Below are 144179 nucleotides of genomic sequence, written 5' to 3'. Positions count from 1 at the left end.
ACATTTCAAGCATAGACACCTTTTATGAAATTACTATGTGCCCATTGGGTATATGTGTGAGAGAGAGAAAAAAAGGGGAGAATGAATGACTGATTTGCAGTCTTTGAGGTCTAATCAACCAAGATGCATCCAGATAATGAAAATAACTTTTGTATTTCCCAACTGGGCCCTTTGCTTTTGAAAGCTGACTATGAAAGCCACAGGTTTAGAAGAGAATTTACTTTATAACATCTTCAATTGCTAGAAAATCAAGAGGAGATAATGAGAGAAAAGATATTATATTGTGTTACTAAAATGTGTATTTTAAATCAACATAAATCATATTAAGGCACTAACCAACATTAATATCAAAGATTCTACTTTGTTGGCAACAGATTAAAGGGTTTATTATTAAGCCCTTTAATATATTAAACAAACAGAAGTAAACAGTAACTTTTTTTGTTATGGTCTAATAGAACAACATACAATACAACAGAAATAGAACCCAAACAAGCAGTCATGATTGTTTAAATTATGAATTGCTTGGTTAAATCAGAGATTTTATCTATGCAAAATTGGGCACTGAATCTCCCAGGTACTGAGGAAAAGACAGAGAGTAGGTTTCATGGTAGATGTAAAAAAAAACTTTGAATAGTTGATTCTCACTGATGAAACTAGGCAGTTTAAATGTTTGGGCTTAATGATATTGTACCCCATTCCCAGTGAGATAGTTTATGCCATATTTGTGACATAAGCACCATTAGTCCAATATGATAGCTGGCTGGCTAGGTAGCTAGAAATGACAGGGATGGTGGATAGATAGATGATAGATAGATCAGCAATTATACTAATGTTAGTTATATAGTAGTGGTAATAGTAATAAAGTATTATTAATTATATAATTAATAAAAGTATACAATTTTATATAATAAAATAATAAAAAGTAATCAAAAATAGTAGGCATTCCTCCCGAATAATTTCCCACTAATTCTTCCAGTTTTCAGACCTAGGTCACTAAGTTGGTTCAGATGATATCCTTGTTCCTCTGCTCTATGCCATGTGCATTGAAGGTTGCCAAGCATATTTAAAAAGTTCAAAATCAGAATATTTACTCCAAAACTTCATCCTTATTCAGAAGCATTACTTGCTTTGTGTAAAGAAAGTCTGCGGATACAATTCCTGCCATCTCCAATCAGTCCAATCAGGATCAGACATAAGAACAGACAGACCTCTATTTGAAATTCTGTTATGCCACTTGGTCAGTCAGGGTATAAAATATTGGTAGATGGCCTGATAGTCCGTCCTGGTATAAATCAGTTTCCAGTGTTCTTGTTTTATCTTATGTAATACTACTATTCAGGCAGTGTAGTAGTCCAAGAAAAAAGGAAGCAGTCCATGGTAAGGTGAATACAAATTACAAGAAACATGAACGCTGCTGTGAAATTTAATGGGTTTCTTTTTGTAAATAAATCACTTTAAAGGGATTTCTACATGGGCAATACATTACATTGTCAGGCTATACTTCTGCAATCTTCAGCACAGTGCAGATCCTATTAACGGCAATCCTTTTTCAAATATTCAGTATTTCCATTTGGTGATGGCAAAATCTTGAGGCATTTCAGAATGAAAAGTCATCTCCAATGAGACATCCATTTGGAAAGAACGTTCAGCGTACATATATTATTCATTATAAAAGCAAATAATTATTTTGTAGGAAGTGTGTAATTTACTGTCTGGGTGATTTCTAAGCTAAAAGATTTTTTTAAAGTACTTGGCTTCAGATTTTTCCCCCAAAAATGGGGGTGGGGAGGGATGCCTGTAGAAATCTCAGGCATTGTGGCTCCAACCTCTTGACTCTACAACAGAATAATTTGCACAAAGAACATCACAAAGAGCCTTCCTGGGAAGAAAGAACAAAGTGATTTCAGAACGGCAGTCAGGAAGCTTTTAGTTTTCATTCTGAGGTTGAAGAGCAAGAAAATCCAGGAACAGAAGGAATAAACAAATAGGCTAACAGGCAGAATCAAGAGCCATGGAACTGAATGGAATCCAACATCCTGACTCTAAATGTCACTTGAGAATATAATGCCAGGAAGAGCAGAAGACAATGATGATTCACTTCCACTTAACTGGAGAATACCACACTTGTTGGAAGTAAGCACAGTTATTTTCAAAAGGCAAGGCTTCTGTTATCAATGGACATATTAGTTGCTTTATACTATTGGGCCAAATGGTTCAAAATTGCTTTAAGGTTGTTTGGATTAAATTAATATACCTTAATCAGGTGAAGCTGAAATAATACATTAGTGTAAAACTAATTCTTTTTCTAGCAACCTGCACAGAAAGGGTAACCCAGAGCAGCCCTTATAGACCTCTTTAGTTATTCCATCTCTTTGATTTTCTTTATATCTACCCAGGAGGTACAGATATAGGGCAAGGGATGGTAGGGCTTCTAGCAGCCTGCACACAATGGGTCATCATAGATTTCCCTTTCTTAATTCGGTGACACTTTAATTAGGAGACAATGTCATATGAAGCCCTGTTTTCATATTCTATGGAATATAGCCAAATCAACACATGTTCCTAAAAGTTCTCAAAGAAATCCTTTTGTATCTTGAGCATGGCCAATTGAACATCATAATCTAAAGAAAAAGAGTAATGGATTTAAAAAGGCAATGCTTTAGCTTGCTGAGGTGCCACTGAAAGATCATAAAGTGTCCCAATAGCTGTTTTTAATCAAGGCCTTGGCAGATTTAAAGACAATTTCATGTGGCATTTAGAAAGTTCTGTCTGTGAATTTAAGGCTGAATTTTCTCTCAAAGTTCAGTGGAGGCAATATATTTTACTTGCTGGTGATAGTGTATGCTCAAGATCTTGTCTTTGACAATGGAAGGCTTTACAGAATCTGGTGGTATCTGACAAATGGTCTGGAGTCACAGAGGGCTGATATATGTAATGTTAAGAGGTGAACTACAAGCAGAAGTTCCTGGGTCAAGTATCACGTTCACCATGAATCCATCACGTGGCACTGGACTAGTTTCTCTTTTACCTCAGGGGCTTTTAATTTCAGTTTCCTTCAGGGTGGATTTGATTTAAATCGAGTTGATTTAAATCACAATTTAAATCATGATTTAAATCACTAGTAAAAAGGCTTGATTTAAATCAACTCGATTTAAATCATAATTTTTAAAGAGCAACTGTCATCTCTGCTACTCCTTTGACCCATTGTTGACTCACCGATAGTCCCAGTGTTGCAGAATATACAGCCTCATGCTACATAACTAAGCTCCATTTCATGCTGAATAAACTAAATTATTTATGTATATTAAATAGAAAACTATCTTACAATAGATTTTACCCCAAAAGTTTTTTATATAAATTCAATAAAAATCAAAAAAATCCAATTTAAATCAAAAAAATCCAATTTAAATAAAAAAAATCTGATTTTTTTTTATTTTTTAAAAAAAATCATTGATTTTTATCCACCCTGGTTTCCTTACAGACTCATAACAAAAACAAGCTATTGTTTATTAAAAAAAATTGAAGTCCTCTAAACATTGGCTTTAATAATGCCAAATATTAATAGTATGTCAGGTATAAATGCTCTGCCCGTGCCAGGGATCAGCTATGGTGCAGTAGTGCAGGGGTTAACCCAGACTCCCACCTGGTCAGCTCCTCCCATAGGCCCCTCCTTACCTGAATCCCCGCCCACAGGTATAAAAGGTGGGCACACCTCTCCTCACCCCAGTTCCTGATGCATTCAAGTGATGATGTGATGAACCTGCAAATAAAAGAGTTATATTTTACCAGATGACTCAAGTCTCTTTATTGGGCCTGATCCACCATTCCTTGTAACAAAATGGTAGCAGAGGATGGTTGGTAAGGCCCAAAGATCCCAAGCCACAAAACAAGGACCCATACCTACCTGCAGAATGGCGACACCTCCGAAGCAACGGGAGAGCAACCCATCGGACTCGCCAGGGAAGGCAGGAACCTCAGCCACCCCCAAAGCCACAGCGACGGAAGAAAGGGGGGAGATCGAAAAAGGAAAAAGGGCCCACCACCACGACCAAGAGGAAGAGAAGCTGCGACTCGACGTCCTGCAGCTGCTGAAAGAGCGAGCCGGTGACAAGAACCTCCTTGCCGACCTGCGGAGCTTCATAATCGACCGCGAAGTGGCAAGGAGCGAAGAGAGCTCGGACTCTGAACTTGAGGAGCTGGACTCGGTGAGTGGATCGCCCAAAAGGGCACTTCCAACGGCCACCGAGCCCCAAAGCCCCGCTCTAAATTTGAAACGGCGGCCATCTTTGTCCACATGGTCAGACAAGATGGCCGACCCCCAACCAATCAGCGATCAGAATTCAAAATGGCCGGCGCGCGAAAAATGCCGGGCCATAAACAATGATGAAAGTGACCAGGGAGAGGGAACCGAATCCGACTCCGACCCCTGGTACACCCCCAGCGAGCGGCAAGTCGATAGGGCCATGAAGACCCTTGCCGCCGCCTTCGGCCCAGGCCTCAAAATTACCAAAGAGAAGCCGGAGAGGCCGAAGCAGAAGGGAAGACGAGGAGAGGGACAGCGGAGCGCCCACCCAAGAGCCACCGACGCCCGCGGCGATTCGCCAGCCCACCTTCGCACCCCAGGGACACCGCGCCTCCGATCGCCCAGGCCGCGCACCCCGGACCGCATGGATTGGGGCAGCTACTTACAGCCGTCACCGGAGCCCCAACGCCGCCAGGATCTTCACTCGGGAGAAGCAGCCGCTGGACGACGCCCCCAGGAGCACATCTGGACCCCCAAGTACGAAGCCGAGGCCTACCCGACCGGCAGAGGCCTCCACAGCGGAGCCGCGATGAACAGGTCCTTCCTCGGCGACGGCGGAGCTGAAATGGACTTCGCGCATGCGCTCTTCCGCCTAGAAGAAGAAAAAAGAAAAAAATTACAAAGCGGGACTTTTAAATTACCGGCAAGCGTTCCTATGCCCTATTGCTGCTATAGAGACATAAGGAACCATGGACAGCAGCCAGCAGTAAGTAATTTTACTACTAGTGCTGGGAACTTACCTGTTGACTTTCCCAAGTTGAGGATGGATGGGGGCAATATCCTAGAGTGGTCACAGCAGCTCCAGGTGGTATTTCTGAAAGAAAACATGTCTCATTTTATTAATGACCCCCCTGAGAGACCATGGACTTTAGAGCTAGATTGCATGCACCATAAGGCATTCTACCTTTTAATTGCCAGTATTTCCCCCACCATTTACCACTGTATTGGCCACAACCTCACAGTATCCGAAATCATAGGGAAAATGTTTGGGTTGTTTTATAGTGAGAGTGTGTCCACCACCACACAAATTTCCAAGGAATTCTTTTCCGCCAGACTTAAGCCAGGGACACCCATGAGTGAGCACCTAGTGTCCTTAAGCGGTACCAGAGCAGAGCTACATCTTAGGGGAGAAGTTATTTCTGACCAAATCATGAAGAGTGTGATAATCAACTCTTTAGATCACTCATGGAATAGCTTCCTGACACACTTAGACACCGTCAGCCTAGGGATGCTGTCTGTGGAGAGGCTATCCAACAGGCTCATCGCAGAAGATAATCTGAGGAGGGGCCGCCCCGGCCCTCCCAGAGAACACAAGAGTGAGAAGAGAGTAGTCTTCCAAGAGAAACAACACAACACGCCCGAGTGCTACATCTGCGGGTCGAGGGGACACATCAAAAGGGACTGCCCCAAGAACTATAGGGAGAGAGGCAGGCCAGAGCATAGGTACAGACAAACAGAAAGGCACACATCCGAAGATAGGTATAGGCGTAGAGACTCACCCATCCCCAGGGATAGGAAGGGAAACAGGGACAGCTCACGCGACAGCAGGACAGGGTCCCTATATGGGATAGGGGAGCACACACACACCACACACCAAAACAAAGACACCAGCTCTTGGCTCCTGGACTCGGGAGCCTCCAACCACACCACATACAATCAGGAACTCCTCTCATCATTCAAGAGAGAGGATTTTTCTATCAAAGTTGCAGACCAAAACCAAGTTAGAGTAACAGGCAAAGGGGCAATTACATTACCAGGCGTAGGGAAAATAGAGGGGGTACTACTAGTCCCGGAGATACCCCACAACATCCTGGCTGCAGTAAAACTTAGCAGGGAATCAGGGATTGAGATGATATTCTCAAAAGGCAACGTGAAGGTTAGCAAGGACGGGAAGGATATAGGGAGAGTAACCATTGACCAAGGGTTACCATACATAACTTTCTGTGAGGATTACGCCCACAGCATAAACACCAGCTCAGAGAATGCAGAAGACACTGACCAAGGCAGGGCTGAGGGTGAACAGGTAGACGGGAGGGAGGTAGATAACAATGACAACACGACACCAGAGACACAACACAACAAATACACCCAAAGGAGACCCTCAATAGGCAAACCAATGCACGACAACTGTGCCCACCTGCTGCATCGCAAGCTTGGACACGCCAGTTTTCCTGTGATACAAAAAATGGCCAATTGTACCGAGGGTGCCATAATAAAAAACTGTGAAAACTACCTCGAGTGCTCGGTGTGCAAGTGTTCAAAACTAAAAGTAAAACCCAGACCCAAGAAGTCATTACGCGCCGCCAACCAAATATTCGACCTAGTACACATGGACCTGGTAGGGCCCCTAAGGCCATCCATAACTTATAAAAAAAGGTACTTCCTCACCATAGTGGATGACCATAGTCGATATGGCTTCGTCTACACCTTAAGAAAAAAGGATGAGGCCTTCCAAAAATTCAAAGAATTCTATAAAAGAGTAGAAATCCAAAACAACAAACAGATCAAACAGATCATGACCGACAGAGGGTCTGAGTTTCTATCTAAGGACTTCTCACATTGGCTCAGGTCCAAAGGCGTGATTCACTTTACGTCGTCCCCGTTTTCCGCCTTTCAGAACGGGGTCGCAGAACGACGGAACTCCACGCTGCAAACGATGGTCAGGTGCGCCCTAGAGGACGCGGGAATTGGCCAACACTTCTGGTCTGAAGCCCTGGTCTACTCCAATTATACATTAAATAGAACATGGTCCAGTGTGATAGACAAAACACCCTACGAGGTCATGTATAACAAGAAGCCGCAGATAGCACACCTACATGTGTTCGGTGTAACGGCTGATGTACACATACCCAAGCAGTTGCGCAAGAAAGGGGATAAGGTGTCCAGAAGGCTCAGGTTTATGGGGTACGAGCCAGGAACCAAGGGCTTCAGGTTTGTGGACAATAATAATAGGTTTGTGGTCTCCAGAACAGCGGCATTCCATGAGCAAGCCAACTGGTCCAGGTTACACCTAAATGAGGTACCCACCAAGCAGGAGGATAGCCCAATCGAGCAAACCCAAAACAAAAACAAGACAGTGAGTAAGCAGGAAGGGAGCAGGCCCAAGCCCGACCTCCAAGGCATCAAGGTTGAGGGATGGAAAGAGAATCATCCCAAGATAAGTGTCGAATCACTGACACAAAGAGAAGCCAGATATCTGCATGACACTGAGCAGGCAGCAACCAGACCGGTCAGATCGACCAGAAACCAGCTGCCAAAAAGGTTAAATGATTACGTGATGCACGTGCATGCAAACCACGTTACGCCAAACTCATACGAAGAGGTGCTAAGACTACCCCAGGGGGAGAGGGTAAAGTGGGAGTTAGCCATGGCCAAGGAACTGGACAGCCTGAGGAAGCTGGAGGTGTACACCCCCACCAAAGTCCCAGAGGGCAAGAACACAATAGGCACCCGATGGATATTCAAAGTCAAGAACTTAGAGGGGGGCCAAAGCCTATACAAGGCAAGATTAGTTGCCCAGGGGTTTGCTCAAAGGTTTCCGGAGGATTACACAGACACCTATTCGCCTACCGTAAGAACAGAGAGCGTCAAGAGCGCCCTGGTCATCGCATCCTTGCTAGGGCTGGAAGTACACCAGTTCGATGTGCAGACCGCTTACCTGCACGCCAACCTAGACAAGGAGATATACATCAGAGCCCCCCACAGCAAAGAAACCAACAGAGGGGACACCTGGTTACTTCATAAGAGCCTGTATGGACTAAAGCAATCAGGCAAACGGTGGTACGAATGCCTGGTAGAGGCCCTGAAGTCTATGGGATTCACGGCGACCATAGCTGACAACTGTTTCTTCACCAGGAAAGAGGGGGACTCACCAGAATACATCCTAGTTTACGTGGATGACATTCTATACATCAGCAAACACGAAGCCAACCGCAACACCTTCGCCAGCAGGCTGAGCGAGCATTTCACCCTAAAGTACCTTGGGAGGATAAACCGATACCTGGGAGTACAAGTCAACCAGACGCCAAAGGGTTTCCAACTGTCGCAGAAAGAGAAGATAGAAGAGTTGCTCCATAAATGCAACATGGCAGACGCCAAGGGATGTGATTCACCCATGCAGGCGGACTTTCTAAAAAACATGCATGATGAATCACCCGAATTTGGAGACAACACGCTGTACAGGTCAATCATAGGCTCCCTCCTGTATATCGCCAACTGGACCAGACCGGACATTGCCCTATCCGTTAATTTACTATCCAGGCACGTGAGCAAACCCACCACATACCACTGGGACGCAGTGAAAAGGGTACTAAGATACCTGAAACAGAGTGTCAATGCATGCTTAACCCTAGAGCCTGAAAAATCCGAAGAACCCATCCTATCATGCTACGCTGATGCTGACTGGGCCGGAGACGCCAAAGGCCGCAAAAGCACATCTGGGTACATATTCTACTTAAATAACTGCCCAGTGCATTGGTACTCAGGCAAACAAATCCTGGTGGCAACTTCGACTACCGAAGCCGAATACATATGCCTCTCCAAAGCCGCCAACAACCTCATCTGGTTCGACGACCTACTTGCCAGCGTGTGGAGAGAACCAGCTTACCCAATAAATATATATGAAGATAACAAAGCCGCCATAGAGATATCCATGTCCGACGCTGTAGGACAAAGGTCAAGGCACATAGACATAAAATATAAGCACGTTAGACAGCTCTCCAGAATTGGTTTCATAAAAGCCATACACTGCGATACAGAGGAACAGACCGCAGACATACTCACGAAACCCCTACAAGGCAAACAACACTCACACTTAGTTTCCAAGCTCAACATCCACCCCAGGGTACCAACTAGTCAGTCAGGCCTACAGACACGGGTCAGGCATTTAGAGGGGGATTTGTCAGGTATAAATGCTCTGCCCGTGCCAGGGATCAGCTATAGTGCAGTAGTGCAGGGGTTAACCCAGACTCCCACCTGGTCAGCTCCTCCCATAGGCCCCTCCTTACCTGAATCCCCGCCCACAGGTATAAAAGGTGGGCACACCTCTCCTCACCCCAGTTCCTGATGCATTCAAGTGATGATGTGATGAACCTGCAAATAAAAGAGTTATATTTTACCAGATGACTCAAGTCTCTTTATTGGGCCTGATCCACCATTCCTTGTAACATAGTATCTGACATATATCAGTCCAGAATGCAGTAAAAGGTAAAGGTTCCCCTCGCACATATGTGCTAGTCGTTCCCAACTCAAGGGGGTGGTGCTCATCTCCATTTCAAAGCCGAAGAGCCAGTGCTGTCCAAAGATGTCTCCGTGGCCATGTGGCCAGCATGACTAAACACCAAAGGCACACAGAATGCTGTTACCTTCCCACCAAAGGTGGTCCCTATTTTTCTACTTGCATTTTTTACATACTTTCGAACTGCTAGGTTGGCAGAAGCTTTGACAAGTAACAGGAGGTCACCCCGTTACGCGGCACTAGAGATTTGAACTGCTGAACTGCTGAACTTTTGATTGACAAGCTCAGCATCTTAGCCACTGAGCCACTGCGTATTATACAGTATTGCAGCCTAATTCTGTTGACTGCCAGCAATTCAGCAGTTTGAGTTTCACCAGCTCAAGGTTGATACAAACTTCCATCCTTCCGAGGTCAGTAAAATGAGAACCCAGATATTGAGGGCAATATGCTGACTCTGTAAGCCACTTAGAGAGGGTTGCAAAGCACTGTGAAGAGGTATATAAATCTAAATATTAGTGCTAAGTGCTATTGTCAGTATTTGAACATGTTTGTAGAATTAGCATATAATATCATACATTTCTGTTTTGTGCACTTTATTTTACTTCATTGATATATCATGAGATAAGGTTGTGTGAGGTGGTCCCACTTCACCTCAGTGAGTCCTTTATACCAAGATAGAAGAGTGGAGTGGAGTGGAGTGGAGTGGAGTGGAGTGGAGTGGAGGGGAGGGGAGGGGAGGGGAGGGGAACGGAACGGAACGGAACGGAACGGAACGGAACGGAACAGAACAGAACAGAACAGAACAGAATAGCTTTATTTTGTTACTTTGAATGTACACTAATCAGCAATGAAAATGAAATTTCATTGCATACAGCTCTATAGAGGGGTGCCAATGTAAAGGGTATAGATATACAATAACTCAGAAGAAGAAATACAGGGCAGGGACATAAACATCACCTTAACCCGGAAAGAAAGAAAATGGTGAGAAAGAAACTCAGATTACCCACCTTTATTCTCTTCAGGAAGAAAGAGAGGAAAGGAGAGAGAAACTGCCAAGCTTTCAAGACTCTGTTCTTCTACTCTGAAACTGTAAAGGACAGTTTCAATAGTCCTTGTATATTCTGGCTCATCTTGCCTGGTCTGGAAAAGCCAGCAGAGTTGAGCCTGGCCAGTACTTAGATTGGAAATGTCATTGTCAAAAAACATCCTGGAAAGCAAGCAATGGCAAATATTATCATACTGATTTTTTTCTATAAAATCACAATTTTTTTTTATTTTTTAAACATAGAGGTGATTAAGAGAAAACATGATAGAAATCATTAAAGCATCAGAATTATTTTTTTTATGCAAATAGGAAACTAGTTCCTTATTCCTTTCCTCATGTGGCTCCAGACCTAAATTTTTCTAAAAAAAATAAAATAAACAATTTTCCATTGATGCCAATACTTGAATGATGTTTACATTGAAAACATGATATTTTTAAAGCACTGCAGGGATATTAGGTTTTTCTTTTCCAATATATGATTGTGGTGAGTCGTTATATAATTATATAAATAAAATAAGGACCTAGAAAGCATGGTTTACAGTTTCGCCCTATAACAATGGATTAAGATTGGATGAAAACTCTAATCTCTAAGGGAAAAAAATGTGTCTGAAACTTGCAGAGACTGGTCCCTTGATAGGCTTTATTAAATTTGGGAAGTTGAGTAGAGTTATTTTCATTCATCCTTTAGATCTGATTTTTAAATCAGGGAGGATTTTTCATCAGGTTTGCCTGATCCGACAGTTGTGTCCCTTTCTAGATTGGGACTCCTTACGCACGGTCACTCATGCCCTCGTCACCTCCCGTCTAGACTATTGTAATGCTCTCTACATGGGGCTCCCCTTGAGGAGCACTCGGAGGCTCCAACTGGCGCAGAGTGTGGCCACGTGGGTGGTGATGGGAGCGACATGGCGCTTCCATGTAACACCTCTCCTGCGTGAGCTACACTGGCTCCCGGTGGTCTTCCGAGTGCGCTTCAAGGTTTTGGTTATCACCTTTAGAGAGCTCCATGGCTTAGGACCTGGTTATCTATGGGACCGCCTGCTACCACCAATAGCCTCCCACCGACCAGTACGCTCCCATAGAGAGGGGCTCCTCTGGGTGCCGTCGGCCATACAATGTCTACTGGCGGTCCCCAGGGGGAGAGCCTTCTCTGTGGGGGCACCTACTATCTGGAACGAGCTCCCCCCGGAGATACGGAGGATTCCGGATCTGCGTACCTTCCGTCGCGCGCTCAAGACTTTCTTATTTCATAAAGCTGGCCTGACCTAAGTCTTTCCCTTTTTAAATGGAAATTTTAAATTTATTTTTAAATTATTGGGGTTTTAAATTTGTTCAGCCAAATTATTTAATTCATTTTATTTTATTTTAAATTTTGTATTTATATGTTTTATTCTATGGCTGTTCACTGCCCTGAGTCCTTCGGGAGTAGGGAGGTATATAAATTCAATAAAATACAAAATACAAATACAAAATGCTGCTTTTAATTGTTTGGAATGTAATTTATATTGATACAAGTTTTTCTTTAATTTCATTTATGAATAATTCTGAAAACTGACTTTCGAATGTGGAACAGAACTTCCTGAAATATGTAAAAATGAGGAATAATGATAATGAGGTACTCAGAGGATCTTTGTAAATTTTAAATTTTAATTTTAATGTGTTAAATAGGCTCCTAGATGTTCTACAAACACAACATTTCTACACATTATAAATTGTGCTGGAAATCTTTTTATAGAGACAACTAGAAGTGGGGAGAATCTAAGCAATGGAAACAATTCTGTTCTCTTCCACTGAGCCCATAGATATATCAAGATAAAACAGAATAATTTATTGTATCTGAATGAAATTATAGCCAGCCATCTCTGACTCATGGTGCTGCCTCATTTGCACTTCTGTTTTGGCATTCTGGAAATGCACTGTCTAACTTTCTAGCAGTGATTGATATTCACATCCAGTGTCTTTTAACAGAATCGCATATATATTTGCTTGCCTTTTTAATCTGCATTGTCTGAAATAAAAGCCATCAACATTCTGTTCAGTCTAGGATGAGAGCAAACATTCTGAGTTTTGTTTTTGTTTAACTCCCATGTTGGTCATCGGTAATTTATATCATTGTACCATGTATATCCAAAACTCAGTTTGAAGATCAATAATATTCAGCTACAAAAACTTTCTCTAAGCCAGGTGCCCTCTGGATATGTCAACTACAGCTTCCAGAATACTTGGCAGTAACTGATGATTGAGAAATTCTGTTAGTTCAAGTCTAGAACACATCTGGAAGGCAATCATCATGGTGAAGGTTGATCTGCAATATGTACTGTGTTAAATATGACTTGTAAACAAATACAGTGGCTGTATTTTGGAATAGTTAATTTCAATGTAGTAGTTGGGAAATCTTTTGGGGCTATCCTTCTTTTCCTGGATCCAGGTAAAAATTCTTCCAAATCTCTACTGATTTGTGAACCCTAATAAAGGATTTTCTATGAGTGAGTAACACATATTTCCAACCATTCGATGAGGCTATATGCACATTAGTTCAGGAAATGAAGATTGTATCAGTCTATACTTCAAACATGACCCCTACAGATTTTTTCCAACTTCCCTCCTTACTGCAGCCACACTGATATGCAACTATAAAAACAACTGTACCATTAATTATATCAGTGAGGCAGGGCAAAGATAGTCATTATCAGTATATTTTACAGTAAGGCTTTCTTTCATATTGTGGGGAAAGGTGTCTCCTTTTCCTAGTCCTGGAAAGATCCAATTAAGTTTATCTTATATGATGAGAAAAGGGGGGAGGAAATCTCTCTCTAATCTTTCCACATCATTCATCATTTTATGAACCTTAACCGTTGCCATCTGTTGATATCTTTCGTCCTCATATTCCTGTTCAGCCATTCAGCTTCACCAAATGCTTCGGAGAATCTCTATTTCTCAGGGTTCTTGATAGTCTCCGGTGAAACAGCTATTTCACAGTTCTGGCATGAATGCAGGCGGAGTAAAGTGAACATTTATTTACAGAACAAATTGATAGAATTTTCTGTCCTGAAATGTAGAAGCTTTAAAGAAATGAATATTATTTGAAGCATCCTTGATTATTCTGTAACATTCCCAAATGCCAACATAGGTCATGTGTATGTTTGTGTGTGCATGCACACACATGCATGTGAATGTCTTACTATTCCCTTGGTTATTTATTTTTTTAGGAGAAAGCATGTGAATGCCCACACAACACAACCTTTTGATAATTTAAGTTTTAAAGTGGATTCCTTATAATTCTTGATGAACATATCTTTTTTTTTATGTACACTGAGAGCATATACACCAAGACAAATTCCTTGTGTGTCCAATCACACTTGGCCAATAAAAAATTCTATTCTATTCTATTCTATTCTATTCTATTCTATTCTATTCTATTCTATTCTATTCTATTCTATTCTATTCGATTTGATTCGATTCGATTCGATTCGATTCGATTCCAAAGGTTTTATAGAAAATTCTATTCATTAGCCACATTAAAGTCTGATGGCACAAATCAATGACTGACTTTTCCTTTAACCTTAAAATGTCATTAAATTCTAAACATGAAAAGGTTGATAAAATCACCCTTTTTTAACTTAATTGACAACATTTCTATCTACTGTAGCATTTTGTAACTGGAGTGAAGCACATGCAAAAGTGCAGGAAAGATCAGGCTACAACTTGAAATATTTAGTGTTTTGGGGCAGAGGCCACTATGTGTTCAGACAGATTTAATACCTGATTTTTCTACCTGTATCCTAGAACAAGCCATTATTTTTGTTTGGACTTATACTGCTTCTAGGTGAATGATTAGTCGACTGGAGTAGGTAATTTACACAATACATTACAAATCTATTCTTGCCACTGACAGCTTAGCAGTAACCTTTTGCCTTCCAGTCTTTTTCACCTTGGCTATAGAGTATAGCATCATTTTCCTTTAGAAGCACTGCAGCTCCAGCCTATCATTCCAGGCTATAAAATAAAAAGTGGGTGAAGACTAATTAGACTGATAGGCATGCAAGGGTGGAATTTTCTATTTCCAAAGTAAAAAATGTATCTAAGTGCCTCAAAGTCTACCAGTTTTCCAACAATATTGTTAGATCATTGGGAGATAATGGACAGTGAAGACTAGGGCAAGTGAGGGCCAAAGCAAATGATACCAGAGACATACAGGTTGTCTTGAAAATTGCTGTAATTATCTTGAGCACTGAAATCTCAGGAACAGCCTTTTCCCTTCTGAGCCTAGCTGAGAGCTTCACTCAGCTGGGAGGAGTAGCTGTTTCTCACTCTATTGGTATCATACATGCAGAAGAGCTTAGAGATTAAATCCCTAAATCCATGAAAGTTTTCTTTCTGAACTATATCTATTTCCAAAATAAGTAAATATGCGTGTTCTCTGGACAATATTCTTTCTCATATTTCTCTGCTGCCCTAGCTTCTCATCATTCAGTGCGGTTAACAAAAAGGAAAAATGTCAGTGTAGTTTTAAAAATCCCATACTGAGAGGCATATTTCCCATGAAACATATCTTTAATTTTAGCCCTGTCAAACAGCTAAAACATAGAGAAAAGAGGGTGCAGCAGCAACAGATTTTCTTTCTTCAATGCTATCTATTCTCTACTCAGCGGAAGAGCATAAAGATGGCACAGGGGAAGTTAAAAAGATGCCCTTTTATTCGTAATTTTGCTGATGCCTGCAGTACATGCTGTTATTAAGCATACAAAAATTTTAATAGTTACACAGGAGGGACAGTTTTCATTGGGAGGATAAAGGAGCGAAAGATTAAGCACCCTCAAACTCTGCTGAATTAATCCTCAGGGAACATCAGATGCACTATATTGAAGGACAGTATTAAGATTTCAGCTTTGGAAGCTAATAGCAAATCAGGAGGGATAGGCAAATAAGGCAGGAGCAGAGTTTGGAACTTTATGAGAATGTCCCAGGTGCTTTCTCAGAATGACTTTCTATTCTCAAACCAACAGCCATGAACATATAGTTAACCACAAAATACATGGTTACCATGTAGTTCCTCCACAAAACATAATAATAAAGTTAGGTAGGACAAATTGTAGATGAGTCACCCTTAGATACCTTGAAGACTATGGGTATTATATTTCCTAGCCCTGTCAAATGCAAAGTAAAGAAAAAAAACCCAGCATAATTAATATATAGCAATTACAAGCAGTTCACTTTACAGCAGGGATGTCAAACTCAATTTCATTGAGGGACGCATCAGGGTTGTGTCTGACCTCGGGGGTCTGGGTGGGCATGACCAGAGTGGGTGTGGCCAGCTCAATGTCAGTTGTCTTGTGGGCACCTGTGGTGGCCCTGACTGGGGGGATCCATTGTCTCCAGTGGAGGAAGGTGAGACTAGGGAGAGCTCTTGTTTTGGGCTCCGTTTTCAACTGCAATGGCTTCCTGTAGCCCACTGCCAGCTCCATTTTTGCTGGCAGAGGCATCGCAGGCCAGTCCTTCATTGTTTCCAGGACTCCTTCACTGACAGAGGCACACTGTGAGCCAGTCCTTTGCTGTTTCCAGGGTGATCCTGCAGGCCAGATCTAAGCACTCTGCAGGCCACATCTGGCCCATAGGCCTTGAGTTTGACACCCCGCTTTACAGCAATTGATTGACCACGAATGGTTAATTCTAATACTAATAGGATTATAATGTATAATCTTTCACAAATCAACCTAAGGTAATCATTTCTTAGAACCTTTCTGTTTGATACATACCAGGGGTGAGTTCCACTTACCTTTACTGCTTCTGCACATGTGCAGATCACCCATGATGACGTTGTGGCAGGTGGCCGGAGCCTCCCGCCAGTTTACTACCGGTTCTATAGAACCGGACCGAACTGGGAGCAACCCACCACTGATACATACATAGTAAAAGCAGAAAAGATTGCAGGCACAACCAACCTACCGGGGTACTCCTTGCCATCCACTTCTTGTCACATTCAAGACAATCCTGATAAATATAGGGTAGATTGCAAAACTCAGATGACTGCAAACACTTACAGTATCATTTTTAAATCCGAGGCATGGTAGCCCCTTAAAGGACACCATTGGAACTATAATCAAAGAGTGGGGGGGAAAAAAGGAGGGAATAGTGAGGAAACAGATTCCTTCAATGCTTCTATTACTACCTTCTTCTTTACTGCCAATTCTAAATCAGTCATTACTGCAGCAGCATCATATGGTAGAGGTGAAGAACTTTAGGAGGTTGTGCTTCTGGTTGTTGCTGCTCTTTTCTCTACATCTCCTCTTCTCTTCCTTCCAGCTCCTGCAGGGATTTGGGAAAGAAAATAGGTATTTACATAGCTATGCTGTAAATGCACTTACAATTATTAGATGGCAGTACAAAGGTACATGAAACTCTTAACAACTTGCTGCCATGTTATGGTTGCCTTAAATTTTGCAGCCCAAATGTGACAATCCTACTTTTCTTTTTCTCCTGACAGTTCAGAATTTCCAAAGCTGGGAATGTATTTATTGTTGGAATTTATCTGGGAACCCAGGGCAGTCTACTTATGCACTTGAATCTATCTATCAGAGGTGTTCTAGGCAAGCACTCTCTTTTCCTTTGTTTCTCTAAAAACTATTGATTCCTCCCTCCCCCAAATCAGATTTTTAAAAAATATTTGCTTCTGTTTATAAAGGATAGTTAAATGAATGATAAAAAAATGAGAGTTTGGACATTGGTTTTTAAATTTCTTCCCATTAGAAGGGACAATTTTTGCAATCTGACTTTGAGAATATTTTCACAGCTAGTTTTAATACAATTTAAAGTCTTTTATAAAAAATTTCTTTTGCAAGTCTTTCAGAAACTTCCAAAATCAGTATGAATGTTGCTTTATCAATGTTAACTGAAATCCATAAATTCATTCAGGAAAGGCTATCCCACTCTCTTGTAATGGTTGCTATAGAGTTAGGCACTTTGTCCTTTGGAATTTTCCAAGTTTATAGGTAAATCAACTGAGAAGACAATATCTCCAATTTCTTCAACACATTCTGAAGGGCACCATTTTCCTTTGCAATCCCAGTAATACTACTTCGAACTGCATATATATATAGAGAGAAGTATTAAAATATAAAGCAATGCAGATGCCTCTTCAGAAAACACTCAGAATGTGGTACCTGTCTACAATTATTTAAGGCAGCTAAATCTTTTCGTGAAATCACACACACCACAGTGTCAGCTATAGGATGATGTTGGAAAAAGACACATTTGCTGCCAATTCATTCAGACGCTTCTGCATGCTCCAATACATCTTTTGGTTTTCAAATCCAAAGTGCATAACCTTATTTTTGTATGTATGTGTGTTTTGCCTGATGATCTTCATTTGAGCTTTTTCACAGCATGATGTGGGTTCATGTTGTTTTTTTAACTAAGCTACTTCAGTCCCAAAATATCTCTGTCAGTCACTGACAGCTTAACTTCACTCAACGTCATCTTGTATATGAAGTTACTATATATTAGTGTGTGCATATAAATAGGTGTCATTTTATAGAACTGCTTGCTTACAATGCATTTCCCCATTGCTCTTCTTTGGAAAGATGCTTTAGAACTCCATAATACCAAAAAAGATTTTTGAAGCCAGTATATGGAGTATCACACTTCTCTTCTTTACAGTACCAGTGTAAGCCCCATAAGGTCAGATTCCATGCCTTCAAGGTATTCACCATAAATCCCATTACCATTATAGAACAGATCTATAAATGTATGGAAGAGTAGCAGCCTGATTCTCAAAATCTTTGCACAAAAAGTGTGGTCTTTTAGGCAAATGAATCAATAGATTGCTACAGCATGTTAGAAACTTCTAATAATTTTTTAAAAGTAACTGAATTTAATAGATTTCATCCCCTCTGCTTACCATTAAATAGCTAAATTGGAATCAGCAATTGATATTTCTGTATGTTTTAGTTGCAGAATAGTTTGTGCCTGTGTGCATACTTAAGTTATTTATTTTCCTCTTAAATATTCCTTTAAATTTCGTTGTATAAAACCTATAATTATGCCTTTCTCTTCCCTTCCTACATATTTGATTGTTTGAGACCCATCAGGAGTACAGTAATTTTCAGGGTGTACTCAGAAAGTTAAATGGAAGTGGAAAACTCAAGTTGCCCATGTGATACATTTAAAAACTAGACAAAGTTTCTGTTGTACTTTCAGGACTCCCACCTTGACTTATTTTTATCATGCTTTGACAGTCCTGAAATGGTGACAAAAGCATTTTTTCCCTCCCAATCAGATACTAGCAAATTAGAACTTTCTGTTTGACCAGCAAAGGGAGTTGGAAAAAGCATATTTGGTTATTTCATTTATATTTTATTTTGACAACGAAAGCATTCTGTTTTCCTAGAATTTTAATGCCAAGGAAAAATGCAAGGTGAAAACCTAAACCATATATAGGTAAGTTGTTCTCTGACTATCTAATTAATAAACATTTGACTATTTTTACTCTATGTTTGTTGTATAAATCCATAGCCATGCGACAATTATGTATTATTTTGGGTTATTTTGGTTGTTCCTAACAAAATTATCACCCAGCTATGGATTTATTTTACCATAGGTCAACATAGTGGCTGTGGCTCCCGGCATCCCAATATAGTCAGTTGACTCCATCACTGACTATTGGGGGCGAGTCTTTGGCCCCCACAGAAAGGGCTCGTAATCTGGGAGTCTTCCTGGATATGTAGCTGTCCTTGGAGGAACATCTGACGGCTGTAACCAGGGGGACCTTTTGTCAGGTTCGCCTGATTCGCCAGTTGCGGCCCTTTCTAGATCGGGATTCCCTGTGCACAGTCACTCACGCCCTCGTCACCTCTCGCCTTGACTACTGCAATGCTCTCTACATGGGGCTCCCCTTGAAGAGCACCCGGAGGCTCCAACTGGTCCAGAATGCAGCAGCGCGGGTAGTGACGGGAACAGCATGGCGCTCCCATGTGGCACCGCTCCTGCGCGAGCTGCACTGGCTCCCAGTGGTCTTCCGGGTGCACTTCAAGGTGTTGGTTATCACCTTTAAAGCACTCCATGGCATCAGGCCTAGCTATCTTCAAGACCGCCTGCTGCTACCGACGACCTCCCACAGAGAGGGCCTCCTCAGGGTGCCATCAGCCAATCAATGTAGGCTGGTGACCCCCAGGGGGAGAGCCTTCTCTGTGGGGGCACCTACCCTCCAGAATCAGTTGCCCCCAGAGATAAGGAGAATCCAAGACCTCAGTGCCTTCCGCCGTGCCCTTAAAACCCACTTTTTCCAGCAAGCCAGGCTGGCTTAAGAAGAAATTTTTTAAATGTTTTAATTGGTTTGTATTTTTAATTTTGGGCCAAATTTATATATATATTAATTGTTTTTAATATTTGTATTTCATGTTTTTTAATTCTGGCTGTACACCGCCCTGAGTCCTCAGGGAGAAGGGCGGTATATAAATTGGAAATAAAATAAAATAAATAAATAAATAAATAGTAGAGACTGGTTTCCTTAGGGAAAAAATCACTATATGCTAAACAGAATTGAGATAAATTAATTGTATGTTGTCTGTTTATCTAGGTAAATGAAGCTCTTTCTTTGCTATTTAATAAGACTTAGATATTATGTTAGCTCAAGCAGGTTTTCCATCTAAATTGTTCTTGCCCAACTGATTTTTTTTTTCTAGAAAGTTGTGCAGCCCTGCAGATTATTCACAGTACTGCTGAGTATTTGGACCACAGTAACTATGTAATCCCTGGGATTGCCCAAACAAACTGAATTACTCTTACAGGGACCCTAAATTCAGGCACCAAATTTGTCTCTCTCTGTGTATCTTTCTGAGAATATTGACTTGTGAATTTACCTGTTTACTAAAGTCATTGATAGAAAAAACTTTGGTTAGGCTGTCGACTTAATTTGCTATACAAACTCAGTTAGACTAGGGTATAAACCAACATCCTACATTGGAGAAATGATTTCTGAAAATTATTTATGTGTTGAACTAGATGTCAATTCCAATAAAACAGACACTTGGCTAATCTGTTGACAATTAGGAAAATTGAAGTCTAACACAACTGCGTGAAATCCAGTTTACAGAGGGCTCCATAAATTTACTATAAATGGTCTGGTTCCTAAAGGACTTCCTCTTGCCTACTCTTAATATCCAGTTTCAATATAGGATTTCACATTTTAATACAAAAGTGGGAAACCTATGACTACCACCGGTCCCAATCTCTTTTTTACTACACAAAAGCTATAGCACAACCCTAAAATAAAATTTCTTTCAAACTGAACATAGCTGTTATGAATATGTTCATTAGTTTTCTTGGCATAGAAACAATTTTACTGTTGGCATCTGCTTTTTTAATTTAATATAAAATATGAAATTTCTTGATCTAGATTATAGGCTTGGTATTCCTTGAAGATTTCCATTCAAGTACTGAACAGACCTAGTCTTCCTTAACTTTCTAAATTAGATAAGGTGAATCCAATACAGCCAATAGTATGAATCAGCAACACAATACAGCAATGTCAGAAATAAATTTTGTACCAGCCAAAACTCTACCCAACTAGTAACTCAATATAAAAACAAAATTATGTCAACAAACTCTCCCTCATACGAAAAGCAGGAAGTCATGATCCAACCCACAATGGTTAAGGCAGTTCCATCAATTTTGCACCCAGCCTCCTGTAGTGCTTTGCCCTTCTTCCCATGAATTCTTGCCCCCTGTTCTAGGATTCCAGAAGTAAACATCATTTATATTCACTCATTACATGTATGCACTTTACAACTTTAAATCCATCTTAGTTTGTGTGCCTTTCCAAACTGCCTCAGCATTTTCTGAAAATTGCGACTATGACAATATACCCATACACCCCCCCAGAAAAAGTGACAACCATATGTTTTCTGAACTTGTCTTCTTATTATCTGGATTTGACTGGGAAATAATTGGGAGCAAACACTAGAGCACATTCTTTGCAGCAATTAAAAACTGCCCTCAAATATGAATTGTTTATGAACTCTTATGAAGACTTCAGCATAGAAGCTGCAAAGCACATGATACATTGGTCAAGATATAACAAAATAACAGAGTTGGAAGGAACCTTGGAGGTCTTCTACTCCAAACCCCTGCTCAAGCAGGAGACTTTATACCATTTCAGACAAATGGCTGGCCAATCTCTTAAAAGCCTCCAGTGATGGAGCACCTACAACCTCTGAAGGCAAGCTGTTCCACTGATTAATTGTTCTCATTGTCAGGAAACTTCTCCTTAGTTCTAGACTGGTTCTCTGCTTGATTATTTTCCATCCATTGTTTCTTGTCCTGCCTTCAGGTGTTTGGAGAATAGGTTGACCCCCCCTCTTCTTTGTGGTAGTCCTTCAAATTTTGGAACACTGCTTTCATATCTCCCCTAGTCCTTCTTTTCACTAGACTAAACATACCTAAATCCTGCAACCATTCTTCATATGTTTTAGCTTTCATTCCACTAATTTTCCTTTAAGGAATACAAATATCAATAAAGAATGCACGGCTATTAATTTCCTTGTGAGAATCAATGGAATCAATTCTACACCTTTATGTAAATACAAATCTCTGCTGTTCAGTAAATGTCATTTAAAGCCATCAGACATATTAACTGTGAACATTGCAAAATGTATAGCAAAACCCTTTAACTATTTAATTCAAAGAACTTCAACTATTAGCCAAGCAAGGGAAACATATCATTAATGAATGCTAAATGTTTAATTAAAAATTCAGTAGATTTAGGCCATGAATGCTAATAATCAAAGTACTTGCTGAGATCTAAAAATAAAAATATTTGAGCACCTTATTGAGACTCTTGTATTTCCTGTCCAAATGTCTCGGGATATTCCTTCTATCTAAACTCTTTTGGTTTTGTATGTTTGTTTGTTTGGCCTTGATTTTTTTCCTCTTGGTGAAAATTCCCAGTATGTGTCAGAGACTGCCCCAAGGCTACTGCAATAAGAACTTGTCCTTGTTATGGGAAGCTAAAATTCAGCTTGGGTAGACAAAGTACTTTATTGCAGATACAAGGGACTGTATTATCATCACTACCAGCTATTAGAATGGCTAAAAATCTGATGGTGCCAGATTGTTTTTTCCTTGCCTTTTTTGCTCTAAGGAACTGCTTGCAGTCTGTTTCTCACCCTTAGCCTAGATTATGAAACAGTCCAGTCTGATACCAACTTCCTCATCTCCCAGTCTGCCAGCTCCAGCCTCATACTTTGCGAGGTTGATCTACGATGGACCTTAACAAATGAGTGGTGAGGTATATGGTATAGAGTATTAGGTACTCCGGCACCATCAACTCTGTCAAAAAAGGAGAATATATTACAATGTTTATTTTATTTCATTTCACTGCTTCTCTTTGGAATCTGGAATTCTATCTAAATGGCAAGAAATTTACATTCGTTGTATTGTTTCCCCAGTGACACATTTCAGGGAGATTGATGGCCCATTTTGATATGCAATTAGAAATGGATGACATGCTATAAACTCCCCATTACTTTCACTGAAGCCCCATTCTCCTGCTGGTGACTCTGTTTTTCCTTATTTAAATACCATGAATTTTTTCAGGCATTCTGCTCTTCCTCTAAAGGATCAGCCCTGCCAAGTTTCAGACAGATTGGACAAATGGTCTCCATTTTATAGGCAATTAAGAATGGGATCCCAGACACAGCAGTATAATTGCTAGAGGTATTTTTAAAAATATACTAGAAAATAACATTTCAAAGAGGAGATCCCTGGAAAAAAAATATTCTTCTTGCCACTGTAATTGCAAGATTAGAATTGGGATGATTTTGGAAAGAGGAGAACCAAGATCTTCTCAGATCATTGGAAGCCATTTCATATTTTGTTTGTTTGTTTGTTTGTTTTTCAAATTTGTTTGTTCACTCAAGACCAGAGTGAAGCATATCTTTTCAGTTTTATTGTATATCTAGATGATGTCAAGTTGGGAGATTCCATTCAATATTAGGAAGTGGCAAATGGTAATTATATGATCCACTGACATTCATATAATTTTCTCACATAGTCACCCATCAATCCATTCAGCTCCATTTTCATACTGTGTTTTATAAACAACTGCAAAAACCACTGTACAAAAATTAGCATTTCTAAATTCCTTTCATTTTCAAATTTATAAAGCTTATAAATATCCATTGTAAAATGCAATGCAATACATTTTGAGCAGAGAATAACAAAAAGTACAAAATCATATGAGTAATTAAGTCTCAATCAATATATTTCACAAATAATATATAATATATAGCTGTAGACTACAAAGCTCACCAAAAACTGCACCTTCTTGCATTCTTGCAGAAGTCACTTAGGTTGCTGAGGTGAAGGAAGAACCTTTTTTGTGGTTGCTAACCAGGAAATAAAATCCATCATTCACCCTTATGAATATTCTCCCATTTCATCTCACTTTGATCCCTTCCTGATGATTTTTGGATGCATATTAATAACAATGTAATTCTCTCTATAGAGACAGAAGCGTCTGGGTCAGTGAGAGTGTTAAAGGTAATTTCATATCCAAATTCAAGGTGATTGTTTAGACTGAGATATTATTGCAAATACATTTTCTATAAAGCACTCCTGTGTGTACTTGTTCAGCAACAAATTCACTGACTTCAGTTGTATACACTCCCAGATACCTCTGTATTGCATTACAGCCTTAATTACTGAACTTGAAATCCATCTGATGCATTTTTCTTCCATTTTCTGATTCTGAGCTTATTGGATGGCTTTGCTAGACATCCTGCTTAAATTTCCTGCTATAAAAATAGCTGTGGTATTAACCCATCCTTTTTTTAAAAAAATAGCATTACAACAAATACATAAGAGAAGCTGCACCAAAGGTTAAGCCTTATAAGACAATCACAATGTATTTTATTAATTCTCTGCAAAAATATTACTGTACATAGGAAAGTTAAAAGGTCATGTATTAAACAAATAGGGAAGGGTTTAGAAAATGTCAACCAATTCAAACATTTAATCCAATTTACATAATAAAATGTTCATGGGGCTGGACTTTGCTATGTGACTTTCATTTGGTACACCCTATATACATATACATACTTACAATATATAATATATTCACAAATACAATGCTCGTGCACACACACACATAAAGACCTTGAAAATCTTTGTCACATAAACAAAGATTGGGGGAGCTGATAGTGTTTCTCATGAAATCCACAGTTCTTACTTGCCAACTACAGAAAATGTAATTAGATTTTCATTAGCCACTTTCCCTCTAAACAAACAAGTTCTACTGTCCTGGAATTAAAATTTCTCTTATCAGCTTTGCCAGAAAACATGACTTTGGCAAATGAAATATTGGTTCTTTAAATGACATACATTTTAAAATAAATATAAGGTATAATAGTGTTTGTCTAATAATTCCAATAAAATTTATGTCACTTGCCTACCTGCATGAATTTAAATTGGATCTTAACTGGTGAATTGACTTTGGTTGTCTGACAGTCATTGATTTTGAGAGATATTAGTAGAGAATTTTCATGCTGTGGCATAGAGAGGGGCTTAGGAAAGATGGTGAGTGCTCAGAGTAATGAGTTAGGGTATGGTTCTTTGGAAGGGAATGGGATGCAGTAACAGTAGAAGCAGAAAGAGGAAGAAGTTGAAATGAAAAGAAGCTGGAGGTACAATACAGAGATTGAGGAAAAGTGAAGAGAATATCTATAGGAAAAAAACTGATAGCAAGAATGTTATGGAAGACGTTAGAAGCAGAAGAAAATTGGAAGGTGAGAGATAAACACAAGCTGGATGGTGACAGAGAAGATGGATTACAGATGGTTGGACGGGGGACAAGATTGGAGGTAAAAGGAATGATGGTGGAGGAGGAAATGGCTGATAAACTGCTATATTTTAAGAAATACAATGCCCTTGTTGAGAGTCAGAGAGCATGTCATGCAGAGGTTTGATATGACTAAGATCAGAAAAAAAAAAGAGGTAACTTCAGACTCTGCCTGCTTAGAAACCACCATTAGAGAAAGGGAGAGAAGGAGTATTTTGGGGCATTGGTGAACAGTCTTCCATGTGAGAGGAAGATAAAGTCTTGGAACCACAGCTTCCTGAAGAAGAAGAAAATGCAGTACACCAGGAGGTTCAGGACTCCAAGGAAGGTGAGAGAATTGAGAATGGAGGGTGACAGAAGCCAGAGATGGAGGTGAACTAGAGGCTGGACCAAACCCAGTCTCCTGGAATATCTCTAGATAGATTATGGTTGAAACCCAAGGCTCTCAGAACCTTGATTGGGTGAAGGCAAGGACCATTGCTACATGAGCCACACTGGCTCCCAATAAGCTTCTCAGTGCAATACAAGATGCTGGTTGTCACTTTTAAAACCCAACATGATGTGAGACCAGGTTACTTGTTGGACTGTCTCTCTGCAGTGGATTCTGCCTGCCACATCAGATTTAGGAATGCTCTGGTACTCTCAGTTAAACAGTGTTGCCTGGCAGGCCACAAGCAGTGGTGGATTTCTACCAGTTTGCCCCGATTCAGGCGAACCAGTAGTGGTGGTGGCAGAAGCTCTGCCCACCCACCCAGATATCATCATGGATGCTCTGTGCATGCACAGAAGGTTCTGCACATGTGCAGAAGCGCTGTGTGTGCGCTCACAGTTCCGAACCAGTACTAAAGGTAAGTGGAAACCACTACTGGCCACAAGTGTTCCTTCTCGGTCATGATGCTTGCCTTCACCTTCAAGATCCAAACAACCCCATGTGTTCTGTCCCCTCCCACAAGTGGCCTTGCATAGGCTCAAATAGCCCGGCAGTAACAAATGTAAGCTAGAGAGACTGAAGCTGGCCCTTTAATAAATAGTTCTCTTCCAAAGCATATATCAGTCCAATAGTTACCGGGCAATGTTCCAAAGGTCTTGGCAGATGGCCAGCAGGCTAATGCAGGAATGCAGACTCTTGTCAAAAACTCCAAACTAACAGTTGTAACTCCACTGCATCCAAAACGCCAACAAATTGTTCACCATGCCTTTCCAGCCCAGTCACACCCCTTTTATACTTTGTAGGGTGTGGCCCTACATCTCCTGACCACACCTCTTGGGACGTGGCAATAGCTGTTCTCTACGACATCTCCTACGTCTCTCTCTTGCATCCAATAGGGGCTCCCCCTCATCGTTGCCGGCCTCTGTTTCCTCCTCAATTTTGCTGGGGTCCATAGGCACGTCAGCAACTGTCAGTTCTTGCTGACTCACCAGTGAAGACAGCCCTTCCAGCACATAGCTCGTGACAGCTTCCTCCTCCTCCATATCATCCTCCAAATCAGCATACGAAGATAAATCAGCCTCCGGGGCCGGGGTCACAACACCATGTCTGTTGGCCTTTTGGAAAACTGTGAAGATCTGGTTCTTTCTCTAGGCATTGAGGCTGAAAACCTCAATGATGGATGCTCTGGCATGAGTGCATAAAATTGGTTGTTTTAAATAAAAAAGATTTGTTTCTGCCTACTTTTCTTTTTTATATCACCTGGAGTTTTCTTCAGGAAATGGAAGTGATATAATTTGGATGGATGGATGGAAAGACAGACAGACAGACAAAAAATACATTTTTATTTCTGTTTTTTGGTCAGCTGCATGGTTCTTTTCGTATGATATGTTGAGGAAACTAAATCTAAAGATATGAAGCAGCTATGGATTCAATATTCAGACCTAAAACAAAGAGCAAGTCTAATGTAAAAAAACCCCCAAACCCTTGAATTATCTAGCTGTGCTAACTGAATTTCCATTAGCAAGACCCCTTTAACTGTTTCTTGAATTTGCCTTCTAGTCCAATGGCTTTGATTCACTAGGGGGATGTAGAACAATCTGTTTCTGGCCCATGGCAGTTTCTCAAAAGCTTGTTTGCATAATTGTTTTTTCTGTCCCCCATTATTAATTTACATTTAAAGAAATAAATGCTCGTGAAAATTCATATAAATCTGCATATTTGAATACTGTAAATGCCTTTTTTTCAAAGAAAATACATGTTTACATTTATATTTTATCCTAAAATATACATCTTCAGTAGTTTTATGACCTGACAAGTGTAGTACATACTTGGAAAAGTGTGAAATCTGAAAGATAACTGTGTTCTGACCTGTATATGAGTCAGAAAAGTACAAATCAGACCAGTTCGTTACTGCATTAGGAAATCATTCTTATGCTTCACTACAACTTTATTCCTTGTTTTTGTTGCTGTTTAGGCACTTAACCTCCAACTTATGATGCATTTTAGTTCATGTTATCAATTTATGGCATCTTCAAAAAGCTTGCGGTTTGCCTTAGTTCACAATACAAATACTTATGTACCTCCTATAGAAGAATAATATTCTAAAAACAATAAATTTTATGTTTTCAAATCTTGCTCAAGGGCAGCTGTTCATTAGGGAATCAAGTTTACCTGCTTTGGATGTATAAAGAGAACATTTCCATTATCTAAACTCCCCAAATACCTTAGCTGGTGGGAACAACTGATTTAATTTTACAGAAAATAATCAGGGTTCAGGTGGACTAGTATTTAGTTGGGAGATCACCAGAGAATACCAGGGATATAAGCCTAGCAAATTGAAAAATATGTCAGAAGAAGGCAGTGTCAAACAAGTTCTCTACAGCTACAAAAAAACCAATATGGACCTGCTGAGTACAGTGAAGAATGATGGCAATTATTGTAAAATATTTTGTTGGAAAGTAAAAGATAAATGATAGAGCTAGCTAAATATTTAGCTAGCTAGACAGCTAGACAGACAGACAGCTAGACAGACAGACAGACAGACAGCTAGACAGACAGACAGCTAGACAGACAGACAGACAGCTAGACAGCAGACAGCTAGACAGACAGACAGACAGACAGCTAGACAGACAGACAGACAGACAGACAGACAGACAGACAGACAGACAGACATCATCTGTTATTTTTTAATTTTCCATATCTGGTAATCTGTATTGCAGTTTGAGGATGCAACATCTTAAGCCTAATATCTCAACTAAATAACAGAATAACAGAGTTGGAAGGGACCTTGGAGGTCTTCTAGTCCAACCCACTGCTTAGGCAGGAAACCCTGTTGAATTCACTTGGTGGTCATAGAATACTTCGTATTCCAATGGATTCTTACATAGATCTATCTTTAAATGAGAGGGCTGAAATCTTGGCTATTCATCCCACCCCACCAACCTTATAAATGAAAAAAGGAGGTACTGTAGCATAGATTTATATACAGGTAGTCCTCGATTTACAACCATTCATTTAGCGAGCGTTCAAAATTATAATGCTACAAAAGAAAATGATTTAAAATCAGTCCTTGCACTTAACAGCCATTTCAGCATCCCCACAGTATGTGATCTAAATTTGAGTGCTTGGCAACTGACATGTATTTACTATGGTTGCAGCATCCTGGGGTCATGTGATCATCATTTGCAACCTTCTCAGCCATCTTCTGATAAAGTCAATGTGGAAACCAGATTCACTTAAAGACCACACGATTCACTTCACAATGGAATAATTTGTACAATAACTGTTGCAAGAAATATATAAAATTAGGTGTTACTTAACAGCCCCCCCTTCATGGATTACTGCCTTATTGTGACGAAGGGGCTTGCGTAGCTCAATGAAGCTATGAGTTTTGCCATGCAGGGCCACCCAAGATGGAAAGGTCATGGCAGAGAGTTCTGACAAAACGTGATCCACTGGAGAAGGAAATGGCAACCCACTTCAGTATCTTTGCCATGAAAACCCCATGGACAGTACCAAAAGGAAAAAAGATATGATGCTGGAAAATGAGCCCACAGGTCGGAAGGTGTCCGATATGCTACTGGGGAAGAGCAGAGGGCTAGTACTAGTAGCGCCAGAAAGACAGAAGCAACTGGACCAAAGCTGAAAGGATGCTCAGTTGTGGATGTAACTTGTGGCGAAAGGAACGTCTGATGCTGTAAAGATCTATTCTCCTTAGGAACCTGGAATGTAAGATCCATTAATCAAGGCAAGCTGGACGTGGTCAAACAAGAGATGACAAGACTGAACATCAACATCTTAGGAATCAGCGAACTGGACAGGAATGGGTGAATTTAATTCAGATGACCATCAGGTATACTACTGCAAGCAAGAATCTCTCAGAAGAAATGGAGTAGCCTTCATAATCAATAAAAGAGTAAGAAAAGCAATACTGGGATACAATCCCCAAATTGACAGAATGATCTCAGTTCGAATCCAAAGCAAACCATTCAATATCACAGTAATCCAAGTCTTTGCCCCAACCACTGGTGCTGAAGCAGATGAAATTGACCGGTTCTATGAAGCCCTACAGCACCTTATAGAATTAACATCAAAAAATGATGTCTTTATCATCATGGAGGATTGGAATGCTAAAGTAGGAAGTCAAAAGAAACCAGAATAACCGGCAAGTTTGGCCTTGGAGTACAAAATGAAGCAGGGCAGAGGGTGTAGAATTCTGTCAAGATAATACAATGGTCATAGCAAACACTCTTTTCCAACAACCTAAGAGACAACTCTACACATGGATATCACCAGACGGTCAACACAGAAATCAGATTGACTATGTGCTCTGTAGCCAAAGATCAAGAGACTCTATACAGTCAGAAAAACAAGACCAGGAGCTGACTGTGGCTCAGATCATGAGCTTCTCATTGCAAAATTTAGACTTAAATTGAAGAAAGTAAGGAAAAGCACTGGGCCACTCAGGTATGAACTAAATCATATCCCTGATGAATATGAATATGTAGAGGTGACAAATAGATTTAAGGAATTAGATCTGATAGACAGAGTGTCTGAAGAACTATGTACAGACGTTCGCAACATTGTACAACAGGTAGCAAATAAAACCATCCCAAAGAAAAAGAAAGGCAAGAAAGCAAAATGGTTGACTGAGGAAGCTTTGCAAATAGTTGAGGAAAGAAGGGAAGCAAAAGGCAAGGGAGAAAGAGAAAGATACACCCAATTGAATGCAGAATTCCAGAGAATAGCTAGAAGAGATAAGAATACTTTCTTAAATGAACAGTGCAAAGAAATAGAAGAAAACAATAGAATAGAGAGCACCAGAGATCTCTTCAAGAAATTTGGAAATATGAAGGGAACGTTTCACGCAAAGATGGGCATGATAAAGGACCAAAATGGCAGGGACCTAACAGAGGCAGAAGAGATTAAGAAGAGGTGGCAAAATTTCACAGAAAAACTATACAAGAACGAGTTTAACATCCCTGATAATCACAATGGGGTGGTCACTGATCTCGAGCCAGACATCCTAGAATTTGAAGTAAAATAGGCCTTAGGAAATCTGAGCAACAACAAAGCTAGTAGAGGAGACAGTATTCCAGCTGAGCTATTCAAAATCTTAAAAGACAATGCAGTAAAAGTGCTACACTCAATTTGCCAGCAAATTTGGAATACTCAATAGTGGCCACAGGATTGGAAAAGATCAGTTTTCATTCCAATTCCAAAGAAAGGCAATTCCAAAGAATGTTCAAACTATTGCACCATTGCACTCATTTCACATGCTAATAAGATTATGTTTAAAATCCTAAAAACTAGGCTCCAGTAGTATGCGGATCAAGAACTACCAGAAGTACAGGCAGGATTTCGAAGAGGCAGAGGAACAAGAGATCAATTGCCAACATACACTGGATCATGGTGAAAGCTAGGGAGTTCCAGAAAAAACATTTACTTCTTCTTCGTTGACTATGCTAAAGCCTTTGATTGTGTGGATCACAACAAATTGTGGCAAATTCTCAAAGAGATGGAAGTACCAGACCATTTTATTTGTCTCTTGAGAAACCTATATGTGGGTCAAGAGGCAACAGTGAGAACTGGACACAGAACCACTGATTGGTTCAAAATTGGGAAAGGAGTCCTGCAAGGCTGTATACTGTCACCCTGCCTATTTAGCTTATATGCAGAGCACATCATGAGAAAGGCGGGGCTAGATGAATCAAAAGCTGGAATTAAGATTTCCGGGAGAAATATCAACAACCCCAGATATGCAGATGATACCACTCTAATGGCAGAAAGCGAATAGGAACCAAAGAGCCTCTTGATGTGGGTGAAGAAGGAGAGTGCAAAAGTTGGCTGGAAACTCAACATTAAGAAAACTAAGATCATGGCATCTGGCCCTCTCAATTCCTGGCAAATAGATGGGGAAGAAATGGAGGTAGTGACATATTTTATTTTCCTGGGCTCCAAGATCACCGCAGATGCGGTCTGCAGCCAAGAAATTAAAAGACACTTGCTCCTAGGGAGGAAAGCTATGGCAAATCTAGACAGCATACTAAAAAGCAGACACATCACCCTGCCAACAAAAGTGCGTATAGTCAAGTCTATGGTGTTCCCAGTTGCAATGTATGGATGTGAAAGTTGGACCATAAGAAAGGCTGAACACCAAAGAATTGAGACCTTTAAACTATGGTGCTGGAGAAGACTCCTGCGATTCCCTGGGAATGCAAGGCGATCAAACTGGTCAGTCCTAGAGGAGATCAACCCTGACTGCTCTTTAGAAGGCCAGATCCTGAAGATAAAACTCAAATATTTTGGCCACCTAATGAGAAGGAAGGACTCACTGGAGAAGAGCCTAATGCTTGGAAAGATTGAGGGCAAAAGAAGGAGACGACAGAGAATGAGGTGGCTGGATGGAGCTATTGAAGCAGTAGGCGTGAGCTTAAATGGACTCCAGAGGATGGTAGAGGGCAGGAAGGCCTGGAGAAATGTTGTCCATGGGGTCATGATGGGTTGGACACGACTCCGCAACTAACTAACAATAACTAACAGCCCCCTCTCTTAGCAGTGGAAATGCTGGTCCCAACTGTGATTGTAAATTGAAGTCTACCTGTATTGTGCTAACCCATGTTTTGTTAAATCATAAACCAAACAGAGAAGCATAAACCAAGTATTTTAAACATGCATTTATCAGTCCTTGAAAGCGATCAGAAAATAAAAAATAGAAGAAAAAATTTACCTACTCCACTGTAAACCATGAACCAAGTATATTCATATATGACAGAGGCTATTAGTTCAGTTCACGTTAGGTGATGTATGGACCATACTCTGTTTCAGAGAGATTGAGTTTCCCTGCTTCCCGTCAGTTCAGTGAGGCAGTGGATGTGATGTGCCAGTGCCTGGAGGCTGTGAGGGCCTGGATGGGAGTCAACAGGCTCAGACTTAACCCAGACAGGACTGAATGGCTGTGGGTACTGCCTCCTAAAGACTATGTCGATTGTCCATCCTTGGTCCTGGGGGGGGAGAAATTGTCCCCCTCAGAACAGGCTCGCAATCTGGGTGTCCTCCTAGACTCACAGCTAAGATTGGAACAACATCTGACAACTGTGGCTAGGGAGACCTTTGCACAGGTTCATCTGGTGCACCAATTGTGACCCTACTTGGATCAGGAGGCTCTCCTCACAGTCACTCATGCCCTTGTCACCTCACGGTTGGATTATTGCAACACGCTCTACGTGGGGCTACCCTTGAAAAGTGTTCGGAGACTACAGTTGGTCCAGAATGCAGCCGCGTGAGCTATTGTGAGTGCACCTAGATACACCCACATTACACCAATTCTCCATGAGCTTCACTGGCTCCCTGTCGGTCTTCAGATACAATTCAAGATGTTGGTTATTACCTTTAAAGCCCTACATGGCTCAGGGCCAGGTTATCTTTGAGGCCGCCTTCTACCGCATAGCTCCCAGCGACCGGTAAGATCCCACAGAGCTGGTCTCCTCTGGGTCCTGTCAGCTAAACAATGTCGGTTGGCGGGCCCGCAGGGAGGGCCTTCTCTGTGGCTGCTCCGGCTTTCTGGAACCAATTACCTCCTGAAGTCTGGACTGCCCCCATCCTATTGGCCTTCCGGAAAGCAGTGAAGACCTGGCTTTTCCGGCAGGCCTGGGGCCGTTGATCTAGCTATGGCGATCTTGCGAGACCCAGCCATGGAATGGCCTGTATGGGTTTTTAATGTTTTCTTTTAAAAAAATTTTACGGGATATTGTTCACATTGTTTTTTTTCCTGTAAGCTGCCCAGAGTCCCTAGGGAGTTGGGCGGCATAGAAATGCGACTAATAAATAAATAAATAAATAAATAAATAAATAAATAAATAAATAAATAAATAAATAAATAAATAAATAAATAAATATGAGGACTCTCCCTGTGAGAGATGGCAGGTTACATATGGAGGAACTCCATAAGAGAAAGTGTTGTGTGGAGTGGTATTCAGGGGAGATGAAAAGCAAAGGTTTTTGAATCAGATAAGTACATTTGGGATTCTTTGCCAGTAAGTTCAAAAAAACTTACTGGCACAAAATTGTGCCTCACTTATTTTGGCCATGTCATTGGAGAAAGCAATTATGTTTGGAAGAGTTAGCAGTAAAAGGAAACCAGGCACCCAAAGAACATGGTGGCTGGGCACCATCAAAACTGATACCAGAGCATGGAACAACTCAAAGGAAAGTTGCAAGATCGGAAGACATGGAAAGACCTGGCCCATAGAATCACCAAGAGTCAGACCTGACTTAATGGATGAAATCATCATCATCAAGTTCAGATAGAGTAGGAATATTCCAGGTCCTTTCAATTAAATAATGCCATCTATCAAGACTTAGTAAAATGAATTTGAATACAATATCAGTGTGGATAATACTATTCCTGTCCATATTTTTGCAAATGTCCCCATATAAGCTTAAACTAGGGGTGAAATGCTCCTGGTTTGGACCAGATCGCCCGATCCGGTAGCAATGAAGTGGGTGGTTCGGAGAACCAGTAGAAAAAATCCCTGAACCCCCCCACCATGCCCAGCTGAGCCGCGTGATCACCAGAGGGATTTTTTTTTTTACTTTTAAAAGCATTTTTTTTTGCTTTTAAGAAAAAATGCTTTTAAAAGTTAAAAAAAAAAGTTGGCCATGCCCACCCAGTCACATTACCCCACCCCCCACCAAGCCACGCCCACAGAACCGGTAGTAACAAATTTAACATTTGACTGCTGGCTTAAACTATCCCATTTCTGCATTAATACACATCTAATGCACCTCTATAACTGTCTGGTTTGGTTCTGCAAGACTTCAGAGGATAAGTAGAACTGCAGAAAAAACAATTGCTACCAACCTGCCTTCCAAAAAGGGAGCTGTGAAAATATTTACAGACTGCTCACATCCTGGACATAAACTCTTTCAACTCCTATCCTCAAAACGACGCTATAGAGCACTTCACACCAGAACAACTAGACACAAGAACAGTTTTTTCCCGAACGTCATCACTCTGCTAAACAAATAATTCCCTCAACATTGTCAAACTATTTACTAAATCTACACTACTATTAATCTTCTCATCGTTCCCATCATCCATCTCCTTCCACTTATGACTGTATGACTGTAACGTTGTTGCTTGTATCCTTATGATTTATATTGATATTGTTTCCTGATTGCTTATTTGTACCCTATGACTATCATTAAGTGTTGTACCTTATGATTCTTGATGAACGTATCTTTTCTTGCATGTACCCTGAGAGCATATGCACCAAGACAAATTCCGTGTGTGTCCAATCACATTTGGCCAATAAAAAATTCTATTCTATTCTATTCTAAAAAAATCATATTATAATATTAACACTGCAAAAATACATTCCTTTTACAGCTCTTTTCTAAGTGGTATAATTAGCATAATTTCCTCTAAGCCTCTATAAGAAGGGCAAAAAATCTGTGGTCCTCCAGATGTTGTTGAACCATTACAATTCCCAGCAACCCAGCATGATCAACTAGAAGAATCCTAGGCGTTTCTGCTTTTAACACCAGAAGGTCTGACTTCTCTACTCTTGCTCTGAGGCACTTTTTATGATCCTGACTCTCATACATAGCTAATCACTCATCAATTATCTGCTTCTACAAGAGCCAGCTGTTTTCCCTGTCAGTAATCTCCACAAAAGCTTTGTGGAAACAAGATTGTATCATGAGAATAATGTGAAATTTAAGATTTCAAAATTGGTTACATTATAGCAAGATCTTGTTATGTTGGTAACAGTTAATTATGGAGGCTGGCTAAGAAATCACCTATATAAAGAGTTTTGATATAGATGTATACAGATTTTGCAAAAAGGGCAAGGTACAAACGGATACAACCTGAGAAAACTGCATCACACACATTGCATACATGTAAAAAGGGGTTGAGATTCAGTCATCAATACCTTGTATTTTCATGTCCTTGACCCTCTCCTCCCTTGCAGATGCCCTAATCCTGAATAGGCAACATCAGAATGTCAAATCATAATTCTTAATCTATCTAAGAGGAAGATGTGGCATAATGTTTCTTAGTAAAATGGTAACGTATGGGATAGATTATGCTAGTATTAGATAGAACCACAGTTGGTTGAATGACTACATTCAGATTTTGTCTATTAATGGCAATTCTCGAGATCCAGGAGATTCCAAAACTCAGAGCCATTCTATCTTGCTAGGGTTAAGTCATAATTGATTCCTCCCCAACCATACCTTTATAGCCACGGGGCCCTGGATAAGATATTGAATGGCATCATGTATCCAGAAGGGTAGAAATATACAACTGAATATCATCAATGTGCTCATCATACTGCATTTTATGATACTGAATGATTTCACTCTGCAGCCATATGTCAATATTAAATAGAAGGGGTGAAACAACTGAGCCCTAAGGAATCCCACATTAGATCTTGAATTTCCCCTTTTCTACTAATACCCTAGAAATAATCATGGAGGAAATAAGAGAACCACTGTAAAACAGTACATTCCCACCCCACTAAACTAAGTCCAGAAGAAAACCCTGGCTAATTATATTAAATAACTCCAAGAGATCCAGCTAAGAGGAGCAATTCAGGGTGATCTGAAGCTCATAAACTGCCACTCTTTCAACAACCTTCCCTGAAAAGTTATGAAATAATGAAAGTTGTCCAATGCAATCAGGTCTAAGGATGGCCTATTGAGAGTGGTGTGAACCATTGACTCCTTTGAGGCTGCTGGATGGATGTAAATATTCCCCAACCCTAGATCAAACTGCCACCATCCCTAGTCAAAAAAGCAGAATGTAGTACTCTGAGTTAGGACATTACATAAATTTGATCAGGTTCTTGGTTTGCCATGGTGGGCATGAACTACTGAGTCATTGTTGAATCCAGGCCCAGAGAAGACAAGATTGAAATCCATCAAGAATATCAATCAAAGGAACTTCATCACCAACTCAGCCACAGTGGCAAGGAATGCAAAGTCATGCATCCTACTGTTACAAGGAACGCAAAGTACATGCATCTTATTATAAGATTACAGTAATAGAATCTTGAAAGTCTGAATGTGCTCTCCCCTCTTCCTCTCCTTTATCTTTGTAAGAACAACGAGGGTTTTGTCTGAGACATTTGGTTAGGTTACATTTCTGGCCTGGACTCAGATTTCTTTTTTATGACCATTGTCTTATTTGTGGTTTCTTCTTCTGGTCCTCAAGGTTGTTTCTTATTTTCATTACACCAGATGACAATAACCACACACCAGTAGTAGGTTCCACTTACCTTCATTACCAGTTCGGAATCAGGAGTGCAAGCACGGTGCTTCTGCGCATGCACAGAACATCCGTGATGACATCCAGGTGGGTGGATGGAGCCTCCCGCTGCCGCCACTACCAGTTCACCCGAATTGGGGTGAACTGGTAGAAACCCACCACTGCCACATATTCACCCAATCCCAGAGTGGTGGCTAATGCCATACTCAAAGCCCAGAAGGGCATATTTCTGAGAAAGAAACCTTTTGCGTCCAACCATGTTTCTGTAATGTATATTGGATCAGCCCTCATTAGATTATTAAAAATGGATGAGGTAAGCTTTATTACAGGCCACATGAGCAGGAACAACCAGAATCCAGTGTCTCCTACACTCCAGAAACCAAATCTTGGGGTTGAGCATAGCGGGCTGCAATGTGGTACTGGTTACATTACTGAGTCTGCCTTCTTTGAGAGCATCTCAAATTCTGTGACCCACCATACCTCCCAAAGTCCATCACCACTTCAATGCTGTCACCCACTTCTATTGCCCAGTACCAACCAGCTCCCTAAATCCCACACCTTTCCACTTCCAGGCCAAAAGTGCCCATCTCCACCTCACTAACACATTCCTTTGAGGAAGGGAGGGAAGGGAATAGAACCTGAACACTAAATGCTTCTATCAAGCATTCAACATCTATGATTCAGGTGGCACCTTTCTCTCACACTACACATTCACTCTAGCCTGGTCTATGCTTTTCTTCTACTGGAGTTCTTCAAACAGACTAGGTGATCATGGATTAGATGTAATCCAGCTTCTTTCCAATTCTATAATTCTTTGTTTACACTGGTGGGTTTTCTTTTTGAGAGGAAACTATTCAATGGATGCAAGCAATTTTTAAAAGCAACGCACATATAAATCCAGACAAGATTCTAACTGTTTGGTGCAATTAACATTCTAAGATAAAACAACATTTCATCTTGGTAGCTGAGTTAACAGCCGCCTATAATGCATTTCAGAAAGTGAGAAAAAATTTTGATATCACCAGAGAGATGTTCCTAAACTCAAATAAAGCAAGTGCCTTTTGAAGAGCCGAGTTGAAAGAGGGAATGTTTCTTTGCATGCTGCAGCATCCCTTTCACTGTCACTTCAGAACTGTAATTTTTGTGAATCTATTGGTCTTCTAGAGAGGGACAATTCTCTTACTAAGCTTACAGAGGAACATAAGAATGAAAGGTTTAGCTGGAAGGGTCCATTTAGGACTCTGAATCAAATCTCCTATTCAATGCAGGAATCCAGTTTAAGCCACTGTAAAGCTCAGGTGACCCAGTTTCTTCTTGAATATGCTCATTTCCACACTGGTTTTTATGGCCTCTTCTAGAGTTATCCAATTATTATTGAGTCTACATAGTAACAAGGGGAGGCTTTATATCTTCCAGTAATAACTGGCTGATGCTAGATGTTGTAAGTGACCAGGGAAGGGGAAAAAAATGAAGTCTGGGGAAAGAGTGAGTTTATTATCTTTCTAAAGAATTGGTTCCACTTTCAAAATGCTTTTATAATACTCTTCTCTTGATGTTTAAATGAAATGTGCCTTCTTGCTACTTAAACCCATTATTACATTTCCACATTCTTGTGTAATGAAAAACAGGCCATAGTCTCATGTGTATGAAAATACTCCAGGTACATCAAAAGTGTTTTCCTACTCTCCTTAGTCAAGCATTTCTTATATTCCCATTATTTCATTGAAACAGTTTTGATTTGATCTGAGTGCTTTTTAAAGTGGGGTGACCAGAATTGGACACAATATTCAAGTATGACTAGCAGAAAATACAATTGAAAGGTTTCTTCCTATATTTCCCATATTCTGGAAAATATCATGCATTGTACTAATACACCCTAAACTTACATTTACCTATTTTTCAGCAATTATATAAATTTCATTTATGATCTGCTCCAACTACAGTATCTTTTCACATCTACATATCTAGTAAGGTACAACGCATCTTTCTTGGATATTTGATTGAGGATGAAGTTTGTTCTCCAAGCTTGTGGATTGGTTTCTGAACATTTCATTATCAGGCTAGGTAACATCTTCAGCAGAGTTTAGGGAATGTCGGTGTTCTGTTTATAAGGACTTCAGTGTGGGTGGTGTCAAGTGAGGGTCTTATGATGAGTCAGCTGTGAGTCATCAGTGAGTTTTGATTCCTTTTTTCTAAATACATGTTTATCTCTTCTGTATTTTATTTTGCTATTTTCTTATAATTTTCTGACATATCAAGATATATTCTTTAATTGTGGGCAATTCTACCCAGTTTTGTGTCATCTACAAATTTAATAAACTTCCCTGTTCCACCTCTCTCCTTCAAGTCACTAATAAAAATATTGAAGAGTGCAAGATCTAGGATGATGGTTAGTGGGCCCTACTTGATGTGCCTCTCTAGTTTGATAAGTATGTTCAACATTCATTGACAGCTTCATTTCTCCTTTGAGATCTCCCTAGTAGATGTGACGTTGTAGCCCAAATTACTACTTAGAAACTGAGGAACTGTCAACATTTTCAGCATTTCAGTGCTACATAATGAAATTCATTTGGACCCAAAGTGAATCACTGATAATGTTTAAAGAGTTATTTCATCACATCTCTATCAGCCTAAAGCTACAGTTTTGTCTGCTCATCATGCTTATTTGATGGGACCCTAGCCCTTTTCTCAGTAAAGAATAAACCAAAATAAACATTCATGATTTTTTTCTTTTTTGAGAGTGGGGCATCACCTATTAGTATCTTATCATGGTCAGTAAGAATTGCAATTGCTTTAAATATTTTTCGTTCTTTGTTCTTCCATCATGTTAATGTTCTTGGCTGTCACAATTCCTGACTATTTGTCTGAACATTTCCTTAGTGATAAGTCCCTCCTTCTTACCTTATTCTAAAATATTATTATTATTATTTAATATTAATATTGTTAAAATAAGATTCCTCTTACTTTATTCTTAAAATAACAGAAGTTATTATGAAGTAATATATTCTATCTAAAGTAATATATTCTATTATTTTAGTTGTGTGTTATTTTGGTAGTCAGTTGTCACTGAACTTCTTCTGCAGCCATGTTTCCTCTGTTAGATTCCTCTCATTGGGATTGTTTCATATAATGCTTTTAGTAACTGAATTTTTCTTCCTGTTACTTTCTTTGCTTCCATGAAATTCTAATTATCGTTTCTACTTTTTAAAATTAGTTCTTTGGATTCCAAGGAATATCCTTGCCTAACATAGCTTTTGTTTCTTTAATATTAAGGATTCTGAGCATGGCATGATCATGTTCCCTCAGAGTAACGATCACCATTCATTTCATAAATTTTTCCTATTAATCAGCATCTAATTAAAGATAGCTAAATCCCTTGTTCCTTTCTCTAGTTTTAGGAAAAACTAACTTGTCAATAAGATAAAATTAGTCTGTTCTCTTTTTCCCTTAAAAGGCCATATTCTTACTTGACCCAATCAATCATTATTTCATAATATATTTTCTTACCAACTTGTAACTTAGTCGAAAGTTGCAGTTTTGGAATTACTAAAGCCTCATTTTATTCAGGGAATGTAGAGTGCCCTGTGAATTCTTTAACCAGAGTCTTATTGGAAAGTCTTCATGATGTCACTAGTACTATCACTAGGCATGGCATAGACTCTATAGTTAATCAGTTTTGGAAAGTGAATTTCATGCTACTAAGCCTAGCAGTGTGCCTTGCATTTCTCTAAGGGAGATATTTATTTTTCTGCTACTCGTTCTCTTTATTTTTTCTTGGTTCTCTGTGTATGCAAAATGAGTTTAATAATACCACTAAAGAAATGAATGGGTGGCATTAATATTTGCATGAAGGAGTGTCTTTTGACTGAATAAATTAAATCATTTTAATTTAAATTGACTGGTCAATTAATATTTTTTTGATGTTTCCACACACATTATTTACCATTGATCCAATTAAGAGTATTTGTGGGGGGGGGGAGAAGCTGTTGGAAACTTCACCAAATATCAAATATGTCAACTGAATTGTCAAATAGACATTATTATCCCTTAATACTAATATATCTTCATCTTTACTGGAGTTAAGTCATTGCCTATATCAATTCAAAATGCTGGTATTATATGTAAGATTTCTCATAGTTCAACAACATGGAAATATTCCTAATTCTGCACTAAGGTCATCTTTGAAGGCCCTGATCCATACTGAAATTGTAGTTAACCTCTCAAATTTGGAATATTTCCCTAGAATGCTTTACTGTCTTGTCATTGTCAGGTACTGATTTTCAGGGACTAAACTTTTAATTTTAATTCAAATGTTCTGTACTAATGATGAAATGTGATTTTTAAAATCAACTTCATCAAAAGGCTACATAAAATTCCTGGATTTCTCATCTATCCAAATAAAACAATTTCATTTTCAGATGATTAATAGCCAACAATTCAGGGATGGGTTCTACATTTTTTTTACTACCGGTTCTGTGGGCGTGGCTTATTTTGTGGGTGTGGTTTGTGGGGGTAATGTGACTGGGTGGGCATGGCCAACTTTTTAAAAAAAACTTTTAAAAGCATTTTTTCTACAAGCTTAAGAGGTTGCAGAAAAAAATGCTTTTAGAAGCTTCTGATGATCAGGCAAGTCAGCTGGGATCACCAGAGGCTTTTAAAGGCATTTTTTTTCCTACAACCTCTTCGGCCAAAGAGGTTGTAGAAAAAATGCTTTTAAAAGCCTCTGAGATCCCAGCTGAGCCGCGCGATCATCAGAGGCTTTTTTTTTTACTTTTAAAAGCATTTTTTCAGCCGAAGAGGTTGTAGAAAAAATGCTTTCAAAAGTAAAAAAAAAAAGCCTCTGATGAGGTGGGTGGGGTAAGTGAGCAGTGATCGGGTCAGGGACTGGTTCGGGGGCGTGGCCAGCCAATGTTATTACCAAACTACTAAAAATGTTTACTACCGGTTCTTACGAACTGGTGCGAACTGGGAGTAACCCACCACTGCAACAACTTTACAACTGAGGGCAGAATTTGTTGTTTGCATTATATATATTGTATTTCACTTTGACGAATACTTCTTTGTTCATTTTCCAAGGTTTTAAAGTAGTTTTCTTCTCTTACTGCTTCATTTTTAATCTATTTTTCATTTGAATATCCAAAGTCTCTAAATAAGTTACATGAGAGGAATGGCCATATTGCTGGCCAATATGAAAAGTGGAAGCTATTTCAGGATGCCACATAAAAAGTGGATACATTCTGAAGCATTTCAAGGGAAATGTTTTCAAAAACTAGTTATCATATTCATGGAAGAAATGTAATACTAACTCTATGCCCTCATCTAATGGATGTTTAGAGATTTGCAGGCCACATCTCTTTGCCCTATTATTGGTGTGATTGGATAAATTATAAAACTATTTTGTTTCATTTTGGTTGTAACTCCAGTTGCTATATGAGAGGCATATAAATTTGATAAATAAAATGTAAGTTCTCATCATTAATATAAGCATGACATTTCATATGCCTACAATATAATTTTAAAAGCCTGGCATAAGTGACTTAAATGTATGATGTAGATAACTTTAGATACCTGGAATTATATTTCTAGATTTTAACCAATCTTTCCCAACCTTGAGATGTGTAGATCTCAATTCTCAGAATTTCTGGCCAGTATGACCATGGTTAACAATTCACAATGAGATTATATCTGCTGCCAACCCATGACAGGAAGGGCATCCAGCCAGTAAACACTCAACTCCATTCAGTTGCTCCGACTCCACCCCGATGTAAGGGATTACAGGGTCATTAAAAGACCAAAAAAAGAAATGACCATGGTTAACAATTCTTAGCAATAGGTGAGACTTAAATACATGTTGAAGAAACCATGTTAGAAAACCTTGGTTTAGTTTATGACAAAAGAAAACTTTTTCAGACTTAAAAAAACACTGCAGATATTTGTACTACTTTTTTATATTTTTAAAAATTATTACAGGGTATTGTTTTGCCTCATAAAATTAACTGATATTCATTTGGCCATATTAAAATGATTAAGGCAGCAGAGATTAGGTATGAATACTGCAAGAAAGTGAGACCTATTTCATCAAACTGCCCAGGCACTTGATGGACCCAGTGTGCAGATGGAACTTTGGGTTCTTCCCAAAAGCTCTGGGGCATGGTTTAGCTGAGGCCTTGGTTGTGGCTTGAAATGAACACAAGACTGGGCCTTGGACCAGATTGCTTCTGTGCAGACTCTCTGTGGGCACAGATCTCATACAGCTATTTGGTTTACCAAGGAGCTCTGAGAGATGAAGAAACACAAGTGATTCCTTGAGTGCAATGTTGAAAGATGAAGAGCAAAATTAGATGACCACAAATTGAGTCTTCATTAGGACATAAATCTTTGCTTTTATTATATTATTTTATTATATCTGCAGAGAGCCAGCTGGTAGCCCTGTTTCAGATGATCAAGTTTCTAGTCTAGAAGAGCCCTTGTGGAGCTGCTGTGAGGAAAGATCTTGGCATTTGTCAGATAAACATTGCTCAGACTGTAGCTGAACTGATCCTTGAAGTGACCAAGGCATGTCTCACCTTGATTATCTGGGGAGGTTTTCAACTCTTTCATTACTTGATTCTGAGGTTGATTCTGAGGAAGAGGACAAGGTTCTTGCTGTTGGGAACTCTGGCAACAGGATCCTGGCTCAATACCTCTTCTCCTTGTCAAGCCTCCAGGGCAATGACATGTGGTTGGCTCCAAGTAGTGTTTAATGTCTCTTTGTGAGAGGAGATAGTTCTACCAGCCTTGAAAGAAGCAACGGTACATCCCCTTGTCAAAAAGTTATCCTTGGACTTGGCCATGTAGGACAGTGATGGCTAACCTTTTCCGGACCGAGTGTCCAAAGTACCCGAATCCCCAAAATGCAATGCATGTGTGATGACCCCCCCACATGTGCCCCACCCCCTGCACACGTGTGCGTGCCCCCCTGCATGTGTCCCTCTTCCCATGCATGCGTGGCAGAGACCCGATGACCAGCTGGCTGGCAGGAGGTGTGTGCGCATACACGGTAGATCTGAACTGGGGCGATGGCTCGTGTGCCCACAGAGAGGGCACTGCATGCCACCTGTGGTACCTGTGTGATAGGTTCGCCATCACAAATGTAGGATAACTCTTATCCTGTCTGTAACTTCCCTTTTAAGGGAAGGATGTTAGAAGGATGACAGGCAATCAGTTTCAGATGACTTTGGGTGAAGTGGATTATCCAGAATCTAAATTCTTTTCAGTAAGGGATCCAGGTGGGTTACAATTACAAGGCAGCATTGATTGAACATACACATTTGTACTCATGCCTTGATCTCTGAGCAGGGTGAGAAAGACTAGATCACTCTAGTAAGACTCTTCCCATTAACAGAATAACAGAATTGCAAGGTATCTCGGAGGTCTTCTGGTCTAACCCCTTGCTCAAGTAGAACATATTTAAGCAAACTTGTGTAACTTTCTCAGCCTTCCTTATAAGTAATTAAGAATAGTATCTTGTTTCCAAAACAGTGACCAATTACAGTAAATGGCAATAATCACTGCATTGTCATTAGTGAACTAAATAAAAAGAGCGACCAGAGAAATAATAGTAAAAGCCAGTTGATTGATAGCAATAGTAATGTATGGTTAGTGTTTCGGGAAAGGATTTTATGACTGCGGTGAATCCAAGTCTCTTTTAAACCCACAAATTAGCTTCTGTTCTGCTGGAATCTAATCATCTGCTATATTAAAGCAAGAGTCCAACAAGGTAGATGGAAAATGTATATTTTAACCTGGAGATATAATTTAAAGATATGACAGACATCTAGGGGAACATCAGGTGTCTCAATGCTCAATGTTTTATTAGATATACAACAGATGATAAAAATGTAAGTTAGACAGCTAGGTAAAAACATAGTAATTTCATTTTAGCCATCTGTTCAGTGACCCAAGATAACCCAAAGTCATTTTAGCTATTAAAGGACCCAAGGGCTATCTAAGACAGCACATTATAGAAAGAAGGACCTGCAACAAACTGCTGCAAGAATTTGAATATAACCTTTCTTCTTCCAAGACTACCTGTAATTGGTATAACTGTAACAGCAAAAGATAGAAGAAGAATGGAAGATTTGATGAAGTTAGGAAGAGTCAAGGAATAAAGGAATTTAAATATTCCATTATCAAGTAAATCATCCAAGGTATAAGTTATTTGTCTGGGAACTCGGTATCTTAAAAATCAGCTGTTCCCATAAAGCTACAATTTCGATTTTCAGTATAATTCTTGCTTGAAAAGCCTGTACCACTGGGCTTAATTTGATGATTGCCTAGTCTAACGTTTTGTATGGCATTCCGTATTTGGCATATGTTTTCTAATATTATTGTGTACTTCTCACCATTTCAACATTACTAAAAAAAATGTTATAGATTCTTCCCAAAGCACATTTACTAATCTATGGTTCGATTTGTGCAGTTGTTCTGAGAAAATGTATATTTGAAACAGCGGTGAAATGCTCTTACCTTCGCTACCAGTTCAGGAGTGTGAGCGTGCGCGTCTCTTCTGCACATGCACAGAGCCTTCTGCCCATGCGCAGAGAGTCAAAAATGGGATGTAATGATATCCCAGTGGGTGGGCGGAGCCTCTTGCTGCAGCGCTACCAGTTTGCGTGAGCCGGATAGATCCAGCTGGATTTCACCGCTGATTTGAAAGCTCCCTAACAATACATAAAAATCATAGATGCATGACCAGTATTGTTCAAATTTTTGTGCATGGCCTTGAATAGGGAACAAAGCTGTTACAGAATTTGGTAGTCCGGCTAGAAATACTTAGAAACCTTCTCCCAGAGGGGAGCAATAGAAACAGACTGTAAAGTGGGTGTGTGGGGGCCCCAAAACAACATTTTGACCTCTAAGCACATAGTGCATATAAGCAGTACCTGAATAACGGGAACCAAGCTCCCTATAATCTTCTCGGCTGTCCTTACCACTCTCTGTATGGACCTTCTATCTGAGGCACTGCTGCCACCAAACCAAACTGTGATGCAGTTTGTTAAAATGCTCTCAATCGTGCCTCTGTAAAAAGTGGCCAGGACAGAAGGAGAAAGATATGCTCTCCTCATCTGATGTAGGAAATGCAGACGCTGGTTTGCATGCTTCACTAAGGATGATGTATGGAGAGACCAATTCAGATTGTTAATTTTCTGCACCCCCAGATACTTAATACTGATGACCACCTCTACAGCTTCATCCATACTGAGTGGAGTATGACTACCTGGTTCTTTCTAAATGAATGGGTTCATATCAGGAAACAGCCAAGTACTGATATTCCTGCTAAATTTTCAAACCCTGAAAAAAATCAGCCAGGTACTGCCACTTGATAAAAGTAGAGTGAATCAGAAATATCCACCTGTTTAAAATCTTTCTTGAATCTTTCTTGCCACCATCCAAAGCTCATGCTTTGCTCAGAGTTAGAATCTTGGCTAATCCTGGTGTGTGTGTGTGTGTGTGTGTGTGTGTGTGTGTGTGTGTTTGTGTGTGAAAGAGGGAGGGAGGGAGGGAGTGGGAGAGAGGGGGGAGAGAGAGGGGGGAGAGAGAGAGAGAGGGAGAGAGTGAGAGAGATTTTCTTTAACAAACAATTATAATGGCTGGTAGTAGGTTTCATTCATTCCTGATGGTCCATACCATGACACAATACGTTTCAGCAAATTATATGCCATTTCCCTTCCACTGAAATTCTTGTTAGATTTGTTTAAATTATAATAGAGAACTTGTTTTCATTTTATTGTTTTCAACCACTCTTATTCAATTAAGTAGAAAATAAATTGTCTGTTTCTTAAATTAAAATCTCTCTCCAAAGGTCTGTAGTAAGTCTGTGATTTCAGATCAGGAAGTTCAGGATTTCAGAAGATTATAGGAAATAAGAAGATAAATGAACTATGAAACTCAAAAGTCATTCTGCAGTGCCCTATTAATGAGATTGGATGAGCATGAAGCCTGATCCACAGAGGAAGAGATCTTTCAGAAAATCTGGAGGATAGATTTTGACACAGCACTACCTTGGAGATACAAATAGGAAGTAGAAGGGGATGTTGAATAGTTTTCTAATTAACATGTGTCAAATGCTCTAATATAAAGCAATTGATAAAATTAATTGAAAGATACATGTATACTGCCCATCATTCTATGCTCTCTTGGTATAAGCAAGAATTGGAAGGCAATTAATTGTATTTATACTGGCTACCTACCAAGGGCTCCAAGCCAGTTTCTGAATTAGAATGCTAGAAATATAAAATTGATATTGGATCTGATGGCATGAGATCCGTGAGCTAAACTACTATTCTTCTGCCATCCCATCTGGTCACATAGTCCTTTAGTAGCCCCTGTTCAAGTTGATTCTCTTGAGTCATTGGTAGGCTGTTTAGAAACCGATGGTCTAGGCTTCTAAAGAAAAATAAATCTTTAATATCAAAATAAATAGAAAGACTCTCAAAGAGAGCTTAATATCAAAGTATTCAGCTAAGATCAAAGTATATACTAGGATACTAGTAAGCAGTTAGGAAAGAAAATTGCAGAAACTTCCATCAACAGCAATCATATACACATCTGAAATGACAGTTCTATATTATCACTGAACTATGATAATTTGTTTGCTGTCTACTTATGCCTTTCATGATCCAATCTGTTTTTTAATATCTATGTTATAAAATTGAAACATGACAAATTTAATGGACAAGATTATTCTTTAGCTCTTGAACAAAAATACTAGATTTGAGAAAGTGATCTTCCTATGCTGATCAGGCAGTTTTTATGCCAAGTGGTGGGCTAGCTAGATAAAATAGATGAAGCCTGGGCAGAATGTTTTTCCAATAAAAAGCTTAACATTTCTCATCCAAAGAATCCAAGTTCAGTTGCAAGTTTGTTAGTATACATCTGGACCAGAGATGGGTTTCAGCAGGTTCTGACCAGTTCTGGAGAACCGGTAGCAGAAATTTTGAATAGTTCGGAGAACCGGTAGTAAAAATTCTGAGTGGCCCTCCCCCATCTATTCTCTGCCTCCCAAGTCCCAGCTGATTGGGAGGGAATGGGGATTTTACAGTATCCTTCCCCTGCCACGCCCACCAAGCCATACCCACCAAGCCATGCCACGCCCACCAAGCCAAACCCACAGAACCGGTAGTAAAAATTTTTGAAACCCACCACTTCCCTGGACTCAGCTAGTATGCAATTTGGGGGGTCTTATTGGCTTCACTGCTTCTGCTTGAGGAGCAGGTGGAAACTGTGGCTAGGGAGACCTTTGCACAGATTTATCTGGTGTACCAATTGCTCACATTCCTGGTCTGGGAGGCCTTTCTCAAGGTCACCCATGCCATTTGGCTTACTGCAATGTGCTCTACATGGGACACAGCAGCGTATACAGTATTAGAGCCACCTAGGTTTGCCCATGTAACACTTCTATTGTGCAAGCTGCACTCGCTTTCAGTTTGTTTCCTAGTGCAATTCAAGGTGTTGGTCACCAAATTTGAAGCCTTATATGGCACAGGGCCATACTACCTGCAAAACTGCATTTTCCTAAAGACATCTAGCAATCACATCAGGTCAGATAAGATGAGCATGCTCCTAGTTCCTTCCCCTAAATATTCCCATCTGATGGAACCTCAGAAGCGTGCCTTTTCTGTGGCAGCCCCTGCACTATGGAACATATTGGTCCCTGAAGTTCAGCAGGCCTCCATCCTTTGAACCTTCACAAGGCCTTAAAGATCTGGCTTTCCCCTCAAGCATTGGGAGACTAGATGATGATATGTTTGCATGAATTGTTGCCAGGTTTTTGTTTTTATTGTTTTTTTTATTGTTTTGTTTTAATTGAGTGGTTTTCAGGTTTTAAAATAATTGGGGGGGGGAGTCTGGGAGCCACCCAGAATTATCTGATGGCTGGGGACTATATAAATGTAATAGGAGGGGAGAGGGAGGGGAGAGGGAGGGAGGAAGAGGAGAGAAAGAAGGAGATAGAAGGGGGAGAGAGAGTGCATGACAGAGAGAGAAGGAGAGAGAGAGAGAAGGCGAGAGGGAGAAGGAGGGGGTACCATTCTAAGGTAAACTGTGCACTGGCACTGCAGAGTCCCTGTACATTTTGTGCCCCATTCAAGTGGGTTAGTTGGGATAACTAACCTCACTAGTTCTCCCTCTTCATTTTCTGAGTGAGACCATTTCCAAACAAATAATTAAGAGCTCATTTTTCACCGCATGATGTAATTTAGATATAAAGGTAAAGGCAAAGGTTCCCCTCGCACATATGTTCTAGTTGTTCCCGACTCTAGGGGGTGGTGCTCATCTCCATTTCAAAGCCGAAGAGCTAGCGCTGTCCGAAGACGTCTCCGTGGTCATATGGCCAGCATGCCTAAATGGCAAAGGCACGCAGAACGCTGTTACCTCCCCCCAAAAAATAGTCCCAATTTTTCTACTTGCATTTTTTATGTGCTTTCAAACTGCTAGATTGGCAGAAGCTGGGACAAGTCACAGGAGGTCACCCCGTTACACGGCACTAGGGATTCGAACCACTGAACTGCCAACAAGCTCAGCATCTTAGCCACTGAGTCACCGCATCCCTCAATCTAGATATATTAAGCAGCAATTCTCATAAAACATGGTAAATGATTAATAATTTTGGAAGCTGTAATCCAAAACGCTTGAGGGGGTGAACCTGGTTCCCTATTTCACCTTTTCTTGATATTCTACATTTTCTTAAGAGCTAAATAATTCTTTCTTGACAGTGGAGAAACATTTGGGAAAATTAATCATGTCTAATCTCTGGTCTAAATTAAAAAGTAACCCTTTTAGTTCTTCTGTGAAATCAGATTGTTTCTGAAAGTCAGTATACTTTTTTTTTCCCCTTCAGGAAAAGAGGTAGTAGTAAGGTATTTGGTTCTGTTTTTTATTAGTAGTATTATACACAAACTGACCTTTAACATTCAAACATGCTGAATTTTATATTGTTATTTTGGATTGAATTAATATAAGTCAGTGTTGATATCCTCTATGTAATTAAATCAGATGAACAATTTCAATGTTCAGCTGGTTGATCCCTGCCAGAATTCTTTGCTTAAGAAGCAGCATTATTTGCTAAAACCCATAGAACTCAGTAGTTATTGTAGATATAAATTAGGGTTAATTATATGTTTATTATAACAAATTACTGGATCATTTGAAGCAGGGTTAAGGAAACATTGACATCGTCCAAATCAATTTCTTGGAGCAAGATACAGGCATATTAATCAGGCTGGCTTTATATTTCTCTTATAGCATATTGCTAATTCTCAGGAAGGCCTCAAACATTTTACAGCTGAAAATCAAGAATCCAAATAAGGACATTGTCTAAGATGAATTGGTGGCTTGGCAGCATCTTCTAATGATCAAGTGCTCTGCTTAAAGTTTTTATACTAGATTTTTTAAGGCCTGATAAATAATAATTGACTTATGGTATCACCTGACAGATAGGAGAGGTATTAAGGAATTATTCAATTCAAAGCTATTTTGATCAAAACACCTCTTTAGATTAAACCAACTTTCAGTTGGTTAGATGTATCATATGGAATCATAAATTGCTTTGGAAAGAATTAACGTTAATTCAGGGATCTGACTGTTCCTCTTGTATTACTCTCCCTGCTGCATATCATCTTCCTGAGCTGCTGGTTTCCATTGTTTAGTTGCTGGTTGAGTGTCAAAAGCTACTGGTTCTTTGGGATTTCAACTTACTATAGGTGGATGACCAATTTAAAAATGGTCAACAAATATCCCAATTCTAAGTCTCCTAAAAATCCAGGTTATTTCCTTATTTTTTGCAAGCAGAATTATGTGGAATTTCTAATAGTATGGAATTCTATTAAAATAAGCTCTTCAGAATTATATTACAGAGAACAAATGTTATACCTACTGCATTTCTCTATGCAGAAACTGGTACATACCAAATTAAATTAAAATAACTGTTAAGGAATTTAGTTATTGGGCTAGACCTCTCTTAGTACCTCTAGAAAGATTGCAGAGAAGAGCAAAAAAGATGATTAGGGGACTGGAGGCTAAAACATATGAAGAACAGTTGCAGGAACTGGGTATGTCTAGTTCAGGGGTTGGCAATCTTAAACCCTCAATGAGCCACTTGGACTGGTTTCCTACAGAAAAAAAAAACACACATGGAGCCACAAAACCTGGGTGGGTGTGGCCAACTCAATGTCACTCACTCCCACCCAGTCATATGACCCCTAGCCATTCCTACCCAGCCACAAAACCATCTCTATGTCTCTCTCCCTATCTCCCCTCCCCCCCTCTTTCTGTATCTCTGTGTCTCTGTCCCTCTCCCTATCTTCCCCTCTTTTCCTCCCTGTCTCTCTCCCTCTGTGTCTCTCTCTCTCCCCCTCTCTACGTATCACTCTGTGTGTGTCTCTATGTCTCTCTCTCTGTATGTATGTGTGCATGTGTGTGTATGTGTCTCCCCCCTCCCTTCAGGCGACCATCCTCCTCCTCCTCCTCCTCCTCTCTCCTCTTGTAACCCCCTGGCCAGCTGTGGCTGAGCCAGGAGCATGTGCACGCGCAGGGAGACCCTCCTCAAGCAAGCACCAAAGTGCAGCAAAGGCATGCACGGGGTGGACAGCTATTTTTTAGGAGGGTCTTAACAGGACGCAGCTTCTCTCCTGCACTAATGCTCCGGCCATCGTCTTGCCGTGTCATCCCCCACCCCGGGAGCTCTTTAGCCGAGCGCGGAGGGTGCAAACTCCAGCCCAAAGTGTCAGGAAGTGAAGGCTGCCTTATGTGCAAATGTGGAGCGAAGGCAGGTAAAGGACTGCTTCGCTCCTGCACTCTCTGGTGACCCTCTTCCCCCTCCTCCTTTCAGGACACCCGGGAGCATGTGCATGCATCAGAAGACCCTTCTCAAGCAAGTGCCAAAGCTCAGGAAAGGTGCACACGGGGCAGGAAGAAGCTTGCTTAAGGAGGGTCTCCCTGTGCGTGTGCATGCTCCTGGCACAGCCACAGCTGGTTAGGGGGTCATGAGAGAAGGAAGGAGGGAGGAGAGTGCAGGAGTGAAGTGGCCCTGTACCTGCCTTCGGGTCACATTTGCGCGTAAGGCAGCCTTCGCTTCCTACTGGAGTCCAAAAAATAAGAGGGGTGAAGGGCGGGGACAATCAGTGATGGACAGGGAGCTGTGGCAGAGGGCCCAAAGAGCCACTTGCGGCTCCAGAGCCGCGGGTTGCTGGCCCTTGGTCTAGTTTAATGAAAAGAAGGACTAGGGGAGACATTATAGCAGTGTTCCAATATTTCAGGGGTTGCCACAAAGAAGAGGGAGTCAAACTATTCTCCAAAGTACCTGAGGATAGGACAAGAAGCAATCAGTGGAAACTAATCAAGGAGAGAAGCAACCTAGAACTAAGGAGAAATTTCCTGACAGTTAGAACAATTAATCAGTGGAACAACTTTTCTCCAGAGGTTGTGAATGCTCCAACGCTGGAAGTTTTTAAGAAGATATTGGATAACCATTTGTCTGAAGTGGTGGATGATTTCCTGCCTGGGCAGGGGGTTGGACTAGAAGACCTTCCAACTCTGTTATTCTATTGATCCCTGACTTGTCAAGTGGTGCCTCTTAGAGTAATTAATTTCTCCACTCCTTCCTGAACCAGTAAATTTACATGATATTGGTTTTGGAGGACATAATTCTGTTGCCATAGCCAAATCATTTTATGATAGCTCTTTAACTTCCTGGTGCCATCATACCTCACAGACAAACAGACTGGTTAGATTGGTGAATGGTGAACCTCGTTAGGTTCTGGAGGGAGCTTTATGCTTTCCATGTGGGTCTTATGGACAGCTTGCTTGAGGCCTTGATCACAGTCTGGAATATGCAGGTGATGAATAATTATACCAAAATGTCCTCTCACCCTTGCTGATCATAGAGGGCATGTATTGGTGCTCAGAGGAGCTCCAGAAGATGAAGCATAAGAAGAGATAGCTGACTGTTATCAGAAGTCCTGGAAAATTAAGAAGGTTGTGTTGCAACCTGTCTTCAAGAATTCACCATTGAATCCAAAGGCCCTGGAGATATAATAACCAATTTCCCATTAGATAAAATTCCCCTAAGGTAAAATTTAAACTGCATTAATCATGCTCATTGGTGACCTGTGGAGAGCTGAGCTGGAAGTGTATCATCCTTCTTTGTGTTCCTTGATCTGTCAGCAGCTTTCACAACTATCAACTACCTTATCCTTTTGACTTGGCTTCAATAATTTAGGTTGGCCGCAGCATTTAATAGTGTTTTTTTCCTCCTTTCTCAATTGCTAGTTCAAATTGGTATTAGAAGTAGGGAAAGATTGTGTCCATAACTTCTTATTTATGGGGTACCGCAGAGTTCAATGTCATTTCCTCTTCTATTTAATTACTACATGAAATTACTGGTCATCTATTGTCTTGGGGTGAGATACCATCAGTATACAGATGATGCCCAGTTGTGCAGCTTCACCCAACTATCCAAGCAATGCTGTCAGAGCCCTAGGCCAATGCCTAGGTCCGGATAGGGAGGAACAGATTCAGAATCCTTGCTGACAAGACTGAATGGCTGTATCTACTTGGTTTCCCCAATTCTGGGGAAATTTCTTCATTAACTCAGTGGCTATCACTTTCCTAACTGAATCTTACATGGTATCTGGGACCCTCTTGGACTCTCTGTTCCTGCTCATAAAGGGCTTTTGACCATGAGAGTTTTTACAAAGGTATATCTACTTCTCCAGTTGCATCCTTTCCTGAACCATTGTAATTGTAAACCATTGTAAAAAGAGCCGAGGTGGTGCAGTGGTTAGAGTGTAGTACTGCAGCTACTTCAGCTGACTGCTAGTTCAGCAGATCAGCGGATCAAATCTCACCGGCTCAAGGTTGACTCAGCCTTCCATCCTTCCGAGGTGGGTAAAATGAGGACCCAGATTGTTGGGGGCAAAATGCTATTTAGTATATTGTCTTTGGTGTAAGCCACCCAGAGTCCTTGGAGAGTGGGCGGCATAGAAATATGAATAATAAATAATAAAATAAAAAATAATAAAATAATGCCTGCCCTCTGATATCACCCCAGACAATTGTGTGAATCCCACCCTTATGATATTTTGGAAACTTTTAAAAACCTGGCTGTTTTCCTTAAGGGTAGGCCTTGCAGTGGAATAGTTTGGTTGGTCTGGATTAAGATTGGCTATTGCTCTTTTGTTGCATTCTCTTTTTATGTGTATTATTTCTGTTTTATTTGTAAGGCACCCAAACTTGTCAAGAAATTGGTCAAACTTGAAATTAGATTAAATAATGCATACAGACATATACATACAGAGATGAGATGAGGCCAATATAATATTGATTTTATAAATTCTGCTTGTTGGAGTACTTGAGGGAATGTTCTTCTGCTGTTTCTATCTCCTTTTCTATTGGACTTGTTCTGGCAGGGCCACTTAGAAAAAATATAGAAAGAGAAATTCAGACTTACTCTACTCCTACTTTTTAAACATATTTTTCTTCCACCTCCAAATTATCTGTTATCTCTGTCTGTCATGCTTGCTAGTCTAGAAAAACAACTACTGAGAAGATGACGGATAATTCTTTGTATAGTAATATCATTTTTAAAAGTTTTGTTTTTAATTTGAGTAAGATAGATTTAAAATGGTTCAAGACTTGTTACTCTAAAACCTTTTTTGGGGGGAGAACAATCTGGAGATTTTTCTACTATCTTGTTCTCAATCCCGCTGTTTCTGCTTTAGAAAAGGCACAGGGGTAATATTTCAAATTTTATTGCAGTAAAACCTTTGAAGGTATCTGGCCAAAACTTCTCAGGGTTAATGTTCTCTAAAAGGTCTATCATCCCTGCTATTTTCATTCCATTATGCCCCTAAATGAAGCAGCTTCAGGCATTTTGATAATTCCTCATTATATCCAATGATCAAATATTTTACTGATTTGAATCTCAAACTGCCCGTAGATAATAACCCAATAAGAACTGTGTTCAAATCATCTAGCAAAGCTTGTGAAATGTGATAAGTTTGGGGTAGGCCTGTTTTGCCACAATTTATGTCAAAAGATCTGAAATGATTTCTTTTGATAAGAAAAAGTAATATGGAATAGTAATATGGAATAGTTAATCAAGAACCTAATATATCTACCTAAAGGGCCTTATACTTCTTTTGAAAGACTAAGCTTTGTAACTACACCAAAGTTTCTGCTGTTAAAAACTGCAAAATGCCATCTTGCCATTTTTCTGCACAAGAGAATTTCCTCTGTAAGCAAACCTATAGTCTAGACCAGTGTTTCTCAACCTGAGCAAATTAATATTTGTTGTCTGGGATATTCTGGGAGTTGGTCCACATATCTGAAAGAAAAGAAAGAGAGAAGGGGGAGAAAGAGGGAGAGAGGGAGAGGGAGAGGGAGAGGGAGAGGGAGGGAGGGAGAAAAAGAGAAGGAGAGAGTAAGATGCAGATAGATTTATCTGATCAAGTGATTTACCATTCTGGATTCTGTTCCTACATTTGTAAAGGAATCATAACTTCATCTTGGGCTTTAGGAAGCTTTTAAATCCCAATTGTTTCTTGTACCACTAAGGCATTTACTAGATAGATTAGAAAGATCTAAAGATTATTGATTTTCATATATTAAAGATCATAAAGAAGAATAGGTCCTGACATCAATATTTCCAAACTGTTTATTTCAGAATTGGATTCAATAATTTCCTAGAAGCTCTGGTCATCTTTTCAATAAGTACTTCCCTTGTTTTACATATTCTTTTACTAATAAAATTTCTGTGATTTCAAGAGATTGTATAATCTTTGGGTGCAATTTATATTCAGCATTTGAATAGATTCCATAGATTTCTTTTTCTTCTCACAATCAGTTATCTATTGGAGTTTCTTTTTGCATTGTCTGCATTCTCAAAGAAAGTGTGAGTTTGTCATCAAAAGGTATGGCCTCATGAAAGAAACTGCAGTTGATAGGAAGCTACTCTGTCCACATCTTCTGTTCTAGCCTGTATAGATTTGCATTCTACAAGACATGCAAAGACATGTAAATAGATTTGCATTCTATAAGACATGTGAAGACATGCAAATAGATTTGCATTCTATAAGGGCTCGTGAGGATATCAGTCAGTTTTTGCTTCATCTGTAGTGACCATTTATATATTTTTACCTTCTTGGAAGCTAACAATTCACAAGTTCTCTAGAGGATGCCTTTTTTGGTATGATAATTGATTTAACACTGTAAGAAGGAAATTATCACTCTCTACCATGTCTTTAATATTAAAGGGAATTACTGTGAATAAAGAATTTGAATAAAAAATATAATCTATTTCACTGGTTTTATTTTTTTCCCCAAATATCATCCCCTTTTAGTCATTTTAGATGAAATTTATACTACAAAAAAGGGGCTTTCATCCTGACACCATTATTATTTTATCATGTTGAATGCATTATATACATCAACAAATTATTTTCTTTATGATGGGGAACAAAGAGAGATTCCCTTTCCAACTTCATTCTGCTACTGTACTTTTATATACATAGAAGGGTTAAGATTAGAACAATATCATTCCCAAGTGCCCTAGAAATTTATGTGATTTTTAATATATACTGAGATATAGATAAATGGGTAATATAAATTACTGCTAGTGTTTTATGTCTCTCTCTCTCTCTCTTTCTCTCTCACACTTCATTTGCTTGCCCTCTGGCACTTTTTGTCAATTAACTATTTTGATATTTGATGTTTAATAAACATCAAGCTATACTATCACTAACTGAACTGAATGGTATGGATGCTTGCTATAATCTGATCTGAATATAGGGACTGAGTGAGAGTACGGAAATAGACTGGACATCATCCACCATGATTTTCCAACTTGTCTAAGGAATTCTGCTCATGAGCTGAAGAAAATTCAAGATCTAGAATAGGATCCTTGCTCACCTTTTCTCATTCTTGCTTTAAGGTCACATGGATAATGATAGTAGTATGTATGTATATATGTATGTATGTATGTATGTATGTATGTATGTATGTATGCATGTATGCATGTATGTATGTATTCCTAGCTGCTGTTGATTTATTGGGGAACGGGACATTTAAACATATAAATTTTTAATCCTCATACATCTCAAAAATAATATCTGAAGGTATCAGTGAGAAACCCTATATATTTCTGTGAATTCAAAAGTTTTTTTCCTTATTTTTGGAGTCTATTACTGATATAACCCCAAACCTTTCTGTAAAATAAAGATCCAATTTAAATTAAACAAGTTTCCTGCTGAATAAACTTTAACACTGCTGTACATTTATTAGTCTGACCAGGAATGTTCAATTCTAAAATTTAACTTTCTTATAACTTGAGAGAATTGTAGCAAAGTCTAATTAATCTTCCAGTGGCTCTGCGATTTAATCAATTTATGAGTCCAGCCTATAGTCTGCCCCATCAGTAATTTTTTTTTTAAAATATCCATTTGCTATATTTCCTGTTTTATTTTACTTTACTTTAAATTCAACTGGAGATGGTCTAAAATAACTTCTGCACAGAATTATATCAGAATTCCTAGGAATCCATTACTGCTGTAACATAGTCCATTCACATTGCTGCTGGTCATCCTTTTCTTGTCTTTCTTTCCACTTTTCACTCCACCTTTCCTAGGAACACCATCTTCTCCAGAGAGCTAAGTCCTTGCATAATATGTATAGTAGATAATTTAAGCCAGTCACTTGTGCCTCAAATAAGTGCCTCAAATAAGTATTCTATCTGATTTGTTCTATGATCCTTTGTTTGGCTATCCATAGTATTTTTAGGACTCATCTTCAACATTAAAGTCCAAATGAGCTAATGCTCTTTCTTGTCCTGCTTTTTAAAGTGAAACTTTCACCTTTATTGAGTGTTACAGGTAAAAAAAAAATGCCTGCATGATTCTGATCTTTGTAGGTAGAAACATATCACAACATTTGAATTTTCCTATTTTTCCAAGGCCTTCACTACAGGGGTGAAATTAAAAAAAAAAATCCCCTACTGGTTCTGTGGGCGTGGCTTGTTGGGGGAGGTCATGTGACTGGGTAAGCATGGCCAACTCAACATCACTCACATTGAGGGGCTCCTCAGTGGCCCCTCCCCTCCCAGCCACTCCTTGTCGCGAATGGCAGGAAAATGGGGAGGGGAATATTCCTGCCTGCCTACCATCCTTCCCTCAGTCTGTGCTGAGATTGAGGAATGGATGACAGGCAGGAAAATCACCTTCCCCATTTTCCTGTCTTTCATGAAAACAGCTCCATTCCAGCTGCTCCCCCCCCCCATCCCCCTCCCTCCTGGGGACTACCATAAAAGGGACAGGCTTCAGCAGCTCTGTTGTGAATGGAGGGAAAAGTTAGCATTCTCTCTGCTGCATTTAACATTGAATTCTGTGGCAAAGAGAATGCTAACTTTTCTCCCTCCATTCACAACGGAGCTGCTCCTCCCTTTATGGTTCCCTCCTGGCCCCCTCCCTCCTGGGGACTACCTTAAAGGGACAGCAGCTCCATTCTGAATGGAGGGAGAAAAAATAGCATTCTCTCTGCTGCATTTAACATTGAATTCTGTGGAATATCAAGCGGCCAGAAGAGGTGAGCGGCAACTGGCCGGGTGTGGGTGGGGCCAAGGAGGGGTAATTACTACCGGTTCGGCAAACTGATGCACATAATCCCTAACAATTTATCCAAACTGGTCCAAACAGGTAGGATTTCACCCCTGCTTCACCATCTCTTTATCAAGTGCTAATCTATGAACCTTCTGCTTTGAGGAACTGGAGAAATCCAAAGTAACTCTGCCTTGATTCTATTTGGTATAAGATGATTTCAAGAATCAAGATTCTGTTAAATTACTCTACAATAATAAAATGGCATTTCTGGAATCCTTGATCCATCGCAAAGGGCCAACAACTAATAATTAGAAATATTAGAGGTACAAATTACAACATCTTTTCACATAAGTGATATAAAGTCTGCTTCTTTTGAATACAAAGTTTTTCCTTGTTGTAATAATGGCTATGCTTAAAAATTACAAAACTAATGAATAAAATTCAGTCATATGCAGTGATGGGTTTCTACCGGTTCGCCCCGGTTCAGGCAAATCAGTAGTGGCAGCGGAGGGAGGCTCCGCCCACCCACCTGGATGTCATCATGGATACTCTGCGCATGCGAAGAAGGTTCTGTGCATGCATAGTTGAGCTGCGTGTGAGCTCACAGTTCCGAACCAGTAGCAAAGGTAAACGGAACCCACTACTCGTCATATGGCTTATATTCTGGATATCAGATTAACTGGGATACACTTAATTTACTTCCGTTAGGCCTAGATTTCTCAATGCAAATCTATTTCTATTCAGGATTTGTGGCCTCTAGGAATTTTATTAAATATTTGTATTTAATAAATACAAATTTGTATTTATTATTTGTATTAAATAATTTTCAAAGTTTGTCCAAGTTAATATGTCTTGGATTTTAAACTCAGTTGAGGATCTAACAAGCACCAAAATCTTGATCTGATCCCTAGCCTTCTCCAAATCAGAGAGCACCACAGGGGGTGTAATTCTATTTGATGAGATGCTTTTAAAAAATGAGGAATTTTCAGGCCCCTCTATTTCCAATTCTTTTCCTGGTACTAAACCTTAAAATTCTAACCTCCTTTAGCCCAAATTACAAATCAACTGCATATTTTATTTATTTATTTTATTTTATTTTGAATTTGTATACCGCCCTTCTCCCTGAGGACTCAGGGCAGTGAACAGCCAAATAAAAACATCAAATACAAATATTAAAATACAGTTAAATATATATATATAAATTTGGCCCCATTAATTAAAACGATAAACAAAACAATTAAAAACATTTAAAAAGAATTAGGCCAGCCTGGCTTGTTGGAAAAAGAAGGTTTTAAGGGCACGGCGGAAGGCACTGAGGTATGGATTCTCCTTATCTCTGGGGGCAACTGATTCCAGAGGGTGGGTGCCCCCACAGAGAAGGTCCTCCCCCTGGGGGTCACCTGCCTGCATTGTTTGGCTGATGGCACCCCGAGGAGGCCCTCTCTGTGGGAGCGCACAGGTCGATGGGAGGTCGTCGGTGGCAGCAGGCGGTCTCGAAGATAGCTAGGCCCTATGCCATGGAGCACTTTAAAGGTGATAACCAACACCTTGAAGCGCACTCGGAAGACCACCGGGAGCCAGTGCAGTTCACGCAGGAGCGGTGTTACATGGGAGCACCACACTGCTCCCATCACTACCCGCGCTGCTGCCTTCTGGACCAGTTGGAGCCTCCGGGTGCTCTTCAAGGGGAGCCCCATGTAGAGAGCGTTACAGTAATCAAGGCGAGAGGTTACGAGGGCATGAGTGACTGTGCACAGGGAATCCCGATCAAGAAAGGGCCGCAACTGGCGGATCAGGCAAACCTGACAAAAGGTCCCCCTGGTTACAGCCGTCAGATGTTCCTCCAAGGACAGCTGCGTATCCAGGAGGACTCCCAGATTGCGAGCCCTTTCTGTGGGGGCCAAAGACTCGCCACCAATAGTCAGTGATGGAATCAACTGATTATATCAGGATGCCGGGAACCACAGCCACTCAGTCTTGGAAGGGTTGAGCTTGAGCCTGTTCCTCCCCATCCAGATCCGTACAGCCTCCAGGCACTGGGACATCACTTCAAGGGCATCGTTGGGGTGGCCTGGGGTGGAGATGTACAGCTGAGTGTCATCAGCGTACTGATGGTATCTCACCCCAAAGCCACGGATGATCTCGCCCAGCGGCTTCACATAAATGTTGAACAGAAGGGGCGAGAGGACCGACCCCTGAGGCACTCCACATATAAGAGGCCTCGAGATCGACCTCTGCCCCCCTGCCAACACGAACTGCAACCGGTCAGAGAGAAAGGAGGAGAACCATGGTAACACGGTGCCCCCCATCCCCAACTCTTCCAACCGGTGCAGCATGATACCATGGTCGATGGTATCAAAAGCCGCTGAGAGGTCTAACAGGACCAGAACAGAGGAGCAACCCCTGTCCCGAGCCCTCCAGAGATCATCAACCAACGCGACCAATGCCGTTTCCATGCTGTACCCAGGCCTGAAACCAGACTGGAATGGATCCAGATAGGATGGTTCCTCCAGGAATTGCGGAAACTGTCGCGTGACCACACTCTCAACAACCTTCGCCAGAAAGCGAAGGTTGGAGACAGGATGTTAGTTGGCCAATATTGCCGGATCCAGGGACGGCTTCTTGAGGAGAGGCCTCACCACCGCCTCTTTCAAGGCCGCGGGGAAGTGACCCTCACTCAACGAAGCGTTGATAACACCCTGGAGCCAGCCTCGTGTAACCTCCTGGGAGGCCAATATCAACCAGGAGGGACACGGGTCCAATAAACATGTGGCCGCACTAAGTCTCCCCAAAATCCTGTCCACATCATCGGGAGTCACAGCATCAAACTCCTCCCAGATAACATTCTCAAGACTATTCCTCGTCACCCTGCCCTGATCTACCCAGTCAGAGTCCAAGTCCCCCCGGATCTGAGCGATTTTGTCATGCAGGTATTGTCCGAAATCCTCCGCCCTGCCTTCCAAGGGATCCTCCCGTGCTCCCAGGTGGAGCAGGGAGCGGGATACCCTGAACAGGGCAGCCGGACGATTCCCTGATGACACAATAGAGGCAGAAAAGTAATTAAACTTTGCCATCTTTATCGCCACTAGGTAGGTCTTAATATGCGACCTTACCAGTGTTCGGTCAGATTCAGCGCGACTGGCCCTCCAACCGCTCTCTAGGTGTCTTTTCCAGTGTTTCATCTCCCTCAGCTCCTCGGTGAACCAAGGAGCCATGAGGGATCAACACCGGGTCAGAGGCCGCAAAGGCACAACTCGATCCAAGGCCCCACCAGCCGCCCGATCCCAGGCAGCTACCAGGTCCTCGGCCGAGTCGTGTGCCAGATCATCAGGAATTGGCCCAAGCTCCGTCTGGAACCTATCAGGATCCATCAGGCGCCTGGGGTGGACCCATCTAATTGGGTCCGCCTCCCTGCGGCGGGGTGTAGCGGTACGAAAGTCCAGACGAAGGAGTGAGTGATCTGACCATGACAAGGGTTCCATGTCTATATCCCCTATAATAAGATCACTCAACCACTGGCCAGAGACAAAAATCAAGTCTAGAGTGTGTCCCCCTCCCCGTGAGTGGGGCCATGAACTAACTGGGTCAGGTCCATGGCCGTCATGGAAGCCATGAACTCCCGAGCCATCCCAGATGTTTCACCAACGGATGGCAAGTTGAAATCACCCATGACCATAAGCCTGGGTGTTTCAACTGCCACCGTGGCTATCACGTCGAGTAGCTCAGGCAGGGCTGCTGCCACGCGGCAGGGAGCCAGGTACGCAAGCAGCAAGCCCATCTGAACCCCATGACCCCATCTCACGAAGAGGGACTCACATCTGGCAATCTGAGGCACAGTGGTCTCCCTTGAACCAAGACCTTCTTTAATAATAACTGCCACCCCCCCTGCCCCTCCCCTGGGCTCTCGGTTGATGGTGTGCTCTGAAACCTGGTGGGCACATCTCGACCAGAGGGACTCCTCCCTCCGGTCCCAACCAGGTCTCCGTGATACCTGCCAGGTCCGCTCCCCCCTCCTGGATAAGATCGTGAATGAGATGGGCCTTATTTACCACAGACCTGGCATTGCACAGCATCAGCTGCAGGCCCAGGTCCTGAGTATCTAAGCCACCTAGTATCCGAGAGGAGCCTTGGGGGCCGGGGCGCGCAATTGCTCTCAAACAGCGAGTGCACGTCCCCCACACATGATGTGGCCCCCTGCTCCTGCCATATCTGCCCCTCCCAACCACCGTGCTGATGGTATTTCCCTCATTAGGATAGCCCTCCGCCCCCTCCCCATTCCCTCATCCAATGTCCTCCAAACCATTACCCCGTGCCGGGCTCGGCTCTGACCTTGGTGGATTACCCCCCCATCCCCTTTGGTCGTCCTCCCGGTTCCCCTTAAAAAATTATTAAAAACCCTAATTAAAAAACCCCTTAATCCCCGCTTTGAAACATGCCACCTCTCAGGGCTCCAAAGCCCGTCCTTAAGGTAGGCCTTTGATAACGTGGAAGGCCAACGCCGTGAGAGGGGGGCATCTCGCAGTCCAAGCAGGTCTGCCGAGGTATAAGCCATACATAGATGAGAGGTAAAAAGTCTGGTCAGGAGTTTGATAAATAGTCTAAGGTGTTGGAGCAAGATGGATCTCAAAGCCGGTGGCTGGACTCCACTGCCCTCTCACTGCAGTGGAAGGAGTCCCGTGTCATTACATCAAAATTGGAGGTAAGAATTCAAGCCACCCTCTCACAGTGGCTAGCCCAGATGTAAAGGGCTTAGGAAAGTTAGATGGTCTATTCCTCCGTTGGTGAAAGGCAGCAACTTCCTCAGCTCCCGCATGACAATTACCCAGACACCCTCCAGCTTGGGGCTCAAGATGAAAAAGGAGCCAAACCATAGAGGCATGATGATATTAAACCCGAGGGAGAGAAGATGTTCAAAAGGGAGGGATAACATACAGCTGGACACAATCTGGAGGTGGGAAGCCAAAGACCAAGTCATAGGCATGGGGGGGGGGAGAGATCAATCGAGGCGACCAGATGACCAGTTTTTTGGCTGCAGTCCAGCCTCTCCGACCCCCAGAACTTCATAAATCCCCCGATTGTATCTCCCGCCTCCAGACTCCAGCCCCCAGGTCAGATGGTCTATTCCAGGTATAAATGGTAAGGCCAGAAACAAAGTGGCCATATCTCCCCCCCCTTCTTCACTGCTAAGCACCAGGCCGCCGCCACCATCGTCTCGCCATCGAGCCACAGCCGCCATTGCCGCCTCAGCTGCCACCATCGACGTCGTCTGGAGCCCGGCCCCTCAGCACATCCCAGGACACCGGGACAGCATCCAGGGCCTGGGAGGGGAGGGCCCGCTCCATGCCACCGCCGCCGCGCCCACAGCCGCCGCCGCTCCAGCCTCCGCGGCCTCCGGCGCAGAAGAAGGCTGCCATCCTCCCGCGGCGCCTCCCGCATCAGCTCCACCCAGCCACAGTATTCCGGAGGGCGAAAAAGCTCTCAACAGGCTGGGCAGAGACTCCCACAACTGGGGCTGGGGCCGCAGATGGTCAAGTCAGCTCCCCAGACCCCCAAATGACCAGAAACCGTCCCATCATCGGGCGAATCTCACACGGACAGCGCCATCTTGGGGCATGCGCAAAGAGTAAATATAACCCTTTACCAATTAGATCTGAGCTTAGAGTGGCAATAAATCTCACTGCCATTCTTTACTCATTGGCTATGCTTTGGAAATTCAGCAATTAGCTTGTTATATCAAGTTTGTGCTTTTGCTCAAATTACTCAACTGCTCATCCTTGTTCCTCTCAGTAACCATTGAAAATCTTTTGATTGCAATATTTCCATTCCTTCTGCTATATAGACCCTCATGATTGTGGAATGGATGGACCTTCCCCCCCCCGCCCGTGATTGTTTCTGAAAATGGAAGAGATTATTGAGAAAGGCAAAGTAGACTGCCAGGGAGTCGTATTGTTTGCAAAGATGAAGCAGATGGGAATGTGGGTTCAGCATCTCTATAAGGACACATAAAGTCCTAATGATGGAGCCCAGACATCATGAAGAGAAGATTTATAAGCTATTGAATGTCATCCCTACTCCTATTTTTGGAGAATCAAACCTTTATTACTGTTTATAGGCCAGAACGTCTGTTTTTTGATTTTGATAAGGCTGGAAAAATTACCCATTTTTCCAGCCTTATGGCAGCTAATGCAGAATATTATGGATGGACTGTAAGAGATGCTGTATCATATGCCTAGTTTTATCAATAGTATATTTATATCTGCATGTGTTTGTATGTGAATGGCTGTTTGTTACTCCAACTAATGCTAAAGTTGGGCACAATATATTGAGTTAGTGTAACCATGATTCATTAGTGAGCTAAACAAAAATAAGGTTTCTATTCTTGGTCTGCAAAAATAGCCAACTTGAACTATGCAAATTGTTGGTTATATTCTAGAATGATCCTGTTGCCATTTAAAAAGATAAAGACATTGTAACAGCACTGGATTCATGGCCAATTAGGCTTGTTTAATTTTAACTAAGCATCCTGATGACCAACCATATTTTTGATTAGTTTATTTGTTATAAATTTGGCCTTTGATTATGGAGCTGTAATCAAATTGGCATTCTTTCTGAATTTGGTCAGAAATTAACTTTCATCATAAGTATATGATGTGGACACTTCCAGTGGGAAGATGATATTACAACTGGAAATTAAGAAAACATATTATTGATAAATAAGTAGCTTGGAATTTTCGAAAGGCATCATGGGCATATCATGTGTTAGTTTGCACAGCTATAAAATACAGTGTTTCCTTGTTATCTCCTTAGGCATACAGTTAAATTATATCCAAAAACAAAATCCTATTCAAAATTGTAGAGATCTGCTGGAACAGGAATTATTTAAATTCTAGGCCTATTCTAGAAATAGCATACAGAGCTGGCCAACAGAAATTGAGAACATTGTCTTTTTGCCATCACATGTATAATTATTGCACTGGAGGCTGAAAGACATACAAAAGTATGAAATTTGTATATACTTGAATAGTACATCAATCCAATTCATCCAATTCATTTTAGGAAACTACAGAGTTTGCCTCATAAAGGTTTGGGCAGAACACAGAACAAAGTATGAGATTCAGAATGAAATTCAACATCCTATTCAAGCATTAAAGCAGGTAACTGATGTTCAGTGTATGGCATCTGTCCCCCAAAAATGATTAAAAGAAGATGAGCAATGATTGGTACTAAGATTTCACAAATGGAATAGGTATCCAATTAAGCCATTAAAGTTTCCTGATAATGAGTAAAGGGGAAAAAAAAGATAGGGACCTGCTATTCTGTTACATTAAGATAGCACACTAAAGCCACAGTTTGGAGAACCTCAAGAAACAAACTATTTTTTAAGAGCTATTTATTTTATGGAGTATGTCACCATGGACACCAGGACCAAAGAGTCAAATATGATGAAGAGGAGAAACAAAACAGAGGACAAAATGTGGTATCCATGGTAACAAGTGAGAAAGAAATGATTTACTGTTGAGACCCATATCCTTGCCAGAATTATTAAAAGGGATTTGCAAAATCAGGTTCTTTTTCATGCTAATAGAAACACCTTCTTGGACAGATATATTAAGGACTGGTGTTGGACTGAAGATTTTAATGTAAAGAGAAAATGGAGCTGCTTTCTATTATAACTAGGCTGACCTATTGAGAGTGCCCAACTACAGTGGGGTACCATGAATCCAAGTTCATTTATTCATATGTAAATAAGGATTTGTATCTGTATAACTATCAAAAGGAAAACATTTGGCAGGAAGAAGAAAAGAGAGAATCCATATCTGATAAAGTATCAATGATTCAGGTATCTATTTACTATGGATAAACAAAAAAAAAGTAATATAGGGAAGTTAGAAATCTGCATAAAATATATTACCTTTATTAACTGTTACATTTTCTCTGTGATATTTTTACCCCAACAGGTTTGGAAGGCAGCTTCCAAAACAAATACATGCAGCTCTCTCTCTCTCTCGCTCTCTCTCTCTCTCGCTCCTTCCCTCCTTCCCTCCCTCCTTCCCTCCCTCCCTCCCTCTCTTTCTCTCTCTCTCTCTCTCTCTCTCTCTCTCACACACACACACACACACACACACAGAGAGAGAGAGAGAGAGAGAGAGAGAGAGAGAGAGAGAGAGAGAAGAAAGAAAGAAAGAAAGAAAGAAAGAAAGAAAGAAAGAAAGAAAGAAAGAAAGAAAGAAAGAAGTTCCTAAATAGTGGGCTGACAGATTATTCTAACCCCATATTAAAATTTACTAATCTCAAGATGTCAAAAATCTTGGTAATGGTTGATTAGTACAGGGGAAAAAAAAACAGATTGTTATGTCTTTCTAAGCCTCCTGAATGCTTTAAAAATACAAAGAAGAGCTGGTTTCAGTTTTCCTTTGACCAGACATATAAAAGGTTGGGAGGGCTTTAATTCTAGTGCAGTATTTCTCAACCTTAGCATTTTTAAGATGTGTGGTCTTGAACTCTCAGAATTAGTAGGGGATTGGACTAAATGATTTCCAAACTCCCTTCCAATTCTTATACATGTATGACTTAAAAACAAATGCAGTACCACCAGCCAAGAACCATGATTGCTCTCAACACCTTACAATAACATCTCTCTCTCCCCCCCCCTCTCTCTCTCATAAAATTAATCAGAGACCAAACATTTGCTGCTGCTATCAATATGCTTTCTTGGTTTACCACCAGACAGAAACAGCAGAACTTGAAGTTGCTAGGTCATTGGGTGGCAAAATGGTGACCTCCAGAAGCTACCACACAACTATCTGAAATTCTTCAAGAACCAGAACAGCAAAGCAGAAAATTCACTGGAGTACTCTCCGCTACCAGGGAACCTTCAACTAAACAATTAAATTTTGTTAAACACCCAATTTTTAAGTCCAGTCAGCAGAATATAAATATTTTAATGCCTAAATAAATAATCCACACTGGGTTTAGGTTCAGATGATCCAAGATCTCCAAAATAGGCAATGCTTTTGAGTACATAAAATGCATTATTTCCACAGCTATAACTTAAGTAAGCAAGATGTAACATGAAAATCTCTGGAGAACAAAACTTTAAAATGTAATTGAAAAATGATGATTTCTTGTAGTACAACATCAATTCTTGTGTTATACAAGCATAAGATTGAAATGTGATGCAGCAGACAAGGCTGAATGTTTTCAGAGTACTTCTGCATCCCAGTTCAAGAGTAGTTCAACATTCATCTAAATAAGTTCAAAACCTCAAGGCACTTCTACATCAATTCCCCAGCATGCAGAACAAAAGAAACCAGAATAATTTTCATTTTTTTTTTCAAAATGCTTATTCATCATGTTTGGAAGAGCCATAAATAACAACTTCTGCAAAGGAAAGTGAAGCCCCTAATTTCAGAAGGAAAATGAAGTTTTATGGGGTGGGGGGTGGGGGGAATGGTTATAGAAGAGAAACTTCATTTGTCTAGATTTAGAATAAAGAACCTACCTACTCTGTGACTAATAATGTGATGGTACATATATTTATGTGTGTAGGGGTGTGTGTGTGTGTGCGTGCTATGTTTTAAGTCTGAAGATGGCAAGGCAGAAATAGTTCACGTCCTTTGAGCACTTCAGTCCTGACTAAAGTCACCAAATAGATGTCTAGTTTTAACCAAAGAGAAGTCATTGGAAGGTCAACACTTCCATCAAATATATTTCATATCTGAGTTCAACACCATTTTTTTGCACCTTTGAGTACTTTTGACAGTAGAGCAAATGACAAGAGGTAGAGAAGAGGAAGGGTCTCTACATGCTGTCCCTGTGACTTTCTCCCCCATGGCCTATTATTAGTTAAATGTTCTTATTCTGTGTTTAAAAGACAAAGACAACTCCCTACTCCTTTTTCCTCACTGCTCTTCTAAATGTAGTTGAGATAGGTTGAGTCATTCAAGTCCTTGGGAATTCCTTACTAAATCTAGCTTTTATTTCAGGTCTATTGAGTTTCATTTAGCATTCATAGATAGCTGGTCTAAACCCATAGTCACCAGCCAAAACAACTCCCAGCCTTTGGGCAAGAAGGTTATGCAATTCCCATTACTTGTGTCTTTTGTGATATATCTGACACAGTTTGTCTGCATGTATGTAGTCATTCACATTTTTATTGCTTTGTATTCTTTTTAAAATGTAAGCTACCCAGAGTTGTTTTAGAGTCAGGCAGCCTCTAAATTGGAGTCAGGCAGCCTCTAAATTGATAAGCTAACAGACAATAAATTATAATATGGGCATATTTTATTTTTTCAATAAGATGCTCTATTTCATTATTCAGTATTCTTTCGACACTTTACATATGTTCAAGAGTACATCAAAGAAGATACTACATGGATTATAAATTTAAAGTCATTGTCTTTTTTTAGGTTAGTTTACTGATTGATTAGTTTAAGAAAAGGGATGTTTAAGTGATATATTTAGGGGAGTGGAGGAAATGGATAGAGTTGAATAAATGTTAAATTAGGATTTATGGGGAAGGCTGCATTGAAATGTTATATTAATATACACAAAAGATTAAATGTTAAAGTAGGATTTATTATATAGTTTTAAAGTGGAAGGTGGTTATGAAATGTAATAATATACAGTTATAAGTTTGCGAGAGGAGAAAATGGGCAGATTATTGCTAAATTGGGAGTTATAATAATATTAGGCTAAATTAGAAGTTATCATATAATGTTATAGTAGAATGTTTTTTTTTTTTTTTGAAATGTATGGTTAAAGGGGGAAGTAACAATATTAATAATATATTTCGTAAGTAAGGGTCAGTATTTAGAGGAGGGAGTAAGGGGATGGTAAAACATTATGTAATCTGTTATGAATTAGGTTTTTGTTGTGAAGAAGTCACGGGGGGGATGGGTGGTGAGGGGGGGTTAGGGAGGAGGGGGGAGGGGGGGAAAGGGGGAAAAATTTGTATTTGAAAACTTTTTCAATAAAATAAAAAAAAAGAGTACATCTTCTAAGAAAACATTAATTCAAATCTCCTATATTTCATTTTCAAACTCTATCTCAGAGGCCTAATGTAGAATAACAGGGTTAGAAGGGACCTTGGAGTCCAACCCTCTGCACAAGGAAGAGACCTTATATCATTCTGGACAAATGGCTGTCCAATCTCTTCTTGAAAACCTCCAGTAATGGACCACCCACAACTTCTGGAGCAAGCTGTTCTACTTATTAGCTGTTCTTACAATCACAAAATTTCTCCTTAGATCACTCTTGGATCTCTCTTTGATAATCTTCTACCTGTTATTTCTGTCTTTGGATGCTTTGGAAAATAGGTTGATCTCTTCTTTTCTGTGACAATCTCCCAAGTATTAAAGATTGCTATCATGTCAACCGTAGTTCTTCTCTTTTTAGACTAGACCTACCTCAGGGGTCTGCAATCTTAAATACTCAAAGAGCCATTTAGACCCATTTCCCACAGAAAAGAAAATGTCGGGAGCCACAAAACCTGGGTGGGCATGGTCACTCACTTCTACCAGTCACATGACCCCCTAGCCACACCTACCCAGCCGGTCATTAGGGCAGAGAACCAGTTGTTAAAAAACACCAGGAAACCACAAAATCCTTTTGACATATTTCTCTCCCCTCTCTCCCTCTCTCTCTGTATCTCTGTATGTCTCCCTCTCTCTCACCCTCTCTCTGTATCTCTCTGTTTCTGCCCTGGCCACTTCTCCATCCCCCACTGTCACCCTTAGCTTCTCAGGCCAGGCGAGGAATGACTGGGAGGGGAGGGCGAGGGGCGGGGCCAGCTAGTGTGGGATCACTTGACAGGGAGCCACAGCAGAGGGCCCAAAGAGCCGTATGTGGCTCCTACCTTTAGACATATCTATTTCCTGCAACTGTTCATTGTACAGTTTAGCCTTCAGATCCTTTTTTGTTGCTGTTCTCTACACTCTTTCTAGAGCCTCAGAATCTTTTTTGTATTGTGATGACCAGAAATGGATACAGTACTCCAAGTGTGGTCTTCCAAGTGCAGTAGATATCAAATGCTTCTTTTTAAAAAATTATCACTGAATGGATATGATCATTTTATACCAAATGCCTAGTTCATCAATTAAAAAGCTTTCTAAGTGATATCAATTACATTTTCAGGAAGAAATAAGAATGCAAATAAGAAGCTAGGAGACTCTAGGGTTTGACTTGAAATGAGAAACAAGCTATCCTCTCAACTTCCTTTATTCTTTTCCAAACAACTCTTGAATCAGAATAGGCTTTTTTCAGCTTCTATTTGACTTGAAATAATACTCCTATTCATTTCCATAAGCAACATCATCTGTTAGGCAGTAAAGCATATATAATTTCCTCTAGGGCTAAAGTTACTCACTGATTAATTTCCAGGTAATTCCTCAGATGGAGATTCTTTCACCCTCGTCCTATTTCCAGAAGTACCTTACAGCTGTGCCAATTGCTTCCCTTATTTTGAGGGAGGCACAACTAATATAATAAAATAACAATGAACCACTTTAAAAATATAGACAAAAAGCAACATTATCTTTGGGCTAATGTGTTAGCAATGTGTCATCATTAAAAATTGTGATTTGATGTCAATTTGGTTTTTGCTGAGATTTTTATGCAAGCAAGTGCAAGTTGTATTCAAGAGTTGAATGGCATGCATTTTATGTGTTTTCATTTCTTAATGCAAGTGTCTTTGTATTAATTTCCTCCTACTGTAAAGACAAATACTTTAGAGAAAAATCAAATTTCATACATTTAAAGTATATATTACAACACTTTGTGTATTTTCCACATGATGTTTTTGTTGTGGTGATAGTTGTTGAAGATAGTGTAGATTTTAATATATGTGTGCATTCTCACTTTTCTTGTATATTCAGTTGGCCTGAAGTTAATACATATATCTAAACCCATCATACTATTTCCTTTCAGAATAACTGGTACTATGTTGAGCAGAGAAATTATGCATGAAATAGTAAGCAAAATAAATCAAGACATGAAGTAAGAGAAAAATAAGCAAAATATTCCTAGATGTATATTACATTAATAGAATGCACTTTACTGTCCCATAAATTTTTCATTCATACTCATATAATGATTCATACATTTTGAACTTTTTGCTCTTTGAATTTTTTACTTCTCTTTTCCTGACAATCTTAATCATCTTCACCAAATCATGACTTCTTGTTCTTCTGGTTTGTCTCAGCTTACTTACCTTCCCTTCACACATTTTTTATTTCATCCTCGTTTCTTATTTGCATGTCAACCTTTCCCAAATGACTTCTTTTACACCAGTCACTGGTGTAAAAGTTACACCAATTACACCAGTCTAAATATTTATCATCTAGTTATTCTTGACTATAAATCTTCTTGTTTCATCACAAATACTACCACATATTATTACCTAGCCAGCATTGCCCTACCTGCTGTATACAGAAGCAGCATACAGAGAGAGACTCAAATCATCAATATCTACGCAACACTCTCAAATCATCAATATCTAGACAATCAACAGTAAGCAGAGACTAAAATCCAGGAAAGTTTCCTTAGGTCAATGGAAGACTGAAGAATTTGAAAGCAGAGTGGACCTATAGAAAGCTACAAAGAACCAACACTGGAAGTGACCAGCAGAAAAGCTGGCACCTGGGTCTGACAAAAGCTGGGAGGTATGGTAATTATTGAATAGACTATGCATGGGTACAATAAGATCCAGAGATCCTCTGAATAAATGGCTGTTCAGTTGCTTCTACTTTTTGCAGTTGTGGTGACATGCAGACAACAACATATATAACATTATTAAAAAAAATCTATTCTATTCTAAACTACCCTTTATGACCCGATTATTATATACTCGAGGACCTCACAGCAACACAACAGAATTTATTTATTTATTTATATTGCCACCTATTCACACATGGTGACTCAAGGCAGTTTATAGAATATAAAACCCCATCTAAAAATAATAAAACTAATAAAAGAAAGATGTAATTAATGTTGCTAGTTTCTGCACAAGATCTGTTAATTTGTACATATTTTAATCTTATATTTTAAATGTTATGTCATATAACATGCCTATTTTGTTTTGCATGTACACTAAGTGCTTTTGTACCATTGTACCATTGAATGTTATGTTTTTATAACATTCAATTCAATGTTATCAAATTGTCTCCTTTTTCATATGCTACCATAGTACACGCAGGCAACATTATTGGCTTCATTAGAAACCAAATGTCTGAAGACTGACTTTTCTTAGTAAAACTAAGATAATACAAATAGGATTCATAATACACATGAAAAAGAAAGCATCAAACAAATCAATAAGTCAGTATTTTTTTCACAGAAGCTAGTATGTACTTGATCTATATGGAAGCCAGCAATTAATGAGCATGATTCGTGAGGAATAATTGGGACAGTTAAACTTCAACTTGACTATTTTTAAATTAAAGCTGTTATTTTCAGTATCTTGATTATATTATAATTAATTGCCTGCTAAAAGATTAATTGGGATGATGATTTAGTTAGTTACATTTCTTACTTAACTCCATTCTGAATGTTTAGATTGACTAGCAAGATAGTAAAAGTAAAAGAATAAAGTAAAAGCTAACAAAAAAGTTGATTTTTTAGAGTTTTAAATAAACTCTAGAAAAGACTGTTAAGAAGAATATTATAAATAAATCAGGATGAATCATAGCACTGGTAAAGCCAACTGTAATAAATAGATTTCTTCAGACTGGAAAATACTTTCAAGTACAAACTTGATGAGAAAAAGTTGTGCGCAGACATATTCCGCACAAAGTATTGCTAAACAAAACAAGAGGAAACATCATAAACTTCAACAGAAAAAAACTTGAATGAGAATCTGGTCTGAATACAAACAACTCTGTTGGGAGATGAGTGGCCATATAAATATGATAAAAAAATAAGGAAACAAAAATGAATACTGCATGTTGCATTGTACATTGAAGATGGTCCGTGTATGTTGTTTGAAGAAATAAGTTTTGGAGGAAGTTAAGAATGAGTCAAACTATTATGCAAGTATTTGTAAATTCATATTTAAAAAAATTAAAATGTTGGAAATATATAGTCATAGACTTATGCATATGTATACCTCTATCTGAAAATGTTTTCAAAAGGAAAAATCTATACTAAAACCTTACAATCTCTCAGATTATTTTCTCAATGCTAATATTAGCATGGCCATATTTCATGTACCAGCATCTACAAGTTTTATTAAAGAAATTTCTGGCTAACTACAAACACAGGAATTGCCTTCTGAACATTTTTCTAACTAAGGCTACATCCCTAGTCAATCAGACGTGCAACTTTTCAAAGTAGAGCAGGTTCAGGTACATCTGGGATTTTGAAAGGTTTATCAGGGTTAGTGTTTTCCAGAGTAGGAACTGCCAATATAAAGAATTGTGCAACAAAAAATAAGTTTGATCTAATTTCAAATGACATTTAAATTATTAAAATTCAATTAATATGATTACTTCCCATGAATTTAAAACCATCTGCCATTACATTTCAAATAGCAATTCAGTAACAACTTCTAGAAGGACTTTCAGTTCCTACAGTCAAAGATTTGGGGGAGTTTTGCACAAGCTTGGAATCTCAGATTGTTTACCTCTAGTATACACACCTTTGTGATTGAATGATTATTGATTGATTGATTGATTGATACCCCATGTTTATTATTTTTATAAATAACTCAAAGTAGCAAAGATGTTAAATACTGCTATTCTCCTATTTTCAAGATAAGTTGGAATAAAAGAGAGTGACTGATCCAAACTCATCTCAATGGCTTTCATGCCCAAGGTGGGACTAGAATTTAGTTACCTACTAGCCCAGCACCTTAACCACTAGAAATTGGCTCTACTATTAAATACCAATTACTAACTAATTAAATATTGATTCTACTCTGTTTATTTTTGTGTGTACATGCTTAGGAATATAATGTAAGAAAGCATTTCTGCTAGGTGGGCTCATATATGTCTTGTAGCTTTTAATAGATCTTGAAATATGTCATTTTCCTGCACCCTGAAGGATAAAAACAAAGGATCTTAAGAAATTTTTTTAATGTAGATCACTCAGAGGCATTGTGGAAATATTTTAACGGGACAAGATAATATAATCACGTGGTGACTTTTCTTGTCAGAAACTGATGAACTAAATTTGTTCGAAGTTTTTTGATCAACAAATGAAGTGTTGATTGAGTTGCTGAAGATCGCTTCTGATGCTCTCATAGTAAGGAAATTATCCCCATGATTTGGGAACCGCTATGAAGTATTTTCATAATTTAGATAATTAACCAGGCTCTTTTCATTCTCCTAGAATAGGGGTGTCAAACTCAAGGCCTGTGGGCTGACTCCGTGTCAACTTGCAAAGCTTTCAAGTTGCCATGAGCAGGAGGGAGGGAGAACTTTCGGAAACTTGACACTCCAGCCCGCAGGGTGCTTAAATCCAGCCCATGGAGCCGACCTGGAAATATCAACACCGCGGTGCCTCTGCCGGCCAAAATGGGCCATGTGCTTCCCCCCCCACAGCCCATTTTCAGCCTCCCTGGCCTCCTGCAGCACTCTGCCAGCCAAAAATGGCTGGTGGGGGCAGCCTCCATCCAGCCCATTTTTAACTGGCAGAGTGCTGCTGGAGTCCTGGGATGCAGAAAATGGGCTATGGGGGAGCCTTGGGAGGCCTCCACGTGGCCTGTTTTTGGCCAGCAGAGTGCTGTATGAGTCCATGGAGGGCAAAAACAAGGCACAGGGGTGGCATGTGCATCCCCCACACCCCGTTTTGGCCAGCGGTGCTGCAGGAGATATCTGTCCCATCTCTGAGGAGAACTACAATCCTGATCTGGCTGTCGAAGAAATCCAGTTTGACACCCCTGTCCTAGAATATGAACCTGGATGATTACTGATATTATGGAATAATAATTTTGTGATCAATGAGAAAATGATGTCACCAGGAAGAAAGAAAAATTAATCCAGCAATCTATCTCACAATAGCAAAAATCAGCATTGGGATGAATTGCAATACTTGTAAATATGGCACATAAAACATAAGATATGGCACATTGACTATTTTTCATTATTTACTAAATGTTTTGCCTTATATGGTTATTTTTTTCATTTTTTGCACATACAAAGGTACTTTGTGTCAGACTGCGGTGCTATCTCAAAATTAAATGAATTTCCAAACTGCCAATCTTTAAGGAAATCTTTCTTTAATTGAGCTCAGCCACTGGATCATGACTCCGCGCGGACAAGACTGACCTTTTGCCTCCCAATCCCTCCCTTTCCAATACCCAAATCTCTGCTTCTCATTGGCTGTCTTCCAAGTCATTCTTCAGACTTCTTTTCCTCGTCATTTCCCAGGTATGTGCCCCCTCCCCTCATTTCCACGACAACCAGGCTTCAAAGGGATTTAGCAGGCAAAAGTCTCAGAGTTTATCTTTTGCTCTCCTCCGCTCCCTCTATGCCAGCGTTGCAACGCTGACACTTTGTTCCTTTTATGGCCTAACATCAAGCTTTCAAAGTAGAAGAGGTGAAAAAGAAGAATCACAGGGGAAAGGGGTGTGTTCCAGTGGTGGGTTTCCCCCAGTTCGGACTGGTTCGCAAGTAAAACTGGATTGAGACTCCACCCACTGACCCGGACGTCATCATAAGTGATTGCACATGCGCAGAAGAGTGTGCACGCAGGCACGATGCAAACCGGTAGTAAAGGTAAGTATAACCCACCCCTGGTGTGTTCTACATGGAGAAAATGGCAAAATGATGCATCTCTAAATCATGGAGACAGTACTGAGGCTGGGACTATGACTTCCCAATGAGCCTACATAAACAGAGCTTCTCTGGACAAGAAGAAGCTAAAGAGATCACCCACATATGCTCTAGAAAGCAGCTCCTCATAAGGAAGCTTGCAGGAAAGATTCTGCAAGCACCATGTGAGTCAGTGGTGGGTTCCTCCCGGTTCGGCTGAGCCGGTAGCGGTGACAATATGATCTCACCGAATCAGTTCTCTTTGTTCAGGAGCTGGGCCCTCCAGCCCCTCCTGCGTTATTCTTACCTTTTATTTGGCCCCGCCCCCAATCTATTCGCTGCCTCCTGAGTCCCAGCTGATTGGCTAGAAGGAAAAAAAAAACTGTTTAAACTCTTGCCACGGGGCTTCAAAGTTCGCCCTACAGCTGATCAGTGTTAAAAGGCAGTGTGGTGGTAGACCAGTGCACTCGAAAAACAAATGGGTAGACCAGTGCACTCCAAAAACAAATAGGTAGATCGGAATGCTTCAAAAACAAATGGGTAGACCAGTGCCTCCAAAAACAAATGGGTAGACTGGAGCACTCCAAGAACAAATGGGTAGACCGGTACAGCTCTACAAGCAGTTAAAAGCCTGGTAGACTAGTACCTCTGCTAAATCCTAAAGAATTGTCACATGACCATCAAACCACGCCCACAAAATAAGCCACACCCACAGAACCGGTAGTAAAAAAATTTAGAACCCACCCCTGATGTGAGTACAGAAATGCCTGCTCTCACCCCGATGCTCTATTTCTTTTGATCTGCTAAGCATTGTTCAGTGATATTTGAATCTGGATATATTCTTTTAAACATTCAAACATTTGCTTTAATTAGCCCAGCCTTGTTGCTTCTGATTTAGAATAGCAGGGCCTAAAGATGTTATTTTCAAACATAGTATACTTTTGTCTAGTCTGTGATTGTTATTGTTCCAGTAATCTTACAAGGCTAAGCCCTGGTTGCCCAACCATAGCTCGCTCCTGAGCCTCATTATTACTGAATATTGAACTGTTATTTACACATATATTATATTATCCTGGTTGTATTAAGTTAACAGTGATATGCCTTATATATTCCATTGAATGAAGTAGCATAAAAGTACATATAATAAGAGATTAAATAAAATCAAAGTAAAACCTGTACATTCTCTCATATGTTTCTTTATACTGCTGACTCTTATTTCTATTTGTAGGAATTCAGATCAGGTGCCCGCAAAGAGAAAAATATTGCTTTCATGAGTATACAAGACCTTCACAAGTCTTCCTTTTTATTTAATGATGCAAGTGTTGTACTGGTCACAGCTAGGAAGGGAAAGCTTTATGTCAAACCTACATGGAGAAGGCAAGAAGGCAAGGGAAGAACCCTCCACACAATGGAAACAGAACAACTTCAGTGGTTCACTTTCCATCAGATACAGAATTGGCACATTGGGAATGATACACGCACTCATTGTCTTTTTGGGTGCTTAGTACATAATAATCATAAATATTGCTTGAAATGAAATTTCTGCTGTTGATCCCCAAATGTTGGGAAATGTTTGGTTTTTCCTGCCCATATACCTTTGGATTATTCTCAACTTGCTTCCCTTACATAAATATTAAACAATTTCATATTACTATCACATTATGGATCAGACTGTCTCACATTTTAAGGAAATGTTGTCACTTGATAAAAGTTCTAAGATGACTCAGAAAGGCTGGGAAAAAATCAACAAGTTGTCAGAGGTGAGAAAAATTTATGTATCAATAGAGCACTTCTAGTGTGTTCAAACTGTCCAGCAGTTTTCCTCCTCTTTTGGGCTTTCAAATAGGTCATATTTGAAAGCCCAAAGGATGTAGCTGCAAAAGCTGTCCACCTTAAACTTGTCAGATGGAACTTTGATCTTCCTTTCTCTTTCATGCCATGCATTATGTTTTATTAAATGGATCATGAGTTTCATCAAAGCCGAGGCTCATATTCTGCCTTTTACTCTGCAAAATAAATTTAAACATACCTTTTGCAGTCAATCCCTTTGTATACAATTTGACATAGATTATTAACAGAAAGAGAAAAGGAAAGAATCTGGGGAGAGAGAGACAGAGAGAAGAGGAAACAACTTGTGAAATCCAAATATTTGGCTTAAATCAGAAAATGAGCTGCAATTCAATGAGCTGTTGTAATATGTGAAGATCCAGCTGTCTATAAAAGACTCTAATGCTGGAAAAGATGAAAGAAAAAAAAAAAGAAGATAATGACTTGCAGCAAAGTGAATGGACTGGCTTACATTGTCATTGAATATACCATTGGAAGACCTGAAAGTCCAGATTACAGACAGATTGTTATAGAGAAAAGCTATCTATGTGGTTGCTAGAAGTCAAAAATTAATTGATAGCACATAATTCAATCAATCAATAATATTTTTGGACTTGTTAAATATCTCACAGATAATTCTCTCTTGGAGATTGCAAGTTGATGCAGTTTTCTTGGCAATATTTTGGAAATGGTTTGCTATTGCCTCCTTCCTAGGGCTGGGATACAGTGACTGGCCCAAGGTCATCCAGTCAACTTTCAAACCTAAAGAAGGCCAAGAACTCACAGTCTTCTGGTTTTTAGGCCAACACCTTAAGTTCCTTAAGGTGTTGGCCTTAAGGAACTTAAGGAGCCTTAACGAGCCTTGGTAGTACAGTGGTCTAAAGCACCCTGTTATTAAGACCAGCTGCCTGCAATTACTGCAGGTTCGAATCTCACCAGGCTCAAGGTTGACTCAGTCTTCCATCCTTTCTAAGGTAGATAAATTGAGGACCCAGTTGTGGGGGCAATAAGCTGACTTTGTATAAATATACAAAAGGATGAAGGCTATTGCTTAGCACATTGTAAGCCACCCTGAGTCTCCGGAGAAAGGCGGCATATAAATCAAATTTAAAATAAAAAAAATAAAAAAATAAAGATTTCACATGCAGTAAAATACAAAATAGACCTGAGATTTTATTATTATAAAATAATGTATTACTTTGGCAATCATATCATTGAAAGTTTTGAAAGCAAGAAGATTTCTTTGAGCAAATATCAATACATAATGGAACACCCAGCCCATATTATTTGGTTAGTATTTTTTATTGCATATATTGCCTAGAATATATTGCCAAGTGGGTCATATTCAACAAGTTATAAAAGTCTTTAAAACAAGAATTAGAAACAAACTAATTTAAAGTGTTGATTCTTTGTTTAGCCTGAAGATTCCAGTAAAACATCCCCAATATTTTCAAATTTGGATTGTTCCACAACTTTAATTTCTTATATGATTCAGGATCAAAATACATTAACTTATCCATTAAAGACCAAGGCTGGAAACAAAGGTGCCTTTTTAATATACCTGGTTCCTAAACTATGCCATAATTTCAAAGGTATTACATGCTTGCTTTCCAGATAGGCCCTGTGGATGGTTGCTACTGTATATATGATGGCTTATACTTCACATAACCATGAGGAAAGGCACAGAAATAAAAAGCAGCAGGCAAGAGAGAGGAGACAGAAACTAGAAGGGAGGCAACACGTGGGCACAGTAATTGCCATTGGTTGTGGTACATATATTAGTATTTATAATTATTGCAGTTAAGCATCCCAATTGTAGAGAAGAATGAAGTGGTACTGTTGTAGCCATAGTGTGGCTACATGTGATGTTATTTTAGGGTTGGCCACAGTATGAAGTGCACCAATTTCTATCATTCCTATGTAATATTTCTGGAGGTATATAGATCATAACCTTGCTTAGTTCTTTCCTATTTTGGCCAGGAACCCAGTGATCACTGAAGCATATATGTCAATAAAAATAGTGTGTTGCATTTATCTCCAAATATTTTGGTTCCTTATGAAGGTAGACATTTTCCCCACAACAGTCCAAAGAAGGTGTAATCATAAAAAGTATTTTCCAAAGATAATACAGATGTTTAAAAAATTTATTTATTTATTTATTTATTTATTTATTTATTTATTTATTTATTTATTTATTTATTTATTAGATTTCTATACCGCCCTACTCCCGAAGGACTCAGGGCGGTGCACAGCCAAACAATAAAAACACATACAATACAAAATTTAAAAACAGAATAAAATCAAATTAAATAATTTTGGCCCCGACAAATTTAAAACCCCAAACTTTTAAAACCAATTTAAAATTGAATATATAAAATACTAAAAGATATTTAAAATTTTAAAAATCTTTTATAAAAGAGGGGGAAAATTAGGCCAGGCCAGCCTGGTGAAATAGTAAGGTCTTTAAGGCGCGGCGGAAGGTGCGCAGATCCGGGATCCTCCGTATCTCTAGGGGGAGCTCGTTCCAGATAGGTGCCCCCACAGAGAAGGCTCTCCCCCTGGGGGCCGCCAGTCAGCATTGTTTGGCTGACGGCACCCGGAGGAGCCCCTCTCTATGGGAGCGTACCGGCCGGTGGGAGGCTATTGGTGGTAGTAGGCGGTCCCGCAAGTACCCGGGTCCTAAGCCATGGAGCGCTTTAAAGGTGGTAACCAGAACCTTGAAGCACACCCGGAAGACTACCGGGAGCCAGTGCAGCTCGCGCAGGAGGGGTGTTACATGGGAACGCCATGTCGCTCCCATTACCACCCGCGCGGCCACACTCTGCGCCAGTTGGAGCCTCCGGGTGCTCCTCAAGGGGAGCCCCATGTAGAGAGCGTTGCAATAGTCCAGGCGGGAGGTGACAAGGGCATGAGTGACCATGCGTAATGAGTCCCGATCCAGAAAGGGACGCAACTGGTGAATCAGGTGAACCTGATGAAAAATCGTCCCGGTCACGGCCGTCAAGTGCTCTTCTAAAGACAGCCGTGAATCCAGGAGGATGCCCAAGTTGTGAGCCCTCTCCGTGGGGGCCAATGATTCACCCCCAATAGTCAGTGATGGCGTCAACTGACTATATCGGGACGTCGGAAACCACAGCCACTCAGTCTTGGATGGGTTGAGCCTGAGCCTGTTCCTCCCCATCCAGATCCGTACGGCCTCCAGGCACCGGGACATCACTTCAAGGGCATCGTTGGGGTGATCCGGGGTGGAGATGTACAGCTGGGTGTCGTCAGCGTACTGATGGTACTCCACCCCGAAACCACGGATGATCTCACCCAGCGGCTTTACATAAATGTTGAACAGGAGAGGCGAGAGGACCGTCCCTTGCGGCACCCCACATATGAGGGGCCTCGGGGTCGACATCTGTCCCCCTGTCAACACAGACTGCGACCGGTCAGAGAGAAAGGAGGAGAACCACCACAACACAGTGCCTCCCACCCCCAACTCTTCCAACCGGTGCAGCATGATACCATGGTCGATGGTATCAAAAGCCGCTGAGAGATCTAACAGGACCAGGACAGAGGAGCACCCCCTGTCCCGAGCCCTCCAGAGATCATCAACCAACGCGACCAATGCCGTTTCCGTGCTGTACCTGGGCCTGAAGCCCGACTGGAACGGATCCAGATACGTCGTTTCATCCAGGTGCTGGGGGAGCTGTTGCGCGACCACACTCTCAACAACCTTCGCAACGAAGCGAAGGTTGGAGACCGGACGATAATTTACCAACATTGCCGGGTCCAGGGAAGGCTTCTTGAGGAGAGGCCTCACAACCGCCTCTTTCAAGGAGGCGGGAAAGTCACCCTCACTCAGCGAAGCATTTATAATCCCCTGGAGCCAGCCTCGTGTCACTTCCTGGGAAGCCAGTACTAACCAGGAAGGACACGGGTCCAATAAACAAGTGGTCGCGTTCAGTCTACCCAGAATCCTGTCCATGTCCTCAGGAGTCACAGGATCAAACTCATCCCAGATAACATTCTCAAGACCTGCCCCTGTCTCTCCCCCTGAGACTACCCAGTCGGAGTCCAAATCTTCCCGAATCTGAGTGATTTTGTCATACAGATACTGAACAAAATCCTCGGCTCTACCCTCCAAGGGGTCCTCCCACGCTTCCTGGTGGAGCAGGGAGCGGGTCACCCTAAAGAGGGCGGCCGGGCGATTATCTGATGACGCAATAAGAGCAGCAAAATAACTACATTTCGCTGCTTTTATCGCCACTAAGTAATTTCTAATGTGGGATCTTACTAGTGTCCGGTCAGATTCAGAAAGACTGGCCCTCCAACTACTCTCTAGGCGTCTTTTCCAGCACTTCAACTCCCTCAGCTCCTCGGTAAACCAAGGAGCCAATTGAGATCGGCGCCGGGTCAGAGGCCGCAAAGGCACGACCCGATCCAGAGCACCAGCAGCCGCCCTATCCCAGGCGGCCACCAGGTCTCTAGTCGAGGCGTGTGCCAGAACCTCAGGAAATGGCCCAAGCTCCGTCTGGAATCTGTCAGGTTCCATCAGGCGCCTGGGACGGAACCATCTTACTGGCTCCACCTCCCTGCGGCGGGGTGCAGAGGTTCAAAAGTCGAGACGAAGGAGAGAGTGATCTGACCATGACAAGGGTTCAGTAACTATATCCCCTATATCAAGATCCCTCAACCACTGTCCAGAGACAAAAACCAGATCCAGTGTGTTTCCCCCTGTGTGGGTAGGGCCATGAATTAACTGGGTCAGGTCCATAGCTGTCATGGAAGCCATGAACTCCCGAGCCATCTCCGACATCTCACCCACGGACAGCAGGTTGAAATCCCCCATGACCATAAGCTTAGGGGTATCAACTGCCACCGCGGCGATGACGTTGAGTAGCTCGGGCAGGGCTGTTGCCACATGGCAGGGAGCCAGGTACGTGATCAGCAAACCCATCTGAACCCCATGACCCCATTTCACAAAAAGGGATTCACAGCCGGCCGTCTGAGGAACAGTGGCCTGCCTCGGTCTCAGACCTTCTTTAATGATAACCGCTACCCCCCCTCCCCTCCCCTGTGACCTTGGCTGATGGAATGCTTGGAAACCTGGCGGGCACATTTCAACGAGGGGAACCCCCCCTCCTGGCCCAACCAGGTCTCCGTGATACCTGCCAGGTCCGCACCCCCCTCCTGAACAAGATCACAGATGAGGGGAGCTTTATTTACTACGGACCTGGCATTGCACAGCATCAGCCGAAGGCCTGGGTCCTGAGGGTCTATGCAACCTGAGGAGCGAGTAGAGCCTTGGGGGCCGGAGCATGCCACCGCTCGTAGACAGCGAGTGCGCACTCCCCTAACACGATATGGCCCCCTGCTCCCGCCATATCTACCCCTCCCACCTACAGTACTGATGTTCAAAAAACTATCCGGACAAGCTCTAACCCCCCCTCGATCCCGGGTCCCCCATCCCCCACGCCACGCTTCACTGCCAGACCCGACCCTCCCCCTTGTGGGTTATCCCCCATACCCACAGCCCAAATTCCAAACTGACCCTCCCCCTCCCTGGGACCCCTTAAAAATTTGACTAAAAATTTCGTTAGAAAACCCCTCAATCCCCTCGTTTTCACATGCATTTCACATGTAGTTGAAAATCTGGTAGGTTGAAGCTGCCATCTTTCTAAGGTAACCTCAATTTGGCCAAGAATGCTTGAGGGATTTTAGAGTGCCATAACAATTTTCTCATTAACTTATCTATGTAAAGCATCTAATAGGAATTAATATTGGAATCCCTCTTAGAATACACATTAATCTCAATGAGATATTCATTTTGACAAAATTAATCATGCCCCAAAGACTTAATGGGAGTTTTAACCATCAATTTACATCTAGTAAATTTGCGTCTATATATTTAGTAATATTTAATTTGACCTATTATAGGTGCCTTCAAGTCAGTGTTGACTCCCGGCAACTGCCTGAAGAAGTCCTTGTGGTTTTCTTGGTGAAATTTCAGAAGTGGTTTGTTACAGCTTGCTTCCTAGGGCTGAGAGAGAGGGACTGGCACAAGGTCAGCTGGCTGCCCGGCTTAAGGCAGAATTAGAACTCTCCTGATTTCTAACTTGATGTCTTAATCACTACACCAAATTGTTTCCTTTAGAATAGAATAGAATAGAGTAGAATAGAGTAGAGTAGAGTAGAGTAGAGAGTAGAGTAGAGTAGAGTAGAGTAGAGTAGAGTAGAGTAGAGTAGAATAGAATAGAATAGAATAGAATAGAATAGAATAGAATAGAATAGAATAGAATAGAATAGAATAGAATAGAAATTTTTATTGGCCAAGTGTGATTGGACATACAAGGAATTTGTCTTGGTGCATACGCTCTCAGTGTACATAAAAAGAAAAGATACATCTTTATCTTAATACTATGTCTGATATAGTTATAGAAATGCATATCTTACGGCAGCTTACAAATATAGTGGATCCTAAAGGCATGAGATTCTAGAGCCAGTCTGATATAGTGGCTAAAGCACCAAGCTAGAAACCAGAGCTACTTCTTTCAGGGCTGGTTCCAGTCACTGTTGATGGGAGAGAAAGTTTGAGTCTGAAGCCCCTCAGTTATGGGATGCCTCATGGTTCTACTCCTCTCCCTGCTGCTGCTTCACACCTACATGAACTTTCAAGTTGGAGGGGTGGGCATCAGTTGATACAGTGTTTATACCATTGTCCATTTATATGAGATTTCCTAAATGAGTTCTGCCAAAGCTTCTGCTACTTGGCATCCAAAGGCAGATTAATTTTTTAAAAAAATATTTCTTGCTATTAGCGCAAAACAAGAGTTGGGAAATTGAAACTAAATATATCATACTGAATACCTATTACTAAGTGAAATATAAAGGAATTAAATTATTTAAAAATATCTTTAGTTGATTCAATATATAGATTTAGCTGGAATAGGATTGTGATCTTTTTTTTTATTGCCTGGGAACATACTCTTTTCTCATTACCTTGTTGCAGCCATAACAAGAAATTCATACAAAACCAGGCCCTAGAGGTTTCTGAATAGGTATAACCACTGAACTGTACCAGGTGGAAAGTAACCCAAAATAAGTCTGTAATTACCAGCTTCCCTAATATTAAAAGACAAAGCTTTTTCTCTTTTAGATATAGTACAGTGATGGCTAACCCTTTTGCCATCACGTGCCAAAAGTGTGGGGAGTGTGGGGAGTTGCTCGTGCACGTGCCCACACCCATAATTCTATGCGCCCCATCCCCCGTACATGAGTGTGTGACCCCCCGATGCTCCCCCTACTTTTGGCATGCGATGGCAAGGTAGGCCCGTTTTTCGCTCTCCCCAAGCTCCAGAGTCTTTCCAGGATGCTGGGGAGGGCAAAAATGGCCTTTCCCACTCCCCCAGAGGCCCTCCGGAGGCCGGAAACAGCCTTTTTCCTGATTTCCAGTGGGTCCAAAAGGCCCAAAAATCAGCTGGCCAGTGCGCGCATGCACGCCGGAGCTGAGCTCGCATGCCCACCAATATGGCTCCATGTGCCACCTGTGGCACGCGTGCCATAGGTTCACCATCATGGATATAGTACATTTGCAAAATGTAAATGTCAATACTATGAATACTGTATCATTTAATGTTTACATACATTTTTCCATTATAATATCTAGTCTGCTGCACTGCATTCTGCTGCCACATTCTAGGTCTCTGACAAATATATATATATACATATACATATTGAAAAATACAAAGCATTAATCCAAGTCAATTATCTCTGTACACAAAAGGGAAAGAAATTCATCCTATTTTGCTTGATATATTCAAAAGGTGAACTTTGAACAAAGTGTCTGTGTCTGTGGTTCCATGGCACAGCTGTTTTTGTTGGCTGCTCTCATGAAGTAAAATGAGGGTGAGGCTGCATTCCTTATGTAAGCAGGCAAAATCCAGTTATTGGAAGGACTATAAAAAGGCAGTCCAGAATTTGCTAGTGGTTCAGAGGCCATAGATTTTTATATTTTCCTACAGTTCAACAGTATTTAAAAGAGATTAATTCATTCCTCTTTTATTTTGACTCCTTCACCTTTTTATTTACTTGTTATTTGCTGTTTGTAAAGGGTGACACAAATGTTAGAAAATGTGGATAACAAATGTAGTATATATTTGCATAATCACATCTAAATGTTAAGTATGTGAACATTAAGGAAAGTGTACACTTTAAAGTATACCACACAGCTTTAAATTGCATAAAGAAAAATAATACAATTTCTGGCATGGAAATCTAGATTCCATTTTTTCCTGATGCAAAAATTTTACTTGGAGTACACCTCATATCTAGGAGATTATGCTGCTCCAAAAATGTGTATTAAAATTTAAAAACTTTAATTGTGTAGAGTAACGATTAAAATTCTGACTTCAGGGTCCAAAGTATTATTCCTTGAAGCTTGAGATCTGAATGGAAGTCTCTTTTAGATCTTAGCACCTCCAGAGACAAATTGGAGAGCGTGGTTTCATCAATATTTTCATGAAACATGAAGGGTTTTAAAAGTCACATAAAGCACACATAATTGCGTTTTCCCTGTCCTCTTAATCTTGATTCCCCCCACTTCGGATTATGGGGGAAAAAAAACCCCTTGTAAATTATGGTCAATCCTTAAAAAAATTCAAGGATTTTCCCTCAGATTTCACTGATTAGAGAACTTTCTGCTTCTCCTGTATCCATTCAAAATGAATAACCTGTCAGAAAAAAGAGAGGAGAGATTTTTATCTTCTTTTTTAAACAAATTGATGGATTTTAGGTAATTTTTTGTTGAAAAATCAGAGCCATAATTCAGTACCATCCTTATTTGATTGGTTCTGTTGAGAGAATTCTTTTGCCAACAGAAGCTATAGTTGATCCCTCTTTTACAAATGAAGGCAAATATATATGTCCTGGGATAATGTTGCAGGATCCAATCTGGGTCACTCACCGGGACCAGAGATTTAGTCTTCTGAGCTTTTGGATTTGTGCTGGGGCCCATCTTCAGGGAACTTCTCTCACACACTTTGAATCTGAAACCTTGGAAGATTGAAGCTCTGGCCCTGGTGACTGATCCAGATTAGATCCTGATTCCTCTTTTCTTTGCAGCCATTTTGCCCTCTATAAATTTGTTCTGGGAACTTGGAAAGGGGATATTGCACAGGGAGACAAACACTGGGTACAATAGCTTACTTTTAATGAACAAAAGAACACTTTCCTTAAAAATCCCTGGATGTCATTGGAAATATTATTGCCTGGTAAAACATAGGATGCCTGCATGCTTGACCATTGACAATTAAAATATGCACCAAGCTCCATACCCTAACTGAGAATTTAAAATATTTTTCACCTTTGCGGAAAAAAAAACCCTACATTTAAAAAAAGCAAAATGAAGAGCAGTCATTTTGAAATGACTGAAATAGTTTTTGGGCATCGATGTGCTTACTCCAGCTAACAAAAAAGAAAGGAAATTTTTAGGCAAGGTTATGGTTTGAACTTAATGGATTTTGCTTTTACACAATCACATACAGGCTTGCTCTGTCGAAGTATTCATATTTTATTTCAGTAAATTAAGCTTTGCAGAAACATCCTGATCATGTACAGTACATTTCAGAACTCAGAACAAAAGTTTAATAAAGTCAGGTATGGTTAGTTCCTGGATGGAAGATTATTAAGAAATAGATGGTAGATTCATAAAAGCTAAACAACAAGAAGACAGCCCGCAAAGGTTAAGGTGACCTAGAGAACCAACAGATTAAATAGCCTAGAGAAGCAACTGAGTCTAAAGAAAGAATTTTCTTGACTTGCTTCCTCAGCCTGAGTAACTTGACTGTTTGACTGTGATTGGCTGAGATCAGATGAGTTGGATTCAGAATATATTTAGTGCCTGTGTAAGCAATGGGAAAGATACATGCCACTCCTGAGGAAATGAACTCTCCTGTCACGTGCCCATGTGTATCATCATCATCATCATCATCATCATCATCATCATCATCATCATCATCTGTTATAATCTATTCATTGAGTTTGTTTTATTTCTTTTTAAAATTTCCAGCTAGTTTATGACCTGCTCAATATGATGAGTTATTACCACATTATTCATACATGCTGACTATGTAGAATAAGCAGTCTGAGTATTATGGCTGAACTGCAGCCAGCCATACACCTCCTTCCTTCTTTCTCTCTCCCTCCCTCCTTCCCTCCCTCCCTCCCTCCCTCCCTCTCCCTCTCCATCCCCCACTCCAACTTGCAGAACAGCTGCTAAGTATTCCAGCCATATACTTGCATGCCAATCATGCATATATTATATAGCCTCATTTTGCAATGAATAAAAGTTTGCTTAACCAAATATTTTGCATTTTTATTTTTGACACTGCATATATATTAAGACCTGCAATAGCGAAACAGCCACAGAAATACACAGGTTTAAAACAGAGCATTATAACCAGACTCATGCACACTTAATCCTAGGGAGCTTTATTTGGAATTAATTCCTAGCCCTTCAATGTAGTCTTAAATGTTGGCAAATTTCTACTAGAATATTTTTATTAAAGTTGAGTTGAGGTGGAGTGACTAAGCACCTTCAGGAAGGCAGCCTAGAATAAAAATTATTGTTTTTTTTAGGGGAAGGCAACCAAGCAGGCAAGCAGAAAGAGAGGGACTAAGTCAGGCAGCATGTCATTCCTTTTCCTAATCATGATTTTTCTTTTAAAAAAAGAAAGAAATCAGTTATATGGTATTTGTTCCTGATAGGAACATTCTCGTCAAAGACAAGGTGATAGATGAGAGATTCATGCAAATGTGTTCAAAGATTTCATTTGTACAGTTAATTAATTATTTAATTGCATCATTATGTTTACTTTTTCACAAAATATTGTTTCCTCCCCCCCCCCAACCCCTGGAATAATTTGGTATATATTCAGCTGAAAAGCAATTCACAGGAACAAACAAAATCTTTAGGATAGAATAACAGAGTTGGAAGGGACCTTGGAGGTCTTCTAGTCCAACCCCCTACTTAGGTAGGAAACCCTACACCACCTCAGCCAGATGGTTATCCAACATCATCTTAAAAAATTCCAGTGTTGGAGCGTTCACAACTTCTGCAGGCATCCTAAAATGCAGTGCCCAGAACCTCATCCATATAGGGTGAGAGAACAATGACTGTTCTTGATCTTGACATTATTCTTCTATTTTTGGCATTTCCTTTATTGCAGTTGCATTATATTGCTGATTCATGTTCAAGTTAAGTGGTTAAGGCATCAGGCTAGAAAGTGGGAGATTGCAAGTTTAAGTCCTATCTTAGCCATGAAAGCCAAGTGGATGACTTTGGGCCAGTTGTTCTCTCTCAGTGCTACCAACCTCACAGGTTGCTGTTCTGGGAAAAATAGGAGGCAGATGTGTTGGATATGTTTGCCACCTTGAGTTATTTGTAAAAATAATAAAGGTGGTTAAATAAGTAAGTAAGTAAGTAAGTAAGTAAGTAAGTAAGTAAGTAAGTAAGTAAGTAAATAAACAAACAACCTGTATATATTGCATGTCCTGTTGTTTCGTCTCATCCTATACTTTTATTTTTTCCTATCCAAATATGAATTTTTTCATTTCTCTCTGTTAACATTAATTATTTGCCCATTTCTGCCCATTGATCCAGCTTTTCAAGATCTTAATAAAACTTGACTCTGTCTTGTAAGGCAGTGTTCTTAACCTTGGTAGCTTTAAAATGAGTGAACTTCATATTCCAGAATTTCCCAGGTAGCCATGCTGCTCACTGCTCTGAGATTTTGCTATCCCCTATGACCATCCTTGTCGTCTTCAAATTTTATAATTAAATGTTCTAAAACCTCATTCAATACAATTATAAATATGTCAAACAACACAAAGCCTTAACAGAGTCTGCAGTATAACACCTGAAACTTTTTTCTAGTGTGATTTGAAAGCATTGATATACTGTTGGTAGTGATTATTCACCAGCTCTATATTATCCAGTGATAAATCCATTTGAGCAGTTCTCTCTTGGTGAAAAGACCAAAGCAAAGAATGAATTGAGGAAATCTTCTGTCTTCCCGTCACTGTTATTATTCTGCCATCCTGTTCTATCAGCAGGCCTGTCCCATCTTTTTTCTTCCTTTTACCACTGACGTTGCCAAAAAGCCTTTTGATGTTGTAGTTGCTTTTAGCCTCACTGCAAGCCCAAGTTTATTTTGTGCTTTAGCCTTTCTAATTTTCTTGCTACAGATATTAGCTACTTGCTGCTATATCTCCGGGATGATTATACCCATCTTTCATTTCCTATACATGTTCTTTTCAAACCTGAGCTTCATCAAAAATTCCCTATGCATCCACAGTTTCCAATGCTGCCCTCATTTTTTTTCTCATTTGAAAGATATGCAGTTGTACTTCCAGTACCTTAATTTTAAAAGTTTCCAACCCTCCTATGTTCTTTTTAATCTGCCATACTCCCCTGCTACATTCCTATTTGTTTGCTAAGTGAGCTCATTCTCAGAGGAGCTAGCTTCCTTATATGTCCCCTGAAGCTGCCTCAACTAGGTCAACAGAAAACAATGCTTGAAAACAAACAGTGGACAATTGACAGCCATCAGCAGCAGGATGTAAAATCAGGAGCACTCTGGGGAACAATTAGCAATCAATCAGAAGAATTCAGGAAACAGTCAGCAATCTCTCCACCTGCTTGCTTCCGCTCTCTTCTTCCTTCTCCTCTGCCTCTTCCTTCCTTTACTTCTTCTTGCCAAATTTCTGTTTACTCATCCAGTAACGATCAAATGCTGCAATATCTGATGGAATTCCCCAAAGGATCTAGTTCTTTAAAGCAGCTCACATTCAACGAAAAAAGAAGTATTCTCGTATATTCAAAATAGGCAGATTTACTGAAATACGCAAGGAATTATCCCAAAGGTGTTTTTTTCAAGAGGGAACTGGAATTTCTTGATTTTATTTGAAGACATTTTGCTTCTCATCCAAGAAGCTTCTTCAGCTTTGACTGAATGGTGGGGAATGGAAGGATTTATATTCCTTGCAGACAACTGGTCATTTGCATTCTTTTAGAGAGTCATTGAGGACACTTGGAGCTTTGTCTGTGTCCTCAGAGTCACCTAAGTCGTAAAAATGGATATTGAGCCTTTTTGCAACTGCTGAAAGAACTGTGTTGTGGAACTGTGCTTTCTGCAGGATGTTTTCTGCCCTGTATCCCTTCACTGTTGAACACGGGCACAATTTTTTTTAAAAAAAAGAAAGTCCAGTTGTCTCTTGAAAAAGCACCTGTCGAGTCCTACCAGAGCTCGCCATTGCTGGGGGGGCGTCTGGGAAGATGCCAGGACATTGCCCTTGTGGTAACGGGAAGCCGAGCAGTGAGACGGCCAGTGCAAGATGGTGCGGCACACACACCCATCAGCCTCCCATTCAGTTCCTGATCGGTGACATTCGCTGTTGGCGATGTTTGATGATGTCAGGATCCGTCAGAATTGCCATAACCGCTAAACAGCTGATTGGAGGGGGGTTATAGGACTATTAAGTGCTGGATGCTAGTTTAAGGGTTAATTTTGTGATAAATAGTGTTGTGTTGCGGTTGCGCACAGTGCTGACTTTGAACCAACCAACCGACTTGTGCTTTGCTTTTGGCTGTGAATCTACAATAACCTGAGTAAACCTTGAAATCTCATCCCTGCTTGTGGTGGTTTATTACGTTCGCGGCTCGAGACGAAAGACAAGCCGAGAGCACCTTTGGGACAAACATGACGTGGATGATTGAGAATCTCCACAGACATTTAGCTATGCACTTTGGGATGAACACCCTTCGAATGAATGAATGAATGAATGAATGAATGAATGAATGAATGAATGGAGTATGAATGGATTTCCAAAAATTGCATGCTACAGCAACCATTTTCCCTTCAGTTTGAGATGCAGACAACACAGACTCATCTCCAACTGCCTATTCCTGTGTTCAACAGTGAAGGGGCACAGGGCAAAAAACATCCTGCAGAAAGCACAGCTCCATAATATAGTCCTTTCAGCAGTTCCAGAAAGGTTCACACCAGTGGCTTCAATGACTCTAAAAGAATGCAAATAACCAGCTGTCTGCAAGGAATATAAATCCTTCCATTTCCCCACCATCAAGTCAGAGCTGAAGAAGCTTCTTGGATGAGAAGTGAAATGTCTTCAAAGAAAAACAAGAAAGTCCTGTTGCCTCTTGGAAAAGTTCCTTTGGGACAACCATAACCTGGATGATTGAGTATCTCCACAGACATTAAGCAAGGAATTAGATTCCAGAATTTGGGAAAGTGGACATGTGTTCCTTGGCCCTCATTTATCAATTAACATTTTAAAATAGGACTTGATTTAATGGGGAGACTGCTAATCACATATTTGATAACATGAAAATATTCATATGTTCTTTCACTGCAATATTTTGAAAATGTCCACTTTCATTCCTAGGATTAGAGAATTTCATCACCCAAAGTCCCAGATCCCTCTCTCCCTCCCTCCCTCCCTCCCTCCCTCCCTACCCCCTCTCTCTCTCTTCTCTCTCTCTCTCTCTCTCTCTCTCTCTCTCTCTCTCTCTCTCTCTCTCACACACACACACACACACACACACACACACATTTTATCTGCCTTTTCAGATTTGCTCTAGTTCAAACTTTATGCATCTATTAAAAAAAATATCAATTAAAGGAATGAAAATTTAAAGAAGGGATAAATCAGTTTCAGTTGTATTTGATCCAAAGAAACCATTTCACACCCCTTTCAATTATCCAAAGCCCATTTTAAACAAAAATAAAAATCTTTGCATTGTTCTCTGAAAGAGAGAAAAGTACTTGGAATAAAGTACTGTAATACAATTGTTGTATTCTCTTCATAGCTTTCTTTTGAACTGTAGACAGTGAGAACTCTATCCTCACTCTTAGCCCTTTCCTTTCCTTTCCTTTCCTTTCCTTTCCTTTCCTTTCCTTTCCTTTCCTTTCCTTTCCTTTCCTTTCCTTTCCTTTCCTCACTGTTTGTTTTATAAACTAATGGTTAACCACACGCATATTGGGCAAGTTATAGGGTGAGATGGTAATCGCTTTCTAATCTATATTTTAACAGTAAAATAAATTAGAACACTGTTTAATTAAAACCTTCTTATGAGAATGAACAGATAGTTGCAATTAGTTTTGGGGACAAAAAGTGTCCAATAAATTACATGCTCCACTGTTATAGAATTCTAGCATTTTTCATTTGATCCAGAAAAAGGAAGGAGCCTATCACAGAAGTAAAAATATAATAAATTATTATAAAATAATATGAATTTTAAGAACTGGAAAGTCCCCTTAACTATTCCAATATGTTTAATTTAACATCGAAGCACCCAGGGTATATTTTAATTTAATAACAAATTATTTCAATTGAGACCTTATAAACTACCCAGCTTTGAAACCTTTTGCAATGGCCATGCTCGTTAAGCAGAGTTTTAGTTTCTCTTAGCTCTTGTACTTATTAGCCTGAACCCTGTTTAACTCAGGCTTTTTATTAGTCCAACAATTTTTAAAACAAGGCGAGTTCACTCATTAGTAGATGAAGGATGGCTGTTTTTTCAAAGAGGAGCATGGTCCACTTTGATGCTGTTGTCTTGTTAAATCTGGAAAGGATTTGGCAGGGTTTTGATGAAAGCTGCAAAAGAATAAAAGCAGAAAGGGAGCAGATATCCTATAAGTATTTTCTTCCTTGCACAGTTAACTGCAAAACAGAAACCGAGCCACCCAAAAATGACCAAGACACAAAGGCTGCAATCTAAACTATTAGGCCACAGAGACGGGTGGGGTATCTTTTAGAATTCCAGACCATCCAATAATTTCCAGATGAAGGACCTGATGTTCTTACCACCCATAGACCAATAAAGAACTCCTTCTCTGAATGTATATCTTACATGCGATCACACATCATGACCACACATTCTATAGGTAATCCTCAACTAATGACCACTCATTTAGCAGAAGATACAACATCAACAAAGAAATGGTTCTTATGACCATTTCTTGAAATTTTAGCTCTCTCAGCACCCCTATGGTCACATGATTGCAATTTGGGCGCTTGGCAGCCAAATAGCATTTATGATGATTGCAGCATCTTGTGGTCATGTGATCACGGTCATGTACCCTTCCCTGCTGCTTTCTACAAGCAAAGTCAATGGGGAAGCCAATAGGGAAGATTGCAAGTTACCCCTGTAAGTCACTCCAGCTGCTTTTTCTCTCAAGAAGCTTGTGTTCTTGTACTCCGTAATGTGCACACCTGCAGTATCTCCCTACACCCACTCCCACCAGCAGCCACCCCTAGTATGGCTACATTTGCACTGTAGCAGCTAGCATCCAGCTTGCCAGCCTTCTTGGATGATACCCAGAACTTGCAACTTTCTGCCAATTTCCCCATTCACTTTGCTTACTGAAGGCCAGCAGGCAATCACCAGAGGGTCCATACTTAATGACAATCCTCAATGACAGCAACAGACTGCAAGGGTTGCTGTTGTTAAGCAGATTGGTGACATGATATAGCATTTTATGATCACTTAGTGACAGAAATTTCAGAGCCAGTTACTGCCATTAAACACTTGTAACTTCATGAACAACCTAATTTCATAAAATTTTAATATTTTCATTCTAAAAACTTGCAAGATGTCACATAAGAATGACAGAAACCTAAACACCTAAAAATCTTCCATGAGATTACTGAAATCTTGTTAGCTTTAAGAATCCTAGGTAATTTTGACAATTTAATATCTTGCTAAATATACTATTGGTTAATTTAATTCTGTAAGTAATATTCACTGCTTGGATTGTCAACTGGAGTCCATATGTGTTATTTAACTTAGCTCTGGACTTTTGCTATATTGTGGAAAAATGCCATCCTTTTAGAAGCAGGTGATATCACCAGGCTGCTGATTGATTTGGATTTTATATTATGTATCACAATTTTGTATTATAGGTCTTACTGACATATTTTCAGCATTTATATTCTTATTTCAGCTAAACATTCATTTTAAAACAAGGGAAAATTGGATGGAATGAACTTTGTTTATTGATTGATTGATTGATTGATTGATTGAATAGGCATAATAGTCCTGTGTTGTGAGCGGTGCAGTGGCCTAAAAGTGGAGAATTTACCTCACAATCAGGAGGCTGTGTGTTCGATCCTAGGTGGTGGCAGATATTTCTCTCTTTGAGCACAATGAGAAAATATCTGTTGCAAATCTGCATTGGCAATAGGAAGGGCATCCGGCCAGTAAACACTCAGCTCCATTCAGTTGCCCAGACTCCACCCCGATGCAAGGGATTATGGGGTCATTAAAAGACGACGACAACAACAATAATAGTCCTGTGTTGTGTTTTTCATTAAATTCACATTAATTCCATTTGGGGGTAGACGAACCTCCCTTTTTCATCAGCCACATCCCAATAATGGAGCTGGTGCTTGACTTCTAGACTGCCAGTTAATTTTGTTAGAATGCTTTGCCAACTAAATGATGCTAGTTTCCCAAGGGGCACATATTTTTGTGAACCTGGCTAGTAAAGTTATGCAATTATTTTATACATGCACCCCACCCCACAGTCCTATTTTCAAAATGCTTTCAGTGGTGGGTTCCAATCGGTGTTACCACTAGTTCACTTCGCGCACGCACAGTGATTTCCAGAACAGCTGAGGCAGGCAATCCACTCTGCTGTGCCTTTCAGCTGGGGTAAAAACAAAGGAATAAAAGGAACCTATAGTGCAGGGGCGGGCGAGAGGACCCAGCTGATGGTCAGAGCGAACCGGTTCGCTAACACATGAACATTTCCACTACCGGCTCTCCCGAACCAGGGAGAACCAGTAGCAACCCATCACTGAGTACTTTGTGAGTTAAAAGACAGAAGAAGAAAAAACATCCCCATTATAAAGTGTAGATACTATTCACTTCACTGTAGTCACTGAGAGTCTCCCCTGAAACACACCCAATGATACTGAGAGAGAAAAAGAAGCCTCACTTTCTTACAGACCATTAATTCTCACACCAAGCATTATTGCCTCACCCTGTTCACCCACAATTATACAAATTATACACTGCTGAAGGCCTTTGCATGCCTGCTGTGTGTTTTATTTGTTACTCTGCAATAGCCCGGATTGTACCGGCTTCTGAAGCAGAGACAGTTAGTCAAGTTGACTCTCGCAGCTTCCTTAAAACAAAATGGAACAAAGCAAAACTTAATCCCATTTAATAGGGCTCTTAATTTCCCAGCGGATACAGTTCTATTTCTTATAGAATAGCAATAGCAGAAACTCACACCCCATTCGGCAACATTTACCATCTGCACAGCAGTCATTGGGTAGGGAGAGAGGATGGGAAATAGCACAGCATCTTGCAAGTTCAGCTACATCTGCTTGCAAACACTTCCAATGAGGTCAGGTTACATCCTTCCACCTCTTCAGATTTATCTTAGGGTTCAGGGGAAAAAGGACTGACATGTGACTGTGTCACTGTATCAATATTAAATTACATGTGGTATAAACATTTGCAAATTATCATCTTGATTTCTCCAGACTGAACCTGCACATATCATCCCTCATAAGTAAGGACAGCTGGAATATGTTACAATATTGGTAAATGAATACATGGTGGTCCCTGAATTATGAAAGTCTCACCCAATACATCTGCCTAGGATGATAACAGCTATTGGTACTACAATACCCAAATTATCCAGTTTCTGCTCTATGCAGGGATAGATCCACATACGTCAGACTTCCTTCAAGTGGTAAAAATACTCTTAATTCTTCTATAGAGGATATCCAAAGTGTCTTTCTAGTTTTACAGTTTTAGGGAAGTGTGACTTCACAAATATGCTTGTGAAGTAGTAGATCAGGAAGGCATAAATCTTTTCTCATCATCATTTTTTTCCCACATGTATTAACTGTTTTCTGTTTCAGGCATATACTGCACATATTAGGTCAGTTTTGTAGCTTTTGTTGGCATGTAGCTATTTTGCTACCATCTGCAGCCTTTGTGTGCCATTATTATATTAATTTGGGGAAGTGATTGCAGCCTACACAGTAGCATGCATTATGCCAGAAATATGTCCAGGGTTAAGTATGTGATACTCATTATAATTTGTAGCACTTGAAATGTATTTGATGCAGCCAGTATAGGCAAACTCATGTTGAATCATATGAACACAGATTTTTTTTGGTAGCCTGATCTCACGCATCCTCATTCGGAAACATGTTTTGTTGATTCAATAAAAACTATTAATATTAATTAATTAATTAATTTTGGATACTGCTTTTATGGTTTCTAGAGCTGCAATTGAATGTGATTCAGCCAAAGTAGAATTATTTCTATCAGCTGAAAGAAATCTGACCTTCATTGTTCTGCTGATATAACTTCCATTGCTTTGACTAAATTTGTAACAATCCATTCTGTTTTAATTTATTTATTTATTTATTTATTCATTTATTTATTTGCTTTAATTTATATGCCGCCCTTCTCCGGAGATTCAGGGCGGCTTACAATGCATTAAGCAATAGCCTTCATACTTTTGTATATTTATAGAAAGTCAGTTTATTGCCCCCTCAATCTGGGTCCTGGAACACAATATTGTTCCCTCTTGTTTCCATTCATTTGAAGATCAGGGTCTTTAATCCCCCCCCTCTCTCTCTCTCATCTATCTACCATCCATCCATCCATCCACCTTAAAATCTTTAAAAAGAAAGATAAAAACTAAGAACTAATACATAGTATAAAGAAAAGAAGAAAAAAGATCCAGAAGCCAAAGCCAATGCCAAAAGTGAAGGAAAATTACAACACATCTATAAAGAAGTAGTTCCTGATTTTCTTTACAGATGTTAGAGATATAGATTGTAAATTAACATCTTCTCTATGGTTATACCATGACATACATTTTTATATAATTTATTTTTTTCTAATAATCATAATTTATTTTGCTTTTGTTTCATGCAAAAAAATCTATAAGGTGTTTCCAGTCAGTATTGAATTTAATTAATATTCTTTTTCTGATCAAAGCTATCAATTTGGCCATCTCCATCATCTTCACCATCCATTTCTCCTTTGGGGATTATATCATTTTTTCACCTTTGTACATATAATAATCTTCCTTCAGTTATTATTACAAAAACAAAATCCCATGACTCTTCCCCCCCCCCAATCTATTTATCTATCACCTCCAATAGAAAGGCCTCTGGTTTCAATTGTATATTAAGTTTTAAAATCTTTTAAATTAATGTATTGTAAGTGAGTCCAAAATTTTCTAGCTTTTTTGCATATTACCAAGCATGGTAAAATGTCCCCCCCTTTTTACATTTCTAACATAAATTTGAAGTACCTTTATACAATCTAGACAATTTTTCCTGTGACAAATACTAATGATATATCATTTTTAAAAAATTCTTTAAAATTATAATACACTGTAAATTTCAATCCTTTCAATCACATATCCTGCTACTTTTTCATTTTTATATTGTAACCAAATATTTTAGCTCATTTTATCATACATTATTTCATTTCTGTTTCAAATTTCAATAGATGTCTATGCATTTTAGCATTAACATGCTCATCATTGGTAGACAATTTTATTTGAAACTCAATCTTGGAATTCTCAAAACCAAAAGTTATTTCATTTATTTTAAATCTTTCTAGCAGTTGTATATAAGAAAACCATTGACAAGTATAGCCTTCTGTTGCCAGGTTTTTGGTTGGTTTTATTTTGCATGCTCCTTGACAAAATTCTAATATATCACAATAAGTTAGCCATTTCTTTACTTATAATTTCTCTTCTGTAAAATGCTTATTATGCTGAAACATACAAAGGAATTTTCGGGCACAACCTGGATTTATAGCTGTTCTATATTCTTAGTATAGAACATCTAACAAAATTATTTTTAAAATCTAAATTAACCTTAGCATTGTCATATCCTAAATAGCCATGCCACCTAAATCTCAAGTCGTGTCCCTTGTAGTGCCAAAGGCCCTTTGTTTCTCAGTAACATCCACTCTTTCATCTAAACCAAACAGAAACTTCAAAATGGAGGATATGGGTCCCAAATTTATTTATTTATTTATTTATTTTATTTTATTTTATTTCTATACCACCCTTCTCCTGAAGGACTCAGGGCGGTGAACAGCCATAATAAAACAGTGTACAAAATAGAATTTAAAAGCAGATTAAAATAATCAAATCATAGGCCGAATTTAAAACTCTCATTTAAAACCAATTTTAAAACCCCATTAAAACCAAATTAAAACCATTTATCCCATCAGAGTGGCTTGCTGGAATAACAGGGTCTTCACTGCATGACGGAAGGCGCGGAGATCGGGGATCCTTCGTATGTCCGGGGGCAATTCATTCCAGAGGGCAGGGGCGCCCACAGAGAAGGCTCTCCCCCTGGGGGTCGCCAGTCTACATTGTTTAGCTGATGGCACCCTGAGGAGGCCCTCTCTGTGTGAGCCTACCGGTCAGTGGGAGGCAATTGGTGGCAGAATGCTGTCTTGTAGATAGCCAGGTCCTAAGCCATGGAGCACTTTAAAGATGGTAACCAACACCTTGAAGTGCACCCAGATGACCACCAGGAGGCAGTGCAGCTCGCGCAAGAGAGGTGTTACATGGGAGCGACGGGTCGCCCCCATTATTACTTGTGCGGCCACATTCTGGACCAGTTGGAGCCTCTGGGTGCTCCTCAAGGAGAGCCCCATGTAGAGAGCGTTGTGGAATTATCTTCTACTACTCCAGTTACATGAGGTGGTATCAAAAATATATCAAATCTAGTATTAATATCATATTGAATGTATATGAGTATATCCCAGTTGATAGATTGTAAGATGTTTATTGATACATCTACAATATATTTATTAAGACTATTCATGACAAAGTCAGTCTTGTGGCTCCAATACACATATATATTGAATTCCAAAATAAAAGAAGGGATCATTCTGTTATCTTTGTTAAAATATGAATACTAGAAGTATTAGCATGCCAGAAAGGGTTCAATTACCAGTAGCAGTTGAGAAGATTCATTATGTGAGCATCTCCTCTTCATATAATTGATAATCCTCAGCCATTTATTGCAAAGTTTCTCAGATGTGTTCCTAGGAATGGAATTGTAAAGAAATCTACATATGCCCCTGAGAGGGAAATGATAAATTCCATGTATCGTTCTTCCCATATTACATGAAAAAATTCAACAAAAAAATACTATGTAAAGCAAAAAGACTGGCTTTTGAAATGGATTTTCAGGATACTTATACCTTGTTTTCAACATATACCTTGTTTTCATATTATTGGATGGAATTCAATGATCCTTTCATAGTCTGATTTAACTGAAAGAAAACTCTTACTAATTTAAATTCTTGTTAAAATCTCTTTGGAGTATAGAAAACTTTCCACAATTTGCTATTGTGCTTCTTTTCAAGATCAAGTTGCTAAATTGACTATCATGAAATTTTAATTATGCCATAATTTGTCTTCCTTCCTTCCTTCCTTCCTTCCTTCCTTCCTTCCTTCCTTCCTTCCTTCCTTTTTGTTAAAAGTACATATATTTCAATGAATCATTTGGAAGAAATAGACTATTTCCTTTTACTTCCATCAGTCCATGGAACATTACTACTTGTAATTAGGCTTCTGCAATTCAGTCCTGATTGGAGAGTTTGAACTGGAGAGATCTGAAGAGGATATGATTCAGTTAAATCAAATTTGGGATTCTATTTTAAAAAAAGATTTATTCACAGACTATAATGAAGAAACATTAAAACACCTGCAACTGTGTCATTTCTTCTAAGAGTTCTTCCACAGCAACTTTTTAAAGTATTTCTCTTGTACCTTTTTTAGGTATAGTTAGCCAGGGTCAATGAAGGAGAATAGATCAATGAAGGAGAATAGTTCAATGCCCTACAAATTGACCATCAAAGATTAAGTCATGGTGAACCAATTTGACATATCAGCATTAGGTGGCCTGCTGGGTTGGTTTCCTTTGTTTTGCTACCTACAGCCACTGTATCTTTTGAGATACCAAGAGGGTTATTCAAATAAATGGCTGGCAAGCTTGGTAGTTCTATAAAGGACCTCCTAATCAGGGGCAGAAATCATTTTTTCCTATTTGATTATTGATATCTTGAAAACTGAAATAGGTCTTGTGACCAAGTTAACAACACTTATAGATTTTTTGTTGTATCATTAACCAAACATGCAAATATACTTTTGATTGTTGCTTCCCATTTTAGGCTCATTGAGCTTGTTCACAGTTTAAATGTTTGCTGTTATAGCTGTTATTATTATTGCACCTTGTTTCAGCAGCTTAACAATACCAATTATTTCCAGAACTTCCATTCTAAGAAGTAATAATATGCATTAATTTATGATCATGCTAAAGAAGCTTAGGTAGAGACACCGCTTCTTTTTGCCTTTCCTATGCTATGAAAATGTCATGATGCATTCATATATTTGCTTTTTCATAACCTTATCTTCACTGGTGAGTACAAATCAATAAAATACTTATATAAACCTGGTGTTCTTTTTCAGTCTTTTGCAATGAGCTTTTCAACACCCATCAAAATCAAATTCTTCATAAGTTAGAAAAGCAGTAATATCAGTCCTTAAACTCATTGAGTCTAACCTCTTGTTCAGTACAGAAAGTCAAATTAAAAAATTTCCAACAGATGGCTGTTTGGCTGATATTTGACCATCTTCAGTAATTGATTTCTCTGTCAAATTCTTATCATTAAGTATGGCTTCTGTGTTGTAGCAAATTATTATTGATAGGAAATATTTGAAAATGAACAAACTATTTATTTGACATCTGATGCCTATTTTTAGCTCCACCTTAGCCTGAAGTTGCATACTACTACCACAACTATCATTGGTGAATGGTGAATTGGTGATTCCAATTATATGTCAGAATTACATTGCGAAGGACTTTCGGGATAAGAGTGCAGAGTAGGACCTTCACATAAAAAAAAAATGAGAATATTGTAAAAATAATATTCTTTGTTCTTTCCAGATGAGTTTTGTAATTTGGGACATTTTATTTTTCCCTGTTTGATGAAACAACAAAAACTTTATTGATTTTCAGAACTGTGATTTCTGACTTGATTATCTGGGAATTCCTACATATGGCAAAAAGCAATTATTTACTTTCTCTTTCTATTTTATTAGTTTGCATTCCAGGAAAAAAAAAAAGAAAAGGAGCTAAAAAGGAAGAAGAGAAAGACAAGAGGCAGAAAGAGAAGAAATAAATAAAAATATATTATGTTTCATATAAGTTATTCAGCCTGAATTTTAAAACACGTAACACACATACTCTAGCAGCAAGTGGACCGTCAAACAAATCAACCAGAGTTCTTACTCAAGGCACGAATGACCAGGTTCAAATTATCCTACTTTGGACACATGTGACAATCTAGCTCTGGAGAAGGCTCTAATGCTGCAAGAGATGGAAGGAAGGAAGAAGATGACAGAGAACAAATTGGATGGACTCAGTTACAATGATAATGTATGCAATACACCATTGGAAAGCCTGAAATATTTGTGTTTCAAATGTCTTTATTATACATTCGAGGTAAAACATGCAATTAATGATTTTTAACATTCATTTTTTTTCTAAATCCATGCAGTGACAACGGCCTGCCTCTTACTTATTCAGAGATACCATTCACTGATATCAAGTCAAAATCTTCCATTCAGCACATACAACAAGTTTTGTTACATTTTCTTTGTGTGGTAGTTTTGTTCTTTTGTTGCTGTTGCAGATATATCATCATTATCACCACCATCATCATTATGAAAGAACATTCATCATGAAGATATAACCTAAATTTGATGTGGTCTAGCCCTTATACAGAACTTATCATAATAAAGAATAGCTCAAGGTTGAAATGCCTGTTTGATTAGCCTACCTGGCTTGGATGGCTGTATGTTTCATCTTAGACAATTTTTCATCTGTTGCACTGGTTTCCATTTATTTGCCTGTTGATAAGGGAAGATGTGTTTGCTTTCTTCTTTGGCCTTTGCTTGTTTTTAGAAATAGTTTATATGTCTCTAATAGCTGATTGATCAAAATGCCAAGCTTCTAGAAATTATTTTGCATTTTTGGATTAGGCTTATTTTGAAAAGGGCATAGTTGCTCAGTTCAAATTGTGGTTAAATTTGTCTGTGTGGGTAAAATTTAAGGCCTTTTTTTTCCTCCTTTGTTACATTTGAACAATTTTTAATGAAAAATCATGAGAATAAAGATTCAAAATACAAACTGGAAGATAAACTACTATTAATAAAACATAAATAAAAACATTATGAAGCAAAACCTTTTATACTTCCTCCTCAAAAGAAAAGAAAAGAAAAGAGAAGAGAAGAGAAGAAAAGAAAAGAAAAGAAAAGAAAAGAAAAGAAGAAAAGAAAAGAAAAGAAAAGAAAAGAAAAGAAAAGAAAAGAACCTGGTATTCATGCATGTGCCAATCAGAAAATGACACACAAACTACAGCAACAATGTTGCCCAAGTTAGCCCAAGTTGCCACAAATAAACATCCAGTAAATCCCATTCCCTTGTGTCAGAACACTGTCAATGTTACCTAGGTTGGTAATGAACCATTTGTAAGAAGAAAGCCAAGCTCAGCATGTCTCACAATCCTAACAGGTTTATCAGTTAATTGGGATTTGGATTTTAGTAATCATTCCAGAGTGCAAATATTTGAGATGCTGAAGTTCTATGATTTCCTTTTAAAGTTCATGGTAAGCAAGCAAAAAGTAAGTGGTTTGGGACTAAATGCTACAGTAAATCAAGAAAAGAAGAGAGTTTTGAAATTATATCTTTGGAGAAAATTACTTATATCAGAGGTCTTCAAACTTGGCAGCATTAAGACTTGTGGACTTCAACTCCCAGAATTCTCCAGCCAGCATGTGCTCCCGAACCAGTAAGGAAGGTAAATAGATTTCATCCCTGGGCAGTTGTATGGAAAGGAGCCTTGGGGGATGAGGGTGGCCCTGAGAGATCAGGTGCAGGATGCGTGCAGGTGTGTCTCTGCTCAGGAACTGAAAATCCTGCTTTGATTTCAGCAGGGAGGATTTTTAACTCCTGAGCAGAGTATCCCAGGATCTCCATCACCCTCTCCCCATCCCTCTCCATCACCCCCACCCCCTCCCCAGTCCTAGTCTTACCTAGGACTGCTTCTGCTTAATGACTCATGAAATCACTTAATAACCGCAACCAGGAATGTTAGGATTGCAGTTGTTGAGAGATGCAATAACATGGGCATTTTGCTTAAGGATCACTTTGCTCAACAATGTCATTCCAGTCTCAGCTGTGGTTGTAAGTTGAGGACTACCTGTAAAGTTTATCTCTTTATAATATATGTATAATAACCTGTATCAGTGTGCTGTAGAGAGGAGGGTTTAACAAGGAAAAGTGAGATACCTATGCTAAGTTTTCCCCTTCTGAGATTTAAAGTATCATTGCCTTTCCTTCTTTGTGGAAATTTCCTTAACAATTGTTTCCAGTTTTAAGTCATGCACATGCACAAACAGCAATTTGGAAGTAGGGCAAGCAGAAACAAAAGAGAAAGGATGGGCAAGGAGCATTTTTCAAAGCTTGAAAACAACAAAATTGTTAGCTGCCCAGAGTTACCTTGAGGTAGGATGGGTGGCCTATAAACTCAATCAATCAACCAACCAACCAACCAACCAACCAACCAACCAACCAACCAATCAAGAACTCGATCTATTTGCAGTAGCACTGGGTGATTTGAATATGTTGTTATATTATCCTGCAATGCTCTTGTCACTGTGGTATTCTAGAACATTGTGAGAAAGGTACATGTACATGTGATCTCTATCATGTAAAATTCCTTAGAAACTGCCAATCAAAGGGCAGTTAAGGCCTGAGCTTCCAGGCTCTTTCATTTTGAACAGGAAATTCCAAATCATGGTTCTCTGGGACAAAATCAATGGAGTATTGGCTTCTTTTTTTTAGGAGAAGTAAACTTGAGGCAGTTTGTTGTGGTAGTTAAGGCATCAGACTAAAAAAATGGAAGACTGGGTTTTAGTCCCACCTTAGGCACAAAGCCATCTAGGTGGCCAATCACTTATTAGCAATTTCTGATGAGCAACAAACCAGCAAAAAGTCTGGTGTCCTACTAGGGTGGCTGACACAGTTAGCACAGGGAGATAACCAGAAAGAAATGACTTGTGTCTTTGTACTAAATGAATTGTTCTTGACCTTCACTGCCACAACTTGATGGTTATATTAAGGCTTGGGATGCCCCTATCCCTTTATTTCTTTGCACCAATGTCTTATTATTAAATCTGGATTTTTAAGAAGAGCAATATATATTAAAGCATCTCTATATTTAATAATTTCCATAGAGGGCAACATGCTAGAATGCTAAAGAAAAACAGGAAAGGGTATTGCAGCACCTTAAAGGTCATAATAAATCTGTTTTCCTTTAACTTGCCACAAGACTTTGTTATATATTTAACAGTTATTTATTCATAACAGAGCTCTAAGTCATGACTGTGTAATGTGGCTGGTGAGCTAAATAGAAACTGACTCAAAGCAAGCCTCTGCATATGATTTTTTTTTTTTCCCTGACTCACTGTATTCACTGAACAATTTATGTTCCTAGGAATAAAAAGCTACAACTGAGAGCATTCAGAAAGTGAATAATGATACAATTAAAAGTCCCTCCAGGACTGTAATTCTTTGAAAATGCAGAAGATTCACACAGAGTTTCAACCTGTATCTGCCAACACAACAGGAAATGTTGATATGTACTGTACATGAGGAAGGGTGCTTTCCAACTAAATTCAGATGGAATATTTGCTTTTGAGACAGATTTAATCCAAGAAATTCATTATTAGCAATAGGCACTTTTTACTAGTCTTCCTGGACAGCAGCCCATAGAATGACAGAAAACTGCAGTCCAGTATTGATTAAATCCTTCGTATAATTAGGCAGCCCATCCAATAACTGAAAGGTTTAGATTCTAGTCATGTACCTAAGTTTAAATAAGGTTTCATCATGCACAGCACATACCTTCATAAATTGGTTTATATTTCCAAATTCTACTTTTTTTAGCAGTGGAGTTGCTTTTTTTAGTAGCTCATAATTAATATTCTTTTCAAGAACTGTGTACATGTTGTACATATTATGTAATATTTATGTATTTAAATTATTTTACTCTGAAGGGAAAAACTTGAATCAACTCTTGGGGTGAAGAATCTTCTTGTGGTCAACGGGGAAAGGATGGATTGATTAAGCACCCTTTGCATCATTGATTAAACACATTTGTAAAATAAATGTACACTTGTAAAATAAATTGTCTAAGATCTAGACATTTAACGTTAACATAAATTACATGTTGCAACTTTTAATTTTCATGATTCTTTAAAATTCTAGTAACATATAGCATACTGTAAAAGGGGAAGGTTTCAGAGGGAAATGCATCCCAAATCTGGCTCAAACCAGTTTTCCCTCTTGGGTAAAAACAATTTTCAGGGCCAAAAAGTTCTGGATAGTGGAAAGATGACATAAAAATATATTTTTTATAAGAAAATGTTTTGAAACTGGGATTTACACCCTTACTTTCACTTTCACTTTCACTTTTATTTGATTTCTATACCACCCTACTCCCGAAGGACTCAGGGCGGTGCACAGCCATGTATAAAATACATACATACAAAATTTAAAAAGCAGAATTAAAATCAAATTAAATAGTTTTGGCCCAGACAATTAAAACCCCAATCAATTTAAAACCAATTATAAAATTTGAATATATAAAATACTAAAAAATTAAAATTTAAAATTCTTTTATAAAAGAGGGAGAAAATTAGGCCAGGCCCGCCTGGTGAAATAGAAAGGTCTTTAGAGCGCGGTGGAAGGCACACATATCCAGGATCCTCCGTATCTCCGGGGGGAGCTCGTTCCAGATAGTAGGTGCCTGAATTGTGAATAGTAGTACTTGAATTGTGAATTCTTGTGCATGATCATTCAAGCCCTAATCATCTCTTGGTGTCGTGGCCCACCAGTGGCCTGCACGGATTGTGGCTGATACCGATAAAGAGGAGGCTGGTGTGGTGTCGCACCAGCAGCCTGCACAGCCAGCGCTCGCGTTGGACAGCGAGGAGGCTGAAGAGGATGTGGTGCCAGAGGCAGAGACTCAGCCAGGGCCTTCAGAACCTCCAGAGGTTCCTTCAAGTGGAGAGCGAAGTACTCGAGCACGCAGGGCTGCCAAAAGGCAGGAGTGGCTACTCAGGAGGAGGAGGTCTACTTGAGAGAAGGGCTTGAGGATAATTGGCCACTCCCTTAACCTATTTAAGTCACATGCAGCTAGTACTTTTTTGCTGGAAACAACTCATATTTATAATCAGAGTATTTTGGCTTATCATATCTTGCTTTCTGGGCTGGTTGCCAACCTTTGCCGGTCTTGTTTATTCTTGCTACTTAATAAATTTGATAAGGACCGTTGGTGTGTGTCAATATCCTCGGAAATCCGGAGCTGGGGCAGAACACTTGGTTGGATTACTGCAACACACATTACCTAGGGCTACCCTTGAAGAGAATGTTACATGGAAACATGCAAAGAAAGTCTTCAAGACAGAAAAGGAAATAAAAGTGCAGTCTCTCTGCTAACTATCTCTACATCTATTATCCTAGCTGTTAATAATTTATAATTACAGAAAGCAAGTGCTCACCACATTGCTGTAGTAATTGTAATTGTACATTATCTTAGCTGAGCTTTATCTGGAGGATGGGGAGCAGAAATAGTAGTGGTGGTGATGATTAGGAAAATGACACATCTCTTACAGCTTCATCTTTCAAGAATCTGATTCATATATTGTCTTTTCTCCCTTACCATTATTGAATGTTTTAGCCTGGAGACTTGAAAATCTCCTGCCATAGTTTACTACACTATGATTCTGAACTTGAAGAAAAAATTCAGGATGAATCCTATTAATTCTACTTGACATTGAAAACAAGTATATTGATAAAGCTGTAATCTTTGGAATATATTAGTTAGAATATATGAGTTCTGTAAGCAGCATGCTTAATAGTTGTCTTACATGAAGTTTAAATCAAAATTCAAGGAAAGACAAGGGATGATGGTAGTGCTAGGAGGTGGAGAAAAATTCTTTCAAGTTCTATATTCAGCTTTTTCTATCTCATGGGAAGACTTTTCACCAAAGTTTGTTTTCTGTGTATGGAATCTAAATTGAACTTTGTGTCAAAGGTTTTTGAAAAGCAGATTGCTGAGAAAATGAAATGCTATACAATTGGGAAAAGAGGGTAAATGGGGGAAAAAACCCTCTTAAGAGTGATGAGATGATGGATTGAAACTTGCAGTGATTCTTCATGTGTCTTTGATTAAAAACAAGAGCTTTATGTTATTTGGAGTCAAATTTTTCTCTTGCCGCCTTCTCTGTGGCTTGGGACTTCTGCCTATAAATTATATAAATAAGAGAGCTTTCATCATATTCTGTCCATATGGTGGCTTCCTGACCTGTATATAATTTTTGTATGAGGATGTTGAGATGGGCTGGGATTATGATTTTTCTACTGCTTGATATGATTGACCCGGCTAGGGATCTTTCTATAATCAATGAAGCACATACTGATTTTTTGTGTGTGTATTCTTTGACTTTCACAATTATCTAGCATATATCAGTAATGATATATTACTGATAATATATCAGCTCATGCCCTTTGGCTTTTGCCAGGGATTGCTTTTTCCATGTAGGATTCTAATTGAATTGACCCTAAATTGATCATCTTCCCCCAACATCTTCCTATATCAGACCAATATAAATGCCTGTGTGCTGTAGCTGGGCAGCTGGGATAATCTTCATGCCTTGGGTGATTATTCTGGGAGTATGTACTGTACTCTTACCATTCACTCCTGGATACTAGGAGTACATCCTAGTTCTTTGCTCATCCCACCCAGGAACACTCCACTACTATGATATAGTAAGGTAGCAAAGCAGGATTTGCAATGGTGATGGTGGTGGTGAAGAGATCTGATATTGCTTTCATTTTTTTATGCTTTATGCCTTTTTACCCTTTTTATGCTTTATACATAACAACACAACATATCACAACATCTGAAACCTAATTAATATTGGCAAGCCCACTGAATTGTGGATTATCAACATTATCTCAACACCATTTTTTGGAACTTTACAGTATTGGTTTCCATTCATTTTTCTATCTGCTTTTTCAAATAACTGGTAATGAATTCAGTACTTCCTCATTGGTTTAATTTATTAATATCCCCACTTACATCTTCCTGAAATACTTGGAGTGTCCAACTATGTAGAGTCCATATACATTAATACATTAATATCTACAGAAATGCAAGCTTTTTAAAGTGGTCCTTTCCCCCCACTTTCTTCAACTGCTATGAGTCAGGTTAATGAGTCAGATCTGGATTTTAAAGAACCTTGGGTGACTGCCTTCTAGTAAGCTGTTGTGATGATGCCAACCAGCATCATTAATTGTTAAAAGAAAGGAAATGTATTTTAAAAGGAGAAAGGTAACTCACATTTTTTTAAAAAAATGTATCAGCTAATTTAATAAGGACCAAAATTTACATGAAATGAGTCATTACTGTATTGGGATGAGAATGGTATCTATGCGCATGCGGGCTTATTCAGACTTTTCATAGCTGCCCAGAGCTGCCCAGCGTTACCCTGTGATAAAATGAACAACCAATTAATTAATTCAAATTCCTCTTTTTTTATGAGTTTTTGTGAATTGGTTCTGACTCTGGCAATCCTTTAATTAGAGAACTAACCTTAATCAGCTAGGACCAGCAGCCTTCTTTGATCCTAAATATTTACACATAGTCCACCAATTAATGGCAATAGTTTTCTGTATGGTGGGGGAGTGCATATTCTTCCACTTGTTTTTGCCCTGCTCATCATGTTTAAATCCTATACCCTGGGGCCGCATGTAAACCAAACATAAAGATATTTCTGACAGATACAAATAGTAGGGATTCTATTAAAGCCAAAAGACACAAAGGCAGTACAATGGAATTGCCACCTGCAGGCAAACTTTTTTTTCCCTGAGATGAATCCTAGAGGGATCTGTATTGCATAGCAGTGTTTTGAAGTTGGTAGTAGAAAGACGTTTCTTTTTAAACCACAAGGCCAATGGGAATTGATGTATATATAATTTCCATTCTTGCTAAGTTGCTTTCCCTCTCCTTTTATATATCTGTAATAAAAGGACTAACACAGGCTCTGCTAGGTTGCTTAATGCACAGTAACATTCTTCATATAGTTCACAGCTTTATAGGAATGAGTGACAGCTTGCTCAGCATGTGTAAATATCTCTCTTGACACTCCATGAAACCAAAAATGTCAATATGACCTGAGAAAAGACAAAAGGTGAGAAGGAGGATGTCAACTAAAAATGGCTGTCATGGCTTCCAGTCAAGTAATATTCAAATAGGAAGGCATAATAAAAATGACAGAAGTGCATACAATCATGACAGAGTTAGTAAATATGTGTTCAATGAGTGGAGGGGAAAAACAGATATTTTATTCTTTTAGAAAATCAAGAAATAGAAATATCTTGACTTACATTTCTAGCTATGAGCAACTCCAAAACTGAATAGCAATAATATAATATAAAGCTTTTAGATACACTCATTCTTTATCAGAATGATAAATGATTCCAGAATGATGGAGAAAGAGAATTCAGAACAAAGTTCTGCAGGTAGAATGTGATAGATATTGTCACATTCCTCCAACTATTCATTTCAGCACTGAAGGGTAAGCATTCTGGCTCCTGGAATTATTGATCAAAAGAATAGTTTTACTCAGGAAGATTGGGATTCAGTTCCTAGAGAGAGGAAAAATGCCCCAAAGAGTGATAATGAGAAATAGAAGAGTGCACAGGAGAATATGGTGCAGAAAGCCCTCACAAAAGCATAGCAATATCAGTTATGAATATGGGCACCAGTAGATACCTTGGCCTCCTATAGAAGTCTTGTACTTCCTCATCCATCAGCCACTGTTAACATGATTGATAGCAAAGAATAGGACTCCAAATCCTCTGTCATAAAAGAATTTTGTGGAAAGTTTAGGAATGTAGTAATGCAGTCTGTACTGAATCATATCAAATGTTTTTCTAGTTTCAAAGTTTATCTTCAACTATTCATTGTCAGGTACACCCTTTGGAAAATCCAGTGAAGAACAAACTAAAATATGGTAAGAGCTTCATTCCATCAGAATATGAAAACTGAGTTATCATTTTGTCTTTATTAGCCATTAATTTATACAATTTTACTAGTTAGAAGTCATCACCAGTTCTTGTATCTTGAATTATGAGATCATGGTACTTCTCTATTCTGAGTTGGTCAAATGATACATAGAATATTGAATCACTTTTCAGCACCACATTTTGGACCACATTAACAAAGCAGAACATGTCTAAAAGAAAGCAACCTTAATAAGAGGCTGGGAAGGAAACCTTACAAGAAAATGTTATAAGTGTTAGGTATGTTTTCACTAAAAAAGAAAAAACTGTGGTAAGGCATGAAAACTGTCTTTGGGTATCTGAAGAACTGTCACGCAAAAGATGAGGCAGAATTGTTCACAGTTGTTCCAGAACAGATCAAGACCAAATGAGCTTATATCGCAGTGAAGTAGCCTTCAGTTGATTAACAGACAGGGAAAAAAATCCTAATAGTAACAGCTGTTCAACAATGGAATAGACCAGGACAGGAAGTTATGAACTCTCCTTCACTGAAAGTATTTAAATAAAGGTTGAATGGTCAGGCATGCTTTAGTAGTGGTTTATTGAACCAGCAAGGGTTGGAATAATTAATCTCCAAGTTCATTTACTACCTTTACATTTCATTTTTTATTACTATGCCATATTTTGATGCTTACACAATTCATATAATAGCATATAGATCTGTTCCACACATGGCATGGAAGTCAATCTATTGAATGTAGTGTAGCTTAGTCAACTGTGGCTCCCTGAGTACTTGCCTGCTGCATGTTTGCAAACTAACAACTGGATACATTGCAGTTATATTTTATGTATATCCTTAAAATGTGTTGGATGTATATTGAAAATAAATGAATTGCACGAAGTTGCTAGTGATACAAACTGAATTAGGTCTTAATCTTCAAATTTTGGCAGGAAACAACAAACTAGAGAATAGAGACATTGTCTATCACATTTGGAGCCCATAGTAAGATTTCACAGCTGAGCTGTAAGCCAATAAAAGCTGAGTTGATAATTGAAGTGCTGACACACAAGTCTTAGGCATACTAGGGTGAGCAAACTACTATATAACACATGAATCAAAAGTCTGTTTCATAGAGCAGCAAATCTGTTGCTGAATATGCAGATGACTTGGCTTAATGAACAGCCTCATTTAAAACACACACACCACCCAGTTCATGTGGCCTAACAATCAGTGACTGTTATTAATGCTTTAATTTGGTGGACAGTTGTAGAATACATAATATGAAATCCAGCAAAAATACTCTAGAGGTATTTATGTTTAAGAACACTTGCCAAATGTATATTATGTATATGCTACAGGACAGCTGCTAAATCAGGATTATAAAATAAAGAAGGTTCGTGAAATTAAAAAACAAAGGTTCATTGACTTTCATCTTAGAGAATGAAAAAACTAATCCTTTAAAAGGTTCACTGATTAATTCACATGTCAGAAAATCTTAATTTAAATTCAATTACTGTATAGTAAAAATTATGGATTATTATATGCTCCTTTTCTTGGAAAACAGAAAGATATCAGAAGGAGTTCTAAATATTATAGAAGGTCAATGGTTCTGCCATTTGTCAGAAATGGTATAGGATCTCCTGCTTGAGTGGGCGAGTTGACTAGATGACCTATAAGGTCCCTTCCAACTCTGTTAACCTGTTAAATCTGTCTACTTTTTGCACCTTCTGATGTTTTCTCTACAGTTCCAATATCAGAGGAACAGCAACAAATTTGAGGGACTGTGTGAATGGATTAAATAACTAAATTACTAATTATATTATTTAATTTAATTTAATTATATTACATTAAATAAATTAACTAAATTAGTATAACAGAGAAATTCTGAGGACATAATATACTTAGACATTAGCAAGGCATTTGACAGAATAGCTGGGGGAGGGGAGGAGTTAGAGAACAGCTAATACTTTGTAAGATAAGCTCAAGAGCCAGAGGGACCTTTACAGACTTCAGCATTGGGTCCTATCCAACAAGATGCAGTTCAATAGTGAGAAAAATAAGGTCCTGCACATAGGCAAGGAAAACTGCATGTATAGGTACAGAACAGATGTTACCTGGCTCAACAGTAGTAATTGTGAGAGGGTTCTAGGAGTCCTAGTGGACCAACAATTAAGTATGAGGCAGCAGTTTCTGTAGCTGCCAAATAGCCAATGTGGTCCTGGGCTGCATCAACAGGGCGATAGTTTCAAGACAATGGGAACTGATAATGCTACTTTTATATCACACTGGTGAGACCACATTTGGAATACTGCATCCAGTTATCACAATGCAAAAAAGATGTTGAGACCCTGGAAAGTGTACAGAGAAGAGTGACAAAGATGATAAAGGGTCTGGAGGCTAAATTGTATGACAAACGGTTGAGGGATCTAAGTATGTGTAATCTATTGAAGAGAAGGATCAGAGGGGACATGATAAGTGTCTTCAAGTTCTTGACAGTCTGTCACAAAGAAGAGGGGATTGAGTTATTCTCTAGTGCACCAGAAGGCAGGACAAGAAGTAATGGGTGGTATCTTGTCAAAGGGAGCTACAATCTACTATACGTAAGGAGAAATTTTCTTATAGTGACAGCAATTAATCAGTGGGATAGCTTGCCTTCTGAGGTTGTGAATGCTCCATCAGTGTGGGTTTTCAAAAATAGACTGGACCACCATTTGGCTGGGATAGAATAGGATTCCTGCCCTGAGCAGGTGATTAGAATAAAAGACCACTGAGATCCCTTCCAGCCCTTTGATTCTATGACAGGCAAAGCTATGGTGTAGGGAGCTATACCCAACTCTTTTTCTTGAATTTGGCTGGACACTGTTCAACACTTCTAAGGATATGAGGTCTATGTATGTACGTATCTGGGGATATATATGTGGCAGAACTAATTATTTATTTATTTATTTATTTATTTATTTATTTATTTATTTTATTAGTCATATTTCTATGCTGCCCACTCTCCGAGGACTCTGGGTGGCTTACAACAATTGACAGTATACTAAATAGCATATTGCCCCCTAACAATGTGGGTCCTCATTTTACCCACCTCGGAAGGATGGAAGGCTGAGTCAACCTTGAGCCGGTGAGATTTGATCCGCTGATCTGCTGAACTAGCAGTCAGCTGAAGTAGCTGCAGTACTGCACTCTAACCACTGCGCCACTTCGGCTTTATACTTTATACACTTTGGAAAAAGAGTCCATGTTGTAGGATACAAGTCATATCAATTGACCATTCAGCACAGTATGGTCTATACCAGAGGAATACAGTTTTTCAGTAGTTCTGTGTGTTCCCCACCCTTACCCTCCACACTTCTTCCTAGAAGTGTTGATTAAACTGCAATTTTTAAATTGAGACAGAAGGAATATATGGGAAATATGCATGGGAAATATTGTTGTTTCTCCTATATTTTCAATATATTCCTTCTGTCACAATTAACTTATATTAAGTTAAATTATTAAATTAATGTATATATATGATCTCAAACTTGATTTTTGATCTGGTCTCCCAATCTCTATTTTCCTGGCCCATTTTATTTTTGAAGTATAGCTATTAGCAAAGAAAATCTATGTATTAATTGCTAGCAACTCCTAAGGCTTCAGAACTGAGTCCTTACTTGAAAAGGCCAGTATATTAAGCTAAAACCTTTTGTGTGCAAGGCAAACACTACAATTGGAACAACATCCTTTATTTCATCTTAGCAATGTTATTACACATTCTGTGGAGAAGAGCAGTACACTCCCAATGTTTGTGCATATGCAGGACGAAGGGATGTCTATTGCAGGGGCACAGAGAGAAACACCGAGCAGATTTTGGATGCCACTTTATTTTTACATAATGTTGATGAGCCATTTTTACCAGTTAATATAATATAATCTTTGTGTTTTAAACTGCATATTTGTTTTGTGCCCAAATGCACATTTCATTAAAACAAATTAGGGATGACAATTTCAACAATTCTACAATTTCTTGTATTTCAGTTAAGTGAGCAGTTTGGATAGGTCTATCAAGCTTTATACGTGGGAATCAGCCACATATAATTTAATTGGTCTTACCTAAAAGTAAACAAGTTTGCACAACATATCATAATCAGCAGAAATGTGAGTGGGAAGGTGAGGAGAACATTATATGTAGTCTGCCCTCCATTATGATTTATTACCTTTTATCTAACCTATCTACTACATGTTTATGTATAATACAGTTGTCATCAGTTCACGTCACAACCTCTTATATTCTAAATCCTTCAGGGATTATCCAAGCCTTGGAGCAGCCTGCTCTTAGGAAAACCCAGAGTGCTTTGCTGGGATCACAGGATCAACAGCTTTCTATGTCAGCTTTTCAATCTCTTCATTCTGTGCATTTTCTTGCACTCTATCATTTCAGCATCTCATTTGATCTTTGCATCTCATAGCAGAAATGAATTTTCATTTCAATTGTCTTTGAATATAAGAAAATAAAGTGGAATGATGTGAAATAATACTGTCTGCAAAGTGTGATTTTAGATCAACATTCAAACAAAGTCAAGTACACTGCTTTGAATTCAATCACCCAAAGATGCTTTGGAGTGAATGGGTCATGTGCATAGTTCCTGTTTACAGTACTTTGATGCAGCTACTCTTTTACTCAAGACGCATTAAGAATCAAGCAAACTAAAAGACACAAACATTAATGTAACCCTAACCCAACGTAATGGTAAGAGATGGAAGAAATTTCCTAACTGTAAGAGAAGTTTGATTGTGTGAACAAGTTATCCAGCAGGAATTAATGTATTCCCATTCACCAAATATATTTAAGCACAAACTAGGTATCCATCTGTCTGTGATGTTTTAATTTGTGTGCTGAGCAGAGGGTGACTCCTTGGATTAGATGGCTTTTTCCTATTCTGTGATTCTGAGAGAAAACAAACTAAAGAACAACAAAAGAATGAAGGAAGGAAATCTGCTCCTCTCTAGATAATAACCATGCTCTTGAGATGGTGTTACATATAGAAGCATTAACAAAAATCTTCCTTTGTTATATGCTCACTATGAAGTCATTTACATTTTAATCAGCCAACTGGGAATTTGAGCAGAGTAATATGAAGTTTAGCTATGTTTCTCTTCAGAGATCAGTGCAACTTATTTTGAAGAAAACAACAAATATTTACTTCTTCAGGGGTAATAAAACTCTGCAGAGGATGAGAAGGTAAGGTAAACTTGAACATGTTCTAACTATCTCACTAAACCAATCAATAATCTAGCATCAATCACAATTATAAATATGTGTGTGTGTGTTATTTTTTTAAAAAAAAAATCAAACAAGCATACTGTGGGATTTGTGAAAATATCTGTCACTGCACATTGATATACTCAAGAGTTCTTTGGCGTCTACCACCTTCAGTTTACAATCTGAGGTGGAATACTTGAGTGTGAAGAAAAAGAAAAGTGGCATGCAGCTTACAGCAATATTCGCCTCATGCTCACCTCTTCATAACTAAGTGCCATATTATTTGGTGTGAATAGGATCTCGTTATATGAAGGACTCACACACTTTTCATTGCAAACCTGGATGTTACAACAGGAAAGAAGATAACACTTTAATAACTGATACAGAGTGACAAAGCCCCAAAGAGTCTGCACAAGCTCTCTCTTATCTTTGAGTTACAGATTTCAGCAGTATTGTGTATTGAATCTTGAATATTGGATCTGGGCTGCAGAAAGATGTTGGTGATTTAGCTAGATCTATATTGTTTTCTGGCTGGGCTCCAAACACAGATTTGCTGCAGACATTCTTTTAGGCAGTAAAGGAAAAGGCAGTAAAAGGAAATCTGGAGTGTCATCAGTGATATCTGTTTCTAAATGCAACATACAACAAGATTAGCTCCCATGTGCAATTGTGCTTTCAGATGCAGTTCTCTGTGTTTCTGCTTTAAATTGAACAACAGAATAAATTAGCTACATAGGGACAGCATTTGCTGGATAGGAGTGGGATTTTCTCCCCCAAACCAGTTGATTATTTGGTAAGCAATGTTAGCTGTAAAGATAAAGGCATCTCTGTATTCTCAGTTCTACCACCTTGGTTTTCCTTGAACTGTACAATTTCTTTTTCATCAATTCTTCACTGGTCATGAGTGTTTTGCTCATAGAAAATAGCAGAAATCACAATTGTCTTAGAACAGACTTCAACCGATTTAAGAAAGTGAAGACACCATTAAAAGAAGATAAATGGAGTTGTAAATATTTGGGAATGAAAGAAATGTCAGGAAAATATATTTAAAATATATTTTTGGGGGGGTGGGGGAGCAATCAAAATGTTTCTCACTATGTCCTAGCATCATTCTAGTATTTCCCACATATTACTGTACACCTTCTGTGACATCAGTTTCCTTCTGCGAAAAGAAAATAATTATTTTTTCTTGATTCACCTACCTGTCACAGATGTCCCTAGAGGCCCATCTATTTACAGAGACCTAGGAGATCTTCAGAATAGTACAGAAGATGGTTGGAGAAGAAGAGAGAAAAGCTATAGCGGGTAGGAGAAAATTGAAGACATTCAATCTCTTCCCCCTTTTTTCATTTAGCACCTGCTTCATCCAAAGCTGATCTGCTAGTGAGATGGCAACTCTAAATGCTATCCAGTTTCTTTACAAGCAATTCTTTGAGCTTAGTGGTTTGGGGCTCATCCCTCTCCTTCCTACCCCAGTGTGCTTGCTCCTACTTTTGAGATGGAAGGGAAGTATCACTTTCTGAATATTATTCCCCTCACAATCTTCCTTTTATCAGGGTTTGGGAATAAGGTTTTTAGAATTGTCACAAGGGTAGCAGTCAGGGATAGCAGATAGGTGACAAAAGTATAGCCGATGCAAGATGGTAGGGCTTGGGAACTACTCCTTGCTGTCTGAAGAACCAAATTCCTTATTCTCCTAGAGAAGTGCATTTATGAACACAAAGAAAGTAAAAAGTAATGGAAGAGAGTTCTTACTCCAACTTAGCACATGTGCACATATGAGTTTGTCTTCTGCTTTCAAATGGCAATTGTGCCAAATCCCTTCAGTCCAGCCTCAGTTATTGCCAGACATCAAGATGGAGATTTTCTTGGTAGAATATGTCCTTAACAGATAGTAAAACACATAGCTTCGGAGCTGGGGCAAGGGGGTGTCTGGTGGACCCTTTCTATCTCCCAACTGTGTGGAATGATAGATTCACATTATTTTCCCCATCCTTCTAATCTATGTAGACATCAAGACATATTCATCAGTGGTGGGTTTCAACTGGTGTTACCACCGGTTCGCTTCATGCACACGCTTTGAATTTCAGAACATCTGAGGCACGGCAATCCGCTCTGCCGCGCCTATCAGCTGGACTAAAAACAAATGAATATAGGTAGGTATAGTGCATGGGGCAGGTGGGAGGGCCCAACTGACAGTCGGAGTGAACCAGTTCGCTCTCACCTCACCATCTCCATACCGGACTGGGGAGAACTGGTAGCAACCTACTACTGATATTCATGGATGGCCATGTTTCTATGTTTCTGGATCAAAAGTTCTCAGAGAACTGCCAGAAAATCAGCACTTGCCTTTTTTGTTCAATAGCTGAAATCAGAGAAATTACTGTCATATAATGACTGAGTTCCTAAGTGCATTTCTCTTTCACCTTTTCAAAAAAATGTCTATGGAGATTCTCAGTCATCCAGGTCATGGTTGTCTTAAAGGTGCTTTTTCAAGAGCCAACTGGATTTTCTGGTTTTTCTTTTAAGACATTTCACTTCTCATCCAAGAAGCTTCTTCAGCTCTGATTGGATTGTGGGGAATGAAAGGATTTATACTCCTTGCACTCAGCTGGTCATTTGCATTATTTTGGCGCCTCGTTAAAGCCATCTTGAGGTTTATCTGTATCGTCAGGGTCATCTGAGAGGTGCAAATGGGTGTGGAGCCTTCTTGGAACTGTTGAAAGGACTCTGTTGTAGACTGGAGAATTGAACAACCCTCTCTCAACAGAGGGGAGGGATACAACATCATCTATCTCCAATCTACAACACAGTCCTTTCAACAGTTCTAAGAAGGCTCCACTTGTACCACTCAGGTGATCCTGAAGACACAGATAAACCTCCAGGTGACCTTAATGACTCAGCTGTCTGCAACGAGTATAAATCCTTCCATTCTTCACCATCCAGTCAGAGCTGAAGAAACTTCTTGGATGAGAAGCGAATCATCTTCAAAGAAAAACCAGAAAGTCCAGATGCCTCTTGAAAAAGCACCTTTGGGATTTTCACCCCCCCCTCAAAAAAAAATGCTGCTGTTGCTTTCCAAACCCCTGGAGTGATGTGATCATGGGATGGGAGCAAACAAAGGGCCTTAGAAGAATCCAGAAAGTTATTCAAGTGCATGGCAGTGGTACATTGCCATTTCTGAAACTGCATTTAATGCTTTAAAATAACATTTCCTCATCCACAAATAAAAACCATTGACCCAGGGATATATTAAAATTGCTTGCAGTTAGAAGGTGTGATATGTTCTACTGAGGGAATTGCCTGAACCAAAAATAGGATAGCAGCTTCAGTTAGTGGCTGTTATTGATACCTGCTAGATAAGTAAAGGTAAAGGTTCCCCTTGCACATATGTGCTAGCCGTTCCTGATTCTAGGGGGCGGTGCTCATCTGCATTTCAAAGCCAAACAGCCAGTGCTGTCCATAGACATCTCCGTGGTCATGTGGCTGGCATGACTAAACGCCAAAGGCGCATGGAAGACTGTTACCTTCCCACCAAAGGTGGTCCCTATTTTTCTACTTGCATTTGTTTTCCCCGTGCTTTCGAACTGCTAGGTTGGCAGAAGCTGGGACAAGTAATGGGAGCTCCCCTACCTGCTAGATAGAGTGGACATTTGGCTATAGGTTATAACCCTGGTTTCTTACAAACTTCTAAGTGCATCTCAAATTCCTTGGCTATTCTTTTTTCAGCTTAATTTACTATACAGCTCTAAAGACGGACCTAGAAGGAGAAAAAATAAAAATCTATCTAAAATAGCCAGGGACATATTTTTATCTTGTCAAGAGCCATGCACCTTGTGACATACCCTACTGAGATTGCAGACCACTACAGGGAAAGGCTAAAGCAGATGGAAAGGAGTGCCAGAATCAATGTGGAAAGCCCATCCATTTTCAAATGAAGAAACCTACATGTTCAGAGCTTATAAAAACTCTTCTACAACCTATTGTATTATCCTTTAGATATTTTGGATTTTAGCTCCAACAAAGGAATGTTATGCTGGTTGGAAATTATGAGCGCTGAAATTCAATGAAGTGACTGCTGAGGAATCAATAAGATTTCAAAAAAAAAAAAAAAACCCCGCTAATATAACAAAGCAATTCATTTGAAGGAGAAATAGACAAGGTGGAAGAGAACTTTAACTCCCAGAGCAACTCTACCAATATCTATCCCCTGATACTGCTGGCATTATTTTTATTATTATTGTTTCTTTGAATGCTTTTCATTAAAATATAATCTCTCCAACCTCCATGTTAAGAACAAATGAAGCCACCCTATATTAGATCATGGCCTTGACCATGCCCAATCTATTACAGCAATGTGTGTAGTCCTTCAGTACTTATAGCCCAACCAGGAGATGCCAGTAGTTAAAACTGGGACCTTGTTAATGCAAAGCCTACACTTCTTTATAGAGTTACGACATTAATAATGGCCATCATCAATATTTGCATTAGTCATATGGTCAGATCTAGTGTTTTGATGGGGTTTTTTGGGGTGGGGGCTTCAAGTCAGTTTTTAATTCCTGGCAACTGACTGAACTACTCCTTTCAATTTTCTTGGCAATAATTGTTGGGGTGGTACGTCTTTGAATTCATCTTCCTAGGGATGAGTGAGAGTGATAGGCCCAACTCACCAAGTGGCTTTGTGTCTACAATGGGACAAGAATTCATGGTCTTCCAGTTTTTATCCTGATGCCTTCACCACTTCACCAAACTGGCTTTTTGAGTCAAGTTATATGAGGTTTGCAGGAGCATCTATGGAAGGGTGCATGGAAAAGCAAATGAAAAAAGCCATCTTGACCCAAGCTTTTCTCTTTTGTTTGCATAATGAGAAGTTGTTTGCATACACAAAAAGAGTAGGGCTCGTGTTGCAATACTGTAGCACAACTTTTTGCTGAAATTCTTCAATCTTGCAGAAGCTTCTAGAGACCCATAATGTGAAATCCAAATATGACGGAACTGAGTAAAGTGTGGAATGAAGGTGCAGTCACATTGCATCTGTAATTTGTTCTTTCCACATTTATTTTGTATAATGAAATAAAACACATCCAAGGAATTTGATCTGTCTTCTTCATCTCCTAATGTCTCTAAAGCTTTTAGATTAAAAAAAAATACTTTGTCCTGCTCTTCAACCAGTGATATTTAAAAAAAAAGGTGAAATATTAACACTTTCTGAGTTTGCAGCTATTGCTTTTCATCTTTTAGCCAACAGGATACAGCCCAGAAGAAACTGGTAGAGAAATCATACAGTGGTATTCAACCACCTTTCAAACATGGTATTTGAATGCTCGCATGGAAAAAAAAAACGAGTTAGTCTTAAAAAGACACCTAATTTTCCAAACCAAACCAACCAACCAACCAACCAACAAACAAACAAACAAATGAACAAAAGCAAACCCAGGATCAAAAACAAACCATTCCAATCAATATTCCTAGCATTAATATTTCTCACATGCTCCACTTTTGCAGTAAAATGCATATGCAGGGATGCATCTTCAGGAAAAAGACAAAAGAAGGTATGTATTAGCATACATGTTGATTTGCTAGTGTAAATTATATGCATTAATGCATATTCAGAAGTAATTATTATAATAACATTAATACATCTCAGCATTCATAGAGAAGATGGTGTTAAGGCTTCTAGGGTGATTGCCAGCAGTGTTTACTGGGTAAATTAAAAAATTGCAAGATGGCGGGCACAACGTTATAACAGAAGCTCCATATTTCACATGTACAAAGGAATGAGGTTTATATCGAGATGCCACGCCTGTCATCTTGCAAATTTTGATCTTCTTTTCAGACGTCATTGTTGTCTCCTTAACATTCTATCAAGGTGTTATCTAGGTCTAATAAGCATTAAAATGTAGTGTTCCTTTTGAAGCTGGTGAAGGGCATAATTTGTTCCTTTTTTGTAATGTATGCATGCATAAAATAATTTTAATTTAAACTGCCATATATTAAAATTAAGATGTTATTGTTATTTATAGTATCTTTGCTAGTTTGTTTTAGTGCTGTACTACAAAATTGTTACTGTTGCTTTTGATAAGATAAAATTAGTCAAGAGAAAATCCATTAAAATTAATAGAATAAATAATAAAGTTAAATACCTTTAATTTCAGTATGATTTACTGAAACATGATTAATTTGCTGAAAGCTACTCATGAATTCTAGAAATAGCAATATCCAGTAAGCATATTTAGCTATGCTCTAATGAAGTGCTGTTTATGACATACATATTATAATAATATTATTAAACTATTCCTATTTTGGAGATCTTCAGATAATAAACTTACATGTAATTATGCTGTTGTCATTACAACATCCCTAGATTCTACTCTTAAGAGTTTTTAATTTGGACTGGCATTACATAGTCTATCATGAAAACTTTCAAATCAAAAATTATTCTCTGTTAATGGATCGTGTGTTCAGTTTATTCAACAACTAGGCATTGCTGATAGCATTGCTCCACTGCTACTCTACTTCCAGAAGTATCAAAACTCATCTAGGTATTTTCTCCACAGTCCTGCTCCATTTTAGCCATTAGTCAGAGTCTAATGCCAGAAAGTAACTAGTACAGCCCTGTCAAACTGGCCAGATGCATCACATGCAGGCCACATCCACCCCGGCTTGCAAAGGCAAAAAAACGTTGTGATGCATCATGATACATCATGTAATGTGATCAAGTTTGACACCTGTGAACTAGTATCTTCTGAACCTGGAATCAAAGATTGGCATATATTCAGCCAGAGTGCTATGTCCAAGATCAAAGTTCAAAAGAATGAATTAAAAAGGGACCCATTAGACTTCACTCATACTCAGAAATGGATTATAGGCCCTTGGTTCTATGGAAAAAAAATGATTTTTTTTTTCCTGTAGAAGCCACATTTTCTGCCAAATATTCAGCTCAGGTAAATATTTTCCCCCTAAACTTGGAACAATTGGAACAAGAGGCAACAAACTTGGTATTGGAGAAGACTCCTGAAAATATCATGAACAGACAAGAAAACAAACTACTCATTGAACAAATCATTCAAAGCAAAAATGACCACATTCTTATTCTTATTATTCTGATTGGTCACACATTCAACCAGATGTCTAGACTTAATTCAATATTTTTGTCTCTGTCACTGCGTTTTTTGTATTTGTCGGCTGGGCTCCCATTCTAAGACTTACGGTAGATGCAGAAGTCCTTATCTCTGAAGCTACTGCGCATGTCCACATTCCTTCTTCCACATTCTTTCACTTTCTTCTTATTTTTCTTTATTCACCTGCCAAGAGGTACGGCAGGAATGCTGCCAAGATGTAATCATTAGCTAGTAAGACTGTTTTTACTTCTTTATAATAAAATGTGTTTATTAGAATATATCTCGGGTTTATTTTCTTAAAGTATACTCCAAGGGAAAAGCCTCGATCCATTCTCTAATCAAGGTGCAATTACCCAAAAGCAGAATGGGATTAATTGCCACCCTGACAGTCTCATTATCTACCAAGCCTCCTCCTTCACCATCACCTCCTCCTCCTCTTCCTCCTCCCACCTAATTGTCAACACCTATGGATTACTTACAACGAAGATATTACAATAAAATTAACACAACATAAAAAATAAAGGTAAAGGATGGAAAGAGTGATGAAGTGAGGAATATCACTTCCTTTGCTGAAGTCCTGGATAAACTGCTAGGTCTTCATGGCTCTTCTCAACAACAGCAGAGTGGGGCCCATCTAAATCTTAGATGGAACCTCATTCCAGAGGGCAGGTACAGCTTTAAAAAAGCCATGCTTTTTAGGTCTTGAGAAATGACATTGTTTAATCAAAGAAAATGGAGCATGCCAACTATATAGAATTAAATCAGCTGGGCAGATGTTATAGAAGATAGTTGAACCCTCAAGAAATTAGGCCTAATGCCCTTTATGGATTTATAGATAATAACCAGAACCTTGAATCACAACTAAAAGCAAATTGGCAGCCATTGCAGCTCAAAGACGTTACAGTGGAGCATATTGCAGGAATCTACGAAGTGGAACAATTGGCACATCAGATAGAGTTGTATAAAGGCCTTCCTGGTCACAACTGACACCTGCTCTTCAAGCATGAGCTATAAATTCAAGAAGAGACCAGATTGTATATTAACCTTAGGGAGTGAAGTGCTACTCCTTCAACAATCTACTTTGGATACATTATGCAAAGACCTAGATTTCTAGAGAAATCTACTATGCTACTGGGAAATGGGATAGAGAAGGGAAGGGAAGGGAGATCAGCAGCATGGTGGATTGCAGTTGCAATGGCAATAGATTCACCAATGAAAGAACTGAAGGATCAATTAGGGACAGGAAATCATGGAGAAAATCTATGTGTGGTCAGTAGGAGTCAACACTGACCTGATGGTACATAATCAATAATCCGTATTCAGTAAGACTGAATTTTCTATTTGGATGTTTTTAATGGATTGTGAACTGCCCGAAGTCTCGCAAATGAGGCCGAGATATAATATGTTTAATAAAATAAAGAAATGTGAACTGCTTCATTTCAAACTTCAATTTTCAATGTTTTAAAGTATCCTTCCCTTCCTTGCAATATTTAATTTTAAGTATTTAATAAATAGTGTCACAATTATTGGTTATTTTGCAAAAAAAAAACAAAAGAGTTTCTATTGTCCTATTTTAAAGATGTAAATTTACATGATTGTTTGTGTTTGTGGATCTATTTACTGGATTAAATTAACCTCACTTTTTCATTAGTTTGTCTATCTGTTTTTTAGGAATATTTATAGGGAGTGAAACCTCAGTAAATTGTAAGTCAGCCTTACCTTGGCAGTATATCATATCCAGAGAGCTTACAGTGAAATTACAGGCAGCTAGTCAAACACAGTAAATTAGGGATCATACTGTAAATCAAAATAATGTCTTAGGCTGAAAAAGGGTTGGGGTGCCTTAGAAACAGTCTGGTAAAGATGAAGGCACTGAAACAGTATCGTTGAATTCAATAAAGAAACCTTCCTTTTGATTAACTCGCTCTTCATATTTGCAGGTCAGTAAACAGGACTGTGTTATAACTGTTTGACAATATCTTTGTGTAACTGAGAAAAAGAATGGCAGAGGCAAACGAGAGTCCAAAGGAGGAAGCCTTGATGTTTCATAGGGCCAGGCAATTTGAGTTGCCAATGAAAAATTTATAGTAGGTTTCTGTGAGTCTTTGATGATAACAAACAGATGCTAAACTGTTTTGTATTTTTGACATGCACCCAGTCCTTCATTGCTGACAAAGTGACTTGCCTTTCTTGAAATTATGCCCAAGTCTGGCAGCAACAGAAGAGAATCTAACTGAATAGAGCAGTGTTTCTCAAACTTGGCAATTTTATGATGTGTCAACTTTGCCTCCCAGAATTCCAGTTTACTCACTGAGAATTCTGAGAGTTAAAATCCAGGAATTCCCTCTGGGGCACAGCTCCAAGACAAGAATATTCAAGAGTCTATAGCAGGGGTCTCCAAACTTGGCAATTTTAAGACTTGTCTATAGTTAAATAGCCAAATCACACTAACATGGGCCTAAGTTTAATATTGTGCTATTCTCTCCCCAGGTTCCCTATTGCTATTTGTCCACAAATGGCAGAGCTCATGGTAAGCTTCAACAAACTCCTATATATATATTCTACTAATATTCTGTAAAATCACCTATATTTCTTGAGATAATATTGTATGTGGTTGTGGATTATATAAATACTCGGTTTAAAACAAAGGTATACAGTATCTTATACAATCTCTCTCCTACTAATTTTGTGTGCAGTCTTCAGAAAACCTCCAAACATTTTATTACTTTGTTTATCTCTTTTATGTAACAACAGAACCCAAAGGCTCCTGCAGTTTTGAAAGACTATTGTCATCAAATAGTAATTTTTAATGCATTGAAGGAATTAGTTAAGTCATACTGAGTTGAATTGAACAAAATGAGGTTTATGTCCTATGGATTTTGCTAACTCTTTGGAGTGCAGCTCTAAGCACAATATTTGAAATGCAGCTTCTGTTTTCAAAAGCTTCCCATTTAAACTATGCCTATTTTAAACAAGTTTCATGCTAGATTGGTCCTTGACTTTAACTAATGCTAATGTTAACTTATTAATTTATGATGATGTATTCTGTTCTAAAATGGCACGTTAGAAAATACAATATTCTCATTCATGCATATGTGCATGTTGGTTTCTTCTACATTACTAATTTGAACAGTCCCAGAATTTTTTTTTTTTAATATTAGAGAAGCAACAGCTGCTGATGTTCTGACAAGATACCAATAGAAATTCCTGGGAAAAATGTACAAATAGCTCCCTGGGTTCCAAGGATTGTTTTCTCCTTGGTTGAGATCCTGTTTTTAAGACCTCTAGTTTCCACAGCTAGCCTAAAGACTTGCAGCTGTTGCTTCTCCCATATGGTTTTGATTTGTTGCTGAGCATATTAAACCTCATTGCATGTTTTTCATGCCTTATGTACTTCAAATAGGAAAACATTTGACATCAAGTTTGCTGCTTCAAGGCAAGCTAGATTCTGTGATCTGGTTTGTTGTACAAATGGGTGTAGAGGCCCCAGAGTGACCAAACATTTTCCCCAAGGAAATATGCCTAATATTTTAATTATATTAATCTATATTAATCTTAGGAGGATATTTCAGAATCAAGATACCATGACTATCTTCTGTACAGGTAGTTGGCCTCTGAAGGTGAAGACGGACACCAGGAGAAAAAGTCTGAAAATTATGTCAAGATGTGATAAAAGTCCTGCAGAGTTTAAGAATCAATGACCTTTCAGATATCTAACCTTATTTGTAAAGAGCCTAAAAGAGGTTTAAGAAATAGGTTTAAGAAGTCTATAACCCCTATTATGTGGTGTCTCCAAATTCCGCTTTTGTACTCAAAGGAATAAGGGTCCCTCCACTCAAGAAAATACTCTGAAATCTCTGGCCTCATAAATTTGCATGGTATCATGATAATAATACCTAATCTATTTCATCTGATGGCACTACCCAAAAATATCTTTAAAAGTGTGCCCCATCACCTATTTCAGAAAAGTACAGAATTGGAGCTGTTTACTATAATCACAAATATACAACCATTACAGTATTCCTTTGGAATAAACACTGTTATGCGGAACACAAAAGTGAATAGGAAATGGAAAGCCAAAGGAATTAAAGCATGAGGTTTTCTTGGCCATCCTCTATGGATTGGACCAGGGGTGCTATTCAGCAGGTTCTGACAGGTTCTGGAAAACCAGTAGCGGAAATTTTGAGTAGTTTGGAGAACCGGCAAATACCACCTCTGGCTGGCCCCAAGGTGGGATGGGAATGGAGATTTTTCAATATCCTTCCCCCAGGAATGGGGTGGGAATAGAGATTTTGCAGTATCCTTCCCCTGCCATGCCCACCAAGCCACGCCCACCAAGCCATGCCCACAGAACCGGTCAAAAAAAAAATTGAATTCCACCATTGGATTGGACTACATTGTGCAGTCACTCTGGGTCCTTTAAGTAAAAAAAGTTAAAGACAGATCATTATTTTTAGCCATCTTGTAGACAGAGATCTTATCCCCATCTATACATTCCAAGAGAGGGAATAAATGGATTTGTCTCTTGTATAATATAAGGAAAACAGAATAGTTCAAAGTGAATCAATGGAGCATCCTCGGTAGGTGGGGGATCTCTAACTGCTTGTCGCCTGAACTGAAATTGTTATTCTTTATAACATTTGTTTAAGATCCCATTTCTTTCAAGCATTTCTTAGGCTTTAATTTACACTCAAACCTTATTCAAGTTTGTGAGATCTATTTCTGAAGGACTGTGTAAGATGTCCTTTGGGAAAAAAATGTAATTTGCTGTCCAATCCTATTTGCCAGCTGAATATTGCAGTTAGTCTCTAGAACTTAAGGATAACCTTCTGGAAATGTTTTCCATGTTCAGTACTCCAGCTGGCAATTTCTTATCAGTGATTTATCCCCACCATAAGAATAAGAAATAGCACTTTCATAAGCTGCTGTTCCTTCTCCATCATAGTATGCTAACTTATTTACAAAATAAAATGGCACTGTGTGATCCATTTCATACTTCCCACAATAAGCATCCCCAAGTGATTCAATCAATTCATTTTCATACCCCTCGCAAAAGAGCCTTAAAAAAAAATCAAACAATGTGAATAATGGTTTGCCACACTGAAGCTTTATTAATTTTTACCCCTTTGTCACACATACTTTAGAGTGAGCTCAGCTGAAATTAGGGGAAAAAAACACTTTCACAGCTTTTATTTACATTTAATTCAAATTCACAGCCAGATGCAGGCACATTTTATTGTCCTGAGTTGCAGGGCATCAAATGAGCTTTTTCACTTCAACCTGAGTTATTTACTGAAGGCTTGGCCCATCTCTGTTTCTAATCAGATTTAATGCATGCTGCATTTCAATTCAGTTAAAGCCACTAGAAAGCGCCCATTTAGCATTTATTTATTTATCCATAGTTCTGTTCTTTTCCATTTTCTTCTTTCTCTAATATGTACCACAGCTAGCTTGAATTAATGGCAAGAACATTTAGAATGCAGAAACAGAAAATATATGCAAATGAACAATTTGCTTATTTAAAGAAAAAGAGGAGTAAAGATAGTAGGTTAAAAGATGTCAGTACATCACAAATACCCGGGCTTCTTTATTTATTGAAGAGGGTAATATCCTACCCTTACAATTTACCTTCACAAGGTAGCTTACAATGCTAATTATGAAATGCTTAATTATAGTAATTAACTATAGTTGTGCATCAGACTCAGTCAAAGCCCGAGTCCTGATGCAAAAACCTCCTTGAAGCTCTGGACCCAAACTGCTATTTTATAACTCCAAGCCTTGTGAGTTATAGTGCAGTGGCAGCTGCACCAGAAAGCAAAGAGGGAGAAAATTTTGGGCACTTAATTGCCACTATATGAAAGGAAGGGAAATCAAGGTAGGTGCAACAGGTCTGTCCACAAGAGAGGCCATTCACCATTGACTGCAAAGTGAGTAGTACAGGTATTATATCCCTTGAACAGAATTTTGGAGAGTTCTGTTCTAGCAATCAATTCACAATTAGTATCACAATGCTTTGGAAAGGTGGAAAAATCTTTGAAGAGTGCCCCTTAATTGTACTATTTCCCTCGTCTTATTGTTTCCAGTCTGCCATTCTTCTGAAATTGTGCAACAATTGATGTCTTATGAGCCCTTTGAGCTGACTGGTACAACAAATATTTTCTGATGTTGAAAAGACAAGAGTTTGTTTCTTATGTTTCTCCTTATTGTCAATACTGACAACAACCTCTTTCCTCCAGATTTCATTATTCTCTCTCTCTCTCTCTCTCTCTCTCTCTCTCTCTCTCTCTCTCTCTCTCTCTCTCTCATTCATTCATTGTATAAACACACACGCTGACAGATAAAACAAAACAAAACACCTAGCATAACTATAGAATCCCAACACAAAGTTGTATATTTGGTATACTATATCTCATTATAGTTATGTGATATTTCTGTAAAGTTCATCCAATGAAAATGAGGGAGGGAGGCAGGGGTTCTGGAGAAACAGTAGCGGAAATTTTGAGTAGTTCAGAGAACTGGCAAATACCACCTCTGGCTGGCCCCAGAGTGGGTTGGGAATGGAGATTTTTTTAAAATTTTTTATTTATTTCGAATTTATATACCGCCCTTCTCCCGGAGGACTCAGGGCGGTGTACAGCCACAAATAAGAAACATAGAATACAAACATTAAAAACAATTAATATATATATATATATCTATTTGGCCCCATAATTTAAAAAGTGACAAACCAATTAAAAACATTTAAAAAAATTTTAAGCCAGCCCGGCTTGCTGGAAAAGGAAAGTTTTAAGGGCACGGCGGAAGGCACTGAGGTCTTGGATTCTCCTTATCTCTGGGGGCAGCTGATTCCAGAGGGTAGGTGCCCCCACAGAGAAGGCCCTCCCCCTGGGGGCCACCAGCCTACATTGTTTGGCTGATGGCACCCCGAGGAGGCCCTCCCTGTGGGAGCGCACAGGTCGATGGGAGGTCATCGGTAGCAGCAGGCGGTCTTGAAGATAACTAGGTCCTGTGCCATGGAGCACTTTAAAGGTGGTAACCAAAACCTTGAAGCACACCTGGAAGACCACTGGGAGCCAGTGCAGTTAACACAGGAGAGGTCTTATATGGGAGCGCCATGCAGCTCCCGTAACTACCCGCACAGCCACATTCTGGACCAGTTGGAGCCTCCAGGTGCTCTTCAAGGGGAGCCCCATGTAGAGAGCATTACAGTAGTCCAGGTGAGAGGTGACGAGGGTGTGAGTGACTGTGCACAGGGAATCCCGATCAAGAATTGGCAGATCAGGCGAACCTGACAAAAGGTCCCCCAGGCTACAGCCATCAAATGTTCCTCCAAGGACAGCTGCATATCCAGGAGGACTCCCAGATTGCGAGCCCTCTCTGCGGGGGCCAAAGACTCACACCCAATAGTCAGTGATGGAGTCAACTGACTATATCGGGATGCCGGGAACCACAGCCACTCAGTCTTGGAAGGGTTGAGCTTGAGCCTGTTCCTCCCCATCCAGACCCGCACAGCCTCCAGGCACTGGGACATCACTTCAAGGGCATCGTTGGGGTGGCCTGGGGTGGAGATGTACAGCTGGGTGTCATCAGCATACTGGTGGTACTTCACCCCAAAGCCACAGATGATCTCACCCAGCAGCTTCACATAAATGTTGAACAAAAGGGGCGAGAGGATCGACCACTGAGGCACTCCACAAATGAGAGGCCTCGAGGTCGACCTCTGCCCTCCTGCCAACACGAACTGAGAGAAAGGAGGAGAACCACCATAACACGGTGCCCCCCATCCCCAACTCTTCCAACCGGTGCAGCATGATACCATGGTTGATGGTATCAAAAGAAAGCAGATAAGAATTTTCTAAGTCTGCTTGGAGTTACTGAACTTTAAATCTGGAGAGGTCTGAGAGACTTAACTAATGTTTTTATGACTACTTCTGTAGTTTAAGATCCAGGAGGGAGAGGAAATAAAACATTTCGCAGTATCCTTTCCAGTGGTGAAATATAAAATTTGTTACCACCGATTCTTTGGGCGTGGTTTGGGGAGGGGTAAAGTGACTGGGTGGGCATGACCAATTTTTATTTTTTTTTACTTTATAAGCATTTTTTCTACAACCTTAAGAGGTTGCAGGAAAAAAATGCTTTTAAAAGCCTCTGACAATCCCAGCTGAGCCGCGTGATCATCAGAGGCTTTTTTTTTTTACTTTTAAAAGCATTTTTTGGGCCGAAGAGGTTGTAGAAAAAAATGCTTTTAAAAGTAAAAAAAAAAGTCTCTGATGATCATGTGGCAGGGATTTTTGCTACCGGTTCTCTGAACTACCTACCGCCATCACTACCAGATCAGGCAATCCGGTCCAAACCAGGAGCATTTCAACCCTGATCCTTCCCCTGGAGTGGGGTGGGAATGGAGATTTTGCCACACCCACCAAGCCACCGTCACCAAGCCAAACCATGCCCACCATGCCATGCCCACAGAACCGGTAGTAAAAAAAAATTGAATTCCACCACTGGAGGGAGGGAGGCAGGGAGGGAGGATGGAAAGAAGGAAGGAAATTTTAGTAAAGAAACATTGCTTAAAAATCCTTCCATCAATTTCTTTGAGATTTGGCTTGCTTCATCATAATCAATGAAAGTCTCTATTTTAATACAATGAAAAATCATTAAGATTTTTACATTCTTCCAGGAATAGGAAATAGAATTTTAAAAACCTTCAAAATTAGGTCAGAGATTTTTGCAGGTTCTAGGAAAATAAAATCTGTTTTAATGGATGAGCCTAACCTTTCTTTCTCCCCACTTCCCTCCACTTCCACCATCTGTTTCTATATGCAAAGCTTAAAAAGTCATAGCAAACACAAATTATAGCACCCAAAAATGTAAAATTTGAAAATCCAAAGGCTTGTCAAGCATTGAAGATAAACTTGCAGAAAAGGCTTAATATAGATATTGCAGTTATACCTCTACACTGCTACTGTCACATCATTATTTTTATTCTTCGTTTCATTTTTACTTGACATTACTTCCAAAATGAAGATGAAAGTTTCATGTTCACAATGTGGCTACAAGAGATGTATCCATTATTTATTATGATTCTTAAATTGTAACTGTTGGGGGAAAAAACTATTTTAGGTCAGTAAGAAGCTCTTGGTACATGGTCACTTTAACTTTCACATTCTTCCTTTAAATATTTGTGATAAACATGCTAAAATATTATTTCATAAAACTTAACCATACAAAATATTTTCAGTTTTGATGGTGATGCGACCTGAGTGTGATAAAGGTAGCTTGGCTTCACAGTATCTAGAACATGAGCCTCTCAAATTATAATTAAATCATACTGAAAATTAAAAGCCAGTCCTTCATATTCAGCATTATCATTTGGCTAATCTCTGAGAATATTTACATTTAGTTATTGATATATGATTTGGAAGGTATTTATTACTGGATGGAAACGAACTGATTTTGGACTGATGAATGATGAGAGAAATACTCTTTGCATATTTTCTGGGCACTCTATTCTTTCAAATTCAGAAGTTATAGCATAGCATAGGATACAAGTTCCAACTATCATTCCTTTGGGGATCTAGGGTCAAAATCAGAAATAACTGAAATTATTTTTTTGCTTAAGACATCTTGTCAATCATTCCTGAATTGTTCTGTACGTAAATATGGCACAGAACTCAAGAATGATCAAAAATCCCCTTCCTTTCATTTCCTGACAGGTAGAATGAACAGTGCTCTCCAGAGAAATTTGTCTTTCAGAAAGAAAGAAAAAGGGAAGGAAATGCCTTTGTATGAATTACTTTTAATTTCTGGAAGAAATTATAAAGTTTTAACTAGTTAGGAAACTTAAAAAATAATAAAAACTTCTTAAACAGTATTTTGGATTTGAATGAATTCATGCTTAGAGTGAATTCACTGAAATAAAGAAGGAAATTTATTCAAACTAATAAGTTTATGACTATAGCCCTAAAAATTCCTTATTCTATAGAACTTTTATGCTTTCTTGGATTACCAATTCTGTTAAGTTAGTTTTGGCCACTGTGCAGAGAAGGTATGAAAAGATTGTGCTATGATAGTCCTATAATGATGGAAGGTAGATAAAATGTTCAAAAATATAGGAAATATCATTTATACTACTTTAGAGACAGGCTAGAAAGGCATTCCTACATTTCCATGATAGTGATTACCAAACAAAGTTCATGTTGCATTTTTACTATTTATCAAACAAATAACTCTACAGCCAGGAGTAATTTTTTTGTTGCTTGCTTTCCTGAAACCTCTACAAAAACTAACTCTAGTGAGATGGCAAGAATTGCAAAAAATGTAGACAGTCCAGGGTAATGAAATAAAAATTCAAGTTCACTTAAACTATTTTATTATGTGTGGTTCATTAGATTAGAGTTAGATTCATAGTGTAAGAGTGGTGGAAAGTCAATAATTCAAGCCCTAACCAAGGACCTAAATATATTATTCTGTTATTCTGTAAACAGTTCTAAACAGTTCCAATCAGGGTGTTTTTTAAAAAAAAAAAAAAAATAGGGTATTTGAATCTAATAAATTCAATTTTTTTATATATTGAGGAAGTTGCTCTCATGACTCCAATCACAATTGGTGTAACAACAGATTTATTATGGTTCGTCACACAGTGGATTGGATGTTTAGACTGGATTTGGCATTTTTATTTGTCTATTGTGTCCTTCCCAAGGACCTGGTATAGGAAGGTATTGTTGTTTGATGGACTTAAAGCTAGTATCACAGGATGTAAGCTATTCCAATTAAAGCTTCCTTTTGCAATTGGCTGATGACATTTTTTTTCTTCTCCATTTTCTTCATCCAAGTTGCGGTCTTATTGTTTTTCTTTGGATAGCTCTATAGCTATGCCCAGAATTGCACCGTTTCTTCTTTGTTATTTGTTTGCTGGTTCAATGAAGCCTCTCCATTGATGGACTGGTAAAAACATCTATGATTCAACTGAAGTTAGTGATTCTGTCTATAGTGTGGAATTTAAGCTTTGTATCTGCCTATTTTCTTGACTATGCTGTTATTTAAAAAAAAAAAAACATGGGTGAACATGGGCAGTGCAATGGCTCAGCATTTAAGATATTGGGCTTGTAGGTTGGAAAGTCAGCAGACCAAAGTGCCATGCAACAGGGCGAGTTCCCGTATTTCTCCCAGTTCCTGAAATCCTAGCAGTTTAAAAGCATACGAATGCAAGTAGATAAATAGATACTTCAGTCAGAAGATAAAAACACTCAATTACATTGTGCTGGCCAGAAATGTCTTTGGACAGCACTGGCTCAATGACCTTGAAATAGAGATGAGCACCACCCCCTATAGTCGGCAATGACTAGTGAAATAAAATCTGCAAGGACTCCTTTGATCTTCTTTCCCTCTAGGTGATATTTCTTGATCAGGATTTTTTATTTATTTATTTATTTATTTTGCTGCTGTTGTTCTTCAGCTTCTTTTCTTTCCTCTGTTCTAGCTTCCTTGGTTTTGGTCTTAGCATGCTGATCTTATTTTCCAATCTGATCTTCCATTTTATTGATGCACTTTGACTTATTTTCTTGTTTGTTGATTTTGCATCCAAGATCTTCAGTCATAACTGCAGCCATGCTATACATCAGTTGGTTTGTTTCTTGCAGTGAGCTAATGATTATATATGTATATTATAGTATAGGCATCTTTTAATACTTTTCTAATGCTAGTGAGTTCTTTCTTCCAGAGACTTTAGGAAAATAAAGTAGAAGAACTTCAGTTATATAAGACCACAGACTTCTAAATCCGACTGCCAAACTTGTTCATTAACAAGTAGATGGCCTTCAATGGATTGTCTTTTATATACTGGATTGGAAAAGAGCTGATGTAGTTCCCATCTTCAAAAAAGGAAAAAAAATAGATCCAGGAAACTACAGACCTATCAGCCTGACCTCAATACCAGGGAAGATTCTGGAAAAGATAATCAAACAATGAATCACTGAACACCTAGAAGCAAACCAAGTAATAACCAAAAGCCAATATGGGTTTGTCAAAAACAGATCATGCCAGACTAATTTTATTGCATTCTTTGACAAAGTGACAAAATTAGTGGACCAGAGGAATGCTGTCGATATAATTTACTTGGACTTTAGTAAAGCATTTGATAAAGTAAACCATAACCTACTACTAGATAAAGTAGAAAAATGTGGGTTAGACAGCATCACCACCAGATGGATTCGTAACTGTCTGACCAACCACACTCAACATGTAGTCTTCAATGGAGCTGCATCTACATGGAGGGAAGTATGCAGTGGAGTATCCCAAGGCTCTGTTTTAGGCCAAGTGCTCTTCAAAATCTTCATCAATGACTTGGACGAGGGGATAGATGGGGAAATCATCAAATTTGCAGATGACACCAAGCTGGCAGGAATAGCCAACACTCCAGAAGATAGGCTCAAGATACAGAAGGATCTTGAGAGACTTGAACATTGGGCACTATCTAACAAAATGAAATTCAACAGTGAAAAAAGCAAGGTTAGGGAAGAAAAACAAAATGCACAGGTACCGTATGTGTGGTACAGTGATGGGTTCCTCCCGGTTCGGCCCGGTTCGGCTGAGCCGGTAGCGGTGACAATATGACGTCACTGAACTGGTTCTCTTTGTTCAGGAGCTGGGGTCTCCCACCCCCCCAGGTTATTCTTACCTTTTATTTGGCCCCGCCCTCAATCTATTCACTGCCTCCCGAGTCCCAGCTGATTGGCTAGAGGGAAAAAAACTGTTTAAACTCTTGCTGTGGGGCTTCAAAGGGCTGCCCTACAGCTGATCAGTGTTAAAAGACAGTGTGGTGGTAGACCAGTGCACCCGAAAAACAAATGGGTAGACCAGTGCCTCCAAAAACAAATGGGTAGACCGGTGCCTCCAAAAACAAATAGGTAGACTGGTGCCTCCAAAAACAAATGGGTAGACCGGTACAGCTCTGCAAGCAGTTAAAAGCCTGGTAGACCAGTACCTCTGCTAAATTCTAAAGAATTGTCACATGACCATCAAACCACACCCACAAAATAAGCCATGCCCACAGAACCGGTAGTAAAAAAATTTAGAACTCACCCCTGGTGTGGTACCTTGCTCAATAATAGTAACTGTGAGAGGGATCTTGGAATCCTAGTGGATAACCATTTAGATATGAGCCAGCAGTGTGCAGCAGCTGCCAAAAAAGTCAACACAGTTCTGGGCTGCATAAACAGAGGAATAGAATCAAGATCACATGAAGTGTTAATACCACTTTATAATGCCTTGATAAGGTCACACTTGGAATATTGCATTCAGTTTTGGTCGCCACTATATAAAAAAGATGTTGAGATTCTAGAAAGAGTGCAGAGAAGAGCAACAAAGATGATTAGGGGACTGGAGGCTAAAACATATGAAGAACGGTTGCAGGAACTTGGTATGTCTAGTTTAATGAAAAGAAGGACTAGAGGAGACATGATAGCAGTGTTCCAAAATCTCAGGGGTGCCACAAAGAAGAGGGAGTCAAACTATTCTCCAAAGCACCTGAGGGTAGGACAAGAAGCAATGGGTGGAAGCTAATCAAGGACAGAAGCAACTAAGAACTAAGGAGAAATTTCCTGACAGTTAGGACAATTAATCAATGGAACAACTTGCCTCCAGAGGTTGTGAATGCTCCAACACTGGAAATTTTTAAGAAGATGTTGGATAACCATTTGTCTGAAGTGGTGTAGGGTTTCCTGCTTGGACAGGGGGTTGGACTAGAAGATCTCCAAGGTCCCTTCCAACTCTGTTATTCTATTCTATTCTATTCTATTCTATTCTATTCTATTCTATTCTATTCTATTCTATTCTATTCTATTCTATTCTACTCTACTCTACTCTACTCTACTCTATTCTATTCTATTCTATTCTATTCTATTCTATTCTATTCTATTCTATTCTATTCTATTCTATTCTATTCTACTGAGCTCTATACAGCACCCTGGCCCAACTAAAATTGTGGCAGGGTGCTGTATAAATATTCCTTAGATGATGCTGATTTCTTGCTTTCTCATTCTCTACCCTATGAAGATTTTTTTAACCATAAACTCTTGCTTGATGCCACTATTATTGAATAGATTGTGTCTTCTCAACAGCAACAGGCTAGAATTTTTTCTCTAGAAAGTGCTTGTAAAGTTAGGTTATTTTATTTACATATGCTTCAAACTTTGGTTAATAAACTACAGTTTATATTTATCATAAACATTTTAGCAAAAAGAAAAGGGATACTTTAAATTAGTAATTGCTATTGGCTATAGGAAAGGAGAAAGGACAGAAATCATTTTACTATCTAGTTGCATAAAAAGAGAGAGAATTTAGTGTAGTAGTTAAAGGCCCTGAAGTAGAAACCAGAGAAGAAGTGTTTTAGATTTGCCTTTGGCTCAGAAACCAACTTGCTGAATGTGGGCCAATTATTATCTCTCAACCCTAGTAAGAAAGCATTGACAAACCACTTCTTAAAATGTTTCCAGGAAAACTGTGTAGATTTTTTCTTCTGGTTGCCAGGAGTCAAGACTGATCTGAACATATGCACACAACCCCTAAAAAAAATAAATGCATAAATAAAAATAAAAAATCCCATAAAATTCACAACTGAATAGCAGTATATTCCATATCTATGTGTATTTCACATAAACTGCACGTAAATCTAGTCTGTTTCATTTTCACATCAATGTGTAGTAAAAACACAAACCAATTTGCATTCTTTTCAAATGCATTTTTCACCATTAAAATTTTCACCTGCAGAAACTGCCATAGTTCTGCTTTGTAGAACTAATAAATAACACAGGAACATTTGCTGCCAAAATCGTTATTGATTGCAGAGAATTTCAGGTTTCATAACTGCGAACAGAAAAAGGTAGAGTCCATTGTAGGATAAGCAGCTGAATATAAAAAACATTTCATCACTGCAAATTTGGTAAAGGGCTAAGTATTGCACTGAATGATAGGCTAATTTGTGGAATTTTGAAAGAAAACTTTTAAAATAATCTCAACAAAGCAGATTTAACATTTAAGAGAACATTTGAAATTGCTATCTCCATGACAACTTCTGCTAGAAATAGTATGCAGCTTCAGTTAGAGGACAGAATATATAGAGTAACAGGTCAAAATGAATTGTACTACTGTTATAACAGAGGTTCACATTCATCAGCTCAATGCAGATTTAAAGGAGATACCTGAAGAAAAGAAATATATGCTGGGACACATGCAAATAACTTATCACTCAGAAAAACAGACCATTTGTTAAGGATAAACAACCAAGCTATTCCTGTAAAAGGAATGTGGTAGTGCATGTCACAGAAGAAACTGATAATGAAAGCGAAACAACTATATGTAATTTGAAGTGTGTAGCACAAAAGATGAAATGAGAACAGCAATATGTCTTACAAAGAAATGAATTGCAAAACCATATCAATACAATTGAACACTGTTAATTGTGTTCGAGGATCGTGCCCAATAACTCCATAGACAAGTTCTTAGTAAATCAATTATTGTTTATTGATCATACATCTTATCGTTACAGGTACAAGTCTGGAACTGCAGCAGGACCGCATGGCTGACCCTTAAGTACCCCCGGGGCGTGGCTAAGGTAAGGAGGGGTTATTGGGCTAGGGTGGACCTTGGGGGCTGGCTTGTCCAGCCCCCCTGCTTCCAGCTCTGGGTCAGAGGCAAGGCATTTATTTATGACAAAACCCCCTCTAAATGCCTGGCCGAGATGTTTTTGCGTGGTGTGTACCTGAGGTGTCCTTTTCAGTAGGACGCCTAATTTTGATGTGAGATACGTGTGCTGTTTATTTTGCAATGGCTTTGTTAGAATGTCTGCTGTCTGCTCTTCCGTGTCACAATGTATAACCTTCACAAATCCTATGTTCGCGAACTGTCTGACGTGCTTGTACTTTATGTCGATATGCCTCGACCTTTGACCCACCGCTTCAGCCTTAGATATTTCCATGGCAGCTTTGTTGTCCTCGTGCATGATGATGGGGTAGCTTGGCTCGGCCCATATGTCAGCGAGCAGGTCATCAAACCAGACCAGGTTGTTGGCGGCTTTGGACAAGCAGATATATTCGGCTTCCGTGGTAGATGTGGCTACCAGGTCTTGCTTGCCTGTGTACCAATGAACTGGGCTGTTGTTCAGAAAAAATATGTAACCTGAGGTACTCCTTCTGCACTTTACGTCCCCAGCCCAGTCAGCGTCAGCGTAACACGTGAGTGTGGGTGTTGTGGTGTTCTCGGGCTCTAATGACAGGCAAGCCTCGGAGGTTTGCTTTAGATACCTTAATACCCTTTTGATGGCCTCCCAGTGGTACACAATGGGCTTACCCACATGTCTTGACAGCAAGTTAACTGGCAGGGCGATGTCTGGCCTGGTCCAGTTTGCAATGTATAGTAGGGAGCCTATGGTGGATCTGTATAATGTGTTGTCCTTAAACGCCTCAGCCTCATTATACATGTCCTTTAAGAAATCTGGTTGCATTGGCGTTTCACACCCCTTGGCGCTTGCCATGTTGCATTTATGAATTAGTTCCAAAATTTTATCCTTCTGTGACAGTTGAAAGCCCTTGCTTGTTTTCGTGATCTGCACCCCCAAGTATTTGTCTACCTTGCCCAATACTTTTAGTGTAAAATGTTTTCCTAGCTCATTGGCGAAGTTATTACATTTGCTGGCTTGATCACCGATATACAATATATCGTCTATGTATATCAAAACATATTCGAGGGAGTTGTCTGACTTCTTGGTGAAGAAGCAGTTGTCGGCTGAAGTGGCTGAGAACCCCATGGATTTTAATGTCTTGGATAGGCACTCATACCAACGTTTCCCTGATTGTTTGAGTCCATACAAGCTTCGGTTTAAAATCCAGGTTTCTCCCTTTTTGGTGCTTTGGCTGGGTGGCGCTCTCACGTATATCTCTTTGTCGAGTTCAGCGTGCAGGTAAGCGGTTTGCACGTCGAACTGGTGCACTTCTAGCCCTAGCAGTGATGCGATTACGAGTGCACACTTCACGCTCTCGGCCCTGACCGTGGGGGAGTACGTTTCCGTGTAGTCATCAGGGTATTTCTGGGCGAATCCCTGAGCCACCAGCCTTGCTTTGTAGAGCGCTTTGTTTCCCTCTAGGGTTTTAACCTTGTAGACCCACCTAGTGCCTATGGTTGTCTTTCCTGTTGGGACTTTAGAGGGAGTGTACACTTTTAGTTCCCTCAAGCTATCCATTTCCCTTTCCATGGCTTGTTCCCATTTTTCTCTCTCCTCATTGGGCAACCTCAGTACGTCCTCATATGTGTTGGGGGTTAGTTGGTTATTATGTAGGGATAGTATGTAGTCCCCTAACCTTTCTGGCCTTTTGCCCCTGTTTGTCCTGACTGGTCTGTCAGGAGGTGTCTCTGTGTCATGCATGTATCTAGCTTCTCTCTCGGTGAGTGAGTCTACTTTAATGATCGGGTGGTTTTCCTTCCATCCCTTCACTGGTATTTCCTGTCCCCTGGGTTTGTTTTTCCTCTGTTCAGTGTCCCTCCCTGCTTGGTGTTTCATTTCCTTTTGATCATCCCCTGGTCCGTCCTTGTTAAGGGACACCTCGTTGAGGTGTATTTTAGACCAGTTAGCGTTTTCGTGAAAAACAGCTGTTCGTGATATCACGAAATTGTTGCTGTTGTCTATGAACCTGTATCCCTTCGTCCCCGGTTCATAGCCCATGAACCTCAGCCTCCTGGATACCCTGTCTCCCTTACGCCTGAGTTGCTTGGGTATATGTACATCTGCTGTAACCCCGAATATGTGTAAGTGTGACACCTGTGGTTTCCTTTGGTACATTAATTCATATGGGGTTTTATTTAGTACGCTGGACCACAGTCTATTTAGAGTATAGTTCGAATAAATGAGTGCTTCGGACCAGAAATGCTGCCCTAGGCCGGCATCATCTAGTGCGCACCTCATCATGGTCTGTAGCGTTCCGTTTTTTCGTTCCGCCACGCCATTTTGAAAAGCGGAAAATGGAGAAGTCGTGTAGTGGACCATCCCGCGTGCTTTTAACCATCGCGAGAAGTCGCTTGATAAGAATTCGGACCCCCGGTCTGTCATTATTTGTCTGATTTTGGTGTTGTGTTGTGTCTCTACCCTTGCATAGAATTCCTTAAATTTTTGAAAAACCTCACTTTTGTGTTTTAGGGTGTACACGAAGCCATAGCGGCTAAAGTCATCCACTATGGTCAGGAAGTACCTCTTCCTGTACTTGATGGAGGGCCTTAGTGGCCCAACTAGGTCCATATGTACAAGTTGGAAAATCGAATTAGTTGTGCGTACTGACTTCTTGGGCCTTGGTTTGGTTTTTAATTTGGAGCCCTTACAAATAGAACACTTGAGATAGTTCTCACAATCCTTTATTTTTACACCTTCAGAACATTCCAACATTTTCTGCACTACGGGGAAACTAATGTGTCCTAGTTTCCTGTGCAATAGGTGAGCACAGTTGTCATGCATTGGTTTCCCTATCATGGGTTTCTCATTCCTAGGTGTCCCCCGTTTACTGGGTTCATCAGTGATGTGTGTGAGCTCAACCCCCTCTACTTCCTTACTTGCGTTGCCTGTGCTATTGGGGCTAACCCCTTGGTGGTTGTTCACTTCTGGCTGTGTGCTCTTGGTTGGGTGGAAGAATGGTAGTTCCCCACAGACTATTACTTTCCCTATCCCTTTACCCCCTCTGGTTACCTGTGCCTTTCCTTCTTTGAAAATCACCTCGACATTGTTATCCTTGCTTAGTTTTAGGGTGGCAAGGATATTATATGGTATATTTGGCACTAGAAGTACTCCCCGTACCATACCTATCCCTGGTACGTACGCATTACCTTTGCCTGTTACTTGCACATTATTCTGGTTAGCCACTTTCACTACAAAACTTTCTCCCGTGAAAGAGGTTAGTAGGTTGCGATCATGTGTGGTGTGGTTTGTGGCTCCTGAGTCCAGCAGCCATGTGCCTTCCTCCCTGCCTTGACCTACGTGTTGTGCTTGGTCCCCTATGCCATATAGGGATCCGGTGTGGCTTTCCCTGGAACTGTCCCTGTGGTCTCTCCTGTCTCTAGGGCTAGGTGAATCCCTACGCCTGTGCCTGGCCTCTGGTGAGCGTCCGCTAGTGTGCCTGGTCCTTTGTTCTAGTCTATCTCTCCTATGCATCCTGTCCCCTGTATTTTTAGGGCAGTCCCTCTTGTAATGGTTTCTTGACCCACATATATAGCACTCTGTGTTGCCCTGGCTCCTGCCCTGTGGCTCAACCTTTCTGCTGGGTCTTTGCTCCCTGCGGCTTAGGGAGCGTTCCTTTCTGATGCAATCCTCTGATATTAGTTTACTCGTTAGTAAGTCAAGGGAGAGCCTCCCTGTCCCTAGGTTGTCTATCTGCGTAATAAAGGTGTCCCAACTGGGGTCTAGGGAATTCACTATGATACTTATCATGGTCCTCTCGCTTATGACCTCCCCCCTTTGTGTCAGCTGGGCCCTAGTATTATTTAGTGATAGTAAATGCTCGCTCATGGGTGTCCCTGCCTTGAGTTTTGTGGCATAAAATTCCCTGGATAGCCTGGTGGTGCTGGCAACACTTTGGCAGTAAAACAGTTTGTGCATTCTCTGTATTATCTCTAATGCAGTCAGGTGGTGACCAATACTGGGGTAAATACTGGGGGTAATGCTAGCAATGACAATGCAGTAAGCTTTGTGGTGGATGCAATCCAGTTCAAAAGTCCAGGGTTTTTCTGGGGGGTCAGTAATCATAGATAGCAGGTCTTCCTTAAGTAGGGTGCCCTGGAGCTGTTGATTCCAGTCCAGGAAATTCTCCCCATCTAGCCTCAGTCTAGGAAAATCACTGGGTAAATTCCCTGAATTGTAAGTTAAATTACTTACATTATGTCGCTGTCCATGGTTCCTCACATAAGGATACTCGCAATAAGGCAGAGGAACGACTGTGGCAAGTCTGAACTGACTTGTCTCTATGTGTCTGCGTCGGTGTAGCTCTATGTCCTGTTCCGTTTCTCTTACAGGGGCGTGCTGCGCATGCATGAGGTTCATTTCTCCCCAGTCGTCGTGGAGTGAGGAGCTCGTCCATGCTGCTCCCGGATGAAGGCCCCAATCTTCCGGATGGGCCTTCAGCTCCTCTCCGGTTGGCCTTGCCTGCTCGGGATCGTCGCGGATCGTCGCCTGGAGCCTCGGAGAGCGGTGAGGATCGCCGATGGACGCTGGGAATCCCGTTGGGGCCGCGAATGGTCCCGGTC

The sequence above is a fragment of the Pituophis catenifer genome, unplaced genomic scaffold (assembly GCF_029215685.1).
Source record: "Pituophis catenifer annectens isolate HBS135680 unplaced genomic scaffold, rPitCat1.0.hap2 SCAF_1, whole genome shotgun sequence".
Lineage (NCBI taxonomy): Eukaryota > Metazoa > Chordata > Lepidosauria > Squamata > Colubridae > Pituophis > Pituophis catenifer.
This window is presented reverse-complemented; position numbering follows the sequence as displayed.